This window comes from Tachysurus vachellii, chromosome 12 (assembly GCF_030014155.1).
Source record: "Tachysurus vachellii isolate PV-2020 chromosome 12, HZAU_Pvac_v1, whole genome shotgun sequence".
Lineage (NCBI taxonomy): Eukaryota > Metazoa > Chordata > Actinopteri > Siluriformes > Bagridae > Tachysurus > Tachysurus vachellii.
In genome coordinates this window covers 21,695,388-21,824,637 of record NC_083471.1, presented here as the reverse complement: position 1 = coordinate 21,824,637, position 129,250 = coordinate 21,695,388, and the positions used below count along the sequence as shown (strand labels likewise).

The following is a 129,250-nucleotide window of genomic DNA, read 5'->3' as shown; positions in this document are numbered from 1 at the left end:
AGCAGACATAAACAATATAAAATGATACATCCTGTTCAGATTGCTTTATTTCCCTGAATCATGTTGCTGAATGATTCATAAATAGCAAGTGAGTCATTCTTAGACAGATTTTCTGCAAAGATTTAGCTAAATCTAATATCCGTAAAAACTTCCTGATAGGGATCAGTGTGCTGGTTCCTTTCAGTTTTTGATGGGATCGTTGATAGTGTGTCTTGGATTTCCGAGACAAATCCTTCAGGTGGCATGTGCTACTTTCGTCTGAGCAGTGTCTCAGTCTCATCTGAGCAGTTTCAGTGTTTGTGAAGGGAACTTGTGGTTACTTGATGAGGGGGGATGAGTGGTGTTAGTGTGGATCAATGTAAATTGGGTTAAAACCAGAACGAAGCCAAAGAAACAAAGCATGAACCCAACATACCATCAAACAGACCTTTGTCATGTAATTCACCCAGCCTTAATATTTTTGCCACACTATTAGATATTAGATTTTAATCTTACATTTAATATAATGACCACCTCTCACTGTTTAGAGCTATTACTGAAATGTGTATTTCTAAAACAAGACGTATCAGTATAATATTGTAAAAGCCACTGATAAGTGTTACTGATAGACAATTGTTGTTTGCTAAATTCTTTGTTCCAATATGAATCTAAAGGACTGAAAAAAAAATAATAAAACTGTTTATGAAAGCAGGCATTTCATATCAGTAGCTATTCTGATAGTTAGCTAGCAAGAAGACTTTGCCAGCTAAGTAAATGTTGCCTGGGGAGCAGGAATTAGCATGCTAAGTTCATTTTAGCTCACTTGTCACCTGTTGGCATTTATTGCAGACAAGGTGCAGGATGTAATGAGTTTTGCTTATTTTCAGTGTCTAGCTTTGGTGGAATGTCTTCAGTGAAAACTGGTAGGTTAGCAAACTTAATGCTAACAGGTCTCCAAGATAGCTTAAGCTGTGCTAACTTGTGTTACACCCCCTTAAATTGCTGAAGATGGACTCTTTTTTTTTTTTTTTTTTTTTTTTTGGGGGGGGGGGGGGGGTTTTAATTAATGCTAGATTTATTGCAACATCTTACAATATTGCCAAATTTGTCCTGCTGCAAAATACCAAACTATAAACCATGATTTAAAGAATTATTTTATTTCAGTTTGACCAATATGCAGTATGTAATTGTGAACATTATAGAAATTATTTAAAGTGCATTGTTTATCCTAGGTCAATATATTTACATTGTCACAGAGCAGCTTTACAGAAGCCTGGATATAAATTTAGATGCCTAATGAGCGAGCAAGCTCGTTAGGGAATCCAGGTGAGATTAGTCACAGAATCAAGAGTAACTCTTGGGAACTCACACATCTCTGCAAGTGTTCCATTGAGTAAAATTAAATTAATAATTCCACACAGACTTTAAAACAACATAATATTTTTAGCAAAACAAGCACAAATGAGTAGCAAAAAAAACTGAAAGCTAATAAGCTCTTAGAAAATAGAGTTACAACCATTTAAAGGGAGAATGCAATCGCTCTGAACAATCTACTGATATATATATATATATATATATATATATATATATATATATATATATATATATATATATAAACAGAAACACCAGTTCAGATAGCACACAACTTTGTGGAACGTGTATGAAGCTGTGTGTGTGAGTGAGTGCATGTGTGTGTGAATTGTGGGTCTTCACATGTTCCCTGAGCTGTTTTTAGAAACCTCCATGAACGGTGACGCACGAGAGACACATCACGGCCTACCCTTTATCAAAAAACATCAGCTCCTAAAAATAAGCTGGCGGCCTGCAGTGAAGAACTGAGACTACCTGTGATCTCTCTGAAGCTCTAATTCTGTCCAGATGGTGATGGCAAGGGAGCAGCAGAAGGTCACATTCTGTATTGATATTCTTGATACCCTGCGTCATGAGTGAAAACCTTAATGAGACGACGGAGTAAGAGTCGACTATATGCCATATCGGAATTTAGACATAGCCGTTATTTATTATAGATTAAGAAAGAATTGCTTGATATAAATAGTGATGCAGAACTGAGAGGAAATGTCATCGGGGAAAAATAATAATAATAACTCATGAGAACACGAGCCATTGATTTAAACAGCTATATCTACTGCAGATGCACAGAGTGGCTCTTTTCATTTTTATATAGGTCAGGCCCAGACAATATTGAAATTTATTTGGACGTGTGTGTGTGTGTGTGTGTGTGTTTGTGCGTCACTTTTTCTGGCGGAGCCCAAGAAAACTTTAGAAGGTCAGAAAGCTGCTGGAGACCAATTACTTTTGAAATTACAAGGTGAATGGATAAATGTATCAAATCCTATGGTACATGTTAGCACAAAGTCTCCTAAAGTAGTGCGGACTGAAATATCCTGCTGCAACACATACTGTCTATAAGTAAAATATAAGCAATATATGAAAATAAAATATAAAAGTCAAAATATGAACTAATGCACCATTTTATGTATTAATATCTGCTTACAGAACAAAAACAAGACAAAGGATCTAAATATTGTAGTCATTTCTAGATTCACGTGAAATTATTATAGGATTTGATTAGAAGTAGGTTTAAACAATGTTGTTTAAAGATTTCTTAGCAATTTATCCTCTTTATTAACTTTTAGTAATCACATTATACTGGTCATTCTGGAGCCAGGACTTATCCCTGAAAACACCCTGGATGGAGTCCCATTCCATTGAACACATCTATTCACTCATCCACAGTAACTTGATTTCAGGACCGAACTCATATCTCTGGAGCTGTGAGATGGCATTAGGCATTTATTTGGTCATTGTTCTGCTTTAGGATTTTTATTTTGATAGTAAGAAAGCAGGAAGTAGGCTGTAGGATGTCAGTCACATGTAAAAAAATACCTTAGTGTACCTTAGGTACTGGGATGTGGAAGCCTAGTGGTTAAGGTGCTGGACTACCAATCGGAAGGTTGTGAGTTTGATTCCCATGTCAGATAGGCTGCCACTGCTGGGCCCCTGAGCAAGGCCCTTAAATCAAAACTGCCACCACAACCCTCAATTGCTCTGTTGTATAAAATGAGATAAAAATGTAAGTCGCTCTGGATAAGGGCGTCTGCTAGATGCTGTAAATGTAGTGTGAGTTAGTTAGATTGGGAGTTGGTGGATGTTGTACATTTTGTTAATTCTTGCTGTTTTGATTTTTTCGGCTTTGATTCAATTTTGGGTAAGTTAAGAATCTAAGTTTCAATGTTTAGGTTTTATTTTTTCAGTAAATCAAGCATGCGATACTATCTATCCACCCATATACTGTACCTCATTCCATTTAGGTCCATCTATTCATCCATCTAATTCTATCCAACTCCATTTATGCATTCAATTCTATCTGTTTCAATCCATCCATACATTCAGCTCCATCCCATCCATCCATCGAAATCCATCCGTCTGTCGATCCCTCCAGTCAGCCATCCAGCCAATTCCTTCCTATCCATCTAACCATAATATTCATTAATCCATCTATCCACACCATCCATATTCAATCCATCTATCCTATCCCATCCACCCACCCATTCATCCATACATCCATTCATCTAATCTCATCCCATCCATCCCATCCCATCCCATCCATTCATCCATACATCTAATCTTATCCCATCCCATTCCAGTGATTCCAATCTATTTATTTAAAGGAACTGCTTTAAGATGCTCAGGTTTGGTGTTAATCTGGAGCTTATCCTGAGAACACTGGGTGCAAGATGGGAATTCACCCTGGAAGGGAGATCTTAAAATGCCTAGAAGCATGAAACAAACACACACACACACACACACACACACACACACACCACAAAATATTCACACACTCTTTACTCCTGGGGCATTTTTTAGCTGAAGAGGAAACCCAGATAGACTCTATAGTAGACTCTACCAGATAGTGAGACAATTTAACAGCATTGCAGCTGCCCTCAGTAAATACATCAAAACGTGGACCCTAGATATGTAAGGTAAGAATGCTAACTACTACCATACTGTTTTATATTTATGAGGTCTTAAAATCAAACCTTATTGATCCATTTTCATTTTCTCCGCCCTTGTAACCTCCTATTACTTGCATGATAGCGTAAGCCTTGTTTGTCATGAATTATCTCCAACACCCAAAAGCACTTCTGAACTGAACATGACACAAATTACACTAAACATGCCACCACAAATTAGTCCAAAATCCAAGAAACCTAATGACGCTTAATGATGTTCTTTGAAGTTTTTGAGAGATCTGAACTTGTCCCAGGGGAAAAGAGTGTAATGTAATTACCCTGGTTAAGTGAAACAGAACAGTACTAGAACGTAACAGTGATTTTAATTATATTTGGCAACAATCTGTTGAAATTCACCCAAAACATTTAGTTATTCTCTTCAACTGGGCTTTAAATCATCCATCAGAACCGTACATTATCAGTTCAGATTTAAAATAAATGAATTAATAAATAAAACATGCATTTCTGTTTCTCATTGATTTCTCAGATTATTTTCCTATTAGAATTATATTTTATTTCTCTTTCACCACATCATACATTCAGTTGATAATAGTTATGTTCAGCAACGTGGAACTTAACTCATGTTGTCTTTTACGTAACAGAAGCCATAAAGTGTATAAGTGTCTCCTTTATCTCTCTTGAGAGAGAAAAAAATAGAAAGAATGCTTGTCTTCTTTCTGAAGACTTTTCACTGGCAGAAAAATGACAGAAAGATACAAAATGCTGACAGTGGAGGCTTCTTCCATAAAAATTCAATATGTATCCTTACAGAAACCCTTATATCAAGAAATATGTTTTTTTTTTTTTCTTAAATAGCACCACATTTAAATCTGTTAACTATTTGTAACAATCTAAGTTTTTACTATAAAAATGATCATATGTTCAAGTAAATTAATGTCAGAGCTGCTTATAAAAAATAAATCAACATTATCTAACCAATTCAAAAGCACTGTGATCTTTTAAGAGGACTGATGCCTCCCTAGGTATAAAACAGCTGTAACTGAATTAAACTGGATCCCTAAGAAGTGTGTTTGAGCTGATCTTTGAAACCGTTTTGAAGGTCAGATTTGTTGCAGAGTTCTTATAGAGGCATGAGGAAAAAAGTAATGAGGAGACAGGATGAAGAGTTTTGTGAGGAAAGCGTAATTTAGCTATTTATTTTACTCGGTTAAGCTCACAGTGCCTGCCACTGTGGCTGTGTCATGTCACTTCCAACTGTCAGTCAAAGGGCCCACCTCCTGTGTTTTAATTAATTTCCTGACCTCTGTCCAGAAAAATAGGCTTATAATTACCTATCTAGAGTGTCTCTGTGCCCCTCGTGGCACGCCGCTACACCTGGGCACAATTTTCAGCCATGACCGATAACATTTCCAAAACCACTGTTATTTTTTTATTTAACTCTGTTAAAAATAACTCTTAAAAATAAATAAATAACTTGTATACAAACAAGAGACAAATTAAAGGAAAAGCCTTGCATTGTAGTGCTTTAGTAAGGCATTGGACCAGCAAGTGACTAGTACAGCATCAAGTCTCAGGAATGGCACATAATAAATAAAGACGATATTAAATAAACTTCCCTTAGTAGGTGCTGTGATGATAATGAGGATGATGAGGATATAGAAGATAACATGTGATTTACCACAGCATGTGATTTACATCTTTTTCATCCTGTCTGGCCATTTTCCTTTGACCTTTATAATCAACAAGGTCCTAAACCATGGAGACTTCTGTGTGTGTGAAAATCCAAAAAGAATAGCAGTTTCTGAAATACTCAATCCTGCCCTCCTGACACCAAGCATGCCACAGACAAATCTAGCTAAAATAAACTAACAACACGATTTCCAGAAGAAATCTTTCCTAAATATTAACAGCTGCTTCCTTTTTTCTAAATATTAATGTTGGTGGTGGTCTTTTAGCTGCTCCCTGTTTGGGGTCGCTACAGCAAATCACATGGTCCACATATTAGATGTAGCACAGGTTTTATGCTGGATGCCCATCTTGATTCAATCCTCCTATTTTTAACCCAGGCTTGGTAGCGACACTGAGCATTAGTCTTTCAGTGGCTGGTTTAGCTCCCTGTCTGGGAATTAAACCTGGTCCATGGCAATGAAAGCATGAGATCCAGCCTCTGGACCACCAGGAGGCTTTTTTATTTTCTATATATCAATAATTATATTAAATATTCAAACTAAGAAGATAACCTTTGATGAAACTGCCACTAGAATCCACTTCAATAGTGGACCAGTGCAGTCCCATTTTTGTTCCTTAGCCACACATTTTCATCCACTTTGCACCTTGCACGTGAAAGAACAGGACCAATTAATCAAAGTGTCAGCTGGCTATGACGTAGGACAGTACTACTACGCAGGACACAGAGGGAATTCAGCTTTAACTGCCCCCTGACCTACATACCTTGCTTTTGCCCTAAAAAAAGAGATGACGACAGAAGCAGCAAGTGGAGCAAGGGGAGACGGGGACTGGGTGTGATTACGGTAGTAAAGTAGAGTGCGGCAGAAAAACATAGAATGTGAGAAGAAGGTCATGTAGGGGAATGAATAACTTTGCAGTATAGGGAAATGAGTTACTTCCTGTATCCAGTCCAGTGCTTTTTACTGAAATCTGATCTATAAATGCAGTTACAGAGATCTGGTTACCTGACATCAGACCCTGAAAGAAATAGAGACACAATCCACTATGTTTTATGTCAACAAGCCATTTTTCTGTTCTGGTGTGTGGTTTTTTTTTTGTTTTGTTTTTTGCCATCCAGTCATCAATCTCTTTTCATGTCTGACTCCTGCACGATATCGATCCACCTCTTAGGCTGACTACTTATGTCCCAATTCCTGACAGCTGTCTGTCCCCAAACTCATTTTCTCAAGTGCTCAGCTATTCTTCAAAGGGTCAAAAGTGTCCTCTTCAGGGATTCCAGCCACATCAGTAGCCATGCTCAATGCACTCAATACCTGTTGTGCTACATCCATACCCACGTAAACACAGACATTATTGAAAACTTTTTTTTTCACTCACATAAAAAAAAAAAAAAAAATTAACAAAGATTTGCTTTACAATAAAGTAGTGACACCATCTACAAAATATAATGAATTTATGTTCATCTGGTGTGCAAACATAATTCTTGTGTTCTAGTTATGTGTTATAAACTTGAACCAATTGGCAATTTATGTTCAGCTCTTTTGTGTTTATTTCCACAGCATTTTATTACTGCACTTCATTCATTACTAAACTGTGTACTGGATGGTTTTGCATTGTCCCTTGGGAATTTTTATAGCATATTGTTTGGCACTGTTTGTATACATGCACTTTATGTAGCACTCAGTAGATCTATGTAGTGTACTTAGCTCTGTGTTGTTGTGATTTATGTAGCCCCATGGACCTGGAGGAACATTGTTTCATTTTACTGTATACTCTACCACACTCTACCACAGTATATGGTTGAAATGACAAATGAAGGTTTCTTGCCTTGACTTGATATGCAGCCATCCACATCATCTTTAAATAGGCATAAAACTCAAAACAATATCGGACATCAGGGTGACTTCTTCAAGGGAGAATTCTTGTAATGCATGATTTCTCACATTATATCTCTGCATTACTCACCCTGACCTCTTGAGCTTTTCTTTGAAGCCTTTTGTACATCGGTGGGCTTCGATCAATTGAATACTGTGCTGTTGTCTTGGGTGAGCTGGCAGTGTTGCTCTTGGCTTGGGAAAATGGAATGTTTCTGAAGAAAAAAGCCTAAATAGCAGATCTGCTCTCACTACTGTCCTGTACACTTTTCCTTTGAATAATAATAATAATAATAATAATAATAATAATAATAATAATAATAATAATAATAATAACTTTATTCCACCACTTTCATAGGCTTTATGGCACGCTTGGAAATCATAATGCTCCACTAAAGCTATAACAGCTTTAACAGCTTCACAATACAGTATACAAAACCATCTTGAGTTATGTGGCCTTGTCCAGGAGGTCTTCCTAGTCTTCTGCCAGAGACCAAATCTGCACACATCTGAAGGAACATTGATCTCTTTCAGCTTCTCCACAGCATCACAGCATCCAGCTCACCCTATGCTGCTGGTCTCTGAGCAAATCAAGAAGAAAGTCCAGAGCTCAGAGGACTCTCAGACAGTTCAGTGAAATGAAAAACATTGTGTGCACCACTCTAAAACAACCCCACATAGACACTTTTAAATGTCTGGGGAGCAGTTTTGTATCAAGCAAGTGAAATATTCTCCATTTGTTAGGTTTGTTATGAGCGCATTACTGAAGATTCAGGAAGCCATTGCCTACTCTTTTAAATATGGAGCTTGGAAGTGTTTAATTGTGAATGTAGGTATTTACTTTTAAGGTATGTTCTGTACATGTCAGTGTGTTTAAAAGATTTACATTTTTGCACAAGCTTTCCCTTTAAAAACCTAAAATAAAATACATAGATCTGACAAATATTAGTCTTTTTACTTCAACTCCTGGCCACAGATAGCTGTGCAAAGTAAGGATGCACAACAGTAAACCCTTTTATTACCCCAAAAACTCAAAGCAAAGGGACAAGATTCTGATGACTTATTGGTTTTTTTTTGATGGATTCCTTAATCTGTATTCCTTTTTTTTTACTTATTATTGTAAACATTATGACTGTTACAATGTCTAACACTGAAGACTCCTTCCATAAGCTGTAAGCATCTTCTTACAAAAAACTTAATAGCGTAATTTTTAGAGATGACACAATACCAATTTTTCATTTCCAATACCAATATTCAAACCCAAAATACTGAAAACCAGCTGATTTCGTTTTCTTTAAAACTGCTAAGCTTCAGAGTTAAACATCTCACAAAATTACTTACAATATATAAAACAAACAAAAAGACATTTATCACTAGATATGTAAAACTTTCCAGTTCCAAAAATAAATATTGCTTTCCAAATCCAATTCCAATCAGTGTCATTTGTTGCAGAGTGCAAAATTTGATATGTTTTCTCTGATATGTTGCATCTTGCAGCTACACAATGACGTCTTTGTTCCTTTAAAAATGTCTCTTTAAAAAGACACTACCAATTAATTGAACCACTAAAAGGATCATTACATTATGCCCTAGAGCTTTTGAACTGTAAAGACAGAAATAAAGCAAGAGCTGTAGTGTGTGTGTGTGTGTGTGTGTGTGTATGAGATAAACTTAAACAAAGTACAACTCCATCACTGTCAATGCAAGAGCAATGGCGCATTGATACGTATCTACAAACACATTCTGGTAGCAAGTAAAACCACTCGGCTTGAGGCAGAACGAGATGCGATGTGTCAAGCAACGCTTGCTGTGCTCTTTTCTGCACAGTTCCTGTGTGAACTGATATTGGCTAATGCTGCTGTAGGCTTTAACACAACACACTGGTGGTTATGTACCACACAATATATTAGTGCAATACATAACACTCACTGTCCCAAGAGTACAATAATTTTAAGATTATTGCTAAGCAATACAAGCACTGGTGACTCATGTTCCCTTGTTAGTCATGCCATGGATGTGTGTTCTTCCCTGTTCAGTCCACACTGCTATTCTGAATTCGAGCTGAGTGCCTCTGGAGCTCCGGGGCCTTTTGTTTCTGCTGTCTTTACTTTCACCAGATCCTTCTTTTTGGCTCTTTAAAAGAGCAGCAGTTCCCGTGTGGCTTTCAGAGATTCCAGACTTTTCTTCAACTGCTGCAATGATAAGGAGTACTGTTACTATGACCACTGCCTTGGCCTCAATATAGATTTTTTGTTTAATAAATAAATAAAAATATGGAGCATTTGGACATGGTTGGTCAGCACATGGGGTTGGGGGTTCTATTTCCTGTTTCACCTGCTGTGTGTAAGTGGAGTTTGCATGTTGTTCATAGTGTGTGTGTGTGTGCCCTGCCTTGTGCCCAGGGTCCCCTGAGATACTCTCCAGGTGCTTGCGACCCTGTTTAGTAGAAACAGTAAAGAAAGTGGATCACTGGCTAGAATAATTTGATAAAATTCAGTTACATTGTATAACAGCAAGTTTTATTCCTTAAATCTGAGAATATTGTTTATGATGTATTATCTTACTCTGAACTGCATCAGGATTTGTGTACTCAGCCACAACCTCTCTCCTGGTGTCACAAATAACACACCGTGCATCAATCTGACATTTCTGCTACCTTTAGAATATGAACAAATTCTCAGATCACACATTGTGTTGTCTCACAGCAAACATCACTTTATGTTTGTCTAAGCTATTATTCACTTTCAGAGCAAGCATGGTGTTGTGATCTCTCTCTCTCTCTCTCCCTCTCTCTCTCTCTCTCGCTCTCTCTCTCTCTCTCTTTCTCTCTCTCTCTTTCTCTCTCTCACTCACTCTCACTCTCTCTCTCTCCTCTCTGTCTCTCTCTCCAAAACTCTCTCAACTATAAAGCGTCTTCAGCTCCCGTTCTTTCTCTTCCTGTGCTGCACTCATTTCTTACTTCATGACCTGCTGCTCTATCATCATCTGCTTCTCCATTTGCATCAGTCGAGACTGCAAGGGAAGAAGCAGAGTCATGGAAAACATGTTGTTGTTATTAAACCAGAGAAGACAAGTCATCTACCTTGGTGCTGTTCGTGGTGTAACATCCTGGTCAGCTTGCTGAGGTCAGAACAGTTACAGAGCACTGTGCACTGTGTTCTGAAGCTTTTCCAATTTCCTGGGTCATCTCCATTACCTCCTGCTGAACACAGAAGGATATACTGTGTATACACTGTACATGATTTTCAGGACTAAAAAAGAAGCTGGTGCACTGTAGCTGATTTACTGTATGCACACTGGCATGCTGTGAATGTTATCGTAGCCTCAGCTTGGATTTTTAGAAGTTTATTTTTTCTTTTCTTTTTTTAGCCTCTATGATTTCCATGTTAAATATCTTACAGTGTTCTCCACCTGGCTCATCGTCTAGCATAAATAATCATACATTAAACTACTTAAAGGCATCTTTCATGCTTAGGATAATTAATACCTTATTAAATATCCTGTTCACTGCAGAGATTCCATATAGATTCTGACTGAAAACTAAAAAAACTGATTTTTTTTCTTTGTACAATTTTTCTACAAAAACAATTTCAAAAACCTTCCCAAAACTGCTGTGAGGAAAGCAGTGTATGACATTTGACAGCATTATATAACACATAACAAAAAAAAAAAAATTGGTCAAGATTTCCAAGCAATCCCATCAGCAGTTAGACTTAAGAAAGGACGAGGAGTGAACAGTACTCACAACTCATAAGTTCCAAAAGTGGGTCAAAGCATATAAAAGAGTTTTTTTTGTTGTGTCTGGTTGAATTGCTGCCTCAAAGCCATTAATGTCATTTTATTGTTGATTTATATCTTAAAACTGTTTAGACATTTTTTTAAAAGATGAAAATAAAAGAACATTTTGGAGTCACTTAACTTTGTCAACTTGAGTTTGTCCTAAACGGTGTGCAAACATTTTCACTTGACTGTACACAGTGTGAATCATAATGACGAATGTGCAAACAAGCATAACAGATCCTTGGCAACAAGCAGCTGTGGTTTGTGGAAATTAAAAATTAGAGAATGTACTGCCAGTTGGACCAGAATAAAGCTGCTGGCAACATTTAACTAAAACCGTAAACCTTTTGGAACTTGGCAACTCTGATGAAGGAAGTAACGGGTTGGGGTGAAGTTCAGTTTACACACCAACTGTGCTAAGACTGGCACTGCAAGCATCAGCACATCAGCTGTCTGTTTCTGTCCATTGTACTGAGTTAAACTGCCTTTGTCCATGGTACTAAAATCTATTTTAGTTAAACTGCCACTGTCCATTGTACTGAAATCTATATGGGTTCAATTGTCTCTGTCCGTGGTACTGAATCCTGAGCCAAATTGCCTCTGTTCACGGTACTGAAATCAATTTGAGTCAAATCACCTGTCTGTTGTATAGAAATCTATTTAGATTCAATTGTCTCTAATTTCATTCAATTAAACTGAAGACTGTAATTCTATTTATGTGAGTTTGATTGCCTCTGTTCAAAGTGTTAAATATTAAACACAAAGACCTGTTGACATTTCTTATAATTGACATCGGAGGAGCTGCTGTTTACAAAGTGTGCTCTAGCTCCAAGAGTTGGCCTTCTTTACTTCAAACATGATTGCAACTGTGCTGAGAGAACATTTATATAACTGCAGCTGTGCTGTGTGTGTGTGTGTGTGTGTGTGTCTGTGTCTGTGTATGGATGGATGGATCCGGAGGAAATCAAGAATATAGATAGCACTAAATAAAGTTATTATTAAATAAAATACCCATTAAGTGTTTGATTTTTTTATAAGTACTTTACTCATTTATCAGTATCTGTCTAGTCGACATACCTTTAAAAATTTTATTGATGCATTCAAACTGTAATTGTGTAAAACAGAAAAAAAAAAAAAAAATGACAGAAGCATAGCGACAACCTGAAACAAGATACAGAAAGACTCAGTCGTATTTTCTTTTATTTTGTTAATGTTCTTTTATAACTGACCACATTTGTTATGTAGAAATGTAAAGCCCCGTATTAGCATATTGTATCCCCCTCCGCCATTAACACTGAAACACTGTTTACTTCATGGATGTCAAGTCACACACTTCATCATTACATTAAGATCAACACTTACAGACTTACAATATAGCTTGTTTTCATTGATTAATAATTCACAGACATCAACAAATAAATGGTACACACACAATGAGCAGCTAAAATACTTAAATATAAAATTGCATTGATTGGCTTGCACGAGAAATGGTATTCAAAATGAGAAACCAGAGCATAAAGGCTTGTGCGTTATGTATTTTTGTGAACAGCAGCTTATCTAGGTGTCACTATCTGTATCCACTGGATTTGTACAGTTTTGTACTACTATGGAAAAGAAGTTCAACACAATTTCCTGTATTAGGAAATGACCTTTTTTGACCATAACTCAGTAATAATGGATGTCTAAAAGTCTTAAAATTTTTTTTTTTATTCTGTTATTTTTCAAGCACAGAGAATTGTGTTGAATTTCTTGCCTCTAGTAAGAACACACATATTGCTACATATGAGGTGGACAGAGATTATTAAAAATTGGTGACGTATCCCTTTAATCTGTAGAAGGCACACAGTTCCAGTCCTGAAGGATCAAAATACTGGGTCATTTTTGTGAACTCTTGTCTGCCAACTCTTTACTGCATCCTTCATGATGTGAGTAAAATGGTGAATTGTGCAAAACTGCAGCCAGAACAGTGGGCCCTTGATTTAACAGGAAACTCCTACTCCAATTTGATCCAGTTCATGTTACTCAAGATGCATTAAAACTCAAACAAATGACATTACCTTCCCGTTTTGCTTTGTATACTACAAATCTGTCCTCCTTCGAGTTATACAACTATATAGCTAGCTTATAGTTACTATGTAGCCTGTAAAAGTGTAAACCTCAGAATTTAATTCATAAGGCAAAGATATGATATTTGTTAATACCCCTGAATCTTCTACAATATCATCACAATTGTTAGGGCATTTTTGACCAGACCACTAAATCTGCTAAGACACAGTAGGAATCAATTCCTACAGCAACAGTGTAATAATGATGCATAATGAAATCTGCTATGATACGATTTTGATTCTTAAGGTAATATTTGTAGCCATCCATCCGTTTTCTGTATCGCTTACTGCTTACACAGGATTGTGAGGAACCTGAAGTCTTCCCCAGTCGACCTGGGGCACAAGGCAGGAGACATCCTGGACAGGGTGGCACGCCATCGCAAAACACAATCATAGACTACCGACAATTTAGAGATGCCAATCAGCCTTTGGACTTGAGGAGGAAAGTACGCAGTAATCCACCAAGCCCCATCACCCCCACCCCACCCCCACCCCCCAGGCAGCAATTTGTTATTTGAAAATACAACTGAATCTGCAATTTAATACAATCTGATCTCAACCGTTGCATCGATCCAAATCATCTGATGGTTACACCTCTAGCATCCTCACTCCTGGCTCGTGTGATTGGTGTTCCGATGCCGCCTTTGTCTTCTCACTGTCTGTATATCTTCATCCTGTGTAAAATATCAGATCATTAAAAACAAACAGAGCTCTTTACAAACCAGAATTTATCTGAATTGACTTACCGTATCGCCAGTGTCAGCCGTCTCATCTGTATTCTCGTCCTCTTCCTCTGTGTGCTCGTGCTCGCTGCAGGCGTTGGACAAATCCAAGTCGGACAGCACTATGTCCTCATCGTAGTCTGTGTGATACTCTGATTCCTCTGTGCGATTCAGAGGTTAGGGTTGAGTACAATGTGTTCAAATAAACAGTCTATTAATATAACATATGCTCTAAATATACTTCTCACCTTCCACTATGGCCTGTTTCACCGGCTCTATCCGGGACACGATCTCAGCCAGGTCAGTGAACGAGGCATTAGGACAGGTCACCACCTGCAATACAAGAATACAGCCTCATTACTTATTTGCTGATAATCTTCAGCAAAGCGTATAACAACTCCCAGAGTAACTCATTAGAGGGTTATTAAGGATTCCGGAAAAGCTGCTTAATATGCAAAACGCTACAGCTGTTCTAAGACTTAAGATATGTTATGAGATAGCTAGATAAATAGGGTCCAAAAGTCAAGAATAGGACCGAATTTTCATCGAGGAAAATTGTTTTCTGTTGCGGAAAACAAAAATACATCAACTTGTTTAACAGTTATTTAAATGACAAAAGTCGACAAATTCTTACTGATTGCAAACAGTAGTAATGATTAAGGGGAAAAAATGACTGCACATGGTGCTCTAGAAAATAATCAACAACTATATGGTGTGATGTGGCCTGAATTACTGCTACCACACAAAAGCTGATTCTCACCAAACATGTGCTGAAGTGTTCCATTCCTATTCAACTACAGCAATCAAGTGAGCAAGCATGAGAGACAGAGAGAGAGAGAGAGAGAGAGAGAGAGAGAGAGAGAGAGAGAGAGAGAGAGAGAGGTTAAGGACATGAGGGAGCAAGAGTGAGTGAGTGAGTGAGTGAGTGAGAGAGCTAGAGTGAATGAGAGAGTGAGTGAGTAAGACTGAGTGAGTAACAGAGAGAGGGAGAGTGACAGAGAGAGAGAGAGAGAGAGAGAGAGAGAGTGAGGTGAGTGAGTGAGTGAGTGAGAAAAAGGGAGAGGCAGGTGACAGAAATTAGTGAGACATTAATGAGAACTCATTTCCGATGCTCCTGACATTAAACCTAACAATAAATCATTCAAATGGGTGACATTTCATTCATTAATAAATAAAACTGTAATCACAGGCAGATTGCTGTGCTTTAAGTGGAATAACACACATTGGTGCTCTTGCTCTTGTGGAACTCCTCCTGATGTCGATCTTTCAGCATTTTCTCCACCACACTGCTGCGACACCACAGATCAAACACCGTCTTCCCGTGCTGATAGCCGACATCCTGCAAAAAAAAGAAAAGAAAAGAAAAGACAGATCGTATGCAGATGAGACCCATGTGTAGTGCTTTCTTTGTAATGTTAATTGCGCTGTACTGATATTCATAAAGGTCACTGTAGCCATCATTAATGCTCCTAAATATTTAACCACCTCAGACGTTACAGGAAAGACTTTATTAATATGTCAGAATGGGTGGCAGTTAGAAGATAAACCTTTAATCGTACACAGGAATCCAGCCAAAATCACAGAGCGTAATGTGATATTATTTAGCACATCTTCTCATGCCTGTAAAAGGAATTCCTGTCTGAAACACAGGGTCAAACAAGTGAGGAAATGTTGCTCACGGCGATCTCGTCGAACTTGCCGAACTCTAGAGTACCATAGCGGTCAATAGCAGGCCGGATGTACTCGCAGTAGTCGCTGTCTTTCACCAATTCCAGCTGACGCACGCAGCACACGTAGGCCAGTCGCGTCTGGATCTCAGCCATGTTCAGCACCTGCAGGGTCATTCATCACTGTTACAAATCTCACGCCTTAAGGAAACACATTTTTCATGTTACTGTTTGTTACTCTGGTGTCTCCAGGCCAGCAGAGCCAATAGACAAAAAGCAGATTTTGCTTGTTATAGGGGAATTTAAAGCAGATGGCCCCAATTTTGCTATATTATTTTAAGCATTTTTGTGAATATATATTTTTACTACTGCTTGTCACTGATGCATTATTTATTCCATGAGCTGCTTCCAGAGTCCTAACCTTCACTCTCTCTGCTAGAGGGTTAAAGCGTTTCCATAGCAGCCACCACCCGGACAGAGAGTCTCCGTAGTTGGTTAGGTTGGTCTCATCCTGGCTGCCTACGTCAATCGCTATCACTACTTTGGCACCCATAGAGCGAGCTACATCAGCTAGGGACACATGAACACAGGAACACAATTGAGTTAAGACACAATAAAGGCTAAAAAAAAGCTATTTGAATCCACACGTCATTAAAACTAATCCTACCGGGCAGGTTGTTGATATAACCACCATCCATGAGTAAATGTGCATCTTTTGGGTCACAAAGTGGAGGCAAGTAGCCCGAGAGAGACATGCTGGCACGCACGTACCTCCACAGAGAACCTGAATGTAAAGAGGACCAAATGAATGTACAGGACATGAGCAACCCAAAGAAAGACAGGAACACAAGTACAGATTAATACGACTGACTGACTGACCGTCAGTGTGCACTCTCATGGCAGAGGCGGTGATGTCTGTAGTGATGTTAAAGTATGGAATCCAAAGGTCCTGCAAGAAAACACACACACACACAAGCTCAAAATTATATTGGGCATATAAATAAAAAAGGTTGCACATCTGCATGACTAATCAAAGCTTTGATGAGATTTTGCATAAGAAAAAATCCGATCACGATGCCTCAGAGACAAGAGCCAGGGAACAGAAGCATGCATACTGAACATCACTAACTTTCAAGCTCAGCAAGCAAGAACATGCAAGAACAAATGTAATTACAGGCCTTTGTGATATAATTAACATTCATCTACTGTGCTGTACTGTATGTGCAATTCCCTTAGCAAGCTCTTAACCAAGCTCAAGTTCTCCACAGGTGGGAGACTGGTTTAAAGCAAAAAAGACTGCAATTACAAGGGAATATTTGACAAGCCTTCAACTTCCTGTCAAACATTTAACGCTGTTCCATCTGTCGGCACTTTAAAAGCCCTGTGTGTTGTCTAAACACACAGTGACAGAAGGTTCTGCATCTTTACTCTCAAATACAGCTGACTTCCTGTTTCAGCGGAAATTACATCAACATTTTGAAGCACTTCAGCATTAATTCCATCAAAAAAATGGCACATTCTCACAGAAAACTTCACTATATCATAATAATGGTTTATGTGAAGCATCCACGATACAAATCCTTTCGTTAGTAGTTACGTTTTAATCGATATAAACCGTTAATTTCCTTCTCATACAGAACCACTGTCTAAGCTAAAGTTAGAGAACATTAACAAACACTTCTGTTTAATCAGAATTTTTAAGATTCCTATAAAAAAAAACATTAATTACAGCATTCAGCATACAGTAACAAACCATACAACATAAAATGTCAACAAAATTAATAATTAATATTAATTAGTAGTAATTTTTTTTTAATGTGTTGAATTCACATTAAAAGAAAACTCAATTTCTATGCTACCTTGTTACCTTTTAAACATGATTTATACTTTCTATTTTTGCTAGGTATGGTTTGTTAATGTTAACTAATGCAGTGAGTAATGTGGGTTAAAAGGACCCATGCACTGTGATGGCAAAAATAATATTGGTGCCTGAAGAAATGATCAGAGAAAAAGCTGAAATTTATTGTATTCTATACTTAATAATCAAAGACAAAACTTAATCTAGAGCTAAAAGGTTCACCCCGTTTCCCACCTCAATTTGTTTGTCCTTAAACAACGCACTGATGCTGGAGTTAAAGGATGCGCCAGTGAACATGGAGGTCACTGGATATGTCAGGTCCAGGATCTTCTTAAACATCGATCCAAAGTCCTAGACAGCAGATGAGAAACAGTGTGTTATAAAAAAAAAAGTTAAAACAGAATTGCTGAAATGGACTGACTGTTGTTCTCACTATGGCCCATTCGCGTGCTCTGACTCTCATTCGGCTGTAGCTTCTCTCCTCGGCAAACAGCGCCGCCATCAGGGAGCCGACAGAAGTACCACCCACCAGATCAACAGGGATCCCTGCTTCACACAGAGCCCGGATGATTCCCACCTGAGAACAGCCTCTGCCGGGTGGAGAAGGTCAGTCAGCTAATACATCAATAAAGCTGCTTGCTCTATCACATCATAGATATGATAGAATATAATAGAATTATTGCTTTTGTCTTAAGAACGTCTCTTGAAGTAGTTTTTCCTTGCCAGTGTCACCTCTGGCTCACTCATTTAGGATAAATTTAAGCACAAAATTTATCATTCGTATCCTGAATATTTATGTATGTCCGTAAAGCTGCTTTGCACCAATGTGCATCGTTCCAGTCGCTATACAGATCGAATAAAGTGAACTGCTTCATATCATATTTTTAAACATTTTTAAGATATTCCTGAGTCTGATAGGTAAAAAGCACAAACAATAAAAAGCTATCAGCAAAGCATAAACAAACATGCACCTCCAATTATTTACAAGAGATCCAAGAAACCCCTAGTAAGCAAGAACTAAAGCAGAATTTCAGTGGACAATTTGACTCATTTGTTTTCTGCTGTGTGCCAAGCAACAGTAAAACAACAGCATGTAATCATTAGCACTCCCTCCGTTTTTTTATTGACCAAACAGACCACAGTCCCACCCACATGTTTTATACGGACTCAAAAGATGCATCACAGGTCAAAGTTCACCTAGATAAAATTTGCACAAAGAGAATATAATCGTTTCAAGAATGAGTCTTCCACGTCCCACGTCCTTTCCACTTGGCAGTTCTGACCGCTGCTTTAGCTAAAAAGACGGAGAATAATGAATGATATTTTAGATTTTTCCCCTTACCTCTACTATACCTCTTTTACTCACTCGCCTAGGAAAACATGTGAAGCTGCTCGTTCATGGAATTATAACGAGTCTTTATAACCGTGCTGAGCAGAAAGGTATTTTAGAACACGCAATACATCCATACTTGAAGACGACTGGCTGTCAGTTGTGGAACCTGGTGTGATTATATAGATGTTATTGTAGCACATCTGATTTAAAGCTTGGTGCCTTTTGCTTTCTGAGATGCTTTTCTGCTCACTATGATTGTAAAGTTAGATAGTGGTTATTAAATCTATTGGGGCATTTATATCCTTTCAAACCAGTTTAGTCCGGTCTCCTCTGACCTCTCTGACTAATTCATAATGTTCAAACGTTTTTGTTTTTTTTTTCTTTGTAAACGTTAGACGTTGTTGTGTCTGAAAAACCTCGAACATTTCTAAATGGTAAATATTATGGCTAAACTTTTGACACCTGTGTACCTCAATTGTATTATTTACTGGATGGGGAGTATCACAGGGCCTTTTAACACCTGGTCACTTCATGTGTTTTCTCTGATCCGATAGCTATCTGATTTGTTAAAATTTTTCCATTTACATTAGGCCACATAAATGGGTCTCGGCGAATCGGATATCAATCTGATCTTTCTACTCCCACCCAATGTGCAAATATATTTTACCTCATTTCCGGGGTAATTGAAATGGAACACGCTTTGGTGTATGCGGTTGCTACAAAAAACAGCATTTACTGTTTGCTGCATTTTCGCTGGCTGCAGCAGTGCATTTTAAGACCCAACGAGACACCTGGGTGAAAGATCGGAGCCACTGATGGGAAAACATATTTGTTTCTGACGCGATGCACGACTCGCGAGTCACCTGCGAGTGACGTACTTCCGTTTGGGAGGAGTATAGCGCTGACGTATGTGGCTTGAACAACCACATTCATTTACACCTGTCCAGTTTCATCTGAAATGCATCCCAGACCACCTCCTGAAGTGGTTTGAACGATCGGATCGAAACCGTTTCGGAGGGCATTTACACCTGGTCTTTTTACGATCAGATAGCTATCGGATAACAGATAACGCATGAAGTGACCAGGTGTAAAAAGCCCCACAGAGGTGAAATTAATTCAATGGTTAGACTACTGGAAAATATTGAATAGTCATTAGATAAAATCAATCAACGTGCAATGAATATGGATATGTGTTTAATTGATGATGGTGCTGGCAGAAGGTGCTGAGTGAGTGAGTGAGTGAGTGAGCAAAAACGATGAAAAATTGTGTGTGTGAGAGTGTGAGAGAGAGAGAGAGAGAGAGAGAGAGAGAGAGAGAGAGGGAACAGTACCTAGCACCTCCTCCCCCAAGCACCAGGGCTATGGCATTGCCTGTCAGCACTCGAGCCAGGCGAGAAAAATCAGAGTGGCGGTCTGGGGGCTTTTCAAAGACACGCTGATACATCTCTCTCTGAAACGAGGAAAGATGAAAGAGTAGAGGAGACGAAAATTAGATTAGATCACACTGAAATTCAGAGCATCATATGATGCTGGTGTAAATTTGAGATTATTATTTACATTAATACCGAGATAAGCATAAAAGTGCTGTTTTAAAAATGAGTGTGTTGGCTTTGCACCAGTTTGGGCAGACTTCTGCGGCTGAAAACCCTGCGAGGGCATGACAGGTGCAGGTGTCTGGAGATCCAGCTGCGCATGTTGAGCCATTCGGCTGTTCCTCTAGGTGGAGGTCCGTCCTCACGATGCAGGAGCACCAACTGTTTCTGAGCCCGAACCGCGCTGCCCTCCAACATCTGCTCCAGCTGCAGCAAACAAAAACATGTTCATTATATCAGTGTTATTGAATTCTTGACTCTGATTGGTCAGAAGGTGTTGATTCATTTTCTATAACAGTAGTTTATAAGAAATAACACTGTACTTCTCACATTTATGGAATAGCAGGAGACACTTCATTAAAAGGATACTTGTGTGTTGTTGCTATTTAACAAAGTATAACGATTAAAATTTATGTAATACATTTTTGGAAGTGTCAGAGCTTTATTTATGTAGACATTTTTGACACAGGCGTATGTTTAGGATAGAGGAGTTTCTCTGTAAAATCTTTTTTCTTGTCTTATTAAGATCAAGAGACATAAAGGACAACGAGTATGAATTTTTATAGCTGCTGTAACATAAGTGATAACACAAATGAACCATAAACACACAAATATAATGTGTTGTTCTTTAATAAATATAAAAATGTCTGAGGATGTGAGCGTCTTGAACTGGGAGAGTCACAACACTGTATCGTTGATTATTATCTCAATAAGAGCACTCACACACATGGGCTTTACTCCTTACTCATCTCTTAATAATCAATATAATAATCATAATGAAGTCCCAGGTTAATTAATGTTATTGTTAATACATTGTTGATTGTATTGCTTTGGTCATTTTCTTGCTTGTCATTTTATGCAAAGTTATTCTAAGAAAGTTCTTTTAACACAGGACACTGCAGTAGGACATTTCTACTCAAGTCTGTACTAGGTCTTTACACCTACATGACTGGACACACTTTAAGAAAAGGCAAAATCAAGGTTAAACAATGTTAGATCTTGAAACACTTTACTCTGTCAATGTACAGATTACATCATTTTATCACAATGTTCAACGGTCCGTAAGGCTTTAGAAGCTCTTTGACACAAATTACAGATGTCAAGACATCGACTTCTATAATCAAATAACTTTTAACATGTGAAAAGAAAGCAAGCCTGGGTCTAGCAGTAATCACTGCCTGTCGTTTTCTTTTTCTAGATGCTGAGTTAAACAGACAGGTGTAAAGGTGTAATGCTAGTGAACAGGATATCATTTAACACTTAGAGAAATGACCTGGTTTATCTCCAGTGCTAATTACAAATATGATCCATTTTGTGACCTGAGAGTGAATGCTTAGTTGGCACAGTACTCTCTCACACACACACACACACACAATGCACACAAACTCATAATATACGCAAGTCTCATATATCAGTCTTTTAGGAGAATTGTGTATAAATGTTGGTTGTAAGCCAAATCACCTGAAAACTTAAACGTGCCTTGTGCTAAATCGTCCGGTATTCACCATTGCAGCTACCAGCAGCTACTGCAGAAACACACTAACTCTTCTTTTCTGTTTTAGAGTGACATTATGTTTGTTCTACTTGAATAGCTAGTGTTATTTGTCTGGTTTTCCTTATACATAAACGTAACGAAAACTCTGGAGCACTCGTGCTTCCAAATATTTTTCTATGAAATAACTGAATTTGTATAATGTATCCAGCTTGAAAAAAGAGGCCAATATGTATATGATTCTATAAATTTTCACTAAAATTGCACTTTTTCCAGACTATGAGAAAAAAAATTAAATCAAGATTTTCAGTCAAGATTTAGACATAACAATTGAAATGTTTGAAGCACTTTGTATTGTTCCAAGGAGCACACTTCAGTTTGACCGTAGTGCCATGTGGATAATGTATACAGTTCGGAGTGTGTGTACCTCTCCGACTGTGGGCTCCTGCTCTCCCAGACCCACAATGAGAATACAGTCAGCCTGGCGGATACAGCGCTGCGTCCACGGCGTCAGCGTGCTGTCTGACTGGTACACAACAATCCTGTGAATATCCTCTTGCTGGCCCAGCCAATTGGACAACCGATACTCATGAACGCTGGACATGAGACAGGACAGTATCACAGACATATATTAACTGGAAGAGAGAGAGAACTTTTACATGTACTTTAAATGAATATCCAGGCTGACCTGTCGAGTGCTGCGGCACCCAGACGCTGTTTGATGATGTCACTGGTCAGGAGTAAAGTAGGGCCTAGGATAGGGACGAGGACATGAGCATTTGTTACCTATAAACAGATGTATTTCTGATATCTTTTGGCTTATTAAAATAAACTTCTAAGGTATATATTAATATTCTCATTCTCCCCAATACAATTGAGTATTTATTTCCATTCTGATATTTATTTGTTTTCTTTTGTCACCGTTCTGTTGGTCATATTAATATATTAAACTAATATAGCAACTAAGCCAAAGAATCCTAAGCCATTTTATAGATGTAAAATAGGACATGGACTTGTACAAGGCTGTGAGGTGAAGTTACCAATAGCGCTGAGAGCATGCTGCAACTCCAGAGCAAAGGATGTCATGGGCACGTCATCAGACACAGGAAGGATGGAAACGGTGGATAGGTTGGAGACAGGATTACCCGCATCCCACTTACTGCCAGAAGAGTGCACACCCAGACCATGTGCTGGGGTGTGCAGCCAGGAAAGGAGGAAAAATTTTAATAAAATAATATAGAAAAATAATTTAAAAAAAAGGTATAAATATTTAGTAATGTTTATCTGCAACATGATTATTATTATTATTATTATTATTATTATTATCATCAGTAATAATAGTAGTGAAACAGGAACCATCATCGAGTATTAGGAGTAGAAGAAGAAGAAGCAGTAGTTGTAGAAAGAGGAGGAGGAAGAGGACAAGCAGGGGAAGTAATAGTAGTAGGAGAGGGAACAAAAGTAAGAGGAGGAGTCGTAGCTGTAATATAATAAAATGGAGTCATATTAATAGTAACGGTAGTATAAATCCTACAAAAGTCTGTATTATGTGATAAAAACAATGAATTGCATTACAAATGAATTTTACTATAATTATGATTGCTGCTACTGACAAAAGATATATTGAGAAAATATACTGATACTTTGGTATAGAAGACATGTGGTGACTTATGGCAGCTCTTTACACACCTGATAACGGACCACTGACTTGCTGCATGTTTCCCAGTATCTTCTGACCGAGGAGATGAATCAGTCTAGTCACAACCTGTTAAAAAAGGTTAGAGTAAAGATAAGAATGGATTTCCCTTCTCTGTTTAAGGTTACTGTGTTCTAACTGCTGATAGCTGGAACCTGAGGGTATTTTCTTTTGATGGAGGTCAGCGCTCCTTCAGGCAGCTTAGCCAGCTCTGAGTCTCTGACCGCGTGGACTGTGGTGGCACGGTTCATGTGAGTCAGAGCTTCCACCTAAGAAAGGATGTGAGGTTTTAGATGGTAATAAAGGAGCAGTTGCAGCATATTAGCCTCGAACTGTAAACAGCGAGAAGACTCTTACCACGCCGATGAGGTCGCCTCTCCCGTACTCTCCGGTCAGCTCTTTCTTCTTGTCCTCCCTCATGATGACTGAGCGCAGACGACCGCTCAGCACGATATAGGTGCTGTCTGACTTTTCACCCTGCCTGAGAGATAGATAGACACATACAGACCAAACAGACCCAATAGTTAATAGATAGTAAGGTTAAAAGCAAAAGAAGACAAAATGATTTTTTTGTCCTATCACTCATCATTTCACTTGGGTAAAGTCATATTTAGTTAAAAGACATCTAGATAGATAGAGAGGTAGAGAGAGAGAGACAGAGACAGAGACAGAGTACCTATAGACAGCCCTTCCGGCCTCCACAGCCATCCAGTCGAGTGCAAAATCAATCTGTCTGAGGAAGGGCGAGAGTCTGCGCACCACTGTGTGAGCCACGTTCAACACCACCTGTGGCTCCTCACGCATTATCCTGCATGTGTGTGTAAAATCGAACAGTCATCCACACTGAAAAAAATACACACATCCACTCCATACTGTGGACACTTTTATTAGCTGATCCATTACACAAATTCCAGTAAACTCCAGTGTGTAGCTCAGGTCATGTTTTGTTTGCCTAAAAACTGTTAGCTGTTGTATTGCAGTTTGTGTGTGTGTGTGTGTGGCACCAGACACACTGTGACCTTGTGTAGGATAAATTCTACAGAAAGTGGATGGATGGAATGAGGGATGGATAGATTCTGAATTCCTTGGGTGTAGTAGTACTATCTAGCACTAGTCCTTATCCTATTAGTCCTTACTCCAAGTCGTCAGTGAGTGTTCTGGCTATGGGCTATGGTGCTGTCTGCTCACATTGCGTGTACAAAGCTCTTGTTTGAGACTAGCTGCTGTCTCTGCATGATGTGTCTCGGAATGTGATGCGCAAACGTACAACAAGCGGAAAACGTTTCACTGTGAAACTGAATCTGGAAAACGCAATTCCGAGAATCTCACACAGCGATTCTGTCTCCACAAAATAAATATGAAGAATCCGTGCTGTCTGACCCGAAAACATAATGAACGTCTGCTTTCGCTCTGACGGCTCAATGCGGGTTTTACTCAGTCCAAACTCTCAGTAAAATCTTAACCCACACTGCCATCCATCTGAAAGTGTTTGTCAGATACAGACATTAGACCTCCAGGAAAAATCAATGGTTGCCACTTTTCAGATATTAATCACCCGTGACCTTTGCCAGAACAGTTGAGAGGAATATCTGCAGGACTATTACTCACATAAGGACTTGCACATTAATATCTCCCAGGAAGAAACCTACATGGTCTATCTTTTATATGTGAATCACTATCAGACTCCAGGAACGCAGAATTAGTAAAAAGAGACACAGGTTAACCACCACAATTCGAGTATTTATTTAGTACACATTTAATACCGTAACTTTATACATAGCTATTAGGACAACAAACCTAACTCTGGACTTGATGCTACTCAGACAGTTGCATGAGCTGTAAACATGACGGGTTGAGTTCTTGTTAATGCGATTTAAATGCATGTGGTTGCCATGGAGAAATCTTTAAATACCTCCGAAATGATTTCATAAACAAACACCGGAGAGGGACATCGTGTCAAAGTGAGACTGAGTGATGGGAAGAGACAGAACTGTAAAAATCTCGTCTAGCCTTGCCAAAGAAAAGGCATTTAACGTAGAGTGCATGTGCAGAGATATATGTAAAAGCTGAACCATTGCGTGTGTGTGTGTGTGTGTGTGTGTGTGTGTGTGTGTATGTGTGTTTGATAACTTACTCATAAAAGTGTGTTTTGGAGATGGATAGGAAGCTACAATCCCGGTTAGCACGTACAGTGAAGATGAGCGGCTCTCCTGTGAGCACGGCCAGGTGACCCACCAGCTCACCCGGGTGAGTCACAAACAGACACAAGTCCTCGTCTCTGTCAATCATCCGCTGGTACACATGCAGCATGCCAGAGATCACAAACTGCATGCTCACATCCTGAAAAATGGAAGAAGAAAAAAAATCCAGGCTTTGAAATGTTGCGGGCCAAATGTCCTGGATATTTATAAGCAGGAGACCCGAGGGAATACAAGCTACCAATTTTCCACTAAAAAAACAAACATTTTATATAACAAGAGAACAATTTATAGGCCATATTTACAGGTAGAAATCTTACAATAAATTTGCATAGAATGCAGAGGAAACTCTGATCATGTTTGAGATCCTCAACATGTGAAGTGTTCAGTAAAAACCAATGGCATTTTTAAAAGACACAACAAATGGAATAGATGTAATTCAAGACAGATGTATTTAAAGAACAGAGGTGTTTAACAGAACAATGTTTGAAAGAATTACAAACCTGGTCTCCTTGGTTTGATATCACACTTCCAGCCTTTACTTGTCTCAGAGTAACCCTGCCTTCCAGAAGACTTGGATCCTGGAGGACAAAGGCATATAAAATCAATATTATTCTCAAGCCTGAGGCCTGACTCCACACTTACAGGATTGTATTTGTTTAATTATTCCATGCAGAATAAAGCTTTGCCTGGAGCTGGATGATCTTGAGCAGGTCTTTCTTGGCAGCCTGGAAGATGGCGTTGACTTTGTTGTGGTGGACGTTGCCGGAGTGCCCCCCGGTGTCAGAGTAGTGGTACACGGCAGAGGGAGCAGGCTGCATGGTCACGCTCTTCTTCAGAATTGACTTGAGAACACAGAAAAATAACATTAGAGGAAAAAGACGTTTATGAATTGGGAAAAGTTATCAGGTTGTAATAAAAAGTACCTTGTACGCTACAGGGTTTGAAGGAAGTTCGTTTTTTTGAGCCGTCACTTCATCAAAGGCTGCGCTGAGATCGCCGTCTCCTGCTGCATGAAAGAAAAAGCCGCTTTAGAAATTTTACGTTTACACTGAAAAATATGTTTTTCAGCATCATCCACAATCTGTCTTGTGTTACCATGAGGGGGGAATTAATCATGATTACCATTCAGTTCTGTTGGCTGTTCTTGTGTTTGATCAGGTTTTATTTATTTGTCTGCTATTATCTCTAAAGTGTTTAAGCAGGCTTCTCTTTTGGCATAAAATACAGTATATTTTGGTTCTGGAGCAGCTGGGATCTGATTAGAAGTTCAGCTGATTAGCGTTATGTTCAGTTTGCTACAGCATGGAGCTTTTCAACAAATTGATCATGTCATTTCACCCAGGATGGAATTTCTGTGTCTGCTGAAATAAATTCATGTCGAATAATCATTCATATTGCCTAGTTTCCTGTATAGTTCCTATTAACCCCAAGTCCATGTGGACTTAGTGCTTTATTCTATTGCTTTGCTGAGACAAACAGAACAGCTTTTAATCAAACTACCTGAAATTGAGCTCTCTGACGGAGTGGACATGGAACGAGATTTCCTGAAGGCCATTGACGGACTCTGCATGGGACTGGGCTTCCCATCACCTGCAATGACCGGAATCAAAATTGCACATCATAACATGTCCAACATACTTGGAGTTATGTTTAGATTGATGTGAAGTAGCATCAGTTTAAAAACTACAAAGAGGTTTTGTGCAGAAATTGTTCCTCTGTACATCGGTAACAATAAAGATAGATAGTTATGTTGGCTTTGTAGAAGCCAACATTCTGTTTTCCTATTTAAGCTTAGACAAAAATTTATCAAGAGTAACTCCTCCTAGGGCTTTCGAGCCACATGCACCAAATTCGGATATGTTGTAGACCCTGGTCTGACGTTTGTTGCTGTTACTTTTCTAAGCGATCCGAGTACCGGTACTTCCGGTACCGGGTCTCAAATTGGCCTTTTTTCCCATAGACTCCCATTATAAACTTTGGAGGTTTATAACTCGGCAAGCTTTCAAACTATCTACACTAAACTCGGCCAGCTCCTTTAGGGTGATACTCTGAACAAAGTTTTAAATTGGTGTACCAATTTGCCTTCCGGTTGTGCCGCAGCTCCGCCACCAAAATATGCAAAATCAAAAAACTTTTTACAACATGGACATGTGATACATCAAAACACTCAGCCCAATGTGGGGAACTTCCTCAAGAGTATTCAGATGACATCACATGCTCGTCTCTACTTACCTCAAAATGTTTTGGCACCCTAGCTTTCTGTCCACTTGCCTCCAAAAGTAACACTAACCCTTATGTCCACACGCCTCCAAAAAGCACCAGCCTTTGCAAATACTTGCATTGTCAAAGCCAACATCAAAGTTTGTCACAACGGACTTTACAAATCTAGTTATATTTTATATTTTATTTATATTAACACATCTAAATATGTTGTATATTGTAAAATTGTTTTTATGTGTCATGATGTTATCATTTCGCCATCCTTCAGTTCATTTTTTCTACAAATTTACATTAGACAAACTAGCGGTCACTAGTTCACCAAATATCTCTATTCATTCTTTCATTCATTTATTCATCCTGGTTGTTGTTGTGGTAAATCCTGAGTTAATGCCAGGAACACTGGGTGCGAGGGAAGGAATACACCCAGGATTAACCACCATTTTTTTAAACTACTAAATTAACAACAATCCTGTAAATATTATAAGCAACAAAACTGTAATATTAGATGGCTTTATACTTTATACACTATTTACACACCATACTGCACCTGGACACTTTAAGGACAATCTTTAAAAACCATACACATTTATGTTATATGTATATTTCTGCATTTGTATATACATTATTTCTCCACCTACATTTTCATATTTTTATATAGTTTTTTATATAGTTTATACTTTTTTTTTTATTCTATTATTATTTTATTTTTTGCTTTTTTTTTTATACTTTTATTCTGATACCGGACAGTTGCATAAAGCATTTCACTGCATGTCGTACCCTGTATGTATGTGTATGTGACAAATAAAATTTGATTTGATTTTGATTTTTCTGTTCTACAAAACTAACCTGCAGCGCTTTGCTTCTCTGTGCTTCCATGCGCAAGTTTCTCAGCTGTAGCCTCCTCTCCAGTGTGCGAGTGTCTGCGATAGCTTCGCCCTGGGCTTCCCTCTCCCAGAACCCTGGCCACGTTCTCCAGAGGAATGGCCTGACTTTCCTGAGACACACAACACACACATCTGAATGTTAGATATTAAAGAGGCCACATGTTTCATCAATAACACATAGGTGAAAAAATCAGAGAAGACAACAATTCAACTAAACGATTCAACAGCAGTTTCCGTAACAATGTGATGTGTCTGCACTAACGCTTCAGTGTTGTATGTTAAAAGTCATTCATTTTCCATTTGTATGACCTTGATGTGTAATATTGCAGTTCTGACCGTGTTAAACAGCTCGGTGGTCAGCCCCAGGTAGTTGTGCAGGGCGAGGAAGGTCACTCTCTGCAGACGCACCATCATGATCTGTACAAGATACACAGTTAACATAATGGATTTCCAAATAAAAGTGCTCCTTTATTCTTTTGAGTATTATCCATTCAAGCTGCACTTAATGTGACTAAAGTGTTTTCCAAATACAATCTATCCTTTCCTATCAGTGCTTGGAAATGCTATCGCTCATTAGGTACTGTGGCTACTAGCTAATTTAATTAACCTTTTACATAAGCTACGTCCTCTCTATGGGAGTTCCCCAGGGGATAGTTGCTGGTCCATCCATTTTCTTAGTTTAGAGTATATTACTAGGCTTAATGATTGGTTGATATGTTTTTAAAATATGTTCAGATCTTCTGGACATCATCTGCTTTATCCTTCTCAGGGTAATTTTAGAGCCAGAGCTGATCCTGGGAATGCTTTGGATGGGGTGCCAATCCATCTCTGGGCATCAGGTACCCACACGTTCAACCTTAGGCACAATTTAGGTAGCTAATTCACCTACTGACTGTTATTGAGAGTAGGAACATTTAGCAGAAACCCATAATAACAGTTAAAAAAGTGAAACCCCAAGCTCAAGATCAAACCAGGGACCACTGTACCACCACAACTAAAATGAGTGCCAACCCAAAGCTAACTTTCTCAATCTTAAATTCAAAGACTAGCCTTCAAATTGCTGTGTGGAATAATCCATACCTGAACGACCCGGACCAGAGTTTCGGGATATTTCTCAAACACTGACTGAAAGGCTGCAGCAGGGAGACGGAGAACGGTGGATGGAGCTGCAGCACGGGCTGATACGGTCTTATAGGGGGCTGGATATCCCTATACAGGACAAACACATGACTTCAGACCTCATTGTTGTACTTGGAACGAGTAGATATTGTGACTGAAATACATGATGGAGAACTGATGAATCTTACAGTAATGACATCCAGGATACTAAGCAGACTGTGAACGCTGTCTCCAGGCAAAACATGCTTTACCACCAGCTCTGTGCCGTCCTGAGAGGAAAGAAGGAATCATTTATTTGTTCTTAACAACAGACATCTTTGGACAATAGGCTACTACTTAAAACATCATTGTAAGCACTTTTAGACCCTGCCTCAAGTTTCATAAGAGAGTTATGGTAGTTAAAGAGACCCAGTTCTGAATAACTGAAACTCATTTTGAATGCATTACAGACCTTTAGTTTTGTGAAAGGTTTATTTTTATATTGGTCTATTTTTTTTTTATTTTGTCTACAGCACTAAAATAAAAAAACACCAGGTGTATAAATGTTTTGACTGGTATTACATACATGTTTTGACTTTTATCAGTTTTTATTTGTTTTTTTCCACAAACCCTCTGAGAGAGACAAACACACACACACACACACACACACACATATATTCTATAATGTTGCCACTCTTGTCTACCCCTACATGCACTGATGTTGTTTCAGAAGGCCGTGTACTTACAACCTGATTAACAAAGAGGTCAAGTCAGCCACTTTTATCAGTTTTTATGTTTTTTCCACAAACCCTCTGAGAGAGACAAACACACACACACACACACACACACACACACATATATACATATATATTTTATAATGTTGCCACCCTTGTCTACCCCTACATGCACTGACGTTGTTTCAGAAGGCCGTGTACTTACAGTCTGATTAACACAGAGGTCAAGTCGGCCATTCTGCACAACAAAGATGCTGTCGTCTGTGTCTCCGGGCCGGAAAAGTCCCTCTCCCTGCTGTAGCTCGATGAACACCATGTGTCTGCACAACTCCAGGAACAGGGGCTTCTCAAAGTGACCCAGAACCCTAAGAACAGCACATAACCCAGAACACAGATCACTTATGGTCAAGCAAGAAATTTACTTCCTAAAACAGTCACGGTTATGTTTTTAACTTGAAATCTGGGAGCTCATTTCCCAGAGCTGCTCCAAAACCTAATATAATGGAGCTTAAACTGAAAAAACAAACTATTGGATCCCACCTGACGTTCTTAAGCATGTACAGGACCTCAGATGGCAGGTGAGAGTTCTGAACATCAAACTGGGTTAAATCTGCCTCCAGAACTGACGGGGGCGGCTCTTTGGGTTGAAGAGTGGGCGGCTCCCGCCGCATATGCAATATCCTTATTGGATAAAACAAAGAAATAAGAAAAAACATCTATGTCAATGGTTAACAAAATCCAGACTGCACGTTGAAGGCTTTATTTACTTGCGTGCAATTGAAAGAACTTTGGGTCTCTTTCTGGTTCGTTTTTGAGACACTGGACCTGAATTGGCTGCAGAAGATAACGTCTGCACCTAAAGCAAAAAAAAATACAACGGTTCTCAGTTGCCACTTTTATAAATCGTTTATAAATCACTGGAATAAGCTACTGATAGATCCTTAGAATATATTTTACTACTGATTTGGTTTCATTTGACCTCCTTTTCCTTGTAAAATATTTTTCTGTAAATATTGAATCAAAATCTTTTTTATGCTGCATTTTCAGTAAATCGCTTGTAAATTTAGTTGTAAATTCTGTGAGAAATTAAGTTGCGTCAATGATGCGTGCAAGTATTATAAGTGATATAATACTTTTGACATATCGCCCACAATAAATAAACAGAAAATTAAGCCTTTATTTGAGCCAATCTCTACAAGAAGGTGTACCTTTCTCATTATTTTCCGGCCATAAAACATCACTTTATCCCTTTTCCTGAAGCGATACTTGGGGGTTTCAGGTTGCTGTTCTGTAAAACAGTCAAGTGTCAAGTATCCACAGCAGAAAAAACATTGGTACATGCAGACCATTGTAAAAGTCTCATAGCATCAAGGGAAGATGACTAGACTTGTGTTATAATATTGAAGGTCCTTCATTGATACAGAAACTTTATCAATAGATCTTGTGACCTTAATATATAGACCTATTACTGAGTTATCAACATTTAAGTGGCATTAAAGACTGAAATACATACTTGTTTTGTATCTTCTGTACAGCAAATATATGATAACACTAATGAGTGAGACAGCAGCTACCACTCCAATCAGCACACCAGTCCACTGGAACATCCAAAACGTACAGCAAGACATCAGATGCCGTAATGATTTAAAACAAGTTACATTTATTTCAATGAATGTGAAGTCTTACCATACTGGTGCGCATCTGGTCCTCCAAAAAGTTCAGCAGCTGAGCCATAATTTCTTCTCTGGAGGGAAAAGCTGCCTAATGAAAACAACACTCAGTAATATCAGAGCCATTACATAAAACTCACACACACACACACACACACACAGACAACGAAAACTATACACCGGACCAGTGTATTGTGTACTGAAAAAACCATGAATTGTTCAGAACTGAAACTGTATTAAATGCTTGGGTATGAAAATAATCAGTGTTGGTTTTGGTGCTTGATGTGATGTAGAATTACTCATAACACCAAAGTTATGTAGTATATTAAAATATGTAGTTCACATATTTTTCATATCAGTGTCCTGGACAATTTTATTCCTCTTACACCGCAACAACTTTTACTTTATTAAAGACGTTATCATACACATCATAATTTATGTTGTTATGTAGTTATTACATAACTTATTTCATAACACTATATTATAACATCTTACATTCTCTATATTAACAGATAATGTCAGGTTAGTAATATATCTTCATAGGAATGTTGTAGACATTAACACACTATAACACAGGTTTTATGTTTGGTAAATTCTCTCTTTAGAAAAGACTCTCCTTAGACTTCTATTAAAATGAGTTCTGAATAGTTTTCTATTGAAATATTATATATAAACACACATACTACAAGAGAATAGACAGCAGCTTTGAAACAAATGAATGGGAGTATCAGATTATTTTTCAAAGTTCTGCGGAGAAATTAGAAATGCTTACTGTATAAATACTGCAACTGTCCTCCTCTTGTATCTTGTTAGATAGCCTTACACAGAATTTTACTGGTTGAAGAGGATGCCTTCAAATTGCTGAATCTGAACAAGCACTTGGGGAATTTTTAGAGAGCAGAACTAGGTTTGATATCACAATTTACTTTAAATAAAAAGTAATCACCTGTGTGAAAAAAAAAACATTTTTTTTTTTACTTTTCTTTCAAAATATCACCTTTAATAGGCTTGGGGAAAAAAACAGAAATACTTAAGACAAACTAAAAATTCTTAAATCTCTGAGTGTCTACTTTCACATGAGCTTCATATTTACATTGACATTCACATTTACAGCATTTGGCAGATGCCCTTATTCAGAGCGACTTACATTTTATCTCATTTTATGCAACTAAGCAATTGAGGGTTAAGGGCTTTGCTCAGGGGCCCAACAATGACAGCTTGGCGGACCTGGGATTTGAACTCACAACCTTCCGATTGATACTCTAACACCTTAATCAATAGGCTAGCACATCTGTATTAACCCGCCAATATGGAGTTAAACTGTCCTCCAAGGTGTTAAGAAACCTTTTACACCTGCACCATCAAGAGCATCCTGATGGAAAGCATCACAGCCGGGTTTAAGAACCAAGCAGGAAAATCAAGCTCAAGAGGGTGGTGCTATCATCTGAGGGAACCATGCCCACTGATCTCTCTGCCCTTCTGTCTATCTGCTGCAAGCGGTACTGGAACAAGGCCAAAATGATTGTGAAGTACCTCAACCATCCAAAACAACGGACTCAGATCTCTGCTGTAGTCACAAAAGAGCTTCGACTCCCTAAAGACAAACACAGAGAGAATCAGGAGGAGCTTCTTCCCTGCAGGCTATTCAGGCCCTCAACCAGGACAATAGATCACACTTGTCTGAACAACATCCACAACCAGCCTGATACGGCTTTTGTACATACTACACACTATGTAGTCATACTGCTTCTGTCACTGATTTTGTCACTAACTACGTACAAATCCTACCTGTATCGGTAAAGTATATTTTTATTGAAAATTCTACTTATGTCACAGACATTCAGAAAAAAAGCACCTTTCTTCTTGTAACACTGCGTATGGTCTTGTATGTGACCAATACAATTGAAATTTAAAATAATTGCAGTGCATTGGGACAATAAATGTATGTCTTAAATGTCAATCCTTCTTAATTTAAACACAAGAGCTTGCACAAGTATTCACCCCTATGATTTTTTTCCCAACTTAAGAGTTTCCAATTCACTTACAGTACCAACATGTTACTGGGAGGTTGAAAAAAAAAACAGCGAACCCACAGAAAACCCCACACAAGCAGTTTAGGGAAGAACCGCATTTGGGTATTCTGATCAGATGTCCACAAATCTTTAGCCACACAGTGTACTGTATATGCTATGAATAGTCACAAAATAACCTATAATTTTTAAACAATGGCCCATAATGTTAACTCATCCATATTAAAGGTGTCATGTGGTCTCGACAAATTGTGGGGCAAATTAGTTTTCTATTCACCAACTGGCATGTTTTCAGGAGGTGGCAGGAAACCGGAGAACCTGAAGGAAACTTTCTCAGGCATGAGTAGAACATGTGAAAGTTAACAGAGACAGCAACCTGAGCCCAGGATCGAATGCTACAACATGTGGAAGGATTTACGAAGGGTGATTACACGTGCGTACGAAACTAATAACAACATAATAAGCAAAATCTTATTAGAGCTACTTTTGGAAAGTTGTAAAACAGAAAAACAAATCCATGTCGTGTTAGTTAACCCATTTAATTCTGCACAAGCTGTTAGTTTATCATGGAAAAGTGTATAATTTCTGATCCGGATTAATAATCATCAGGATTTACAGTTTGTTTAAAAAACCCAAAACATCAACCCAGAAACAACGCAATATGAAAACCTGCTACACAGTTATATATTTATATTTCTACCTGTAATAGAAGAAATGCAATTTCCATCCAAACCAAAGTAACTTTCAAATCCAAAGTGAGTGAAAGAGGATTTCAGTCCTCCATGATCAGGGCTCAGTGTAAACAGACCCTCAGCACTGCACTGGCGTTTCAAGGGTCAAAGTAAAGTCAAAGATAATATAAAGTCAAACTCGACCTTAATGATGTCTAAAGCACTCCTGGTGAACTTGTGATGTGTTTATTGATATGACAGGAACGTTGAGATCATTGACTCGTCTATGTACATGTACACATCCACATGCCAAGGCACACTATAAATAAACACAAACACCAGCAGCAACAACAAAAGCTGCAATGTTATTAAAATTAAATCACTTGCACTCAAGTTACAGATAAATCCCCAAGTTTTAAAATTAGTGAAAGATTTACAGAGATTTACTCACTGATATTTTTGCTCCAGCTCTCCCTCCCTCCCTTTGTCAACACTATAAACTTGTGCTCTGGATTCAATACACGCGGAAAGAGTTTTTCCCCCTAACCGTTTTGTGTCAAATCCCGCCTTCTACTCAACGATTGGTTTGTACTTTATATACGCAGATTTTAACTGGCTATCAGCATGTAAGTATAATATCCTGACCAATCTTAGCAAAGAAGGCGGGATTTGTCAAAAAACGGGTGGAAAATTATTTTAGTGTCAGTTCGTTCAATTGGGCTGAGGGGGAAAAGGTTTTGACCAATCAGGAGCGAGTTGTTTGAAACGCCCATTACCAAGCGGTCTCATATAAGATACACGCTTTTCAAGGTGAGTGTGGGACAAATAAAACAAAATGAGAAATTTTATACTTGTAATTCTTGTTTTTTTATTGTGCTTTTTATTTACGTGGCATTTACACACTTGCTTAAGGGCTTATGGTGTGTGTTAGTGTTATCAGATTAACAATAACAATCATGTTGACATGCTATAATGCTAATGCTAACTCACAACATAGTCGTTTATTCATTACAACTTAATTAAGACAAGACTGGACACATGTATATGGTTAAAATATAATATATTTTATCTGCTAAAATTTATTGGAACATTTCTTAAAGATTACATTTAATTATTTGCGTCAATTTATGCAAACGAAGCTTCTTCTAATTACATGTACATTAAATACTTAATTATACCAAAAATATTATTTCTTAAGAAACAGACTTTCACAAAAATGTGTCAAAAATTATTTCATTATTGTTTATTGAGTAAAAAAAAAATAACTGACACATTTTTTCAAATGTTTGTGTTGATTTTTATATTTTTATTTTTTGCAATTTTTTTAATTAACTTTTTTTAAGTATCGTTTATAAGGAGCAGGTTTATGAATGCAGGTCATATAGGAACTAAAAATTTTGGTTCTGAACAAAAAAGTGCCAATTGGTGTGATTTATAAAGATTTTATTTACATGACGTCATTTTATCAAGTGGGTGGAGCACAAATAGTTTCCAATTCTAGATAATTACTTTGACCTAATTACAATTATTTTAGCTTGGCTTTAGCATATTCTTGTAACTTTCATCTGGATGAATATAACTTAATGTTAATGTATTCCAAGGTGCTCGAGAACCGCTCGAGGAAGTGAATAAAGAAAATGGGGCTGCTTTCGGCCCTGACTCGAGGACTGGTTCGGGGAGCAGACCGCACAGCAGAGTTCACCAGCAAACGAGGCCCTAAGACCTTCTACAAAAGCCGAGGAGCCAGGCCGGCCGGAGTGCTGACCTCCAGCAGGAAGTTTATCCCTGTGCAGGAAATGATCCCAGAGTTCGTCGTTCCCAATCTGGAAGGCTTCAAGCTGAAGGCGTACGTGTCGTACAAGACCCCGCCAGGTACAGAGCAGCCCATGACTGCTGAGAGCCTCTTCAACCAGACTGTAGCTCCGCACATCCAGAGAGACTTTGAAGCTAACGAGTTTGACCCACAGCAGCTGGAGAAATACGGCTTAGAGAAGACACAGGAGGGGAAGCTGTTCAAATTGTACCCCAAAAACTTTATACGTTAAATGTCTTAAAAGTGATGAATGGACTGTGAAGAAAGAAATGTTTTGTAGACATCGGTATTGTATTGTTGAAAACACAATTTGCATACTATAAATTAAATTTGCCCTTAAAAAACAGATTATATTGGATACTGCTTTTGCTTTTAGTCAAAAAGGTGCTCAGTTGTTTTGCTCCAATAATCCATATAAAAGGATTCAGAATTCAGAACTCATAATTTAGTGTTCAATAACTGTGGAATGAGGTGCAGTGGTGAGTTAAGGGAGTATTTCTAAAGCAGATGGAACTTTAGGTGGAATTTAGGGGAATTGGTCTAGTAGGTCCTGTTAGTCTGACAATCTGCTAAGAATAATCATTAGAGATCATGTAGTTTTTCAGCTGGTCCCAGTTTGGGGTTGCCACAGGTTTTACAAACGATGCCCTTCCTGACACAACCCACCCATTTTATCCAGGCCTGGAACCAGCACTAAGATATTTAACCCCTCAGTGGCTGGGAATCGAACCCAGGCCATGACGGCAAGAGCAATAGGTCCTGCCGCTGGATCAACAGGGAACATCATTTAGTAATATGATGTATTTACGGCATTTGGCAGGCACCCTTATCCACAGGGACATACATGCATATCTTAATTTTTTATGCAACTGAGGGCTAAGGGCCTTGCTCAGGGGCCCAGAAGTAGCAATTTTGTGGTCCTGGGATTTGAACTCACAACCTTCTGATCAGTAAATCAATGTATTTACCAATTAGCTTACCTTAGTTATTGTTGCTATTAAAAGTACTAAAAACAGTTCTTTTAAAATATATATGCTTGCACACAGTATACGTCTATAAATAACAGGAGAAAACCAAACCAATAAGATATAAATGTATACATTGGTAATTTATTAATATCTGTGTACATTGTATATGTGTTTTCTGTGCATAGCTGATATAAAAGTATGTAAATATTCAGTGTGGAGGAAACGACTGGAAGATTTATAGCCCCATCGGAATGGGACGACCTAAAAAGCTTTTATAAACTTTATAACCTATAGTACAGTTCCTCAGAGGATCCAGTTTCTGTTTATTCTGTGTCCATCCAATCATGAACTCTCAAGAAGAAGGAGAAGCCTCTCCAGACTGTGTGTCCGTCTCTGAACTCCAGTCCCATCTCCACACGTGCAGCATGTGGTCATAGAAGGAGCAGGAAGCCAGCAGGCACGAAAGAGAGGCTGAGTCGTCTCTGCCGCCAGGGACGGGAGGAGGAGCCGAGACGGCAGCGGTGTGGTCGGGGATGTAGCGTCCACACTCATCCTCCAGAGAGGTGTCAAAGCTGGCAGTCGGGGATTCGTACTGGATCCTGAGGTGGCCTTCGGGCTTGGAGAGGAGGATGCTGGCTGTTTCTGTAGGAGGAGAGGAGGGTGGAGGGCCACTTAGGGTGAGGCGTGACCAGTCGGCTCCGTACGCTAGCGAGTTATGAAGGATGTAAGACGCCAGGATTGGACACGGGCCTTCTTTTCCATCTGTTAAAGCGAATATGCAGAGCTAAGAAAAAAGTATTACTTTTTCCATTTTCAGTAGAATCTACTGAGATCATGATGATACTGACAACCTTAACAAAATAATATATTGAATAGAATTTCATATGATGACCAGGATAAAGCAGTTAAGTAAGAAATAAAACAAGCAGTTCCTCCAGGAGATCACAGAATATGTTGTGATTGTTGCAGACAAAAATGCTTGATTTTGCTGTGGTTTTTGTTTGCCATTGTGACAGAGCGTGATGGAAAAAAAATCAGGGACAGGAAGCGTCATATGACATGAGACATGAAGCAGAGTTTCTGTTACCACTCTGGAGTTGCTTATTTTCAAATAACAGCATGTTTTAAAGTGTTTTATTCCTCTTATACCACATATCTTGTAATATATCATCCATTAGTGCAAGATGCAATGTGCTTTTTAATTCAATTACAGTCATGACGTTATTAGTTAATGTTTAGAATGTCTGAGACAAATTAGTTCATTATATCACTCATAACAGCGAGAAACAATCGTTCTCTTTCTGTCTCTCTCTCTCACTGGTGATACACTGGTCAGGGAAATGGATATTGACTTCTCAGACATTTACTATCAGTATAACAAAATATCACCACAAGGCTGTTATATTTAAATCAGGAAAAGGTTTGGTTTCTGTACGTAGAGTATAATGTCTGTGGGTTTAGCTGTTGGTGAGCTGGTCGATAGCAAATTCACAATTCACACCTTTCCAGAATAACATTAGCAGATAAAATAGACAGCGCAACATAAACTACACCACGGTCCTAAATAAAAAGCTGAACAGAGTCAAAACAAACCCACAGCTTGTTCTTTTGCCAAGAAAATAAAAAGTGAAAAACTCCTTTTCTTGTTTAATCCTGAGAGCTTCACATCAGACTAGATGAACTAATTGTTTTATTGGGGTCTTGTGGGTTTCGGGTACTGAAGCTCACCTCTACTGTAAAGTATTATCTATGTATTATGTTTGGCTTCATGGTTGTACAGACTGGCTGTTGTCAGAAAATGATCCAGCCTGTTTGGGCTTACCCTCTGCTCTCTGGCAGTGAAGGATGTGAAAGTCGTTGTGCATGCACGCAGCTAACAGCAGGTGTTCGTGAACAGGGTGCCACTTCAGTCTCCACACTCCTCCACCAACTGGTGTTTCACTGAGAGGCTGTCGCATATTCCTCCCATCCCATAACAGCACGTTTTCATCGTAACTAAAGCAAACAGCGTTGATTAAATAATACAATTCAGCAGTGTGAAATATCTTCGATCTCTGCGTACTGCATACGGAGTCGGTACTCGAGCTGCTTTACCTGCCTGTGGCTAAGACGTGCTCTCGGTGAGGGCTGCTGTGTATGCTACACACTCCCATCGAATGCCTGTGAAGGGAGAATTTGACGTGACGTAAGCGATAATTAGAACTTTGTTAAAGAGCCGCAGTAAAAATCACCGTCACCTTTTACTGGTGAATGTAGGGGACGAGGGACCCATCCTCAGATCCCAGCCCTTAAGTTTGCAGTCATCACCACCTGGGACAAACAAGCCAAAAAACTGACATATATAAATCGCGTAAGAATAAATCAGATGTAATTTTATTTGAGGTGTAATGATCAGATCTGTTTGATAGTCTTCATTTCACCAGAGAAACTATGTTTTAATACATGTTTTAATGCATTATGGGTGTGTCTAATATTCATGGGTCTTCAGGAGAGTGTAGAAGCTTTTTCTTGCTTCTAATATTTTTTTTATTATTCGATATAAAAAGGTATAGTCTATATAAGGTATATAGTATATACTGTATAAAGGTATGTGTTAAAACTGTATAGAACTTTTACATTTATAAAGCAGGTCTATTTAAATGGTGTGTATATAAAGGGAAAGATGACAGGGTGAGAAAGAAGAGAACAGAAATGTTATTTTGTGTCTAACCAGAATAAACCAGCTGTGTATCCCAGTAACTGAACGCCGAAATCCAGGCCTCAAAGTCGTGAGCTTTCCACTGAGACACAGCGCTCAGGTCGTCCTCAGTCAGAGACAGCAGCGTAAGAGAGCCGGTCGAGTCGCTGGTCACCACACGGGGATCGGTGCTGTAAACCAACACGGCAACAGCTTCCACTTGACATCATGCGTGTACACAAATCAGGTTTAGCTTTGAAAGTGAAGCACAAAGCCTCTCACCCGTCACCTCTGCCTGTGGACCAGTCCAGGGACAGTGCTAATCTGTTAGGGCCCAGCTCTTTGCTGAAGATAGGCTCCAGTGCACATCTGCCATCCTACTCAACAGTAATTAGAGTCAGACACAGCTTTATTGTCAGTTCCGTTATATGTACAGGACTGAAATGGCATTTCTATCAGTGCAGCAACAAGAAAAATAGCTATCTATCTGTATAGAATTACAGTATATATAAATATAAATACAGAAAAAAAAATTGTTATCATACATTATGTCTCCTATAGTATCATGTCTGAAGTCTCACCTGTGTGTCTTTGAGTCCGTGCAGTTGGATTTCTCCACATGCCGTGGCCATTCCCAGCAGAGGACGCTCGTACAGCTCTGTATGACACCTGAGGAAGATTAAAAACAATAAAAAAGGATCCTGTTTATTTTTCCCCAAAACGTAAAACTTCCTGAAACGTATTCACTCGACCAAGGATGACCGTTTGCTTATCAGCAGTGCTTTCCTTTAAAGTTAAGCATTGTTGATCTTAAAGGCAATAAAAGTTGTTTAATTAAAATCTGTTACAAAAAAAGCTGGTTAAGTATGATTTCCTCACACAGTAAATTGTAAATATTACTCTACGTTCATACTTTGAGCAAGCTGTCGGGCGGCTGCGTCGCATCAGGAACAGACGAGAGCACTTACACAATCTGTACAAACAACAACACTTTTTTCCTAACAAAAAACGCAGTCTCACTTTTTATAGACAGCGGTTGTGGAGCTTTGTGTACTTTTAAATAAATAAATAACAAACCTATAAAAGTAAAATATTTAACCTACTGCACCTTTAAAATGCTGGTATGATGTAATAAAAAGGGATTTCATAAATAGCACTGAATCAATCTCTGATTATTTCTCAATCAATGATAAGTGGAGGAAGAAGCTTATGTTTAAATGCCTCGAGTGACATATATATATTTTCTTAAATTATTTCATAATAAACGGTCATAATTTGTCCAGGTGAAGTGTTTCCCAGTCCACATCACACACACACCATTTCAGGTCTAGTATAGCTGGAGTTTCAATGCGCTGGATCTCAATCAGTGGAGGGGTGAATGATTGTTGCTGGTCAAAGTGGAACAGGTAAAGTCGACCGATTCTGCTGGGGTTCTACAAACACATACACAAGTCAAGAGTCAAGCAGATTTTAGTGTCATTTCAACCATATATAGCTGTTGCAGTTCACAGTGAAATGAGACAACGTTTCTCAAGGATCATGGTGCTACAGAGAACAAAAACAGCGATAAGGACTTAGTAAGTTAGTCCTAGATACATAAAGTGCATCTGTGTGACCTGGTGCAAGACAGTGCAGGACAAGACAAACAAGACAGTGCAGGACAAAAGCCAACAAGACAGAAAGACAGTGCAAGACAAAAGCCAGCAAGACAGAAAGACAGTGCAAGACAAAAGCCAGCAAGACAGAAAGACATTGCAAGACAAAAGACAACAAGACAGAAAGACGGTGCAGGACAAAAGACAACAAGACAGAAAGACGGTGCAGGACAAAAGACAACAAGACAGAAAGACGGTGCAGGACAAAAGACAGCAAGACAGAAAGACGGTGCAGGACAAAAGACAGCAAGACAGAAAGACGGTGCAGGACAAAAGACAGCAAGACAGAAAGACGGTGCAGGACAAAAGACAGCAAGACAGAAAGACGGTGCAGGACAAAAGACAGCAAGACGGTGCAGGACAAAAGACAGCAAGACAGAAAGACGGTGCAGGACAAAAGACAGCAAGACAGAAAGACGGTGCAGGACAAAAGACAGCAAGACAGAAAGACGGTGCAGGACAAAAGACAGCAAGACAGAAAGACGGTGCAGGACAAAAGACAGCAAGACAGAAAGACGGTGCAGGACAAAAGACAGCAAGACAGAAAGACGGTGCAGGACAAAAGACAGCAAGACAGAAAGACGGTGCAGGACAAAAGACAGCAAGACAGAAAGACGGTGCAGGACAAAAGACAACAAGACAGAAAGACGGTGCAGGACAAAAGACAACAAGACAGAAAGACGGTGCAGGACAAAAGACAACAAGACAGAAAGACGGTGCAGGACAAAAGACAACAAGACAGAAAGACGGTGCAGGACAAAAGACAACAAGACAGAAAGACGGTGCAGGACAAAAGACAACAAGACAGAAAGACGGTGCAGGACAAAAGACAACAAGACAGAAAGACGGTGCAGGACAAAAGACAACAAGACAGAAAGACGGTGCAGGACAAAAGACAACAAGACAGAAAGACGGTGCAGGACAAAAGCCAACAAGACAGAAAGACGGTGCAGGACAAAAGACAACAAGACAGAAAGACGGTGCAGGACAAAAGACAACAAGACAGAAAGACTCACATTTCACTGTCTCACATTTCAGTTGATTGCTGTTCTGCACAATACATTACCATACCTCATGTATTGTGCAGAACAGCAATCAACTGAAATGTGAGACAGTTTGTGTAAAGAGCAAAAACAGTGTGCAAAACAGTGTAGATCGGTCGGTGTGTGTGTGTGTGTGTGTGTTGTGCTCAGTTCAGTTCAGTTCAGTTCTAAAGAGAATAACAGACTGTGCAACAACTTAATGAACTGAACTAACTTAAGCCCAACAGGAGCCCGGCAGCTTTGGTGGACCTGGGATTCGAACTCACAACCATGTGATTATTAGCCCACATCATCACTCACCTTTTCATCGTCTTTCTGAAGCTGGTAAGTGCCACAAGCCAAAATGTGTTCGTATGGATGTACAGGGCACCATTCTACAGTGTCCGCGCTCAGCTCCGTGTCAAACACCTGCAGGTTTCGGGTTCTAGAGGAACCCATTTCAACAAGGTTTACATGCTACAGAACAGCACGTGTCCGGTGACAGGATCTACACAGTGCGCATGCGTAGAAAAGGGTGAAGGCGGATTACGTAATTAAGCTTTAAAATTAATTACGTGAGATATTTAAGCTAAGATAAGATAAAAGAAATGAGCATGTGGGTTGAGATACCAGTGTAATAGTAGATGTATATATCAGTTTAAATCTCAGAGACTTAAATTTCATTCGTTAATCAATACGTAGTGTTTACAAGTGCAATGATGTACTTCCGGTAACAAATCCGCTGCTATTTATAGAAAATTCTGCAAAATTTTCATTATTAAACAGGAATTAAAGCATTTAGACCTTTTTTAAATCTTTTTTTTACTTTTACGTTTTCAATAACTGAAAATAAAAATATATTTGTTCTCGGCACTAAAAGGTACTTCCGGGTCACGTTGTTGATTGTTTATTTTTTGTTGTGTATCTGTTGTAGTTCTGTTGTCTAGTCATGGACCAGGTTGTGTTTCAGTCTAAAAGTGTCCTTTGCACTTTGACAGATAAGAAAGATCAGTCAAAATATGTCTGTTTTACACAAGAGAAGCCTGCAGGGATCAACATTGGGTGAGTTTGTAATGATGCACTGATTTAACACCAGATCTATAGGTGGGATTTAGTTTACTTTAATTAGAAGTTGTGTCCCATAATTATATCTTATTAATTAGTTATCAGTTGTGTTGTGATTTCCTTCCTAGACTGAGCAATGGTGAATCTGTTTGGAAAGCAGACCTGTCTGAGGAAACCTGTCTCTCACAATTTGTAAGTTCCTCTAAATAAATGGTTCTCAACCTCTTTCATTGAACTTCATACCATCACTGTGTACTGATTTAATAAGAACAATACAAATCTTTCAACTCGATTCAATTCAAATTTATTTGTATAGTGCTTTTTACAATTGACATTGTCTCAAAGCGGCTTTACAGAACATAAACATACAACAAAAGTTTAGTATAAAGATTAATATAAAGATTAATCTAATACAAGATTCAAGATTAATATTAGATATGTTTAAATGTTTGTATTTAACCCCAATGAGCAAGTCTGAGGTGACTCCGGTGACTGTGGGGAGGAAAAACTCCCTTAGATGGTAAAGGAAGAAACCTTGAGAGGAACCAGACTCAAAGGGGAACCTCATCCACATTTGGGTGACACTGGAGGGTTTGAATATAAATATACAGTCTGATAAATGTTGTAATGATGAGGAGATTGTTGTCCTCAAAGACCACATGGAGTTGGCATCTCCTCTTTAGTATAGCAGAGTCTAACCGGAGCTGGTAAATTTCTGGATGCCTCAGGATCCTCACAAAATCGGCCTCATTCACAGCAGAGGTCCAAAATATCTTCATGGCATATGTAAATACTGACCAATCATGTATTACATACCCTGTATATTAGTTCCTTTTTTTTCTTTCCTTTTTTTTAAAATTAATAAAAATCCATGAAAAAAACCCTTTTAATATTTATTTTGTATTTTTGTTTTTATTAATTATTTTATCCTTAGGGGTATGCAAACCTTTGCAGTCAGCTCTGTATATTTATTGGAATTACTTCTCAAACCTCAGAACACAACACGACATATTTGAGATATATTCTACCTGATTAGAAGCAGTTATTAGTTTTATAAGTTTTAGTAGAAGCAGTTCTTAGTTTTATAAAAATGTCTTCAAGTTGGATTTAAGGAAACATGATTTCTAACTGTTTTCCTATTTAATGAGTATTTTATTAAATCCTTTTTATTTATGCAACCGGCTACATAGACCTATAACTGAATATTAAAAAATACATAGTATGTATCCACTATTATCACAGACCCCCGGTTATGCTTCACGAGTCTATAGAGGTTCCTGAACCACTAAAGACTTTTGCTTTAAAAAATGTGAAGTAATCTTTTAATATACTTTTCAGAAGAAGAAATTATCACTGAAATCAACAGAAGACTATGCCCTAAAATTAAAGTAAGCTTGTTTATGTCATTAAAATAGCATCATAACAGAAAGTCGATATTAAATTAATGATTCTTTTCCCCCACACTCTTGGTTTTACCCGGTTGGATTTAGGAGTGCATGCAGGAGCGGCAGTGCGTATGTCTCCCTGCAGGAGGATAAGGCTGTGCTTCACCTCAGCTCTGAGCCTGCAGACCTCAGTGTGTCTTTCACCAAGCTCACAGATCATGAAGGAAGGACAGAGCTCAAAGATCTCCTCTTTAAGATGGCGGACATTTTAATGCAACAGGACAGTACAGGTTCGGTAGAAAACAGGGTTTGATTTTTGTATGTTCCTTAACATTCATCCATTTTATTTACTCATTCTAGTAATTCCAATTCTGCTGAAATGTTCTTTGAATATTAGTATAGCTGGAGTGAGTTATATATGTCATCTAGATGTTTTGTAGAGCGCTAAAGCGGATCCTACAGTTAACATGCTGTAAGTCAGACCCTCAGTGCTATCTGAATCTAAAGCCAGGTTTTGTACCCTTATAGGCACATCTTCATCAAGCCCTATTAAAACCCAACAGAAGAAAGGAACGGGTATGTTGAAGTGTCATCCTGTTTCCTTCTTTTATATCTAACATTGAGAGATATGAGAGAGACATGAATAATGGTAGCTTTATTGCGTTTATTTAGGATTTGAACCGAAGAGACAGCCCACTGGTCCAACGATCGCAGTGAAGAAACGCCTGCCAGGGGATTCACTCATCAACCCAGGAACTAAAAGGTCATTTGGATGAACACGTGTATTTAGAGAGTCTTTTTAAATGAATGTTTAAAGGAACATTTTAGACCAGCGGTGTCCAATCTTATCCGGAAAGGGCCGGTGTGGGCGCAGGTTTTCAGTCCAACCAAGCAGAAGCCACACCAGAGTCTACTAAAAGCCAAGAACAACTGATTAAACAGGTGGAATCAGGTGTGGATTCTGCTTGGTTGGAATGAAAACCTGCACCCACACCGGCCCTTTGTGGATAAGATTGGACACTGCTGATCTAGACCCTTAAAAACCTTTGGGTTAAGGGTTCCAAGCCAATTTGTCTATGGATAGTTGCTAGGAATAGTGTAGTAAACAGTTTACTCAGACATGCAGTGTAGCCTGATTTGTCTGTTATGTGTGATTGGTGGTGGAAAATAATAATAATAATAATATGATGATGATGAAACTATTATAATAGTCAGAGGTGGGAGTAAGTCACACATGTGCAAGTCACAAGTAAGTCTCAAGTCATGAATGTCAAGTCGAGTCTTTTTTAATATTTGTCAAGCAAGTCTCAAGTCTCAAATTTGCGACTTAAGTCTGACTAGAGTCAAGTCGAGTCCCCCATCTCTGAATCATTTAACTCAAGTCCGAGTCAAGTCTCAAGTCATAAATGTCAAGTCAAAGTCAAGTCGAGTCTGTTTTAATATTTGTCAAGCAAATCTCAAATTTGTGACTTAAGTCCGACTCGAGTCAAGTCGAGTCCCCCATCTCTGAATCATTTAACTCAAGTCCAAGTCAAGTCTCAAGTCATAAATGTCAAGTCAAAGTCAAGTCGAGTCTGTTTTAATATTTGTCAAGCAAATCTCAAATTTGTGACTTAAGTCCGACTCGAGTCAAGTCGAGTCCCCCATCTCTGAATCATTTAACTCAAGTCCAAGTCAAGTCTCAAGTCATAAATGTCAAGTCAAAGTCAAGTCGAGTCTGTTTTAATATTTGTCAAGCAAATCTCAAATTTGCGACTTAAGTCTGACTCGAGTCAAGTCATAGGACTCGAGTCCCCCATCTCTGATAATAGTGCTTGGAAAAAACATTCACAATATTTTTGTTTTTTGCAGGAAGCGCTCTGCTACAGGAGTAGCGTTTGACGATGGAGACGAGAAATGAACCTCCTGATAGTGACCCTGACATGACCACACATGTTCCTGTTTTAATCCAACACAATCAGTGCAATTACTACAACCGACTGTTTTTATCAACTGAAACAATTATGAAGCATTTTTTTAACTTTATGCATGATTTTAACATTTTAGCCACAGAAATAAATAAGATATTTTTTTAAAAGTGTGTATTTGAACTTTTTTATAAGACAAAGAAAACACAGTTCAACACTTTTTTTTTATTTCCTGTTCATATTAAAAACACCTGAACAGCTCATCACAAGAATAAGGAAAATAAGGTAATCATCAGAAACAAGCTCGAGTCAGTCTGAGTAGGAATTTAACAGCATGGAAAAAAAACCACACACGATTTCTATCCATGAATATGCACTTAATTACATGACGCTTGAAAGTATTTGCTCCCGAGTAAAAACTAAATCTTAACTCAAACCGCTTGGTTAAACGTTTGTCTTTGTTTGCTGGTGTAACCTTAATAGTAACATGACTTTCAGGTGAATTAGGATTAATCAACACGTGACTCTTATTTACAACAACAGTAGCAAAGATGCAATTGACTCACATTTAGTTCATACATCGAAAAATATGCTTCATTTTCCCTTTGGTCATATTACATGAAAAATAAAACACAAGGATACTCAGGGGACATCGTTAAGTACGTATACTTAAGGATCTCTTTGCTTTCTGTCGTTCTGTCAGCTTAAAATAAAGGACTTTGTATTTTTTATGAGGTTTTCTTCACAGATCTAACGTTATGCTAAAGCAGGAGCAATGAATAGAGTTAAACACTCGACACACTATAGCACAGCTCAAACACCTCTGTACAGCTTCCACTGACATTAAAAAAAATAACACGTTTTTTTGTTTTCATGTCTTTAGCACACAATACAGTGCAAAATAAAGGATTACGAGAGGAAAATAAATACATCACTTGATCAATATGCAAAAAAAAAATAAATAAAATAAAATAAAATAAAAGAAGGTCTCCTGAAATCTATCCGTTGTCAATCAGACTGAATCAGAAGTTCACCTTTGGCTTCACAGTGAATGCAAAACAGTTAAGGATTAAATGTCGGTCTTTCTAACATGTGCATTACTATAAAAAAATTGAGAATAACGCAATTTTACGTCTTTGTGATGACTGTCAGAAAATGGCAAATTCGGGAAAACGACGCTTCACTGAGGCACCGATCTGTGCAAAAAAAAAAAAACATTTTCATGCCGTTTACATTCACTAAACGTTCACATTCGACACCTTATTCCTCTCGTCCACCCCATCAAAATGGTCAGGGATGGGTTCAGACCAGTTTGATGCCCGACTTCAAACCAGTGTTTCCAGTAAACGTCTCTCATAAAAGGTGCGTTTGTTTGTACGTCGGAAATTGTACCACTTTTAATACATGACATAAGCCTTAAAACATTTCAATCGATAAAATATAGGACGTACTGTACCACAGGCTTGAATATATAGCATGCTCTCAAGGCAGGTTCAACATATTAACAAAGGGTAGATTTGATTATAGAATTAAAAAAAAAAACAAAAAAAACAATCAGCATTTTAATCAGTCATAAAAATAACAAGGTACAAGGTGTGGAACCCCAAACGGTCTTTGTTATCAGGGATGATATGTTATTTCATGACATCAACAGCTAGTTCAGAACAGCATGAACCCATTTTAGTTTTTAAAAATCTGACCGTGTATCCGTTTAATAACCTGTTTTAATCCCGTCCCAAAAGAGGGATATTCACCATAATCATTTCTCCAAAATGCAAAAATCACTTTATATAGCAGCAGCAGCAGCAGCAGTGTGTCTGAGGCTCTGATGAGTGACCCTGGAGTCCTCAGTAAGCTCCACCACCACAGCACACACGGATAAACAGCACGGTTCTTCTTAAGGCCAGACAGATGGACCACACGGAGAAAGGAGATTAGGAACATCTTCCCTTGGTCAGATGAATGTCTGTACTTGAGGCTGTGTTTTTCACGTTTCTGTGAAGGAGGTTGCTGTTTCAGCAAAGAGTATCTGTATTAAAGGACAACTGCACCTACAGAATAAAAAAAAAAAGAAAGGAATTATTATAGAACCTCATGGTCATAATCGAGTGTACTGTAAATAAAGAATAAACACGACAAAGTGTGCTGTTATGTGCTGTTGCTATAACCACAGCAAACTGTCAATCCTGACCTGTCTGGTGTGTTCTTTGGTCTTCATGATGCTGTTTGTTCACTAATGTTCTCTAACACACGTCTGTGGGCTTTACAGAACATCTGTATTTATGCTGAGATTAAATTACACACAGGTGACCTCTATTTACTAAGTAGGTGCCTTCTGAAGGCAGTTGTTTTCACTGGATTTTAGTTAGGGGTATCAGAGTAAAGGGGGCTGAATACAAATGCAGCACACCACACTTTTCAGATATTTTATTTGTAAAAAAAATTTGGACACCATTTAGAATTTTCATTCCATTTCACAATTTTTGTGCCACTTTCTTTCGGTCTATTTCATAAAATCCTAATAAAATACATTTTTGTTTGTGGTTGTAACATGTCAAAATGTAAAAAAGGTCAGTGGGTATGAATACTTTTGCAAGGCACTGTATGTTGCATGTGATGTATGGATCAATACAATTATTTTGTATAAATATCATTGTGCTTCATCTCACCCTCTCTTCTTCGAAGCTGATGAGCCCTTCATCATCATCACTCTCCAGTTCCTCGGGCTCGTCGCTGACCAGAGCGCTCAGTTCGGTGTTGGTCGTTCGTGGTAGCAGGATTCTAAGCAGACGCTGCAGGGGCGACTCACTGCTTTTCTTTGGTGAGCTCTCCTGCTGCTCCAGGTTGTCACTTTGCTTTTTGGCAAAGTTCACAAACACCTATACCAAATTTATAGAGCTGTATTTTAATCTTGATGAACTGCTGCTTAAGTGCTCAGGATTCGGAAAAGGGGTGAAAAAATATATCACGATACTTGACATATGTATGGGATGCTATTAGAGTATTAGAGCAGTATATAAGCTTGCTAAAAATTTCCATGGGTAAAAAAAGTACTTTTAATGTCTACAAAAAATAAATGATTAATCAGTACAAACCTGCCTTCAGACCTTGTAATTATTGTTTTCAAAACTAAATTTTCTGCATAAAATTAAATTAAAAATTAATTATTGTATTTTGTTTTAATAGTATATTAGTAATAAATATCTATTCACATACAAACCTTTACTTTACATCTACTACATTTCACTTGTGCCTCCTCGAAATTTATTGTATATGAAAATGGTGAAATCAGTAAGACGATAAGACTATAAAAAAACAGGAAGTAGTTATCAGATAAATTAAATGAAATCCATTCATTCATTCACTCATTTTCTACCGCTTATCCGAACTACCTCGGGTCACGGGGAGCCTGTGCCTATCTCAGGCGTCATCGGGCATCAAGGCAGGATACACCCAGGACGGAGTGCCAACCCATCACAGGGCACACACACACTCTCATTCACTCACACAATCACACACTACGGACAATTTTCCAGAGATGCCAATCAACCTACCATGCATGTCTTTGGACCGGGGGAGGAAACCGGAGTACCCGGAGGAAACCCCCGAGGCACGGGGAGAACATGCAAACTACACACACACAAGGCGGAGGCGGGAGTCGAACCCCCAACCCTGAAGGTGTGAGGCAAACATGCTAACCACTAAGCCACCATAAAATTAAAAAAAAACAGGCTGTCCCAAAAGCCTCTATACTAAGGGGAAATAATACTTTTCAGCAAAATGTTTTCCATAATTTTATCAGATAGACTTTCAGAATGCCTTTGACAAAAGAAAAACGTATTGAAATCATTCCCATGACTGGATCACGAAGCCATAAGCTTGCGATGAACTTTAACAGAAAATGTCCCAATTGCATCACACACAAATGGGGAGACAAAGATGTGAGAGATGACCTTGTGTGTGTTCACGAAAAAATGGCAATCATGTAGAAGAACACTTCTGTAAGTCGCTCTTCATAAAGACGTCTGCCAAATGTCATAAATGTAAATGATTTGTAAATAAAGTTAAGTTTTGTTAAAAAGTCTTAAATAGCCTTATTTATGCATCCTATTGGGACACAATGTACTTGTGTCTTTAATGACACTTACACATTTATCTCAGAGGAATTGTGTATAGGATTATATACTATAGTATTTTTTATCATTTCTATCTATCTATCTATCTATCTATCTATCTATCTATCTATCTATCACAGAATTATTAATCGCTCGTGTTGGAGAAGAAAAGGCGAGCTGCTTACGTTATCCAGGGTGGTCTGGCTGACGGAGTAATCCTCGATGCTCAGCACCTCCACCACCTGCTCCATCTTACTGAACACCTGAGCCAGAGAGATATTCTCTGACTTCAGCTGGTACTGGATCTTAGTGTGGTGTCTCTCCTGTGAGGCAAGAGAGAAAAAACCTGTTACAAACCAGTTAGTGCAAACTAAGCAGATACACACTCCCTGGCCATGTAATTGCTTTACTCCATGCCAAACGTTTATTAATGACATCCTGGTTGCACAAAAGCCCACAGTAGAACTAGACTGTTGTGAGAAAATCACTGTTAATTTGAATAAAAATAAATTAAGCCCATATGCCAAAATAGTGGTCAAGTCTTCCATACTTTCCACAGATGAACCCACACACCTGACTGACACACAAGTCCATTTCTAGCTGAAAATGGTGCAAGTAATCAAGTGAAGAAGATTTTATTGTCATTTCAACAGTATATAGCTGATGCAGTACACAGTGAAATGAAACGTTTCTCCAGGACCATGGTGCTACATAAAAACGACATAAAGCTATATAAAACAACACAGAGCTAAGGACTTACGTCCTCGCCACATAAAGTGCAACGTGTGCAACCTAGTGCAACAGAGGCACTCTGAGACTGCAGGGGAAGCACAAGAATACAATATTTAAATGGTGGGCTTTCAGCTGCTCTCTGTTCAGGGTCACAGCGGATCATGCAGTCCACAAATTTGATTTGGTGCTGGTTTTATAACAGACACCATCAAATTTTATCCAGGTTTAGGACGTTACTGAGAGTTATCTCTTCAGTGGCTCGGTTAGCTCCCTGCCCAGGAATCGAACCCAGGCCATAACAACAAGCGTGCAGGATCCTGCCGCTGGACCACCAGCCGGCTAAGAATACAGCATTTAAATAAACTAATTAAACAAATGCATTATTATTGTTGTTGTTGTTGCTGTTGTTGTAATACACACCCATCTAAGCCATTTCTGGTCAGTAGTGTAATAAGCAGTTATACCGCCAGAGGGCTCCATAAGAGCACAGGACAGAGTCAGATAGACAAACAGACAGACAGACAGACAGATACATACATACATACATACATACATGCATAAATACATACATACATACAAAGACTTTTGTTCTATTATAAATAAATAAATAGCTTCTGATTTTTCTAATGTATTATTATTATCAGTACTAGTAGTAGATTGGGGCATGCGGTAGCTCAGTCGTTAAGTTGCTGATTGGAAGGTTGTGAGCTTAAATCCCAGCACAACCAACCCACTTCTGGGCCCTTGAGTAAGGCCCCTAAACCTCAGCTGCTCAATAGGATAACGGTTTAAATGTAAGTCGCTCCGGATAATGACATCTACCAAATGTAAATGTTGTAGGAGTAGAATCACTTCTGCTACAAAGAGGATGTTGCTTAGAGCCCCAAATGTTGATAAACAGTTATATAAAGAGTGTATAAGTTTAAGAAATCAAAACCTTACAAATTTGTTAATTCTGTTTCATGGGGTTGTGCAGACAAAGCAGTACAGCAACACTATAGCACGACTTTAATGCTAAGAACTCAAAGGCTCTATAAACAGACAAAAGGCTTCATAAAACTCTGCAAGAGCTGCAAATCCTGCCTGTGAATCTATCTCACTTTAGGATTATTGCTGTAATAAGGAAACGTAATAAAAACTACGATTTTCATTTTGAAGGCAGTTTATAGCTTTATACCAGCATGACATAAATAAAGAAACATATGTATTATTACTAACAATATAGTAAAGATAAGTGGTCTAGCGGTCATTATATCAATAAATAAATAAATAAACCCTTGCCTTTAAGATGGCCTCGGGGAAGTTCCTGTTAAAGAAGCGGATCACTTCTTTAACACTAGCAGTCGTCTTGGTGCGCACCGTGATCATGTAACCGTCACCAAACCTGTGGATGTGAGATCAAATGCCTCAGACAATCAGACCGGACGTAAAAACCTTTGAGGATGAACTGATATTATTTGCTGTGTTCAATAAAACTACAACTTTTTTTTTTAATACAAGTTAAACATTACAAACCTTCCTTCATTATTATGTGATATTATAAACAATAAAATATTGTTAAAATATAAACATATATGTAGACATTTATTAAACCTCAAATGTTTGAATGTTTCGCATTTAAAACAGGTGACTCATCTGTGCACAGGTCATGATGCTAGTTAAATGTGGCAGTTTAAAGCACCACCATGACACATAACCACTTAAAATATTCTTTTTAGCCATGAGGTAATCACTAATGGTAACTGGTCACTTCTGATGCCATTCTGTTAAGTTAGATAAGTGCGCAGACCTTCATAAGAAAAGAACTGTATGTAGCTGAACCCTTTCTATTTTACATTTAAATGTTACTTGAATACATCTGATATGGATGGATGGATGGATGGATGGATGGATGGATGGATAGATAGACCTTTATTGTCACTGCATAAAGGTACCTAGCAACGAAATGCCGTTTATCATCTACAAGAAGTGCAAATAGTAGAAACAAATGTGCAAAAGAACATGAAATGTCAGAAAATGTATAACAATAAATAAAGTTATGGCAGGTCGGATGTGCATAAGTATAGTGTGCAAAATAGGAATACGTGCCAGTTGTCCAATATATCTAAATAAATATAATTATATATTGTGCATTACGTGCATTGTGTGTACAAGAGTAACCAAGATAATATACAGTGTATATACAGATAATATACATAAACGTATGTAAACTAGTTTAAGCGAAGAATTTCCAGTTTTATACAATTGTAAATGAATGTACAGATGAAGCAGAGATGCAATGTGATTAAAGACATCCACGTGTTTGTATTAGTGAGACAATCAGGGTTCTAGCGGTGTAGTGAGTTCGGGAGGTTTACGGTAAAATAGGAAACATTATTACATGAAGATGGAGTTGTGTCTAAAAGTTCCCACACAAGGGTGTACAAACTTTTGTTTTGTTTCAGTCCTCACCTGTTCTTGAGATGCTGAATGCTGCCCAGACACTTGAACCTTCCATTAACCATGATTCCCAGGCGAGTGCACAATGCCTCGCACTCCTCCATACTGAAAAGAACACAGCAGTGTATGGTCTTAGAACTTACCTAGCAACAACATGCAAACTCCGCCCACTCAAGACAAAGGTGGGATTTGAACCCCAATCGCAGGGATGCAAGGAAAATATGTTAACCACTAAGCCACCAAGGTCCCATATAAATAAATAAATAAATAAATAAATAGGCATCTTCATCACCTGTGTGATGTCAGCACCACCGATCGTCCCGTCTTGATGATGTCGAGGATAAGGTTCCAGAGGAAGCGGCGAGCTTTCGGGTCCATGCCGGTTGTGGGTTCGTCCTGCAGGACACAGCAGAGGAAAAGATCAAGAACAAAGCTCGCTAATTTCACAGGGTAAGGATTAGAGAACACAGCTTAGGAGCTCAAACCAGGAAAATCAGGGAGGGGTATCCGATGAGAGCGATAGCTGTGGACAGCTTGCGTTTGTTTCCTCCACTGTACGTGCCAGCCGGCTTGTCTGCGTACTTAGAGAGCTGGAGCTTCTCCAGGGCCCACTGCACCACCTGAGGGTGACACAGAGGGGTTAGAGAGGAGATGGTACATGACGGAATGAAATGAGTAAGGCTTGATTAGCACTTAAATTGCACTTTAATTGCACTTTCAACTGAAACAGTTGTTAAATGAAATGCTTTTTCCAAGTTTCTGAAACAAATCCACAAATTAGATTATCTTTTTTGTGTGTGTGTGTGTGTGTGTGTGTGTGTGTGTGTGTGTGTGCGTGTGTGTGTGGGGGGGGGGTTATTTTAAGAATTTGAATTTTTTTTAATTATTTATTTTTTGTTTTTTTAATTATTTCTTTAAAAGATATTATTTAACTTTTTTATTATTTATTATTCACAAATTCAGCATTAAAATTTAATGCTTAAATTTTTACAAATTTATCAGAAACAGTGAAAAATACTCCCTTTCCCTGCTTTTTTGTATTACTAAATGAGTTCTTTATATTTTCTAAATTATGTATTATTTACATTTTTTAATTATTTATTATTAAAAAATAAACATTAAGGATTAAAACAATTTTACTACAAAATGAACACGAGACATTTTCTTTAATAGAATAAACATACGATAATCAGAAACTGAGTGAAAAACGCCCCCTTACCCGCTCCTCGTCCTTCCACGGTATACCTCGGAGGCGTGTGTACAGCTCCAGATGCTCTCGTGCAGTTAGATCTTCGAACAGCGCATCAAACTGAGGACAGTAACCGATACTCTGCTGCACACGCAAAAGATCCTTCAGTATGCTGTGGAAAGGAAGTGGTTTAACCAGATTACTTCCTGTTATTTAATCACGTACTACACGCTCTTGTGTATCTCAAAGAGAAATCTTTATTGTAATTAACTTTAATCTGTTATCTAATATAAGCGTGTCTGTGTTATGCATATGCTGAGACGATATACTGCATAACTGTTGTGCTTAAAAGTCTTTCCTGTGTTTACTTTCTTCTCTGTAATAGAAACTGACAGGAAGTTTGTAGGCTTTTTAACAAGCTCGATCGTGCCTAGTGTGTTAGTATGTGACGATTATTCCAACGGCAACAGGTCAGAGGTGTCGAGTCTTCTCCGGAAAGGCCGGAAGACTGGACACCGGTGCAACAGGTCATGTCTACCAACCTGTGTCCTTCGATAAAAGCCTCTCCTCCTGTTGTGCTTTCATCTCCAGTCAACATTTTGAAAGTGGTCGTCTTTCCTGCTCCATTGACTCCCAGCAGCCCAAAACACTCTCCAGGACGAACACCCAGACACAAGCGATCCACTGCCAAGATGCGTCCCATCTTACGAGACTTATACACCTGCAAATGGAAAATTATTCATTGATTATTAAATATAAAATATTAAATACTGAAGCGACGTATGGGTGCAAGAGCTATAAGTTTCACCTTTGTGAGATTTTCAATCTTCAGCATATCGTTTATAGCATCTCCTCGGAGAACTCGTCGTCTCTCGCGTGCAACATCGACATCGTCGTCTTCGATTGGCTGACTGTTTACGGGCAATCTCCTGTGCAGAGCATTAAAAACTCAATACAGTGTATCAGCTTGGTTATCATTTGGTTGAGATTGAACATTGACTGCGCACACTCACTGAGGTTTACGGAGAAAATTATACTGGCACAGGATGGTGATAAGAAAGCCGACGAATCCCTCGATGGTCATGGCCACCAGTCCACGTGTCACAATGTCCCACTCAAATGGAGACTTCACCTTATCAAACTGACCTGCAGGACATGGCTTTGTTCATTAGAGGACAGTAAAGAACATCAGGACATGCTAATTCTGAGCCAGAGACAGACATACACTCTAGTGGAACATACCTATCTTGGCATAGTACTCATTAATGTATTCGTTGTAGGCCATCTCCATCAGCCCATGACCCAGGTTATAGTTAGGAAAGATGAGAAAGCATGACTTCAGATAGCTGTTTACCAACTTCAGATCCTAGAAGTGGATGTAATTATAATATTACTATTAAATTTGTCCCTTTAAGCTGAACAAGAATTGAGTTCAAAACAAGTTCACTTCATTATCGAATTCTGTTAATAAAGTAAATGTTATAAAACCGGGGGGCACGGTGGCTTAGTGGTTAGCACATTTGCCTCACACCTCCAGGGTTGGGGGTTCGATTCCCGCCTCCGCCTTGTGTGTGTGGAGTTTGCATGTTCTCCCCGTGCCTCGGGGGTTTCCTCCGGGTACTCCGGTTTCCTCCCCCGGTCCAAAGACATGCATGGTAGGTTGATTGGCATCTCTGGAAAATTGTCCGTAGTGTGTGATTGCGTGAGTGAATGAGAGTGTGTGTGTGCCCTGCGATGGGTTGGCACTCCGTCCAGAGTGTATCCTGCCTTGATGCCCGATGACGCCTGAGATAGGCACAGGCTCCCCGTGTCCCGAGGTAGTTCGGTTAAGCGGTAGTCATATATTTCATAATTGTTAATAGTAATGACCTTTAATATATGATTTTTTTAGCTTTTCAGACTGTAGTTTTTAACTTTCTTAAAGCTAAGCAATAAAGGTTTATATAGAAAAACTTTGATTCAATTGATTCATTCATTTCTCGTAATCTTGTAAACTTTGACATGAAGTCATTAAGACATTAAGACTTTAATAGACACACATCATGCTCTTGGTGTGTACCTTGTCATGCTCAAACAGCTGAAGGAGGAAAGTGGCCACGGTGGCAGTGATTCCTATGAACAGGTTAATAACGATAAGGAAAACGTAGGCTGTGCTGGGAACCTCGAACCAGAAAGAAGCTGGATACATGATGGGGGTTATGGACCAGCTGGACAAAAAAAAAACAATCAAAATAGCAAACACCAATATCATTAGTCACAAGTGATTAACAAATCCCAGATCTTTTTTCTTTCTTTTTTTTTTTTAAATTCAGTTTGTATCTAAGGGGGCACGGTGGCTTAGTGGTTAGCATGTTCACCTCACACATCCAGGGTTGGGGGTTCGATTCCCGACTCCGCCTTGTGTGTGTGGAGTTTACATGTTCTCCCTGTGCCTCGGGGGTTTCCTCCGGGTACTCCGGTTTCCTCCCCCGGTCCAAAGACATGCATGGTAGGTTGATTGGCATCTCTGGAAAATTGTCCGTAGTGTGTGAGTGAATGAGAGTGTGTGTGTGCCCTGCAATGAGTTGGCACTCCGTCCAGGGTGTATCCTGCCTTGATGCCCGATGAAGCCTGAGATAGGCACAGGCTCCCCGTGACCCGAGGTAGTTCGGTAGAGCGGTAGAAAATGAGTGAGTGAGTGAGAGTTTGTATCTACACAAACAGGAGTCTAGGTATTTATTTACGTTCTCCACCGTCTTAACTCCGATTCAATGTTATTTCCTCCTCTGAGGATGACATACCCATAAAGCAAGAAGAGCGCCACCACTGCTGGGAAGTTTTTAGGGGACGTGTACGCAGGCAGGTCAAAGACAAACAGAATGAGAACACAGCATGTAGCTGGAACCAGGTAATTCAGCTAACAGAGGAGACAGAAAAAGCAGAAAAGACGTTCACACTTCAGCAGTACACTCAGTTTGAGAAAGGAGATCACGTGACTCTTCCAGCTCACCATGTCCCAAATATAGTTGGCCAGCCAGTAGATGACAGGGTCACAGCCGCTCACGAACTGCAGGTGCTTAGCCTTGGTGGACTTCTCCGCCACCAGAAAAACCACAAAGCTGGCTGGGACAAATGACATGGCTACGATGATGAAGATAGCAATGACCACATCAGTGCCCTGGAGTCTGGATTAGAAAGCGTTAAGAAGTGAGCTGAGGGAGCTCGGAGAGAATAAGAAGCTTATAAGAGTCATATGTCCTGTGAAAGAGGTGAAACAAAAACACTTACAGGTAATCTAGAGAAAGGCTGGCACTGGTCCTGTTCATGGGGTGATTAGTTACTGTAATACCTGAATACATAGATACACAAACAACATGATAAATAATAAACACTGACACAACACTACCCTTTGTGTCTACCAAGTGAAATTCTAGCTTATACACTTCTTATACATTTCTTGGTTCTCATGTGACTGAGAACCTCTCGTGGTCCCTGAACACCACCTTCCCAGCCAATAAGTCCTAGCAGGTCTAACCTTTCCCTTCCCATCCTCACCACCTTCTCCAGAGGGACGACAGCAAGCATCCTGACCGGCTGTCTCATGTTATCATTTTTTTGTTTTATCGCTGAATACAATGCTCTAATCCATCCATTGTTTCTGGCTAACAAGCCTACTTTTGTTACTATTAAATCTGCATCATCTAATGAGTGTGCACTGATGCGTAACGTAGTTAATGGTATTCTGATTATTTTGCATATTATAATTTTTGTCATTGTTACAAACACATGGCCTGGTATGTATGAGTCTGTTTGTATCAGTATTTCAGGGGAGGATAGAGAACTGTTTGTTATGCCAGGCCTTGATGGAACTGGAGGGTGAACACGATCAACACCCACATTTCTTGGGACCAGAGCATCCCAGAGCAAGTCCACTAAGTTAAAAAGAAAAGTAAAGTCAGCTGGAAGAAACAGCAATGAACAAAAGCTTTGGCTGCTCAGTCCAACAGAAATGGAAGAGTGAACGCCTTCATTTCACTGAAGCACAGAGCTGTTAAGAGTTGTTGTGGCTTTTTAGACAAAATTAAAGATGAAACCTCCACCAAACATAGCAGAACAATTGTGTAATCCAATTCATAGCATCTTCCCAAACAAGTCACTGCACAAATAGACCGAAATAATTAAATAATCATAAACTAGAGCTGAACTCATGAACTAATTTTCGATTTTTGTGCATGTCTAAACAGTAGGGTTTTTTTGTTTTAATCTTTAATTTCAAATATTTAATCTTGAATTTTTTTCATCCATTTTTTGATGCAGTATTTTTATATATTTTTGGGCATATTTTAGTATTTTTGTCCATGTCCGACTCATATCCATTAAGATACAGTTCAAATCATTATGATTAAAATATTATAGTATCACATGCGACTGTACAAACTCTATTATATTAGATGCTAAAGGTTTTCTATCTGGCAGGTGAAGTTATTTAAGGCCAAACTGCCACTCTTACCATAAGCTGCAGGGTTGCCCTTGCTAAGGGGCAGGTTAGCACGCAGGATGGCATTGTTCAGCACGTTCAGGTATGTGGGCATGCTGTGGTAGCCTTTATTGTTATACAGCACCTGCAGAGATGGGAAGACAGCAGAAACCCTGCTGATCAGACCTTTAAGAACATGACCTTTAAGAAGCCTTATGAGAAATACACGCTGGGTCACCTGGGCCGAGCGTCGCACTGCTATCTTGCGCGCCATGAGCGACATCTTTCTCCCAAAAGATGCTGGGACTGATTTCTGGATGTTTCCAACAGTGATGCCTCCATACCTGAGAAAGCAATGTAAGTAGAGACTGGTTTTATAAAACAAATGACAAAAAAACACATAACAGAATTTTTCAGAACATAACAGCTAGAAAAAGTGAATGGTGTTTGATATTTTATAAAAATGTAAGCTGATGAATTGTGACACAAATGAAAATGTTAAGTTAAATATATTAATCGACACAGCACAAGTCAGCTCGATTGTGATTTCTTCACCTGTGCAGTCTCATGCGATCCGAGGTATAGAGAAGGTATTCAGACACGTTGCGTCCTGTGACGTCCACCAGAATATCTCCTGTGACTACTTTAGTGAGGGGCGGTCGTCCACCGACACCGCTGGGGCACGAGAAGCCTGTTCCCTGCATGGAGCAGATGCAGCGCACTGGTTCTCGTATAGACAACGGCAGTGGAGGAGGAGACGTCACCTTCTCTGAAGAGTCAACACACACCACACATGCAGTCGCTTTAGCTACACAAGCAATTGGGAGTTTGATAGAGATTGAGCTGATACAAAAAAACTACCACGCATACACAAAGAAAAGTTTGCATTGTGAGTTTATCACTGGAGAAACACGACTGATGTCGCTAACATGTAAGTGACACTTTATGTTAATGTGTTTATATAACATCATCTCTTCATCTCACATCATGATCTGTTGCTAAAAGAATTCTCACACATTTTACACACTGCTTAGATGATTTCTGACCCTAAATGACACGACAAAACCAAACCTAAGAACATAAGAACAAAGTAATTTTGATTAAAGTTTTGGCCTTTAATCTATAACAAAAATCTCTCTCGTAATATCCAAAGACTAAACTCTACAACACTCACAACTGTGGAGAGAGTCAAAAAGCTCTACATTTCTTGGTGCTCATGTGACAGAGGAGCTCTCCTGGTCCCTGAACACTACCTTCTCAGCCAAAAAGACCTATCAGCGTCTCCAAGATCTAACCTACCCCTTTTCCATCCTCACCACCTTCTACAGAGGAACCATAGTAAGCATCCTGACCGGCTGTCTCACGATGTGCTACAGGAACTCCACTACATTGGATTGTGAGAACAGCTGAAAAGATCATCATAGTGTCTCTCTACCAACTATGAACCCCTCATTCAACAACCACTACATCCACAAAGCCAGCAATATTGCAGACAGACTCTCTCACCCCTCTGATGAACTGTTTACCCTTCTGCCATCTGGTAGAAGGTACAGGAGCATCCACTAGCAGACTTCACAACAGTTTTTTACCTGAGGCAGGGGGATTACACAACACCCTACTCGCCTGGGCTAACTAATCACCTAACCCAGTGTGACTTAACACCACCGCACTTTTAAAAGCTGCATCAGACACTTTTTTACATTTTGGCAAACAATGTTACTGCTACACTTATTGCTTCTTCACTTCACAATCATTCACAGTTTACATTCCATGTTGTGTATTTAATGTCCCGTGTATCTGTTGTTCTGTGTTATGTATTTATTGTAATGTACTCTTCTCATAATTTTTTTTCAGTATTTGCACATCATGTAGTCTTGTGTTGCACAATGTGTTGCAACGTTATCGCAAAGTGGGTTTACAGCAATATATAAATTCAGAAACGAGAACTCTAGAGGTTTCGCCGTTGAGGAAAACTCCCTGAGACGACATGAGGAAGAAAGCTTGAAGGGGCTCCAGACTCAAAAGGGACATCGGAGAGTGGGATTATAAATAATTTCCTTTCTAGAACTGTACACTATAAAGTCTAGTGCAGCTTCGTATGCAGGAGGAACTTATGGAGTATGAGAACGAATCAGCCTGATTTCTGAGTTCAGTACAGTTTTAACATGAACCCCTTCCTGCCCAAGCTGCTGCATGTTCAATCCTGGAAACCCGAGGGCAAAACAGAAATGACGACAGCAGTCCAAATCCACTGCCATTGGTTTCATGTGGCATAATCCACAGCAATCTAAAACATTTCCAAACCTTCATAAATTGTTAACATTTCCACAGAACTCTTCAGTACAGATTTACTGTACAGTACTGTGCAAAAGTTTTAGAAAGGTGTGAAGAAATGCTGTGAACAAAGAATGCTTTCAGAAATATAAATAATGAATGTTTATTTCTGTCAATTTACAAAATGCAAAGTGAGCAAACAAAAGAAAAATCTAAATCAAATCAATATTTGGTGTCAACTATCTTTTGCCTTCAAACCAGCATGAAGTGATGGCACGACCCCCACAGAGCCCTGATCTCAACATCATCGAGTGTGTCTGGGATTACATGAAGAGACAGAAGGATGTGAGAAAGCCTACAGTACATCCACAGAAGATCTGTGGTTAGGTCTCCAAGATGTTTGGAACAACCTACCAGCTGAGTAGTGTACCTAGAAGTATTGCTGCTGTTTTGAAGGCAAAGGGAGGTCACACCAAATATTGATTTGATTTAGATTTCTCTTTTGTTCATTCACTGCATTTTGTTCATTTATGAAAATAAATGTTTAACACTTCCATTTTTGAAAGCATTCTTTGTTTACAGCATTTTTCACACCTGCCTAAAACTTTTGCACAGTAACTGTATATCATAAACATCAAACTCTTCAATGTTCGGCTCATTCTTTAAAAATAAATATTTAAATAAATGTATTGGAGTCATATCGTTTTTTGTTAGTTTTTTTAAGTAATACTTGTTAAATTACTGAAGCTTGGATTAAACCCAATTAATACATGTGGTCATGAAAAACTGGTTATAACCAAAGACTGAACAAAATAAAGCACGGCATAATAATAATAACAACTCATAATCAAACTCTTAATAAGTAGTAGACAGGCATAAACCTACTCTCTCATGAAGATGTACATTTAAGTTAATAAATAAGGTTTATTAAATGGTAAGCTAAATTATTTACATCATTGATGGTGATATAAAATTTAAACCACATTCTATGCTCTTTTCTTTGTTTTGCATCATGTTTCTCAGTGAAGCAGGAAATACAGGCCGACGCCGATGGCCAAGAATGACCTTTAAATTCAGACTTGTTTGAGCACATACCGTTAAAGCAAATTATTAAAGTATTAATCATGTAAACATCAAAGATTAACTCAAGTTTAGGAAATAACTCTATCACTGGCTGGTGTGCACTAGAGGAGCCTCACCGTGGGCAGTGGTGGGTGGAGCTGCTGTGTAGTTCCACAGAGCATCATCAAATCGTGGCTCTGGGTAATCAGAAGGTGCAGGTGAAGGTGGAGGTGGGACGAAGTTGGATAAAGGCACGCCCTGGGTGAACGAGTCCAGGCACATGGGGTCAAAGTAACGTGCTGCCAGTGTTTTGGCATTATTAGCGTAGGGGTTGAGGCTCTGTGCCAGCTGGTCCAGTGTACTATTAAAGGGGGTTTTGAGCACACAGGTTGCACCCACTCCTGATGGCAAACGCAGGGTGTTGATAATCTTTTGAGGGCCGGCGTCCGGGGACAGCTTGCTCCTTTGACAACAGAGAAGAAAAAACGTTTATAATAAACATCTGCAGTCCTGGGGGATTTAAAACCAGCTGTTCTGTCAGTTTAAATGAAATCTGTAGGATACTACTGTACCTGTCATTAATAAGCAAGCAAAGACGATAAAGCTACATTACTTTTCACAGGAACAGAAATACAGTTTAAACCAAAAGATTATCACCTGAAAGCAGATCACTAATATTTCAATATACATTTATTTTATATTTAATCATTTTTTACCAGTCAGATTTTAAATCCTTATGAACAAGCACTTGGGGCATCTTAGGGCCTTTTTACACCTGGTCACTTCATGTGTTCATGTTCATGTGAATGTTCATGTTCATGTGAATCGGATATCAATCTGATCTTTCTACTCCCGCCCAAAACGCAAATATATTTCACCTCATTTCTGGGGTAATTGAAATAGAACACGCTTTGGTGTATGCGGTTGCTACAAAAAACAGCAATTACTGTTTGCTGCATTTTCGCTGGCGGCAGCAGTGCATTTTAAGACCCAATGAGACACCTGGGTGAAAGATCGTTGCCAGCGCTGGTGGGAAAACGTATTTGTTTCTGGCACGATGCACGACTCGCGTTGTGAGTGTGAGTCACCTGCGAGTGACGTACTTCCATTTGGGAGGAGTATAGCACTGACGTATGTGGCTTGAACAACCACATTCATTTACACTTGTCCAGTTTCATCTGAAATGCGTCCCAGACCACCTCCTGAAGTGGTTTGTACGATCGGATTTATATCCGTCTCGAAACCGTTTCGGAGGGCATTTAGACATTTAGATCTTTTTACAATCGGATAGCTATCGGATCACAGAAAACGCATGAAGTGACAGGTGTAAAAAGCCCCATAGAGAGCAGAAATGGGTTTAATATCACCATTTAAAACAGAATTTTCTATGAATATTTTGTCCCTAGTAGGCTAGGTAAAAACAGAAATACTTATGGATAACTATTCATCCTTAAAGCTTGGAGCGTCTACTTTTATATGAGCCATTAATCACCACTGTGGAGTGTGACATGACAAAGACATTCAGTCCTGAACATGGACAGAACAAAATGGGCGGAAATAAATTTTCTGGCTTCTGGGAAAGTAATAACATCATTGTTAAAAGCTAAATTATACCACCGGTCAGCATGTTCTGTGGCATTGCTCATGTAATGATTGGCGGCAGTGTCTGCCAGACAACTTTAACAACCTGACACAGTGTTGAAAACGAGAGTAGGAATATCAATGCAGCATCAATCATCTTTATAATCGTTTCATCATTTAACAGCCATTTTAGATGAAAATATGCACTATAAAGTGTATCGTAATAAGGTTACAATATCACTTCTAATGCTTAGGATGTGCAAACAGTATAACGGATAATTAGATAAATTGTTCAAAAAAGCTTTTTTTTATGGTTCTGAGTCACACCTGTACTGGAGCCGGTCCTCGTTGGCGAAGGGGATGAAGTTTCCTCTAGGCTGGGTGTAGTTATGATACTGAGACGGTGACAGAATGAGCGGAGGCAGATCACCTGCAGAGCCAAAACACACTTTATAATAGGGTTTCAAATGCAGGGTTCAGCAGGAAGCAAAAGCAGAAGCATAAGAAAGCACCTGTTACCTGTTCTGTTACTTGAACAAATCAATATTTAAGATTAACAGATGTGCGGTGTGCTCTGTTGAAGATAATGAGTAAATTTAGTATATTAAGTGTATTGGAGTTTCTCCATCCTGCTCGGTCTTACCTATCGCAGGCACAGAGAGAGCGACGGTCATTGCCACACAAACGAAGAAGGCTGGCAGTAGAATCTGGGAGAACAGGACCTTGGTGTTCCTCTTGGCACAGTGAAACCTCTTGACTATGAGGCCGTGGAATTGGCGAAGTCGCAGCCACCAGCCCTCCAGCTTAAAGCTGCCTTGGCCCTCCAGCACATGTGTCTCAGGGGAGCTTGGCTCCTCCTCATCTGGGTAAAAGATCATAAAAAATGAAGGTCCACATCAATGCATCCATAATGCATATCGATCGTTCATGACTTGTTAAAGGAGATAATGTAAATGCATACTGTATGTATGTGTAATATGTATGTTTGGTGTGGATATGGTGTGATATGGATATGGTGTGAACATGATAACTGAGAATTATATCCAACATGATTAACTTTAACAGACTGCAGCCAACAAGCCCAGGCATGCCTAGCATTAAAGCAGCCTGTGAGGAAACCATGTCAGAAACTGAAACCATTTACAAATAACTTCTGGTACATACAATAACTTAAACTGAACCCTTCTCAATGAAAAAAATTGTTTAGGTTTCATCTATTCGTTCTACGGTTTCTTCCCTCCTCCCAAAAACATATAGACGGATGAATAAGCTAAGTTTCATTTCCCCATGTGTGAACGAGTGTGTGCATGATGTGCTACAATAGACTGGTGTACCATCCAACATGTATTCTCACTGCCTCCAGTGTTAGTGGTAAAGACTCTGTATTCTCCAGGATGAAGAAGTACACAGCTTGCTAGAAAACTGGATAGCTAGTTCACAGATTAAGTGATTAGTGGATAGATTAAAGGAAATCCAGTCATTATTTCTATGTTAATCCACTTTGTCCGTAGTGAATTACTGCAGCCACAGCAGACAAACAGTAGGTCTTGACAGACTCAGTCCTATTAGTTAAATCTTGGCACATTGTTAACCTGCGTAAAATATCAGTATAATATTATTATTATAATGTTCCTACCTCTAAGACTGGCTGAGTCCAGTTCCTGGGGACTATTAAACAGTGGGTAGTATTCACCGTAGAAGTCTGAGTACGGTCCTCCCTCGTCACCTCTCACTGAGCCCACAGAGGAGTTTGAATGCAACGAGGCCTGACTGGAGCTCAGCCTTGAGCTCATCACCATGTTGCTCATCTCCACTTCAGGCCGGGTCACGGCACCAAGCGGAGCTCCATCACACTGCTGCGCTGCCAAAAGGGAAGAAGGCTTCCCCACTGATGCCCCACCTGGGGAGCTCTTCATGTCTGTAAGAAAAAGAAAGAAAGAAAGAGAAAGAGACAAGAAGAGCATGTGTATGAAGGCAGGACTGACAAACTTACAGCTTATAGACTTAAGAGACACAATGGTGGTGATTTGGTTTCCTTCCATATAAATTGTTGCCTGCTCTTTTTCCAGTCTTCAATTTCTCTGTAAACACTTAGTCTTAATCACATTTCTCTCCATTTTGACGTTTGATACAAAATAAACTGAATCTCTTATTCTTGATTTGTGTGACTTTATGTACTGCACTGCTATTGGTAGATCAGATACCTAGCATGAATGTGCATATCGTCGCTGTCGGGCGGAAACCTCGTATGTCCAAATTTTGTCAATTTCATATTTTTTCACATATCGATGCTATTGGTCAGTCCCCACATGGGTCTGTTATTTTTACAAGTTATTAACCAATCTAAAGTCTTGAAAATAGCTTGAGCGCAAATCTCATAACTCCATTGGACACTTCAACTGTCCACCTCTTCCTCACTCTGCGGGAGAGCTTCGCGGCATATTTCTCCTCAAGAAGAGTCGCAACGAATCAACACGTCTTCTGAGGTAAATGTCTTCAAAACACTGGGCTCAAAGAAAAAAAAATCTTGACCCCCGCTAGTTCTGGTGCTCGTCTGAGGACAGGAATTTAGCGCAAGACAATCCACTGCAACGCGGACTAAAACCTGTGCACTGCAGATAAGGTACGGCGTTTTTTTTCATTTCCTGAAAAATAACGGTTTTGGAGATACGAGGATTCCGCCTGACAGCGACGATATGTATGGGTGTTCCTATTAAAGTGGCATATGAGATCTTAGTACCTGCGTCACTGTTCTCAAGTGACAGATCTTCCTCTGAGACTTTTAAAAAGACCTCCTCCAGGGTGGTGTCCATCACACCAAAGCTAGTGAGAGCCAGACTGTCCAAACTCTGTTCCAGAGCCTGGAAGAAGGATAATTCACTGTTAATTCAGTGGTGGCTGAGTACAGATCATGTTCCAAACATTAAAAATATATTCTTTATTAGTTCTTTTGGAAATGATTAGTGATCTGTCTGGGTGTGTTTACCTGAAACAGTCTCTCGAAGCTGCCCTTCCTGACAGCCTCAGATGGCAGGATGTAGGACAGCTCAGTGTTGGAGTCAGACACCAGCAGGCACGAGGCTACAAACTGTCGAATAAACTGAGTGACTCTGGGTTCTGAGCACAGGGACAGGGATGATGGGGGCATACCCGACTGATCTGTGAACAAAGAAAAACAAGGTGAAATTAATAAATAGCAAATAATATACATTTACCTGCTAGTTGATTGTGATTAGTCTTGTGCGTTCCTTAACACAAGACTAATACGTGCCTAACACACACATACTCTCTATATAAGCCCAGTATATAAGTATACTTATACAATATATACCTATTTAGTAGGAGCAGCTTATAAACTGTCAATGTAGTGTACGGTTCACACACAAAGACTCACACACAGTTCTCACCTGTGGGATTGGAGTCACTTTGCTTCTTCACAAGTGTGAGCTTATATCCGTCTCCGTAGGTGCTCTTAAGGAAGAGAGGTGAGCCGCAGCACTTGAGCTTCCCGTGGGAGATGATTGCGATGCGATCACCTAGAAGGTCAGCCTCGTCCATGTGGTGTGTTGAGAGGAGGATGGTCCGGCCTGCTCACACACACACGCACACACACACACACACACAGACTCTGTGGGTTAGATAAACCCTTACACACACAATTAGATATAGCCATATATAAGCCATTTACACACCAAACCCTTACACATACACATACACAAAAATACACACACACACACCACCCCATCAATGATTACTTCCTATCACAGCACAGCCCCATTGTTTTTTTCACTACCTATGACATTCTGTGGGTTTAAGATTTTACTAAAGTTTAAAAACAACACATTTTTATATGAGCATCAGATCAACCCAGATCAATATTAGGTTCATGTCTGATATGTCTGTTTAATAAATATGAAAGTGAGAAATAGTTCAGTCCATCTTTCTGTATTCACTTCCTTTGCATTTCTCATAATAAACTTTCAATAAAGCTGTCTTTACCTGTTTTATAGCCAGTCAAGCTGACAGTGCTTATGTGGTTATACACAATGCCTGAGAACTGCTCATTAAAAAAGCTATAATATACACCTGTCACATTTCCTCCATGTCTTAATTACAGCTTCCACCTGTGCACTAATACTGCACCTGGCATCAGGAAGATCTCTACAAAAGCATGTGCACATCTCCATAAATTTGAATAACTGATAAAAAGTGAAGGTCAGTGTGAAAACCAGTGCTTAATACTATGCGGAATTACAGCAGTACTCATTCTAACCTTGTTTGTATTTGAGGATGAGATCCCATATGGCACGGCGGGCGTAGGGGTCGACCCCAGCTGTAGGCTCATCCAGAATCACAGCCCGAGAACCGCCCACAAACGCTATAGCTACTGACAGCTTCCTCTTCATGCCTCCTGAAAGCGTCTGCACCAGGCAGTGGCGTTTATTAGACAACTCCAGATCCTCAATCATCCTGTATGTGGAAGACAGGAAATAATCATAAACATCAGTGATGCAACATCAATATTAAGCGGCGAGACAAAGAAACTGTCATGATCTCATCCTCCCTACTTTGCACTAAGGTTCCCATGGCAACAGCAGCAGGTGCTCTTGTTTTTTTTCAAGACTTTGCCTTTTTCCTGTCATTGGTTTATTTCTTTATTAAATAGATCTGTTTCTAGGTCCCATTCAGTAGTTTCTGTCTATTTGATACATCTCTCTTTCAAATTGTTTTGTTTCCCTAGTTACAGATGTTCCATGCATCCATAATAAAGGGCTTTGAGATGCATAGAGCCTAGAGCACAAGCCAGGGGACAACCTGGACAGGGTGTCCAGTAATCGCAGTGCACAATCAGACTTTATGAAGACTTTAGAGATGCCAGTCAGCCTAGAACATGTCTTTGAAATGGAGGAGAAAACCGAAGAACCCAGATGAGAACATGCAAATGTCAAAAATCAAATCCCCAACCCCAGAGTTGTGAGGCAAACGTGCCAACCACCAAGCATAAAATGTTCATTATATACACAGAATTTTGGAACAAAGACTGTAAATATACATCACATCTTACCAAATTTCCATGTGTAAAAAACATATGACTGGAACTAAAATGTTAGTAAATGTTATATAATCTATAACCAGACAATTTCCTTAAAAGTCTACTTAAAATATTCCCTTAAAAATCAGGAATTCAGGTATTATTAAAGATGAATTTGGAATTTGTTCATATATGTTAATTATTACAAGACAGCATTGTAGCCACTGATATGTCAGCTAGTTAGTTAACGTTGTTAAACTTATTAGAAAGTTGTAATAGTTAGGAAAATCACTGGGGGGTGCTCACTTATCCATCTCTTTTCGGATGTCCTCTTCAGCCATGCCCTTCAGGCGTGAGTAGAACCACAGGTGCTCCTCAACAGTCAGCTTATCAAAGAGGACGTTGTGCTGCGGGCACATGCCCAGGTTCTGCCGGATACGCTCCATCTCTGTGCGAATGTCGTGGCCGTATATCGTGGCTGAGCCCGAGGTGGGGGGGAACAGTCCGGTAAGGATTGACCTGGAGATCAAACATACAGCAGTGACAGTTTAGTGGATCCTCAAAGGTTACTGGTTCGAGCTTCCTGAGATATTCAAGAGATAAATGAAACCCTATTTTTCATTCTAGTCTCTGCTTTCATTAATAGACATTAATGTCTAAGTCATCTTCAGGGAAATTCTGTAAACATTAGCTCAGCATTGGCATGCAATCTCTCGTCAAATTGTCCGACATTCCTGTATAAAGCAATCACATTTGATTTGATTGTGCTTTTTTACAAGAACCGATTGATTATCAAGGATTTCTTTCTTCCTAAGAAGTCCAGAATGCATATTTACTTTCTATATTCTATATAATGGGTACAGTTGATGACTACACTTACTAGCTTGCTGATTAACTTTGATCCCCTCAAATGATCTAGATCCAGATAATCTTTTATAGTTTCCATTTATCTATTAAAATCTCCTTTAGACTTCCTAAGAGAGCTATTAAAGCACAATCAATAGCTATTGATGTAGAATCCATTTTTTAAAGTCTTTTTTCAAACAAAACCCATACAATTTGCTTTCACCATTTTCTCAACAACTTGACATTGTGTCATAACCTAAAATGCTGCCAGCAGTTCAATTTAGTATTCTTGTGCTTGTTAGACAAAAGTCTGATCTGTAATGAGCACCTAACTCTAAAACGAAAGACTTTCTCTTTTTCAGTCTTAAAGACCAGAAGCTCACAGGATAGTGATGCAGATGGCTGGCATCATAGCCATGACGCACACACATTTTAGCACAGACCCCCACACACACATTTCTCTTTCTCACATTGTTGTGGTCTTGCCGGCTCCGTTGTGTCCCAGGAAGGAGACAACCTGGTTTTCATGCAGATTTAAACTCAACTTGTTGAGAGCCAGCTTGCTGCCTGTCTTGTAAACTTTAGTGAGTTTGTCTATGCACACCACCAGAGGTAAGTGACTGGGTTCCTCTTCTATTCCACGGGTTTCCTCTGTGGGCATTAGACAGATATAAAACTCAGACTCGAGAACAAATTCTGTGTTTAAAGGTTGTCTATCAGGTGCAACACTGTAATCTAAAATTAGCAACTACAGCAGTACCTGAGCGTCTATGCTCCATGGCACAAGCTTGATCCTCCTCCATCACGCTGAGCCTGGCGCTGTTGCCCCATGGCCAATCCCAAGTCTCAATCCGTCCACTGCCTAACCAATAGGACTTCTGCAGGGGGAAGTACCATGGGCGGGGCAGACCATACATTCCTGCAGGATGAGAAGAGTGTCATAGAAAATAAGACAGACATAGAGTACATCTCTGAAAGAACAGAGACCAGTGAATGGCAAGGATGTTTAGGGGAAATGGGTGAAACCAGCAATTGGGAGGTCAACAACTTCAACTTCAAGGAGTAGTAACAGTGAAAACAAGACTGAGATAAAATACTTTCATGTGTGCATTACAGGCAGTCATGCGGAAAGCACTGGGACAAGTATAGTTGGTTAAAGTGACTGTTTAATACCTAGGAGATTCTGGAAACAAATACCAGTAGTGCCTTCATCAGGGCACTAATTAATCCTAAGGATGGCTCATTTTTTTTCTAACAATTTGACTTCAAGGTATAACAGCTGTATTGAGGTGTACCTGGATGCACAGCCTCGATGTACCAGGTGAGCACGCCATACACAGTTGTGTCAATAATCAGCATGACTATAGACAATAGCAGGTTAAAATCATCGCCCTCTACCGGTGACTGGTTGATGGTGCGCCACTGGATGCCCACACCGGCCACCTCGTACAAAGCAAAGTACTTTGAGCCGAGTCCAAAAGCAGTGGTGGACATCAGAGACTGCAGGAAGAGAGGACGTCACATAAGAATACAGGGACAGATGGCTACTAGATTCTACAGCCAGATTAAAAAGGCATTTCATTCTACAACACTGTATGTTAGAGTTGAGCATGTTGTTCGAGGACTTTTCATACCGCAATACACTTCTCAAAGGCCGTGATCTTGTCATGGGCCACCTCTTCTCTGATGGCCACGTACATGTAGGGAACATAACTCAAGAAATAGATGATCCCGCCACAAGCTGAGGCCAGTTTGGCTTTGGAGTAGATTACCGACACTAGAAAGCTAGGAGACAGAAAAGAAAACAGATCATCGTGAACAGGGTGAGGTTAGGGTTAGTACTCCTCCATATTACCTCCTGGCAGCATGATATTATTAGGAAAATTATTCTGCATCATTTGTGTTTTGTAAAATTTCGTAGATTTGTTAGCAAGTTTGCAAAAGCTAGCTATTTCAAATATCATAATGTAAGTAAATACTGTCCCGCCTCTCATCCAACAGTTTAATGTTAGTAAAAGAGGTGTTCACATGGGCAACCAAAGCCAAAGAGAGACAGCTTCTTGAGCTGATTGGTTGGATGTTGATGGTTTATATATTTCTCCCATTCTTCAGAGCCGAAAGCACCACAGAGGTTAAAGTATTTCTTCCCAGCAAAGCTTTAATCAAACTCACTAAATGAGTAAAGAAACTAATATCAGAATCGTTACTGCCTCCTCCTTGAACTTGGTCAGCTTCAGCATGATACATTACCAGAACATGATGGTGGCGATGGCGTATACAGTGAGGAAGAGCCAGATGATGAATGGATCGCTGTGAAGGAGGACTCGGCCATACTTTAATATGGCCGTCAGTGCTGTTACCGATATAGAAAGCTGTACAAAGCCTGTGATGAACCAGGCCACCCAGTGCACAGCATTATTTAATCCCATCATCTTCATCACCTGAAAGGAATCATCGTCATCATAATTATCCATCCGTATATAAATAAATAATCTATGTCAGAAAATGTTGTGAGGCTGCCTAAAGCTCAACCTCTTTCCAAACCCTAGTAACAGTGCTTTTCCACCACATATACAGCTACACACTTGATGGCACATCCAGAAATGTAACTGGCCAAATTTGTAGAATTTAGTCCCCTTTTACTGTGAAAATACTCAAACCCTAACCCTAGGTCTAAAGTGTTTGGAGTTGATGTCAAAGATAAAGATGAAGTATTAACAGACAAATGACTGAACTTTAATATATGTTTAATATAATATTCTAATAACATCGCAGGATAGGACACTTTATAATAACAATAATAGAATATATCATTATCTACGGTGCGTTCCGAATCACATACTTTTGCACTTTTTACGCTATTTTGTAGTATAAATAGTGTGAGTGGTGTGTGTTCACACTGAAAATTCTAACAAGAAGAAGTGAATGCCAAGTACCGCACTCAACAAAGAGGGGTTGGGCTACCAGGATCTCATGCTGGATGAGAAAAAAGGTGGTCGTCGGCCCTACAGTGGAAAGACATCTTGCAAATGTGTAAAATTAGCCCATGTTGTGTGATTTAAAAATTCACTGTATTCTACTAAAGCTAGCAGCATCACGTTACAGCTGACATTGACATTGGTTTATAATACCATCTTCCATTTAAGATAACACACTCTATAAAAAATTAATATACTAGATGGTAGTGCATGGTGTGTAATACGTCATTTGGGAGTAGAAAAATAGCTCAGAATCATTTTTCAGGCAATACAATTCTTGTAACTTCCATCATGTCTGAAAGATCACACCAAGGTTCACTCATCATTTTTGTTACACAGTCCTTTCTTCTATGGCATTTAAACAGTGTCATTAATAGACAGTGCGTGGGCTGCTGACCTGAGATCACCTACAGTAAGCATGCGTAGCAGTCAGGGGCGTAGATTATGCGGGGGACGCGGGGGACATGACGCGGGGGACTTTTTATAAAAAGTAAATTCTTCCCCCTCACTTTTTTAGTGGAGAGTTGTGTTCACCACATGTTGAGGTTTTAATGGATCAATGTATATAAATGCAGAGTGATTTAAAATTCAAAGAGACAAGAAAGTTTAAGATAGTCTATACATGACGTTCACGGCAATCAGTCACTCACTTGTCACGTCATCATCACGCGCCCCCAGTACTGTAGCTCATGTCGCACCCGCATCCAGCATTCGGTTACGAGGAGTTCAAAGCGGCAAAAAACGCTTCACTCCTTTTTTATAAAAATGTCAATCAGTGTAAGTTGGCATATGGTATCCGAATTGTGTTGCACAATGTTTAGTAACTCTGCCTGTTGCTCTTGTTGAATAATTAGCAAGTTTTAATTTAAAGGATTATAAGGAAAAATAGCTGCTTTGACAAACGTTATATAAACTCTTTTATAACGTCTTTTGTTTTAACAAGTGTGTTATCAAAACCCTTCAAATAAGAATAAAGATAATGTTGAACTGAGATTTTACAGCATGTTTAACTCTGCCAATTCTACATAATATCAAGTATGTACACGACAGAGACGAGGACGACGAATAGTGACATTAAAGATGTCATTTTAATAATAAGGAGCAGGTAAATAAGGTACAAAGATGTCCTTTTAAGGGTACTGTCCCAGTGGCAAGCTGTTCTATTTCTTTCTTTCTGTTTTATAATCATATATAATCATAACGCATATAAAGCATGATTAAAAAAATCATGATTAAAAATAAAACCTGTCATTTACACAAGGGTTAACTGGAAAAAAAAAAACAGATAACACTAGACATTTCGTCCCCCCCACTTTTTAAATGATGGCTACGCCCCTGGTAGCAGTATTAGAGATTGTTGTTTTTAACAGTATTTGTGAGCACAGGGCAGGAAGTGGTTATTCTGCGAAACTGTGATGAGACATGTAAACACTTCCTTTCCCTTAACTTTACTCATGAGTCAAATTCATTTTGAAGACTTTTTGGAGTGGGAATAATACCTTAAAAACGTATTTTACAAATCATGTGACAAAACAGCCTTTCTGACCTCTTTGAGCCGATGCTCCTTCTCTGCGACTATGTGTTGGATCATCATGGCCACTGAATAAACCCAGGAGATTACCATGCACAAGGGCATCATGTGCTCAATCACAAACAGGAAACTGTAAACATAAGCAGTAAAATTATCATGAAGGTTGCCATAAAATGCCATAATACCAAATCTGTATTTGCTATAACAAGCATCAGCGCCATCAACACGTTCAACTTCACACTTTCACGTCCCATTTCAGACGCCGTTTTCACAATCACTCTGCTGAGATTACTCTAATGATGACTGAAGCGAGAAAATGCTAAGAAAGATGAAAATGAGGACAGACTCACTCGTCTCTGGTGTAGCAGGGATAGGGGAACATCTGCACGTAATTTCCGGGCTCCACAACATCATGTCCAACAAATGTGTTAATGATCGCTCGCTCCATCATATCTAAGAGAACGCAACACACCAAAGTTATCATATGTCGACAGAATAAAACAGCCAAAAGAACAAAAATCAGCTGTTCAGAAATGAGTTTAAGGCAAATTACATTCTATAATTACAGGAAATTTTACTTGCAACTTTACTTAGAAAAGGTTTCTCAACCTAAATAACCTAGAAATCAAGGATAGAAATCTCTGAAACATTTTCCGGAAATATGTTCACATCTCTGGAAATATGCTCTAGGCCTCTACACTGAACCTTTAGTAAATGTGTTTAGATTTCATTTCTAATTTTTTTAAATGTTTTCAAAACCAAAAATAAAAGCAATATTGTGCCCACACACTTAAATCTACATATCGTCGCTGTCGGGCGGAAACCTTGTATGTCCAAATTTGGTCAATTTCATATTTTTTCACATATCGATGCTATTGGTCAGTCCCCACGTGGGTCTGTTATTTTTACAAGTTATTAACCAATCTAAAGTCTTGAAAATAGCTTGAGCGCAAATCTCATAACTCCATTGGACACTTCAACTGTCCACCTCTTCCTCACTCCGCGGGAGAGCTTCACAGCATATTTCTCCTCAAGAAGAGTCGCAACAAATCAACACGTCTTCTGAGGTAAATGTCTTCAAAACACTGGGCTCAAAGAAAAAAAAATCTTGACCCCCGCTAGTTCTGGTGCTCGTCTGAGGACAGGAATTTAGCGCAAGACAATCCACTGCAACGTGGACTAAACCCTGTGCACTGCAGATAAGGTACGGCGTTTTTTTCATTTCCTGAAAGGAGATACGAGGATTCCACCTGACAGCGACGATATATAATTATATGTGATAAAATTGTATGACAAAATTTATGACAAATAAATAAAAAAAAAGGAGAATAAGGACAATTAATCTAAATAAAACAGGTTTGAAGTTATGAATATATATAAATATATAAATACATGGCATATACTGTATTTGCCTCATATGAGTTAAACATAAAAAGTCTTAACATAATTAAACCTTTTTTAAGCTCTCTGGTCTCCATCCCATCACATTCACTACTGTATGTGTTTGCTTCTCCTTGCAATGTTGTGCAGGACATATCGTTCTTAGCTGTATCTGAGCTATATTTTTTGTGTTTATATTCTGTGTTCCTGTATTATGGTGTATGATTATGGATATTCCCACATTGATCACTGACTATTGGTGATTTAACTCACGCTCTGGACTAGCGCTCATGATTGTATCATGCCTCATATTACTGCTCTACTAGCACTGCTCAACTGGTCCCACCATCTCTCAGGGTAAAATGTAGGTATACATCAAGACTCTTTTCTGTTCTGGCACCGAGGTGGTGGAATAAACCTCCCCTAGATGTCTGAACAGCTGAGCCACTGGTCATCTTCAAACGGCAGGTGAAGACCTACCTCTTCCTGAAACACTAAAACTAGCGCTTACTATAAACTTTTTTTTAACAGTGTTTGCTTTATGTGTATATTAAAAATAAAAAAAACCATGAACAGAATTTTAAGTTCATTGTATCCCAAGTGGGGGGCACGGTGACTTAGTGGTTAGCACGTTCGCCTCACACCTCCAGGGTCGGGGTTCGATTCCCGCCTCCACCTTGTGTGTGTGGAGTTTGCATGTTCTCCCCGTGCCTTGGGGGTTTCCTCCGGGTACTCCGGTTTCTTCCCCCGGTCCAAAGACATGCATGGTAGGTTGATTGGCATCTCTGGAAAATTGTCCCTAGAGTGTGATTGCGTGAGTGAATGAGAGTGTGTGTGTGCCCTGCAATGGCTTGGCACTCTGTCCAGAGTGTATCCTGCCTTGATGCCCAATGACGTCTGAGATAGGCACAGGCTCCCCGTGACCCGAGGTAGTTCGGATAAGCGGTAGAAGATGAATGAATGAATTAATGTATCCCAAGTATGTAGCCTAGTGAACGAGTGTTAATGTATTCATTAATTGAGACTTCAAAACACCTTTGTACGTCATTCTGAATAAGACCGTCTGACAAATGCCATAAATGTAAATGCTTATTTCTGTAGTCATGCCATGTTATAAACCTCTCTGAAAAACTGGATATGATTTGAAGGATGGTTTAATATTGTAAGTTAGAACAATGAGTTATGTCCTGGCCCTGTTTTAACCTCACAGCTTAAGAAGACCAAACCATTTTTGTAGATTTATTTTGATTATTTGTGTGAGATTTCCTGGCTTTTAGAAGCTCTTATACAAAATAAGAAATATGATGCAGTGTTAAAAGCAGCTGAGGCAACATTTTCCACCTGCAAATTCATCTGTGTTCCAAGTTTAACTTAACCAGGTAAGCAGTTTACCAGGAAACACTCCATTCTGAATAAAACAGTCTGCAACTCCATGGGCATTACATGAGCAGATGATTTATTTCTCTACTTATGGTTTTATACAGTCCTTTGCTTCAGGACAAATTGCAGAAACTATGTGAAAAGTCTGCAAAAAAAAATTCATTCTTTTGCCAATAAAATCACCAAGCTTGAAATGTCTTCATCAGCAACAAAAAAGCATGAGTTAGAAATTTCATATAAAAGGCATTTGCTTGAGATGTCAGGGTATCGTATCATAGTTTAAACGGTTCGTGTCTCTACCTTGGATCCACACAAAGCCGTAGAGGAAGTAGAACTTGCCGCCGGTGTTGGGTCCCGGACGCCAGTAAGCACGCCTTATCTCGTTAGTTTTCTCTGTGAAGCTGGAGTTCTGCCTGATCTTATACTGTACATGAGGAGGCAAGGAGCCATCCTTATTGGTCTGGAAAATAACACCTAAAAGACATAAAGTCACACATATAGTCACTGGAACATACTGTTACTCATAATAATGCAGCTTGTAATACAGTCTCAGGAAGAGCAGAAGAATTAAAGATTTGAATAAGAAAAGCCTTTCACTCACTGGCAAATACAGAGACATTATCATGGTAGGCTTGGTTCAGAGTGTAGTTTACAATGCTGTCCTCATCCGGGAAGCCTTTGAATATATCCACACTCACCTAAAACATAAACCATGAACAATAAAGCAATGCAGCCCCATTAAAAACGCTAATAAAAGTGAACGGATAAAACATTCAAGAATGAAGAGATATTCAGAATTATGTAAGTAATAAAACACAACAGTGTGTGCTGTAAAAGGGAAGCAATCAGTCACAAGATGGTGTGATGTGACTCGAATGATTATTGTCCAGTAACAGCACATCCTGAATGTTTTCTTTCTCTTATAGCTTTGCAATTTTCTGTTAATTCTGACACAATATTTTAATGTGAGGATCATCTAGGAAACAAGTTAGATCCTTGACTGTATTAAGCATTATCTAAGACTTAGGTAAGAACGAGTAGGTTTTAAAAGACCTTTGACATGAACTGGGTCCAGCCGCAGGCGGCATTGTCGATGGTGTCGAGCTGCTCTAGCAGCGTGCTGATGTTCGGCAGGGTGAAATTTTCCTGCATCAGACTTTCTAACAACTCACTGTCTGAAGCGTTTAGCAGCTCCGGGTGCCTTCGCAGGTCTGAGGTCAACTATGGAGACAAATTACATAATAGCTGTCACACGGAACACAGGGACAGAAGCAGGCTGAGAGGACACAAGTGCTTCACAAGTGGGCTTCTCATTTATTAAATACAACAAAAGTAATCCAAAAGGCAAAGCCAAGTTCACAAGACAGGCTAAAACTGGTGTACACATGCAAAAGTCAAAAAAATGAATAACTCTGAATAAAATGTAATAGCCTTGCTAAACAGAGAACAATGGCTTAATACTGTCACGAACAAATACACAAAATATAAACATTGTAATGATACAAACACCCAGTGAGGGTTTAAATACTGACATTAATCAAGAACAAAGGAGGTTTTTACACCTAGTCACTTCATGCGTTTTCTGTGATCCAATAGCTATCCGATCGTAAAAATACCAGGTGCAAATGCCCTCCGAAACAGTTTCGAGATTTCGAGAAATATATTTGCATATTGGGTGGGAGTAGAAATATCGGATTGATATCCTATTCGCCAAGACGCATTTATGTGGCCTAATGTAAATGGAACAGTTTTAACAAATCAGATAGCTATCGGATCAGAGAAAACACATGAAATGACCGGGTGTAAAAAGGCCCAAAATGAAATCAGGTGAGATTAATCATGAAACATAAGAGAAACAGGCAATAAGAAGCCAGGGACAAAGACGAATCATGAATGAAAACTAAAGCCCATGGATACATAAACAAAAAAATACAAACAGAACTCATGTGGCTGCAGGCTGCTGCGCAGCTCGGCTCGAAGTGCAAGAAGGAGATTGAGACGATAGCATAATAATTAATATAGTAAATCAAACCAAGGATGTCTTTACTTAATATAATCCTTTCCGGTGATCCCACCTGGTTAGTAGAATGGTTTCTGTAGCCTGTAGTCCTGTAGCCAGCTAATCTGGAACTGCTTTATTCATTACATTAACAAAATGCTGTTTGTCTGGAAGCTTGATTCAAAGACCACGAAGTTCTTGTTCTCCTTTGGCTGCCCCCTGTTCAGGGTTACCACAGCAAATCATCTAATCTGCATATTTGATTTTGGCACAAGTTTTACTATCAGATGCCCTTCCTGGTTCAATCCTCCCATTTTATCCAGGCTTGGGCCCAACACCGAGGGTTAACCCCTCGGTGGCTGGCTTTGGTCTCTGACCAGGAATTGTACCCAGGCCATGGCACTGAAAACATGCTATTCTGCTGCTGGGCTACCAGGGACCGAGCAAGTAATTTGCATTAAAATAAAGTTTGATAAATCACTGTATTCAAAACTTGGCTTGAAAATGATTCTTGGGGGGAAAAAAGGGGGGATCAAAATTAATTTTGCACCAATGCTACCGATGTTCTGAGAAAACCATGACTAATTAACTGACTTTGATGGGTACGATATGCTTTCAACAAGAGAAGCTTGTTTTGATTGTAAAATCCTGCAGGCTCATTATTTATAGGCCTTTTGTTAACACCAACATCTCATGGTTCATTTTAAAAAACTGTGGAAATGGGACTAGTTCTTAAAGAGGTTTGCTCGTTCCACAGGGTATCCAGACCTCCCTAGCCAATATGGACACATTTTCTATTGATTAAGTAGCAGTGCTCAATTGAATTTGTCAGGACACAAAAGTTTGCATTTGGAAAATGGTATAATATGCTTTAGATTCTTTAGATTCGTTGACAGTGGGTTACCTGTTGCAGCCATGCCAAGTGATTGTGCAGTTTGCCCTCCTCCAAGAAAGGTCTGAGCTCAGCCGAAATGTTTAGCCATACTTTGGCATAATGAGTCACATTGCCCACAAATGCAAATGTCTCATTGGCCTAGAGAACGAGAGTCGAACACCTGAATCATCACAATGTCCATCCCTCAGACAATAATAAAAAGAAACCTGGTAAACACAGGCTAAATATCTTTAAACATTAGCAAAAGGGCATGATGCACACACTCATCCTCAGAACTGTGAGATTTACTTGCCTTTTGAATGACCTTATCCACCTGTGAGCCAATGGGAGAGTAGAGGATCTTGGGATTTGTAGTCATAAGGTGAACGAGTAGCCCTAAATTCCGCTGCTCTTTGCTGGTAAAGCCAAGAGAGCTCATGTTACCTTGCTTCAAAGCTTCTGGCTCAATAATCCTGGTGAATAAGAGTGGATTTAGTGACCTCAGAAAGGGCTCTGCAAGTAAAGATGATCAAATAGCCACACTAACAGAAACAAACCTGTTATTTCCACACAGAATTGGCTGCAGCCCAGCCCATAGCTGCACAAAAGCAGAGAACTGTGAGTGAGGATTATCTGCCTGAGTGTCCTTCCCCTCAGCAGGGTTTTCAGTGATGTTAGTACCCCAAGTGGTAGTGTTGGAGCTCCAGCTGGCATTATTAGCAGAAAACAAAGTCTGGTGTCCTGCACATGCCCCTTTGGGCAACAACTTTGCCAGGCCTGAGAGCAGATCCACATCTTTAAGCAGTTTCTCTACCTCAGCCAGGTCCTTCAGCAGAGCACCCAGGTGGGACTGAAATGGCAGAGATGAAGCATTGGTCTGTTCCAACTTTAACTGTGGGGATTAAGGAACAGAAGGGTGTTAATTGAGGGAGACATAGGTATAGTATTTTAGACAGGTAATGATGAATAGATAGATACATGGATAGATAAGTAGAGTGTATAAATAAGTAGATTTACAGATGGAATTAGAAGTTGATGGAGGTTCCACTGATGAATGAGTATATAATATACTCATGGATGGGTATGTGGTTGAATTAATAAACATATGGATAAATAAATGGATGAATGGATGGATGGATGAATGGATGGATGGGTCCATTCATGGATAGATGAATGTAATGGATGAGACAGTTGTGCAGGTGGAATCATACAGATGGTTGGGTAAATAAACAGACACTGTATATGAATTAGTTGATGAATGAATGAATGAATGAATGAATGCATGTATGAATGAATGAATACTGAGATGGGTAAGTGTAGATACTGGATGAATGGTTTATTGGATGGATGTGTTAATAGATGGATGGGTAGATAGAAACCCAGATTGACAAAAAAAAAAATAGGTGGAGAAGCTGATATAAATAAACAGATGTACTGGTTTCATGAACTGATTTATCAATTGATGAATGGATGGAAGGATGTATGGATAGATAGATAGATAGATGGATGGACAAAAGATAAGACATCCATTTGCCATTGGAAACGTGTTCATTGCTCTTTGTACCTTCTCACTGATTCTCTCTGTATCAATCTGGTCCTTCAGCTCCTGGCTGATCTGTGCAAAGCGCTCCGCCTTCTGCTTCACCTCTCCTTTACACATATTCGCCTGATAGGCTCGTAACAGTGACTGCTGCTTTTCTGGGACTGATAGTATCGTGTTGAGCTCACTGTCTCTTCCCTCCCCACATGTAAGTGCCTCCAGCACTCCACCAGTCAGCAGAATTCCCTGGGAAAAAAAAAATTGATGACAGATATTTGGCACGAACAGATATGGTTAAAGTGCAATCAAAGGCAGAATCCAAAAAGTACAAAATAAATGAGTGGCAACGACCCAACTAATGAGCAACTGGTTTGTCAAGACTGTTAGTGTGATAAAATAGTGAAAACAATGTTATTTGTCGATGCACATGAGAGTTTAACTAATTAAATTATTGACTTGCTGGTAAATTTGAAGAAAAATAAACCCCACAGTCCCAGGACAGGTACAAAGGTACAAAATGTAGTGTGAAACACTTTCATCACTACATTACATCCCAAAACAAGAACCTGCTTCACATGTGCACATCTTTAGTTGAGCCTTGGTCATATCTGTGTGAATTGAAATAAGAGTGCAACGTTAATACCACCAAGCCAGGTGCATGACTGACCTCCAGCTCTTGCAGTCCCTGTGGATCAAGTTTGTTCGCATCCCCTCCTCCTCCAGCGATGCCAAGGGCCTGAGAGAGCAGCTGGAATAGAGCGGGCTGATCAGCTGCTTTAGTTGGGTCTCTCAGCGCTTTGTGAAGCAAACCCCCTTCCAAACTTCTCCAGCCTCCTAGCAGCTGCTCCTGGAGTCACACGCCAAGGTTTAGTGCCATTGGAAGTAGATTTGTTCATTTGGGAAGGGTAAAGTTCGTGTTACCGATTTACGTCAACCATCCATAAGACGATTCTGATTCTTAAGTATGAATCTGATTCATTTACATCTGTATTCATGAGGTATAGACTGTATTTATGCTAGCCTAGTGGTTTAGTGTGTGTGTCTGTGGTGTGTGTGCGTCCCAAAATACCTCCAGTTGTAAGACTTTCTCTCCAGTGCTGCGAGCACCACGGTGACCTTCAGGCCAGCCTCCACCGCCTGCACTTGCTTTGGGATATGTGCCAAAAATTAGGTTATATACCTGTGTCAAACACACACACACACACACAATGTACTGTAATCTCAGCCTCCTTTTATTGGATGTTAAGATTTTCTTTAATACTTTTCTGGCCACAACCTACAGAATGCTGAATGTTACAATTCGATTGGCTTTCTGCACTTCTGTGTGCTGGTTTTCAGCAAAAAACAAACAATTATAACATCAGACGTCAGACGAGACGAGACGAAATATGTTCGTCAACAACCTTTTTTTTCATGACTAAGACGAGACGATGACAAGACTGCACCACTGTCCAAAAACGCTAACTAAGACTAAATTAACATGCATTATTGTTGATGAAAAAGGCTTTTTGTGTTAAATTAGATTTCCTGTCGCTGCGCAGGCTCTTTTATTGTACAAGACAGCTTATGTCCCGATGACCGGTCTTTGCATTACGATTAAAAGCAGTATCAATAAAGTAAAAAATGTGATGTGCAGTCAAGTTCGAGTGAAACATATGTGAAACACTTTTTTTACTGAAATGTTTATCAGTTATAATCTCAGCAATAATTCATTCATTCATCTTCTACCGCTTATCCGAACTACCTCGGGTCACGGGGAGCCTGTGCCTATCTCAGGCTTCATCGGGCATCAAGGCAGGATACACCCTGGATGGAGTGCCAACCTATCACAGGGCACACACACACTCTCATTCACTCACGCAATCACACACTAGGGACAATTTTCCAGAGATGCCAATCAACCTACCATGCATGTCTTTGGACCGGGGGAGGAAACCGGAGTACCCGGAGGAAACCCCCAAGGCACGGGGAGAACATGCAAACTCCACACACACAAGGTGGAGGTGGGAATCGAACCCCGACCCTGGAGGTGTGAGGCGAACGTGCTAACCACTAAGCCACCGTGCCCCCCCTCAGCAATAATGTGTTATTTTAAAAAAAGACTACAATTTTTTGACTAAAACTAGACTAAAATTAAAAGACTTTTAGTCGACTAAAACTTGACTAAGATACCTTGAGTTTTCTTTTGACTAAAACTAGACTAAAATGACCGGACTTTTTGTCGACTAAAACTTGACAAACAAAAAAAGATATGTGAATGACTAAATATGACTAAAACTAACAAGGACATTTGGCACAAGACTAAGACTAAGACTAAATTAAAAATAGGTGATGAAATTAACACTACTACAGGCTACACTAGAGCTATTCGTCTATGCTTGATCATCTACCATGTCAATACTTTGTGTGTACCCTATTTTCTGGACTTTAAGCAGCAACTTTTTTCCCACGCTTTGAACCTTGCGGCCTAAACAATGACGCAGCTAATATATGGATTTTTCCCGCTTTCAATTTATTTTATTTTTTTTCAAAAAAACACATTCTGTGACATGCTCAGTTTTTTGGCGGCATGAAGCTTTCATTAGACCAATGAAATTGCCGAACGGGTTAACTCTGACACCGAAGGAGATGACTTCAGTGGTTTCAGTGCACAGGAGGAGGAAGATAGTGACCAATGACTTTCTTGGTAGGCTACGGTTTACTGCTAATTTTTTATTTTTTGTTACAAGCCGTGTTTCGTTAAAGCCTATTTATTTTTGTTACAAGCTGTGTTTCGTTAAAGCCTATTTATTTTTGTTACAAGCCGTGTTTCGTTAAAGCCTATTTATTTTTGTTACAAGCCGTGTTTCGTTAAAGCATATTTATTTTTGTTACAAGCCGTGTTTCGTTAAAGCCTATTTATTTTTGTTACAAGCCGTGTTTCGTTAAAGCCTATTTATTTTTGTTACAAGCCGTGTTTCGTTAAAGCCTATTTATTTTTGTTACAAGCCGCGTTTCATTAAAGCCTATTTATTTTTGTTACAAGGTAATTACGGTAGTCTATCTACATGTCTGGCTTGTGACACTACACTGTTAATGACAGTGACAGTTTCAGAAAAGGTAAAAAGGTTAAAGGTCCTTTAGGTAAAAAGTAAAGACACAGTGACTACACATGTATAGACAGCTCCAGAACTATTGGCACCCTTGATAAAACTGGAGATTTTCTTGGAGAATCTGGCTTCCTTTGCCAAGACAGCCAAGGATCTTCCAGCTAAACAACGTTCCCAAACATATGTCTGAATAACAGAAAAAAGGGTTTAATTGGTTCAATGACTACAGAATCAATCCTTTGACATGACCATCCTAGTCTTTTGACATGAACAGCATTGAAAACTGTGAGCTGAGCTGAAGAAGAGGATCCAAAACAGAAGACTGAGTACTCTGGAAAATGTGGAGAAATTTTGTATTGAGTTCAGCTCAGATTCTTTCCTTGGTAAACTTATTAGGCATTATAGAAGAAGACGGTGCTGGCTAAAGAAAATTGCTTACGCTGGCTAAAGAAATGAAATTCAATTTTTACATTTAAAGTGTAATAAGGTGCTAATAATTCTGAAACCGGCTGCTACCTATACTTACTGGTCTTTTTATACACCTACTCTTCCAGTGCATCTACTATACCAGGTATCTACTGTATACTACTAAGTCATGCATTTGATGGCATTTTAAATGAAATTCTTGATTACTTAAAATAAGGGCCTAAATTACCACCTTGAGGCTATAAATACACACAAATACTGCCAGCCAAAAAGTTTCAGATTATACAGCAGAGTGAAAAAACGGCAGGTTAAATTTATTGCCTTTAGGTTATTTTTATTCCAGTATGAGTGTGGAGGAGTTGCTTGAATTGTGCTGATGTTACAGCATAGGTGCTCCTTACATTCCCAATATAGCAGCAAGTTAACAGCCTGGCACTTAATAGACAAAGAGCTGAAGTTCACATCGTTAGCCTGTGCCATTAAAAACGCTCCCAGTCTGCTGTCAAAACCACAATAAAAAGGTAACACAAAAGAGAGCAGGTGAGCTGCAGATGCCGTGTGCTTTAAAGAGAAATGTGTTGAATTGAAGGAGTTACAAACCTCTTTAAGGTTAACTGGGGATGAAAGAAGCAGGCTGGCTGTGTCGTTGGACAGAGAGAGATTTTGGATAAGGAACTGCTGGAAGTGAGAAGGATTCCTTAAGACGCTTCCTAAAGTGAAGCCTGGAATCAGATACAGCAGAGTTTCAGATGTCAGCTATGAAGCTCAAGCATAATTAAATACACATATTAAATGCAGTCATGCTTGTGCTTTAAAAATAATCACTGCAATCGTCTTGTAGGTTCTGTTGGTTTAGTTTTAGGCAGCATTTGTTGTGCAAGAATGTGTGTGTATCTATAGACCGTGGCTTGTGTTGAAGCTGTTCTCTAAGGGACTCTGAGCTGAACTGAGACTCTCCAGGTGCTGCTGCAGTGACTCCAGCTCCTCTCCAAGAGTCGGCCCTTCTGACGCGAACAAGTGATTCTGTTCCACAACCTCCCCAATCCGCTCCAACAACTGAGTCACGCTAAAAAAAGGACAAACATGGCTTTGATGAATGAAACCCAGAAAGGGAAACCAGAGAAAAGTTCAAAGTGTGTCTGAGAATAAAAAAAAAAAAGATTAAAGAACGACATGGTTAGTTAGAGATCCGTTATAAACCGGTATATCATTATAGTCCTGAGCTGCAATCGTAGTGAGAGACTCATTACGCAGGCTCACTGCTTATACACACATGATTACAGGTGCTAATGAGGACTGCTGTTAGGTGCTACAGACCCAGTGGGAGTCTTTAAAGGTGATAGAGAGAGAGATGCAACATTAGAGCATTAAGCCTTGGACTCACGTGGAGTTTTTGTACTGCAGGAAGCCAAATTCGTCTCGCTGGCCATCCGGACACAAGGACTGCATGACGGGAATGATGCCCGCCGAGGTCAAGGGGGCGGCGCTGTAGAAGGCTGATCACGCCGTGCCGAAAAACGGGATAACAGGAACGCCGGGAAATGGATGAGGATGATAGTAGGTCCAGTAGAGGTGGTGATTAGTAGGGTTTAATTAATCAAGATGTGTATGTCGGAAAGGACGAGGAAGGAGTATGAGTAGGTTAGAGATAAGTCATTGCAAATAAGCATGGAGTGGCAGAAAGATGTAGGATAAATAGGGTAGAATGGTTGGAAGGGATGTGAAATGAAATCAAAACCAAATCAAAAAGAAAGAGAGAAGGAACGGTCACAACTCCGATAAACAGTCAGGAGGTCAGGGAAGGTTTCAGATGTCAGGTCAGACTGTATTAAGTAAACTAGATTAAAGACCATTTTACTAAATCTCCCTCACACACACACACACACAAATGAGCTGTCTTTCACTGGAACACAGAAATACTAACTTGAGTATGTTCCCACACACTACAACCTACATATTAACACATCTATAAAAAGCTCCAGTATACAGTCAGTTTAAAGAGTTAGACTTATGTCATATCTACACACACTGGCCAAACCTTTAAAGTAAATCTACCATATAAGTCACTCTGTATGCGCCCAGAGTCCCATTTCCCTGCTGTTTTTCTACTTGGTGTAGATATGAAGCAGATTATTATTGGATTATTAGCTTCTATCTACAACATTGAGCTGATTCACTGTAAATTACATCACACACACACAATCTACTGTACCATGGCAGTATAACTGTTGTGCTGAGAAAGAGCCATCACATCAAGAGCCATCGCATTTGATGAGAGAGGGCTAACCAATAGGATAGATGTATTCTAAGCAAGGAATAGAACACGATTAAAAGTGCTGTAAAGGGACTGTGGTAATGAAGGCCTGTTACTGTTACTATCCCGAATAACATTTATTTCCTTACGAAAATGACACCTCATTAGGTCATTAAAAGTTTTTCCCAAAGTGATTTGACATACTTTTAATTCGTTTATATTTGTGGAATTTTCAAAAGAAGTCCTCTTATATTATAGCGTATCTATCTATATATCTATCTACCTATATATATATATATATATATATACAGTATAGGGAGAGAGAGAGAGAGAGAGAGAGAGAGAGAGACTCCTAATTACAGAATGGGGCCTATAAGTAGTCTGATGATTTAATGATCCATTATTTAATCAATGGCTCTGGGTAAATTGAGCCATTTCACATTCAGCCCGAGCTGGTCATCTTGGCATCTCTCAGGATGTCACCGCAAGACTTTTGGCACTGACAGCGGTGTACAGAAAGTTAAACATAATCTGCTGACTATCCTTTTCTAAAGTGTTTGGATACTGCAGCAGACAGTCTGCGGAGCTGGCATGTACTCCATTCTCATCCTCTTGCTTTTCCTCCCTCTCTCCATTAATAAGTCGCCTCCTTCCGGCATTCTGGAATCAGACAGCGCGTTCTCGCCGTCAGCACCTACCCATGCAGTAAAATCTCTCTGTTTACACAAGAGGGTGTCATATTTCTCCTGTTCCAGTGATGGCTGGTCTGCTGATGGCCGGCAGTGCTGTCGCACTGTTCAGGTCTAATACACTACTGCCTGACATCTGCTTCCTCTCTGGCCAAAGGATTAATACACCAAACACAGTCAGAGGAAAAGCCTGATCGCTGGATAAGTCCATTAAACAGGTTAAACAGCAGTGTGTGAGAAGAGATTAAGATTTAACCTTTAAAGGAGTAGTTTGGCCAAAAAAAATCAATGTTAACAATTTCCCACTTACCCCAAGGTTTTTCAGGGGCTGCTTTTTTAAATTTTAAAGTGACGTTTCAAAGACTAATGCAGCAATACACATTCATTCATTCATTTTCTAGCGTTTATCCAAACTACCTCGGGTCACGGGGAGCCTGTGCCTACCTCAGGCGTCATCGGGCATCAAGGCAGGATACACCCTGGACGGAGTGCCAACCCATTGCAGGGCACACACACTCTCATACACTCACGCAATCACACACTACGGACAATTTTCCAGAGATGCCAATCAACCTACCATGCATGTCTTTGGACCGGGGGAGGAAACCGGAATACCCGGAGGAAACCCCCGAGGCACGGGGAGAACATGCAAACTCCACACACACAAGGCAGAGGCGGGAATCGAACGCCCGTGTCCCCCAACGTGCTAACCACTAAGCCACCGTGTCCCCCACAGCAATACATGTCTGTCTTAATTCATTTGGGGTAAAAGGATAACTCTGTCAGTTTGAATTTTCAAAACCAAACTTTTCCTTTAACATATTATCTTTGTAAAAGTAGTAGTGTTGGAAATAAGTATTAATGCTGACATGTTATTGTACACAAAGACATCTGCAGACATTAAACCTCTCTGAACCTTTCATTCATTATCTCATCCGTTCATGAATACATTAATACATTATATATGAAACTGTAGTGAGTGTGTGCTGATGTCTGCTCAGTGTCCGGTTCTGTAATATGGTCCTTGCTTTCATTAACTTCACACTGACAGAAGAAACAGGATCTGCAGCACATTCCACTCAGGTAAGCGATTCACACTCAAACACACACACACACTCACTCACACAAACAGACACAGACGTGCACCGCTACACACATTAGAGCCCACAACCATGACACACATGGAATTAGGAAACGGAGAGGCTATGCAGCAAAGATGGAATGGCACACAGAAATTTCATAAAATGAGAAACACTGAATAAAAAAACAATACTTAGACTTACACACTGGTCCAGCATGCAGTGAATATGTACCATGGAAAAAAGTAAGAAGAATACAGAGAGAAAAAGTGGGAGAGAGAGAGAGAGAGAGAGAGAGAAAAAAGGACAGATGATAGAAAGAAACAAAAAAGACAAAAAAAATGGTGTTTGATTTTGTTCTGCATCAGAAACAAAATAAGGACACTATGGTGAAATTAATGAGGACGTTCTCTGAGAAACAACACGACTGTTCACTGCGCAGAAGCCCAAACATCTTTGCAATCGACGGTGGATTAGCAAAGTTGCCCAATAATGCTGCGTGGCCACATACAAAAAGACAGTAACATAAATAGCTAATATCCATCAACAGCTAAATTCAACGTATTCATCACAAAATCAGAGATGAGCTTTGTCCAGGATCTACTGTTGGACTCACAGCACCAGCACTGTTACTGACTGCTGTCAGAGGTATACTGGGAGTGTTGGGAGTGATGGGTGCCATATGCTAATGCTTTCTCACCATTTAGTTGTCCTGCTAGTTCTGTGGAAAAAGGAACTGTTCGGTGAAAAAAATGTTTTTTGTTTTGTTTTGGAAACATGTCTTGGCTGATCGATTACATGTGAAGTGGAAAAATTTTAATTTCTTTTTAAACCACTTTTTTTCTTCTGTTGGATCCGTCTTACCTTCTTTCACAGGGATGGCTGGTTTTTTCTGCCTCAGACCCAGCAAAATAAAGAAAAGGACTAGAGGGATGAAGATCTCAAACGCCAGCACCCACTGAAAACACACACAAACACACAAAGCAGTGAATATACAGTAGCTTGTCAGGCAGCTTTTTGTCTAACCGTGTTTGCATGTTGTAACGTTGTAACTGCGTTAGTGTAGACAGCCTAAGCAAATCCTATACTGTTAATACAAAGTACATTAAAGGGAATTTCTGTAAACCTGAACATTAGATACAGTTAACACATCAGTGTACTGGCTACACTAGTAAGCTTTTTGCTTGCTAACTTGCTAATATCATGCTAGCACTTACACATGATCCAGACAAAGCAGGATATGAAATGTCTTTATAAGACCTTCTTAATATAATGGTCAGATTAAAAGTTCTATTACAACTTTGTGGGGACTCTCGTCTATAAAAAAATACTATTTCATAAATTTAAAAAAGATTTTTTATAAATATCCCTAATGACTTGAGATATAAAAATGCCATATAAAGGGGTATTCGGCTAGGACTCACAGATGCTTCTACTACCATGTATTAACATGCTTCCATTATTACTGTATGTTGGCTTTGTAGAAGCCAACATTCTGTTTTCCTATTTAAGCTTAGACAAAAATTTATAAAATTTAATGCGGCCTTTCGAGCCACATGCACCAAATATGGAGATGTTGTAGATGCTGTTCTGAAGTTTGTTGCTATTACTTTTCTAAGCGATCCGAGTACCGGTACTTCCGGTACCGGGTCTCAAAATGGCCTTTTTTCCCATAGACTCCCATTATAAAATTTGGAGGTTTATAACTCGACAAGCTTTCGAACTATCTACACCAAACTCCTTTAGGGTGAGACTCTGAACAAAGTTTTAAATTGGTGTACCTACTGGCCTTCTGGTTGTGCCGCAGTCCCGCCCCCAAAATATGCAAAATCAAAAAACTTTTTACAACATGGACATGTGACATATGAAAACACTCAGAACAATGAGGGGAACGTCCTCACGTGTATTCTGATGACGTCACGTGATGTCATGTGATGTCACGTGAAAATAAAAAAATTTGCACAACATGGGCATGTGATATATCAAAACACTCAGCCCAATGAGGGGAATACTCGTCAGCCTCAGGAGTATTCGGATGACGTCACATGCTCGTCTCCACTTGCCTCCAAATGTTTTGGCACCCTATCTTTCTGTCCACTTGCCTCCAAAAGTAACACTTACCCTTATGTCCACTCGCCTCCAAAAAGCACCGGCCTTTGCGAATACTTGCCTCGTCAAAGCCAACATCAAAGTTTGTCATGATGAACTTTACAAATCTAGTTATTATTATTAGTATTATTATTTTTATTATTTTTATTATTATTATTATTATTATTATTATTATGGATTGTCATGCACCAGTTTCTTCAGTTTGCACTACAGTGGTGTGAGTGGTTATACTATAACGGCAAATACTGTAGTATAATATAATATTAACACATTTGTACTTCCAACATACATTCATAAACAAAACAACATTAGAACCACAAAAAATATCCAAATAAGTATAACTTAAATATATTAAAAAACAGTATTAAATTTCAAAAGTTTTGGCACTCCCAGCAACTCAATAAGCACTCTTTGCAAGCGTATAAAGCAGAAAAGCATCTCAACTCAACACAACACCTGAACAACACATCAACAGCAGAAGACCAGATCAGGAGCCACTCTTTTCATTTCTGCTGCAACATGCAGATGGTAAGGTCAGATTTGATTTTCAGTTCATGAACCCAACCTGTATTGTGGGGATGTGGTAGCCTAGTGGTTAAGGTGTTGTGCTACCATTCGGAAGGTTGTGAGTTTGATTCCTATGTCTACCAAGCTGCCACTGCTCGGCCCCTGAGCAAGGCCCTTAACCCTCAATTGGTTAGTTGTATTAAAAGAAATGAGAGAAAATGTAAGTCACTCTGGATAAGGGCATCTGTAAAATGTGTTGTGCCTGTTGGCGCATTGATATCAAATGAATGTTGTAAGACTTCCACATCCTTTCTGAGTATTGTTGCTGACCCTTTAGGACCATAATTGTGTATCCCTTTATGGCCACATTTTATCTGATAATGGTTTCATTTATCTTATAATGGCTACCTCCAGCATAATAATGTGCAATGTCACAAAGCAAAGACTGTCTTTCACTTCTCCAGTGGGATAGGTCATAAATGTATAATTCATCCACTCTGGAACAGCAATTATATTTACTCTGATCAGCCATAAATTTTGAACCACCTGCCTAATGTTGTCTAAGCTCCCACTTGTGCCACCAAAACAGCTCTGACTCCTTGAGGCATGGACTTCTCAAGACTGCTGAAGGTGTGCTGTGGTATAATGCAAAACATAACAAAACATTAGTCGCAGATTCTATAAGGTTCCTGTTGTAAGTTGTGAAGTTAAACCTCCAGAGATCAGTCTTGTTTGTCTAGTACATCCCACAGACGCTTGATTGGATTGGGATCTTGGGAATTTGAAGGCCAAGTCAACACATTTTTGTCATGTTCCTTAAACCATTCTTGAATCATTTTTGCAGTGTGTCAGGCAGCATTTTCCTGGTAAATGAGACCCTGCCATTACCATAAAGTCAACCAGACATCTGTCAGATTTTTGATGACTCCTCACTTGCTGCCCACCCTTTGACATGTAGTACCAATGTTATTCACGTCACCTGTCAGTGGTTTTAATTTTATGACTGAAATTTTTTGAAAAGAAAAAAAAAATAGGTAAATTAAACAGTGAATCATTTTGTAGGTCAACAGAGTCAATTCGTTTGAGCCGATAAATCCTCTGGTTGCCACGAAGGTTACCTACTAGACCAGACAGCCAACGTCTGCTGCCAAATATGCAGTCTTCCGCAGCCAAATGGCCTGAAGCTGTTACACAAAACAGTGTCCTGTTACACAGGCATAGAGGTGGAGGGTGAGCACATACACACACATATATACACACATATACACACACACACACACAATGCAGCAGGTGGCTTATCTGAGCGAGTGAGTTGGATAAAGTGTGCAAATATATGCTTACGTTGTCATTGTCAAGAACATGCTCCACCATTACTGCATGCTTTAAAGAGTTAATATAGAGTTTCACATTATAATGCTGAACACATGCTCTACGTGAGCGTTAGTGTAACAGGGTAACAGTGGCACTTAAAGGAATAATCTACCCTGAAAAAATATCTAACCTTTTTTTTTTTTTTTTATCAGAGGCCAAGAAATGTAATTTGATGGTTGATTTGCATCTTTTTTGTTGTGTCTGTGTTCAGCATCGAATGTCTTTATCATGTCTCACTCCACAGTGGTGCTTAATACAGGTATGAAGCTCATATGAAAGTAGACACTCTGAGCTTTAAGAATTTGTAGGTTTTTTAAGTATTTCTCCTTTATCTAGCCTACTAGGGGCAATTATTACTTTGCAGAGAAGCTCTGAAAAAGCAAAAACAGTTAGGTTTTTTTTACACAAGTGTTAATTTCTTCAAATTAAACAGTGACATCAAACCCATTTCTGCTCTCTGAGCTGCCCCAAGTGCTTGTTCGTAAGAAGCTAAAATTTTAAGGTGTTAATCTTATCGACCACTAAAATTCTGTGTAAGGTTATCAACAGAGGAAAAACACAAGTCTCACCCTGAAAGCCAACAGAGTGCCGACTCGTTTTTTTTTTTTCTTCAACTTGCGGCCAGAAAATAATTCGCTTGTTTATACTGATTGAAATATGCTTCAGTCAAAATATTTGGGATGTCCTTAGTGATTTTGGTGGATTTTTCCTTCAATACTTGTGATGTAATCTCAGTTTTTTTTCCCACACAACAAAAATAGATACAAAACAAAAATCCATATATCTCAGTGTTGGCTTGTTGTTGTTTTTTTTTACACAGAGCTAGGCCTATATTTGTCACTGCAGCGTTCTCTCATAGAGGGCGGAGGAGGTGTAGAGATGATGATGATGATAATGATAGCTTTAAGTAAAATTAGGTTGATACTTTGGATAAGCTGCAACTCTGAATCTCTAAAGGAAACACAAAACACCCACATTGCACATTCGAGCAGGTACTTTTCTGTTCCGCCAAAAATTCTTGCTGTGCAGCCAAAAAACTGAGTAGGCCACACAACACCGTTATGTTGTTGATTATTTTCCAATAACAGAACACCCTCAAGTGTTTTCATCTTTATTTTAACTGACACAACACCCCAGTTTTATCTACCGCAGTACGTTTTGTGATAAAAAGGAAAGAAGAGAAAAATAATACAGAGAAAATAGAAGTTAGTTTCAAAGTTTTTCCTCTTCTCTTCCTCCATCGCGTCTGTCTCTTCACGATCATTCTATCATTCCATCTCGGTGTCTCTCAAGGTCATGATAAACAAGAGGCTTTTCTGCATGCTTCCCTCCCGGTACACAAAGACACGTCTGACAAACTACACAAAGCTTCAGTTGTAAGAGCACGAGCAGAAAACAGCGAATAAACACACAAGAGAACGCTTGTGTCTTTTAAAAATTCTTAAAGCTTATTGATTTCAAAGTTGTGGAAAGGGCAAAGAGAAATGTTTGATTTGAATATTACATTTCTCGTGCGTTGGAGTCACTGGGGGTGATAATGCCTCCTCTGTTTTCCTTCTGCTGAATTTGCATGTCGGAGACTGAGCTTTCATTATTTATAGGTGGACCAATGCATCTAAGTGTAGGCTGTCTGTTTAATACTCTATCTTTTAGGCAGAGAGCAGAGGTAGTGCCACATACACACGCACACGCACACACACACACACACACACACACACACATACACACACACAGTATTGACAAAGATATATTAAAGTTCAAGGCCAAAACCAAGCAAGTTAAACACAGAAGCTGTAAACAAACACAGCTGAAGATCAGATCATGATCCAGAGTCTGAAATAAAACCATATGAAAAAAAATGTATGTATGATTAATATGATGATTAACATGTTCCCAGCTTTGTTTAATAAAACTGTATCACTTCAATTAAACTAATTTAAAAACAGAAGTTCTTAAGAACTAACACTGACATTTCCAGTATTTTGCAGATGCCCTTATTCAGAGCGTCTAACATTTAATCTCATTTTATACAACTGAGCAATTGTGGGTTAAGGGCCTTGATCAGGGGCCCAGCGATGGATGCTTTGTGGACATGGGATTCAAGCTCAAAACCTTCTGCTCAGTAGTCCAACACCACAACCCCTAGGCTACCACATCTACACTTCAATTAAACAGTAGTGAAACCTTCTAATTGTTGATATTGTGGGATTTCTAGTTTTCAGTGCTGTTGCTTAGTAACAGACAGAGGAAAAGCTTTAACTTTACAGACACTGCAGCATCTTCAGGACACGGGGCTTTGAGGTTTCTAGGTGTATAACATATAATTTAACTTCAAGAGAAGGAAAAAAAAGAGTTTTGCTGATATTCCCCAACAAAATAATCAGTCTGACTTCAATAAATATAAATGAGAATTAATGGCAAATTGCTGTGGCAAAGATGACAAGGAGTGAAACACTAGACTTAAAGAGATAGGAAAATTATTAGGTTTTCTGGTGAAAGCAGATCTGATTATTTTCTTGTTCTATTATTCTCCTATAACCAGCACACTCGCTGTGTTTTATTCCTGACATAGTCATTTGTATTTTAATTCGTCGTGCGGTTAAACATTAGATAAGTCATGATGATATGAGCGTTTACATGTTTCTCATATGAAGATGATATCATTGTGTCAGTACAAAATATCAATATGCTTTAAACATTATCCTGCATACACCAAATACGGTAGGTGTATCAGTATTGTACGACTGCTGGCTTTAATAGAACTTTGATTCACACATATCTTATCTCCATGTTTATAAAAACAGATATTTCCATGAAAGATATTTTAATGAAGGTTTGCTGTTTATAGTAACCATGAGTTAACGACTCAAACTGAAATCAAAATTTTAGACACTTTTGTTACTCGTGGGATTCGGCAAATTAACTAATGATTGAGTTTAATATTAAAAATCCAAATCTATTAACAACCAGGGAATAATTCAACTTTGAAGAGTTTACTTTACAGTGAAATCACAATCTTAAAGGATGTGAATGCTGTCGGAGGAGATGTGAATGCTGTGCAAGGTTCAGTATACTGTATGCTCTGGAAGATATAGAGTTTTTATAGATTTTATAGAACCACCAAAAAAAAAAACAACCTATTGATGTTTTCCTGCTGCTTCCTCCCAGGAAGACCCTAATGGGTGGAAACACTGTAATCCAATAGGAGCATCAACAGGAGCTGAAAATGCCACTTTGCATTCATGATCACATTGTAGCACGGTATATAAACTGAAACTATAAATGAAATCGTAGATTTATCCAGTGCTGTGTGTGTGTCTGTGTGTGTGTGTTTGTGATTATAGCTGGTTGTCAATGACGTGCGGCTGTGTACTGTAAGTCATGCGCATGCTGTATTGCAGGTCAGCGGCTCCCAAAGGACTCGGCCTGCATTGAGTTCTTCTTCATCCCGTAAATAACTAGTGAGTGATTTCTCTCAGGGTTTCCCTCGAATTTACACCCCAGCAAACATATATAAATATTAATATCTATCTATCTATCTATCTATCTATCTACATGTATCTATCTATATGTGTGTGTGTGTGTGTGTGTGTATGTGTGTGTGTATGTTTGTGTGTGTGTATGTGTGTGTACAGTATGTGTGTGTGTATATGTGTATGTGTGTGTGTATGTGTATGTGTGTGTATGTGTGTGTATGTGTGTGTGTATGTGTGTGTGTGTGTGTGTGTGTGTATGTGTGTATGTATGTGTGTGTGTATGTGTGTGTGTATGTGTGTGTATGTGTGTGTGTGTGTTTGTGTGTGTGTATGTGTATGTGTGTGTGTATGTGTGTGTGTGTGTGTGTGTGTGTGTGTGTGTGTGGTATGTAACCTATAAATCCATGACAACAATATAAAGTTAAAGATTACAAGTTATAGACACAATAAACAATAAAACAGCATGGATTTCAATATTCCTCAGGGTTTTTTAATGAATGTGGGCAACAGTCTGTTATTCAGATTTTTCTCCTGCCATCACAAACTGAGATAACATAAGAATAACGTAAGAATAACATAAAACCCACAACCCATTACCTCAGTCAGTCTTTTGGACATCACTTTGGACTATTTGCCCAGCTCACTTCACTTTAACTCCACTGCACACACTTCATTTCATTCATATTGATATTCATTCATGTCATTGCATTCCAGCAACAAATTTTCCCATTTATTTTACCTTGTACAGCTTCCCACTTTATTGTATAGCATAGGGCTGGGCGATAAAACGATAACGATATGTATCGCGATAGACACGTGATCGATATCAATAAAAAATGTGCTCGATAAAACGTTCGATATTTTTTATTCTTCGGCGGAAGAAAACAGAGGTTCCGAAGCACGTTTGGTTGCATTAACAAAGGCACTCGCTCACTGGTAACCTAGCAACATAAGTAGTGACACGCTAACAGCCAATCGTGTGACAGTATCAAGTCTGGTTGCGCCATATCGTTGTCTCGTGCTGGTGCTGGATTCCTCTTCAGTAACCGGCGACTGATAAGCGAAAATGAGCACCGCAGTAAGCGAGGAAACTGTAAATAAAGGACGAAAAGTCAGCTCGCCAGTATGGCAGTTTTTTGGATATTATAAGTCTGACCATAGTCAGACCAATGTTGTCTGCAAATTATGCAATAGCTCTAAACTTGCACTAAATTCTCAGGTTTCTCTGTTTATATTTAACACTTTGCACTATTTTATTACACTTTATTAAGCATTTCTTACATTTTCTTTCATTTTGCACCTTAAATGTTAAGAGATAATTGTTAAGTCTTCATTGTGACTTTAGACTTATGTTTACATTTTAATTATTTGAGTTTTCCTGCTTGTTGACATTTCTGTCTTAATAACTGAGGGGATGATGATCAGAGGAAGGTTAAGTTTAAAATAAATATGTTTAAATGTAATATATTTTTCTCCTGGTCCTTATTTTAAATGGGTCATAAAAAATATCAATAATTATCGATATCGACCGATATGAAACACTGATATCGTGATACAGTTTTCAGCCGTATCACCCAGTCGTAGTACAGCAGATAACATTTTATTTCTTATTATTGGATTTTTATTTTTGCTTTAATTTTATTTCAATTCTTTTTTGAAACGTGACTCGAATTATTCTATATTTTATAATGAGGTATACACTTGAATATTTATTCAGTTATGATGATTCACGTAGTCAATCATGCAGCGAAAGCACAATATATAAACATGCCAAGAGTATCAGTTAATGTTCACATGTCTTAAATGTATGAAAATGTTTTATTTTTCTTTAATTAATATTAATATGAAATGAGTAGGTCAACCAAATTATCCCATTATTTTTGTAATTGATGCTATTTATGTGTGTAATTCTATTATATGGTCTGAGTTAAAGGTGAACTAAATGTTCCTACAGCAATTTAAAAATAAATTCATTGGTATCCAGGTTTAAAATTGAGGCGCAACATATTCAGAGGAGAACACTACCCTGTCCTTCATATTAGATACCATCAACAGCAGAGAGCCAATTATAGTCCCTTATGGTGTTTTCACATATGCACTGTTTATTTTATTTGTTTAATTAAGTGCAGTATTAAATTGGGGTTTGTTACATTGACTACTATTTTAATGTATTTAGAGACCCAGCTAATTTTGCGATTGCAACACAGTGCGACTGTGTTGTCGTGGGGATTCAAACTCATAATCTTCCTACAACAGTTTGAAACCTGAGACAGTTCTGCATTACTGGATGGCAGTGCCACAATGCACTATTACTGCAAATCCACAATCTCTTCTCTAAACAAAAAAAAGAAGCTCTAAAATCTTCTAAAACAGACTTTGATCTCTCTGCTTGGTGCCTCCACCACTTTTAATCAGCAGCAATCATAGCACATCACAGCCCTCGAGACCTTCTGTACAGGAAAGTCATCAAAGCATGAATTACTGGAAAGTCTGAGCTCTGGGGATTCTTTTTATCTTCCACCAGAAAATACAGACACAGACATTTTCTCTGCTTCTACTTCTTCAGCTCCTACATGATTAGAAAGATGATCAGGCACAAAATGGTGATTAGGAAGATAAGGCGAAATGTGTAACGATGACACCGTGTCAATGCAAATGGTAGACCAACAGAATAAGACAAAGGGTGTTATAGCTCTCGATATGTCTTGTCTGCAACCTAATCTGTTTGTTCGCTCTCATCTATCTGTCAGTCTCATCAGTCTCAGGTGATTAAAGTATCACTTTCACCACTACCGCGATGAGTTACGCTTCAAACGCAATGTCATGCTCCTGTTTCAGTCACGCAGTGATACACAGAGGTCACCAATTGATGTAAATGTGTAAACATCACAAATGTTTGCTTTGCCATCTTCCAGTAACATCAACGTTGGAAAGGCAACTTTTACAGGAACTCAGGAATCTTTTAATAATATCAGTAAAATCAGTAAACATGAGCGCTAGCTTCCCAAAGGATTACCAATATGCTTAGTAATATAGTTCAGTCAGGACCACTTTGTCAAATGAGGATTTATTAGATGATATGCATACAGTTAGTGTTGGCGGTATGGTTCTGTTCTGTGCAAAAATCCACGCACCCGTCTGTGTGCATGCGTGGACAGAGCGGGGAGAGCAGCGACTAGAAAATAAAATAGACCCCGGTATAACAGCAGAACTGTTATATGTGATGAAGATTTATAACGTAAACGTTGTGGTACACGAGCACGAGGTGGAGTTGAGGTTGGAGGAGGGAGTTTAAATCGCAGCGGCTCAATGAATGGGAATTTAAAGGGTCGGATAATACGGATGTCGTAACCGGATGGGTGCGGGTCATGAACTGCTGATGCATGCTTGACGCTGCAGAGAAAAAGCTGATAAGTATTGCAGTCTACATATACAGTATCTACAGTTTTTTTAGCTATAATAAACTTAACATGTCAGACCACCTTGTTACAGCCAAGATGGAGACCGGAGTTGAAGATTCAAACGGCTCACCAAAGCTTACGAACATGGCAGTACCGGACACACCTTCCCAGCATCCTTATCATTGTTTTTAATTGTGTTGAATTCATATGTTCTGTTCAGCACTGCATCTATGTTTCAGTTTGTATTTGCAAAGTACTCATTTGGTTCTTTTGTGTCCATGACGTTATCGAGCCTGCCTGTTTGATCTAGATTTATCCGGCATCGTCCTGATAGCGACTGACCTACGCTTGTTGGTTGGCGTTTTCTTCTCAAGCTGTTCCTAAAAAACTGACCTGCATTTGCATCCTGTTTTCCTGACAGCACTACCATGTAGGGATGATAAAATCATTACATCACCAAAAACCTTGAACACTTCACATGATGTATAACGTTAGAGCTTGTTTATCGAAGCCACTGAGCTCAGCACTTTCTGAGGGACCAGACCTCATGATTCCTTCTCATGCAGATTCCCACATGCATTCTTTTCCCAAGCTTGGTGACACATTCTCCGATCATTAGCAGTGTTGTGCAACGGACCCAGAGAGAGTTGGTACACATAGGAGGGCCATCACATTTCAACACTAACTGTTTTTTTCCTCGGTCTGCCGTGTAGAACTCCAGCAATGCTCAGGTGGGACTCAATTAGCAATTATATGAAAAACGTTAACCAAGCAAACACTGAACATAACAAGATCATCATTATTAAGTGTTTATGAGTAGGTAAAATGCTTTGGGCTACCTACTGTACATACAGTCCCTGTTTTCATCATGAAACTGCCGTTATAGTGCATGTAGAAATATAACTGCAACAGGCGTTTGGATCTACTTGTGTATCTAGAGGGTCTAGAGCCCAGTTATGCAGATGGCAGCATTAGAAAAATGAGTCATCTAACTTAAAGGTTAATTAACCTACGTATTCTTTCAGTGACTAATTCATCTGGCTGTAATGAGTGTGAATAAAGTGTCATTATATGTGAACCTATTATCTATAAAAAGCACATGAAAGCAGGAGTCACAGCTACAGGGCTACTGGGAGCAGACACTGACATGAATATGTTTAAATTTGAATGCCCTTGTGAAGTCACACATGGGATACTGCTTTGCATATATTGAGTGGATTTAGGGACGGATGAAAGAACAGATAGATGGTTGGACAGATTGATAAACAGATAGGTAGAGATTGAAGTGTGAAAACAGGTCATTGCTCCAATATCACTGTTTTAAGTTCAACATGATCTCAATAATCCTTTTAAAATTTAAAAGAACACTCTGTAGAAAAACAATCAAGCCACCAGAGTCATGCGAATTGTCCAGATTGTGACGTCTCTCTGCTTTAAATCAATGTCTGTCCTGGGTTTATGTCGTGTTGTTAATCAATCACATATATTATAGCATAAAATACATTAGCAGATGAGATTGGAAAATGAATCAATTCCAGTGAAATACAGATTTACTGGCTATGATAATTCTCTAATTGTTGTTATGGGTCGCAAAAGCAGATCACGTGCTTGTTATCTGCCACAGTTTTTATTCTACGTATATACCCTTCATGATGCAACCCTCCTAGCACTGAAATTCCACTAACTTTGCTGTCTAACGAACTATTGCATGTCCACACTAAGAATAGCATAACACATTGCAATATAAATGCATAAAGTGCAATTGAAATGTTTCTGAACACTTACACAAGTTTTGAACACTATTTCTGCCACAAAAACAATATTTACAAAATGGTAATAACACAGTAAAAAAGTATTAAGCAAATGCCTCACCAAATCGACTAAGAACCTATTAACTTGCCACCAACAGATCCACACAGGACTCTAAATTAGTGTTTTATTGAAGGAAACTACAAATGAAAATCTGTTAAGCCTACTGATAAAAGACTAATAAGTACAATTCAAAAAGGTTTGAACATAAAAAAAAAAGCTCTGGCTAGTCGATCCACACAAGAGAAAATATTTGTGTAATTTGCCTGGTATAACCTGGTTGTTCATGTCAGCATTACAAGACTGCATAAACACTCAAAATCATAGAGGGATCTGCAAGAAGCTGTAGGTGTCTGTCATGGCAGAAAACCTTGGATCGTGCAGACGGACACCAGTAACAAGGACGTTGGCGGTGCCTTTCATGGTGGTAACCCTTGGATCATGCTGATGGACACCAGTGATGATGTAAGTCTTAAAGATGAAGAGGGAAGTCTTCCAAATCAGATTGTGAAGCCAGGAAAAAACGGCTTTCAGGTGGCCATAAGATGTGAAACTATTCACCTCAGGAAGGGCCATACATAAAATTCTTTGCTTAGAGACCTAGGGCGGTGCTTTTAGTACAGTGGACAAGCTCTTTACTGTTCCCCAATATTATGAGAGGTCATGAGTCCTGTTAATCCAGTACACTTACCTATATTTTGTAGATTCTGAAAAGGTCTACTGCTGTGTTGGTTCAGTAGCAACACTGTTTCAGTTGCTGTACTGGTTTGTGGTGGTGTAGTCAAAGTTCACCAGTGGTATCACCAACAGAATAGGGTCTTGTTTAACTCAGGGAGCAGAAATTTCCTACACAGAACTCCTGAGCTTAACTTTCATGAATAGTTGAGAATCTCAGAAATATACGGGAAGTTGGGAGATTTCTCAGGCTCCTTACAACCCCTGGTATGCTCTTACCAGAGCTGTATCAAGCCCGTTTTACTCGGATGACCAAGGACATCCTGGAGAGGTTACATCTCATGGTTGACTTGGGAACATCTGGTGATTCCCAGGAAGAGCTGGAACTGGTGATAGTGAGCTCAGGGTTGTGGTAGTGAAGTCTAAGATCACGTACAGGATCATCAAAAGAATGCAGTCTCTTATAACTTATACAGGTGGCAGAAATTAGATTCCTCCACAGAACTCACTCTCACTCACTCATTTTCTACCGCTTATCCGAACTATCTCAGGCGTCATCGGGCATCAAGGCAGGATACACCCTGGACGGAGTGCCAACCCATCACAGGGCACACACACACTCTCATTCACTCACGCAATCACACACTAGGGACAATTTTCCAGAGATGCCAATCAACCTACCATGCATGTCTTTGGACCGGGGGAGGAAACCGTAGTACCCGGAGGAAACCCCCGAGGCACGTGGAGAACATGCAAACTCCACACACACAAGGCAGAGGCGGGAATCGAACCCCCAACCCTGGAGGTGTGAGGCAAACGTGCTAACCACTAAGCCACCGTGCCCCCCTACACAGAACTGCTGTAAGGTTGAGAAGCTTAGAAATCCAGGAGAGTCAAGACATTGCTTGGGCCTCTTTCAAGGATTCCCCCTAAATGAGCTGTATCAAGCAAGTTTGTTGAAACAATGGGGTTGATTAGAGGACTCGTTAGAGAGATTGTATAACACAGTTAACTTGAACATATTTTGTTCCCCAGAAGAGCTGAAACTTGGTATAGATACTACAACAGTTGCCAGTTGTTTATTATATTCTCAGTAAATAATAAAAGCAGATAGCAGACAAGGAAACCAAACATGGATGATTAAACAAGAATAAATTATCTAGTGTCACAACAGATGGGAGGTGGGCATCAGTCATTCTTCTTGTACCAGCCAGCTGTCTTTTTTTTACTATGCTGTCAGGACTACAGAGAAACGATCATACATACGCATTCTGCCTTTGAGATGTCAAGAAAAACTTCAAAAACCAAGACTTGATGATTTCATTCATTTACAGTCCTCACAATATCCCTAACAGTTTATCGTCTCCTCCATTTCCTGTTTTTGCCCTCAGGCCATACCTTCCCTATCCATCATTCCTGTCACAGTGGCCACTTTGCCATTTCACACTCGCACGCTCCTCGGAAATATGATAATATGGTGTATTAAGACCTAATAACACTGATCCTATCTCAATAGGAGCTGCCAGTCAGGATGGCGACTGGGCACGGCTGCTCAGCAAGACCCGTTCACTGAAGCAGGATTGGGTGAACCCGCATGCAGTAAACACGCTCGCTCGGCTCTCTTCCAGCCTTTTGTACAAACAGACTCTAATTTGGAACAAATTTGTTAAGTGACATAAGTGAGGACACAAAACAAACAAGTGCTGATCAGCCAAGAGTCATGAAAAGCACATTGCACACTGAGCAAGAGATCTGCTGCATATCGACATTTACGACATATCGACATCTGCTGCAGACGCCCTTATCCAGAGCGACGTACAACAGTGCTTTCAAGTCTCTATCGATGAAAACATAAACACTGGATCACAGGGAAAAGTCTAAATAATATACAGCTCTATCTCTTACTCTCCTATTTATTTTTAAAAGATAGTGAAAGTGACGTACGGCTAAGTACGGTGCCTTGCTCAAGGGTACCTCAGTCGTGGTATTGCCGGCCTGAGACTCGAACCCACAACCTTAAGGTTAGGAGTCAAACTCTCTAACCATTAGGCCACGACTCCCCCCTGTCAGCCATAGTAGTTATGCTAGACAAGTGTGGAATGGGCTAATATATATGAAACACCTGAACTAATATAAACAAGGGGAAGGAAAGAGAAGCAGCAGATGAGAAAGAAGAGAAAAGAGAGGCTGGGTTTTAAGAATAAACAGGTGGCTGAATAACCATTCCAGTGAAGCAGGTGCAGCACTATAGCAATAACAGCCTCAAGGTGAAGCATCTTCCCACAGTGCAAAAGATAGCAAGAGGAAAATTGATTCCGGGTTGTGACCATAAACCTAGTCGCCTGCCAATTCCCACCCGCCAACCAGCTTATCTCCATTCGACCACAGCAGGAAGGTTGAAAACGAACACGTGGTTCCTCAGAAAACTGCTGCTCATGCTGAGATTCTAATGTTTACACCCTCAAGAAAAGGTCACTAGCTACTGTTTTGACTACAGTAAAAAAAAATGTATGTTGAATTAACATGATTAAATCGTGTGAACCTTGAACTTAGTAAAATACACAATTACTTTCCATACATCCAACATGACTCGAGCGTCGTGAACCAACAACGCTTGAGTTTTATAACTGACACATTACCATTACTTGGTTTTTTAGGGTTGTTGTCCTGTTGGAAATCTCTGCCAGACTGAAACGGGTTTTATTCTAGAATTGGCCTTTATTTTGTTTCATCCATTTGGGGCGCTGTTGAGCAGAGAATGGAGTAAGACGTGCGCTTTGAGACTCCTCAAATTGTTATTTTAAATCGCAATTTAGATTGTTTCAACCATTTTATCCACATTTACCCGACATTTCACACCAGACCAGTTTTGGAATTCCTGCTGATAAGAACTAATAACATAATGGTACCACTGGCACTTTTCCATACATCCTCTATGATTCGAGCATTGTGAACCAACAACCCTGGTGTTTTTTTAACTGACACTTTACCATTGCACTATTCTACCACACATAGCGTAGTCTATATTTAATACTTATAATAGTTATAGTTCCCATCAGTGCCAACATTCTTGTGAGATTTCACAAGGTAATTGAGGTACATTAATACTACATTGCTGTATGAAAGGCTGAATAGACATCAGCCATGTGTTCAGTTGTCAGAAGCTTACTGACACGTACAAGTCAGTCCAATTCAATCGTTAAACTGAACCACTGAGAATAAAGGCTTTGTTCAGAGGTCCGAAAACCTTCATATGTCAAAATCTTAACCGCATATGTTCTATCACCTCTACCACTGCAACATGACTGAGATATTGTGTAGGAAAGGGACAAACAGAGAAAGAACAATGATGATGACTGACAGAATCCAGAGACACACACCCTGCTGTTCCGCCTTCACACAGCGAAATCAATTTGTTGCCCGCCTTAGCAGGGACACAAACAATGCAGGCTTAGTCACTGCCTACTTAATTAGAGAAGGAGCTCAGATGAAGGTCCTGGTAATCAGCTGAAGGAGGCAAAAAGAATAAGCAGACAGAGAGCATAAGATAGCGTTAGACAGCGTAAACTGTCAGAAACCAAAATGGCAGTGAGACAATTGAAGAAATAAAGATTGTTAAGAAATACAAGTAGATACAAGTAGACCGGTATCAGTGAGAGAGAATCGGAGACAGACGGCCACTGGAGAGAGACAGACAAGTATTGGTAAGGAACAGTCAGCACAAACTGATAGACATGACACAGAGGACAAAGAGAGACATATGGGTAAAACAGAGACACAGACAGATAACATGGAGAGACAGACGAGCATGAGTGAGACAAGGGCATGGAAAATTTGTGCCACACACTCCTGTGTGTGTGTGTGTGTGTGCGTGTGTGTGTGTGTGTGTGTGTGTGTGTGTGTGTGTGTGTTTGTGTAGATGTATGTGCCTATTATCTGAAGGGTACATGAGCTATACCAAAAACAAGGCAAGGAGAAAGTCTTTTAGTCTCCATGTTTCTCTCCCTGTCACTCCTCATTCTTCTTTGCTTTTTCTTTCTCTATTTTCTCTATTTCTTGCTCATTCACTCTGACCCATTTTCCTGTCATTCACTTTCTCTTGTCTATTGCCCTCCCCTCTGTATCTCTCTCTCTCTCTCTCTCTCTCTTTCCATACAGTGACATACATAAGTATTTGCCTCCCTTGAACGTTTCTACGTTTTATGTTGTTACATCCAGGAGCTGAAATGAACTTAGCTGTTACGTATTTTGCAATATATCTAATATTTGAATATGTAAAACATTCTTTTAAGTAAACAAAAAAGTGGCATTTGTTTGTTTCGGTTACTTAATAAAATCACTTTTGGCAGCAATTCAGCTCCAAAATGTCTGGAATATGTCTATCAGCTTTGCACATCGGGATCCTGATATTTTTCTCTTTCTTCTTGGCAAAATTGCTCAACTCTGGATGAAGACTGGACCTTGTTCAACAGCAGTTTTGAAGTCTTGAACCACTTCAATCTATCTTTGCTGGTATTGTTAGGGTTTTTGTCCTGTTGGAAATCTATGACTTAATGAAGCAGATTTTCGTCTAGGATTGGCCTTTATTTGGTTTTAATCCATTTTACCTTCATTTCACTCCAGTCCAGTTTCCCAGTCCCTGCTGATGGGAACCATCCTCATAACATAATGCTATGGCATGCAAAGGTGTTCTTCATCAAGTGCTACACTTTGTTCCAAGGTCATATAGATCAATTTTGATCTCATCAGACCAAAGGACTTCTACATGTTTGCTCAAACACACACACACCACACACACACACACACACACCAAACACAATCAGCCCTTCCGGTGTGTTTAACCTGATCTCACACTCTCTCTTTCCTCTCTCCTTCTGAGCGATGGGAAGATAATCCCTGTCTCAGGGCCAAAGTCAAGGCCATCTAAGAGGACAAGGTTGTGTTCAGGAAGGAAGGAAATGGTCCAGCCCTGCATGGCCTGATTTCTCTTTCACACCATGTTTCACACTTAGATAAAGGTCAAAAGAAAACAAAACACTGCCAAACACCTCACAAACACCTCACAAAAGTTTCCCATCTCCTAAGCATCTTGTCTATAAGAATAGGCAGAGATATCTACTCGTAATGACATAAAGCTGGCAATGATCCTGAGACAGTAATCAAAAGGCATCAAAAGACAGAAATCTTTACTAACACTAACATTTTGAAATAATTTATGAAAATATAATCACATCAACATCTTTAATGTTACTGCTTCTCTGAAGAACAAATCTATTTTATTGCTTATGATTTAAATACATCTGAATTCATCCTGTTCAAGCTATATTCATAGAATGGATGGCATCCAATCAAGTCAAAATTGAATGTTAATATAAAAGCTGCCTGCTGATATACCTTTATCTGGTTGATTTATGAAGTCTGAATACAGATATTGTTAATCATCTTATGTATCCCATAATCCTGTGCGTCCAGCTCTCCTATAACAGCCACTCTGGAGAAAACAATTTTGTTTGACACAAAAGCAGCAGGTCATCGAAAACCCTGCCTTCTGTTTGGTTCACCCAAATGAGAATAAGGTTCCCTTTTGAGACTGGATCCTCTCAAGGGTTCTTCCTCATATCATCTTGCCAATGGCTTGCTATTAGGGACAGATGTCAGAGATATATCGTCGCTGTCGGGTCGAAACCTCGTATGTCCAAATTTGGTCAGTTTCATATTTTTTCACATATCGATGCTATTGGTCAGTCCCCACGTGGGTCTCTTATTTTTACAAGTTATTAACCAATCTAAAGTCTTGAAAATAGCTTGAGCGCAAATCTCATAACTCCATCGGACACTTCAACTGTCCACCTCTTCCTCACTCTGCGGGAGAGCTTCACGGCATATTTCTCCTCAAGAAGAGTCGCAACGAATCAACGCGTCTTCTGAGGTAAATGTCTTCAAAACACTGGGCTCAAAGAAAAAAAAATCTTGACCCCCGCTAGTTCTGGTGCTCGTCTGAGGACAGGGATTTAGCACAAGACAATCCACTGCAACGCGGACTAAAACCTGTGCACTGCAGATAAGGTACGGCGTTTTTTTAATTTCCTGAAAAATAACGGTTTTGGAGATACGAGGATTCCGCCTGACAGCGACAATAGCGTCATTTAAACGTCTTTTTTTTTTTTATTCCGTTTCTATACTTCTGTAAAGCTGCTTTGAGACTTCGTGAAAAGCGCTCTACAAAAAAAAACTGAACTGAATACACAGCACTATATTTACTTTTGTTCTCAGGTTTAGCTCAAATGTTCATAAGAGCAATCTTTTTCATATTACCCAGCCTAAGCTGAAGCTTTTATGACAGTAGCTATGTACAGGCCAGCCAGGGTAAAAGGGGATATGTACTCTGTTTTTGTTAATAGGAACAGACATCACATCACCACACGAACATCATTAGCCAGGCTGTAATAAATGTAGCTTTTATGGCAATATGGCCCAGTCTGTCCAAATACTCAGGAAGCCGATCTAGATTCATCTAACCATTAGCAAAGATGGAAACGTATCAAATCACTCTGTAAATGAGGGCGGTTTGCTGGAGATCCTGAAGCTGGTTGCCAGAAAAGTGTACAGTTGATATTATACAGTCCTAATGAAACCTAATGGATGTATCACTACAAACTGCATCATTTTTCACTGTACTTTTCACTGTATCACCAATAAAAATCGACTGAAAAACACTATCTGCTGGTTTGATACAAAGATCTCCCGATGTGAATGACTGTCTGGTCTGATGAACAAGAGATAAGAGAAGAGAGGCGGAGATGATCATGATTGGTATCCCATTGCACACAACTCAAACACAGCCCTGGGCATAAACATGAGTGTGATGGAAGTATTTTATGGCAAGCAATGTAGCCTAAGAGTCCCAGCTAAATTTCTCTCTGAGAATAAAACGAAAAGCTCAGTCTAATGGCTAATTGGTAGGCTGGAACTGCCAAGCAGCATCGCCCTAGTGAAATACCCAGGGAAACATTGGCAGTCTTTAGAAGTGCAGGCTTTTTGGCGTTTTTCCCCATGAGAAAGTATCTGCAGGCTGCGTAGCGCAGATTCTGGATGAAGGGATCAATTATTAAGAGCTTCACGCAAAGTGTCATTTATCCTCACCACTTTCTGTCTTCACCTCGCATGCTCTCTTCCTTTCAGCAGAAGTTTTACTCTGACTGGCTGCAATTAAACTGGCATTGTGCTGGTGTAATAGATGTTTTATTGTGTTAGTGGCAGGACAATAAAGATCTGTTCTCTCTCTCACTCGTTTTTTTCCCTCCTCCCTCTGGATCAGGCAGACACGAGCCGGCAGTGACTCGGTCTGGCGTGACGGAGATCGAGCTCACTTTTTGGCAAGCATCCTTGGATGACCATATGTGGAGCCTGAAACAACGACATGAGCTTTCTAAAGAAAATGACACCTGTTGAATTCTTGTTGATTCCCTTTCTATAAGGTTTATAGCAATGTACTTGTACTAATATGTTTCTATAGTAACTGTTATCACTAGATTTCAAGAGATGTTTAGTATTTTGCATTTCTGGAAGGAGTTTCTAGTGCCAGCACTTGAGAATCCGTCCAAAGTCAGAGGCACTGCTGTAAGGTGTGTATCCACAGAAAAATCTTCAGAAAGTCCCATCATCCCAGCACTGAATATTTTTCTATAACAACATACAATGCACTCTGTCCAGAGTGTATCCTGCCTTTATGCCCGATGACGCCTGAGATAGGCACAGGCTCCCCGTGACCCGAGGTAGTTCGGATAAGCGGTAGAAAAAGAGTGAGAGAGAGTGAGAACATACAATGCATTTTACTTCTTTGTTATTGTGGTATTTACACAGGGAACGAATCCTTCTGTGATAGTTCCTGGTGCCCTGCAGTGTTGGTCTGGTTTCAGACTCTCTTGATTCTATTAAACCCCTGTGCATTTGTGTTCTGTTAACGTCACCACGACGTGCATAGAGAACATAAAAGAACAGAATAAAAGATGACTCACCATATTTTTTTAGTGCTATTATGCACAGTAGAGTGATGCCAAAGTGAACTCTAACTACATCAATTTTGTTCTTTACAGCGCAAGAACCTCTACGTTTGGCATTCGAGATTACAGACTACAGAGCTTTATGGTCCACACGATAGCACTCACATTACCAATTTTCCATGCAAATCATGCTCTGTTTAGACTTTATATTATACAAAAATAAAGCCCCTTTAGACTATAGATCAGTCTATATTGTCAAGATTGTGAGCCAAATCAGCTTGCTTTAAGAAGTTTAATACATACATTATGTCAAATATTAAAATAGTCTAAGACCGAATGTGACAGTGACAATTAAACAGTGACAAAATAACAAACTCTAAAAACCTACTAATCCACCCAATCAAAGAACTCCCTGGGTGTGGCCTAATATTCAAATAAGCAGGTTTGATTGACAACCCCCTGTCAAGCTAAAAAGAATTAAGGCGTAGTTAAAGGTCACGCATGAATAAGCTTCGACTTGAACCACGCAGTTTACACTAAAACTGTACTGGCTAGACTTCTTGGTTCTAAATGAAAAGGTAATACAGCAGAAGCATTGTGTTGGGACATTAAATTAAATGCAAACTAATACGTTATCATTTTCACTTCCTCATTCTTTTACAACAGTCTCTGAGTCTAGGAAAGCAGAAGATGTCCTTTTTTCCCCTCTAGCTTTATAGTTCTTTCAACATACTGTTTTTATCATTATTAGCTTTTACTTCTCTTTCTCAATTTGTTCTACAGTTCTCTAGTCTGTTCTCGGTGAGGTCTTTTTCCTCCACTCATATTGTCTTTAGGCAACTTCTTTTATCTTTATCTTTGTTTAACGTTATAGCGGGTCGGGTTGCGTTCAATATAAAGAAGAAATTGAGCAAATTAGTTCATCTGGGGTGGGGCACGGTGGCTTAGTGGTTAGCACGTTCGCCTCACACCTCCAGGGTCGGGGTTCCCGCTTCCACCTTGTGTGTGTGGAGTTTGCATGTTCTCCCCGTGCCTCGGGGGTTTCCTCCAGGTTCTCCGGTTTCCTCCCCTGGTCCAAAGACATGCATGGTAGGTTGATTGGCATCTCTGGAAAATTGTCCCTAGTGTGTGATTGCGTGAGTGAATGAGAGTGTGTGTGCCCTGTGATGGGTTAGCACTCCGTCCAGGGTGTATCCTGCCTTGATGCCCAATGACGCCTGAGATAGGCACAGGCTCCCCGTGACCCGAGGTAGTTCGGATAAGCGGTAGAACATGAGTGAGTGAGAGAGAGTTCATCTGGTTAAAGTGGTAAGAAATCTAACTAGGCAGCTGGGTCATAAAAACACCAGTAATAATATAGTGAAATTGGAAACAAGATTGAGATTTATCACATGTCCTTCAGATGTGCTGGTAAACTGGTACTAAATAATAATGTTTCATGACCAGTGAATTAATTCTGTGCTTTCTGCTTTATTGGAATACTTTGCATCACGTTGCATAACTTGCTTATCTCCCCATGTGTGTTTAAACTTCTTGCACTTCACCTTCCTCTGTCCTTAAAGATTTGAGCATATTTACTACATAACTTCATACATTCATAGTGTTTAGGAAACTTAAGGCTACACTTCCTTAGCCTATAGCTACATTATCTGGCCAAAACTTTTTTGTAAACATCTGACCATCACACCCGTATGTGTTCTATTCCTTCTCAAATGTTGTAAATGTTGGAAAAAGTCTTTTTATTCTGGAGCAGTATGATTTATCTTCACTGGAAATAACAAGCCTAACTTAAACTTGTTTAAGCATGATGATGCCCCAGGCACAAGCAAGATTCCGGTTTTGCAAAATTTGGCGTAGAAAAGCTTCAGTGTCCTGACCTAAACCCAACTGTACACCTTTGGGAAGAACTGGGTTCGCCTTCTTGTCCAACATCAGTGCCCAAGCTCACTAATGCTCTTGTGGCTAAATAGGCAAATCCCCATTTGTAGCCGTGCTACAAACTCAAGTAAAAAGCCTTTACTGAAGAGTTGAGGTTATTAAAACCACAAAAGGCAGACCAACTCCATATTAATGCCCATTGTTTAGGATGTTTGGCAAGCAACAAGGAGGGATGGGGAGGTAGCAGGTTAGCGAGTGAGTAGTGGTTAGCGTGGTGAGTAGTGGTTAGCGTGTTGGTTAACTGCTGGTCATGAGCTCGAATCCCAGGTCCACCAAGCTACCACTCCTGGGCCCTTAACAAGATCCTCAGTAGCTCAGCTATATAAATTAGATAAATGTACAGTAAGTTGCTCTGGATTAAGATGTCTGCCAAATGCCACAAATATAAATGCTTGTGATGGTCAGGTATCCACAGACATTTGTCCATATACTGTAGTGTATTATTTCTTTTGTGAATTTTATTTTATTTTTTGCCTTTTTTGTTTTTACATAAAGGGGTTGTAACCAAATATGAATCCATCATTCAAGTTGAGCAGATAATGTGTTCTAAATGAATACAAATATAGATATAAATAGCTTTATAAGTGATTCATGGATAGCGAGAAGTAAGTGTATGGGCATGAGTTTCCATGTTGTAAATAAAATCCCCAAACACCGAACAAAAAAATCAATAACCGTGTAAAACTTAAGACTAGCACAAACAGTTTGGGCCTCATTTTTGGATGCGGAATAGGTTAACACTGATGCACCATATAACATGTGCAGACCAAATGCTGTGCAGGGCCTAGCATGAATACAGTTTAGAATATTTGATGCAGTACATAAATGCAGCTACAAATACAAATAATTCACTGTGTTGTATTTTTAAAACATAATGGACTTTCAAACCAGTAAAGAAGATAAGAGATGAGAGACTCTTAAGCCCTATTCGGACGGGATTAGTTTTACGTGGGGACGTGGAGTAATGCAATTTTACCTCAGTACGTCTGTAATATAAATTGGCCAGTTCGCACGGGACAAGACATCTCAGAAAAACTAGCAGAAGTGGGAGGGCTAATTCGCTTTACGCACCACAGTAACCTCCTTGTCGTCATGTGGGTATGACGTTGCTTCCTGTTATCACGTGCGCAAACAGACAACATGGCGCCTCCATGCTTGCAAAACGCGCCAAAAACTACTTTTAAACAGGAAATGACGGAATTTTACCGTACATATTCACAGCGGGTCTATTCGGACGGGATTAGTATTACCTGAGGTAATTTTTCCGGACCTTTTTACAGAAGGTAAAAGTCGCCGTAATCTTTACTGACATTGTCCATAATGATTACCGAGATGGCACATTCGGACGGGACTAAAATCACAGTATATTCCTGTACAGCTGTGACAATATCCATTGTTAAAAACTAATCGAATTGAAGTTACTGATCTATATACTTTTCCTGCTAATGTACATAGCATAGCATAAAAATATGGAATATTCATCCTGCCAAACTGTATGAATTGTAATTTGAAACTTCTAGCCAATTTAAATAAGCACTTGAGTTAGAACAAGGTGCAAGATCAAATTTGCCCTTGAGGATGAATAAAGTACTCTCTCCTCTCTGTTCTACTGAGAAGTCAAAATGGCATATTTTCCAGAATATAAGTTCCTCTTGAATCTAAAATGCACCCAGGAAATCTGTCTGCTTATTGAAAAAATGTTATAGGTCACCTCTCTGGCATAACCTCAGGGCTTCATTAGCTCTAAATTAAGTGACCTGGAGAACTTAAAGGAATAGTTAATGATTTCATTGGCCGATAGCCAAACCTAGCTATTTGGATTGAATCTCAACTCAAACATTCAACCCCGATATTCTTTCACTGTTCATGACTGAATGATAATTTACAAGGTTTTTAAATAGTCAGGCTCTAAATGATTGACAAGCAAGAATGCTTAAGACGCCTTCTTGTATTGATTTGTTGTATGATGGAGATCACTTTTTTTTTTATCAGATTGAAGACCATAGAAACCTTGGGGTGGTTTACTGACCCATCAGTGACGTGACGTGACATACGGCTAAGTACGGTGACCCATACTCAGAATTCGTTTAACCCATCCAAAGTGCACACACACAGCAGTGAACACACACACCGTGAACACACACCCGGAGCAGTGGGCAGCCATTTATGCTGCTCAGGGAGCAGTTGGGGTCTGGTGCCTTGCTCAAGGGCACCTCAGTCGTGGTATTGCCGACCCGAGACTCGAACCCACAACCTTAGGGTTAGGAGTCAAACTCTCTAACCATTAGGCCACGACTTCACCACAGAAATCTCAGAAGACATTTAAAAAAGGTTTCGGTCTTGTGTCCGAAGTTTTGGTTGTGTCCGTGTTCACCATTAAATTTATTTGTCACATCACACTCCACAGTGGTGCCTACTGTCTCATACTTTAGTCTTTCATAAGGTTTTATTTAGCCTAATAGGATAATATATTTATAGTAAATTTATTTTTTCACACAAATGTTTCTATCTTCAAAGTAAATTATGATATCAAACCCATTTCTTCTCTCTGAGATGCCCAAAGTGCTTGTTGAAAAGCATTTAAAATCTGAAAGTGTCATAGATAGCTAGAGATAGCTAGCTAGCTAGCTAACTAGATAGATGTGTGCATTGTATGTACAACAATAACCAAGAAATATACAGTGTATGTACAGATTATCTACAACCACTACAATTTTCTGTAAAGTTATCCAACAGAAGGAAAAACACACGTCACACTCTGAAAGTCAACAGAGTCCTGATTCATTTTATATCAGACTTGTGGCCATAAAATAATATTTAGTATTTGTTTCATACTGATTGAAAATGACTGATAAGTGGATTTCCATTTTGCCAGCGTAATGGAACACAAAGGCTTGATGACTTCATAGACATGCTGAAAGGGATATGTTTGGAGCTCTTTCTTTGAGAAGTAAAGTGCAGGCTTGTATCAGTGAGTGTGTGGACTCTGTATCTACACTTCAGTAGAGGGGAAAAAGTTATTCATTGCTGCCCCAGCAGGAAAAAAAAGAATAATTAAAATGAAGGAGGCATGAAATTAAAATGTACAGTATTTAAGCAGTGTAATGGGTACCTAATTGATTTTTTCAGCACGTTAAATGTCAGGCTGGTAGTATATTAATAATACCGTCGTCCCCTGTGAATGAATAAGATATTATTAGTGATGAAGACGGGCACTTCGTTCAGGGTGTATTCCCGGCTCGTGTGGTGTTCCTGGGATCGACTAGAGATCCACAGCCACCAGAATAAAGTGCTTGCTGAAGATGAACGAACGACATAGTGCAGAGACGACTGCGTATAGTAAGGAAACTTCAACTTCAGTTTGAACTGATTACAGAAAATGTCTTTAAACTTAAAGAGCAGATTATTTAATGTGGAATGTAAACGTAAAATTGATCAATTAGACATTTTCAGTCAGAATAAAGAACTGAATTATTTTAAGTCTGATACAGAGCTCTGTTGGCTTTCAGTGTGAGATGTTTATTTTTCCCTATGTTGGATAACCTTACACAGGATTTTAATGGTTAAAGATAAACACCTTCAAATTATATATTCTTATCAACAAGTACAGTACATGGGGCATCTCACAAAGCAGAAATAGGTTTGATATCACCTTTTAATTTGAAGACAGAAACATTTACGTGGAAAAAAACGAAACACTTTTGGTTTACTGGAACTTAGTGAGAAAATATTACCTTTCAAAAATGCAAATACTTGTGAAAAATTATTACTGAGGCGCTACTTTCATATGAGCCATTGTGGAGTTTGACACGATAAAGTAATTCAATGCTGAACATGGTTACTATAAAAAAAGGCTTAAAATTCCATATTTTTGGCCTCTGGGAAAAAGAGTTAAAGGTTAAGCAATAATAAGTTTTATCACGATTCTGTCATGTTAGCTGTCCTTTTGTAAGCACTGAATTTTAAGTAGGTAAACCCTCTGACATTGTATTAAACACCCTGCTGTTGCTCTTCTGAACACTTTGCCAACTCTTTAGGCCTCAAAGATCCTAATAGATCGATAATTGTATAATTCACACATTCAACACATAATTCCAGAACAGTCACACACAGTTAATGTGTTGAAACCTTTCTCTCATATTTAACAGGTGGCTCACACAGCAGGACTGTGAGATGAGCCGTTCATGCACACAAACAGCAACCTCAGCCCACACGATAGAATTGATATTCCATCACGACTCACGCAAACACACAGAAAACAATCGATACAAATCCTCGCTTTGGCTGTTTGATGAACTGCACGCCATTTCGTCTGCTGTCATCTGCGATGCACACGGTGATAGACGGTGAGGGGATGGAAGGGGAGCTAAAAGAGTGGAACTGCAACGTAAGTCTGTTAACCGTTTGGTTTCTTTTAGGAGCGTAAGGCGTTATGAGATAGCTTTCCTTCGTCTCAGATCCTATTCAATAACTCAGTCCGTTATTCAATTACGGTAAAAACACAGCAGGCGGCCACAAGGCCAGGCTTTTATTGCTGACCCTGTAGCCAAATGAAAGCATCATTCAAGTCTTACTCCAGCCTTTCTCCTATTACATTTAAGCTTGGTGGACTTGGGATTGAACTCACAACTTTCTGATTGATAACCCAACACCTTAACCACTAGGCCACCACATGCCCATGTCTCTATGTTTTACTTCCATATCTAATTTTTTTTCTGACTCATCTGAATAATCTCTCTCTGTATCACTACAGCCTTTCTTATTCAGTTCTCCTCTCATTAAAAATGTTATCCTCTGTTCCTATGTTCTTATCCCTCACTATTCAATGTACTAATGGATCCAGCTTTTCCTCAGCCTTCATATTTATCACTACATCTTTTTATCAAGCTACATCTCCCCCTGAGCACTATGATGACTCTGTTCCTATTTCTCTCCCCATTTCTCAACTCCCTCTTCATCCCCATGCATATTTCATTTAGCCTTTCTCTCAGGAGTAAGGAGCGCTTTCAATAATTCACCGTGTTGGATTAGCAGGACACTTCCACCCCTTGCAAAGCATCACTACACTAACTTCATATCTCACCCTCGTCAGTTATTACGCTTGCTCTAAAAATAGAACAAAGCTGACTACTGAATGTTGGCTGGTTATTTAAATGCAGCATGTTTTCATCAGCTGAAATTGTTTCACTCTTGTTTTTGTTTCATCAGACAAAAACAATAGTGGCACAGCTACGTAGGTTATATGTCCAGGCTGTTAGCTATTCATTCATAGAGTATTTGCTAGAGGACAAGTAAACTCAGCAGGTTAGCCTGTTAACTGTAAACTGTAACCTGTACTACCAGCTAAAGTACGCAAAAACAATAAAATGTACTCTTATCATTGATTTTGGTACAGATGTTTTATAGCTGTTTAAGATATTTAGCTAGCTAAGTGCATTAATACAGATGCACAGACTCAAATGAAGCTTGAAGTAACTAGCTAACTAGCTCCCCACATATTAGTAGATGATGCTAGCTATTTAAGTGAATTACGGTGACTGTGTGTCTATATGAATGCGCTTAACTAGCTAACTAGCTCACCATTTTTATTTACATTATGTTAGAAAATTAAGTGAATTAATACAAACATAAAGTAGGTTGCTGTCCGTTTGTATGAAGGCACATAAGTTAGCATAACATATAACTAGCATGCAATACATTATTACATTATGCTAGCTAGTTACCTCATTAATGATACAAAGAAGGTGAATGTTAGCTTTAAAAAAAACAAACAAAAAAAAAACTTATAACTGTAGCATAGAAACAATTGAGCTTTTTCTTGCCTAGTGAGCGCTAGCTTCTGAAATTATTTGTTCGCCGCTATTTGTGATTTGTGTGAGTACGCATTGTGAAAGGTGCAATGGCACAATGTTTTGCGCTAAAGTCTTGAGTCAGGGTTCCTCTCAAGCTTTCTTTCTCCTGCCACAGAGCATTAACATTTCATTCTATTTAGTTAAGCTTTTAAAATCCACTAACAATTTTTAAATAGTTTAAATGTGTTTGTTATGCTTGTAGGTTTCAGATACACTGCTTACATTTCCCTAAACTCATCTGCATTGAAAACTACAGAGGATAGCAAATAGCTAACGTCAGTGAAGCATGTTAGCTGGATTAGCCAAGTGCTGCATCAATTTAGTCATAACAGAGCTTTAATTACATCCGTCTGTGGAAAAACACTCATTATCTGGACAGAAAAACAAGAATTCACATCTGATATCATTTTACTTTTGAAATTGTTTTTCGAAGCGCTTGTTAAAATTGAAAGTTACTGCCATGCCTGATAGATAAAAAACGTTTAAGAAACTCAGTCTGACAGGGTGACAAAACATTTCCTAGCTTGCATTCAATTCTTATTCTGTGTAAATGTAATATACGATGTGTATAAAACATTGGATATTTAGTTTCCTGCTCATGGTGCAGAATTTCAAAAGTCTTAAAACTATAGTTTGCTAAAAATAGGTAGCACCTATGCTATCATGTCAAAAATGCAGAGCACGTCTAAGAGCTCCGGAAGAGTTTCCAGTTATCAGATGTACAGTAAACGCTTTAAATTGTGCATGAATCTGCAATTTTATAAGAATAATCCAACATTATCCTGATACTCATGGCACAGCCGAGCATACACAAGGTCATAGTGACTAATGTCAGCTTTCCAGGAAGAGAAAAAAATGTACATATCAAGAAGAAGTACTAATTTAATTTTACAGTAAATGTCCAAAAGTCTTCCCAGGTAATTATTTTCTAGTTCATTTATAATGATTCTATATGACTAATTATTACCCTTCGTCAGTAATTCAGACAGTTTTTCACAAGCGAATGACTGATTTTTCCCCCAAGGCAGGTCACTCAGGTTCAGAAGCAGTGCCAGAGTAAAGCTCTCTTGTGTTTATAACCTGCTAAACCAACACACAGAACATTTAATAACTGTCTTATTGTTGCTGAATGCATTTACAAAATTGGAACCGAACAAGTTTGTGCTTTTGGCCTGATGTGTGCCTCATATAAAAAAGCCAGGCATCTTTGAAAATAAGTGCACAGGTCCATTTGAAACAGCACTGCAGTTTCTATCCAACCTGTTGCCATGGTTATCGAATTGAAGTGACAAATGAGAACTGGTGCTTTGACCTTGAGTGACATCATACTTAGAGGTTGAAAGGTTTTAGTTGAAAAACATAAACACTTATACACACACACACACACACACACACTACTCCATCAGCCCTTATGTTTAGCATGTATAATGCAGAATGCTGACATTCAACACTCCCGCTGTCTCCCCAGATATCTGCTGTGACTGCATCTTGATCCTTCTCACACTCTCTCTCCCTCTCTAGTCTTCATAGATACACAAGCATGGCCCTGCCTTAGCCAGTCATTCAGAGACTTTGAGCTCACACGGGAAGTAGGTCAGCCCGATCTGCGTTAGGCAAAAGGGTCGGGGTCAGGCGATGCAACACAGCACATAAACAATAGGGCAGTGGTTTCCAAACATCCAGCTATCAGTAAGAAAGAGCTTGAATACACATTTAAAAAAGACAGGACATTAGGTACTGTAAGAAGAGCAGTAGTTACGATATTTATGCTCACATGGATGTATATCATTTATTTTAAATGTCTAATCAAGCTCTTTCTTAATGATAGATGGATGTTTGGAAACCACTGACCTGATGTTTCTGTGCTTAAATAGATGTTTATATAGGGTTGTTTTTGACAGTTACAGTTTTATTGCAATATTAAAAAAATATTAATGCTAATTAATATACATGAATTTGCATGCTTAGAACTGTAAATACGCTCGTCAGAGGACAGTTTCTTAGAATATCACTTCTTTATTGTTTGATCAAGAAAACATCATTGTCAAATCCCAGCACAGTGTACGAGTTCTGCTTATTTTTTATTTATTATTTTTTTTCATTTCAGTTTGCAGTACTGTCTTATTGTCGGTTTGTTTTCCTAACGTGTACACCTGATACTATTAACTATTAAGTTATTGCTGCTGATTTTGGATCTTTCTTTTATGATATTAAGCAACATTCATTCATTCATTCATTCATCTTCTACCGCTTATCCGAACTACCTCGGGTCACGGGGAGCCTGTGCCTATCTCAGGCGTCATCGGGCATCAAGGCAGGATACACCCTGGACGGAGTGCCAACCCATCGCAGGGCACACACACACTCTCATTAAGCAACATTATAATATTATATTATATTAGCATGATTCATGGATCGTAATTGATAAAAGAGACACTGAGTATTCACACTTTATTCCTGCCTCTAACCCAACGGTACTATTTATTTCATTCCATTTTCAGCTTTAAATGTATCATGAAGCCGATATTTTAATATCTTTGTGGTAGACAAACGTGAATTCTGGTCATCCGGAATATCTGAACATATGAAAAAAACATTTAGTATGTTTACATTCTAGAAAAACTCGTAAATCATCTACATGTGATGTGACAGATCGCCTGATAGCTTCGGATTACAGCAACCGACACACATTAGATGTTATCTGCTTACACAACCATGTGATATCAGTTAAAAAGAGCTTTTAAACAGCCATCCCTGTGCCTCTTTGATCTACAGTGCTTGAGAAAGAGCCCATAGAAATCTGCCATTTTAGCCGATTTGGAGCTCTATTTCAATGTCAATGATTTTCCTAACTCAACACATATTTATTAAATATATGCATTTATTTTTTTATTTGTTTGTTTGTTTATTTATTTATTTATTTTTAAGATATGGTGAACTTTAATAGTAGTATATTTTGTGTTTTTTACTGCAATTATTTATTTATTTGTTTGTTTGTTTGTTTGTTTGTTTGTTTATCTGTCCATTCATTCATTCATTCATTCATCATTTATTTTTAACTGACCTTTAAAACTGAGTTTTTATTTAAAAAGTCATTAACGTGAACAAAATAGTAATTTCTACATGTAACGTCTTGCCTTAATAAAACGATTTATCCAAGCAGTTGCTCAGAGGTCTACAGTGGAAGTCCTACCAGTCCTGCTATTCAAAATCGAAATCTTTCGATCTCTAGCCTAGAGCCTTAACTACTGAGCCATCATCGAGGAATAAAATCACAAAGCTTGACTTGATCATCCAATTTGGATTTGCCTACGCTTACGAAACGCCACAACAAGCGAAGGATATAAATATGGGTCAGTGTCAATGGAGGTGATTAATCATTGTTACATTTATATCCGTTTTATGTTGATGCTTACAAATAGAAAAATACACTCTGTGATTAACAGTCAGACATAATTTTGGCACATTACTGCATAAAACCTTCAAAACATTGGCGCTATAAAGCCATCATCAATTGATAACGCTGCCTCTACCTGAGCTTCCTGTACAGGAACCGGTCAGATTTAGTACTCATTAGTTAACAGTGCAATCATGGTGTCTTTCTGAGACAAGAAAAATTATGAATCAAGTACTATCCAAACATCTAAAGGAAATAAGTAAGAGGGTTTAATATTATTTAATTAGAGTCAGAAATTCAATACAGATTTCTTTCTAAAGGAATTAGTGTTTAGATTATTATTATTATTATTATTATTATTATTATTATTATTATTATTATTATTATTATTGCTATACACAGGGACTTATACAGTGGATGCTTCAGACAAATTTAAGCAGCAATATCATGAGGTTTTCTGTGACGAGACATTTAGTTAACATTTAAGGAAGAAGTCTCCAGTTTCAGCGCGTTGTAACAGCCAAAGCTAACGCTGTTACTACATTTTGTAAAAATGACAAAGTCTTCAGGATGGAAGGCTTTTTGGTTTCCTGGTAACAAGACAATTCATTTTATCAACTTTGTGGAAAAACTTTACTTTGAGCTTGCTGACAGAGCAAGTGTTGTCGTGTAAAATGCGTGCTGTCATGTAAACTCTAACCGGGACTAACGTTTCAGGGAAAACATTTAAGGTAGCAATGAGCCAATCAAAACACTCTCTCAGAATGGTCAAGGGTAATCCCTTGTTGTCATCTTATTTAACGGTTGCGTCAAAAGCCGCACTTTTATGTGTTATAGCGAGAATGGGATGAAAAAAAACAAAGTTGGCCAATTGCAGTGGAATAAGAAGAAGCAAATATTTCAAGACACAAGAAAACAAGGTGGTAACAGTAACGTTGTTAATGTTGGCCAGCAACAGAGCACGACATTGATTACTTTCCCACTACCGAACTCACATCCTATCTCGATTTATTCCTTACTTAATTCATAACGGTAAAGGCTTTAGATCTGTTTGCTGTTAATCACATCATGAGCGAACAATAGAACTGTATGACTAATGCATCCCACGCCATTTTTAAGAAAAAAAACACTGATGTGTCCAGGGTTACAGCTGTGGGACGGCACTCCTAATTATAAGACGAGGTTTTATTTACAGGACATGTGATTTTGTTGAAAATGAGTGTAATAACATTACACTATTGGCTTTGAAGATGTTCTAAAGTTTCTAATACTCGAGATATTTGTGCAAACAACATTACAATGATTTAAATCAGCATAAGCCAGATTGGATGTATTAACCCTGCATGAACGGAACAAGAACAGAGAAGTCTGAGATGTTGTAACAACCATATACTAAAGAATTTGGCACAGAAATGACAGAAGTGCAACATCTTTATTAGACACTCTGTGAAACTCTAAGCACTGAATCAGAGCACATTTGAATTTCATTTCTATTTGTGTAAAAGAAGAAGAAGAAGAAGAAGAAGAAGAAGAAGAAAAGGAGGAAGAAGAAGAAGAGCAGTGAAGTGATGCGCTGTTTCCCAAAGGTCCATCAATCAACTCCTGAACTCCTGAGCACGCCTGATTAAACCGACCCTGTGACGTAGCTGTAGCTAATCTTACAGGGGTGATCCTTTCCTCCAGGGATCCTGAAATACAATAGAATAGGGCCTGGCATTGCTAAAAATAGCTCACAGTCATGGCTGTGGTATACGCTGACTGTGCTGTGCAGTCGCTGGGTAGAGGAAGCTGGGATGATTAGAGGTAAAGCATAAATAAGCACAAACAGTAAATAACTATAGAACTTTTATTTGAAGTTTTTTAAACCAGCATTAAAGATTCGTTCCATCAGCGTGAACTATGAATCGAGTATCGGACTGACAGAGTTTCAACAGAGTACTCGAGCGTGTGAATGATTCAGCATGTTTCATCTGAGGTTGTTTACAACACGATTCACTTTCTGATCCTGCTATGAACATTAACTTTCAATATTAATTTGTGCTCCAGTTACAGTCTCATCCTCCGCTGCTGGCTTTAGGCCTCCAATTCAAGCATCCATCATGAGCTAAGTGGAGAAAAACCAAAATCATTTTTAGGGGATAAAACTAATCTGAATTTAAAACAAAAGAATCCAGATAAATACACCAAATTACTGCTCCGTTTGAATGTCGATCTTTAGAGGAACAGTAATATATGTTTGTTTTATTGCTGGAAATAATGTATTCATAAGTCTTATTTAATTCAAATGGAAAAGCTGGTGAAATCATGCTTCAGTCTGTATCTAAACTCACAGTATAGCATTTAAATTGCACTGGGTTTTTTGTTTTTGTTTAGGTTTTTTTGATTGAGCATTCTTTTATCTGCGTATTAATGTGCTGTCGTACCTGCTCCACTGTCACAATAACCCGTGAGTGTTCTTCATACTAAAAATGTGCCATAGCAAAATGGATGGATATTCCAGTGCATTTTTTTTTTTTATCCCTTTGGAAATACAATACAAGATATAAACAGCAGAATTCAGTCGTGTCATCTTCGCGCCTTCCTGAAATGACTCTGTGCGAGTTTTGGTTGCAAATTTATGCAAAACTGACAGGTGTCATGGCAACGTGCATTGCTCGGGAGCATGAGATTTTCGAAAGTTATGGATTAAGATGTGAAATCAATCCAGGATTTTCGACTTGGTGCATTTCTACTGAAGACGGTGCCTTTCAAAGCTTAAAGATTTTTTTTTCTTTTTACATTCAGCGGTTTAGACCACGTCACCGTCCCTGACTTTTGTTTGTCAAACTGTGTCAACGGGTGCCTTTCAAAGCTTGAGCAATCCCAGACGTGCATTTTATTTCTTCACCGATGTAGAAATGTCTACAAGAAGGGGATGTGTTCATGTTTGTGACATGGACTAAAGAGAGATATAACATGCAAGACTATACTATCCAGCTCTGGCATGAACGCTCACATTCTGTTTTCATGTGTTACAGAATTCATCTGTTTTGTAGGAGCACATCAGCCTGTTGCTTACGTATCATAAACACCAACCTGTGCTTTTTTTTGGACACACTTTAAAGCAACAAAGCAATTCATTTGGTGGTTCTTAAGTGTGTCTTGGTCTATATGTGGATCAAAACAGATATTGCAGAAGCATCATGGGTTCTGGTTCAGTCTCAGCATCACCAGACTACACTGTGGGACTTGCTCTAGTGCAACCTGTTAATGACTGTGTGTGTGTGTGTGTGTGTGTGTGTGTGTGTGTGTGTGTGTGTGTGTGTGTGTGTGTGTGTGTGGTGTTTCTGCAAATAGCATCAATACCACAAACACACACACTACACACACACACACTACACACACACTACACACACACACGTGTCCACTGATTTGATAGCAGTAAAATATACATCAAGTTGTTTATCATGCAGGTTTATAAAGATGCTCAGGGTCACTATGGTTTTTATTATACAAGACTGATAGACTGAACACTCACCGGCCCTCTGCGCTTTAATGAGACGTTTTTCCAAAGAAGAAGATGAAGCTGATGAAGGAAACCCATATCTAATGCAGTCGGAAACGAAATCAGGTGAACCGAGCAGGCATCAGAGCGATGACAGCGCGCGCAGCTCCGTTACCACCAGTCCCTTAACTGACCGATCATCTGTTCCTCCGTTATAACAGCTGAACCGCGCTCTTGCTTTCTGGTGAATCGCCATGTACTGATAGAAAGCGAGGCTTCGGCGGTCAACACCTACTGCACAATGCCTGGGTTGTACTTCCGTATAGATGTGTCGATGCTGATTTGACTCAGAGACGTGTTACTGAAAGCATCTGGGGTCGAAACCGACTCCTAAAACAGCTCGTCAGCGCGCGGATGCGTTCAATGAGGGAACTAATGGGCGAGTCATGAATTCATGAATCGTTTTGTGTGAACGACTCCTTAGAACTGAGTCAGGGGAATCGACTCTCAACCTGGGATAGTATTCTTCTTGTTGTTGTTTATATATATATATATATATATATATATATATATATATATATATATATATATATATATATATATATATATATGTCTGTCTGTCTGTCTATATATATATATATATGTGTGTATATATATATATATATATACATATATATACATATATATACATATATATATATATGTGTGTGTGTGAATATATATATAATATATATATATATATATATATATATATGTGTGTGTGTGTGTGTGTGTGTGTGTGTGTGTGTGTGTGTATATATATATATATATATATATAGACAGACAGACAGACAGACAGATAGATAGATAGATAGATAGATAGATAGATAGATAGATAGATAGATAGATAGATAGATAAAGCAAAATTCCTTGCTGAATGCTTTTCACTAAAGAGATCAAGGTTTTGCTTTTCACATTCACTTTTGACTATATACTGTCTATTGTCTTTATTTATAGTATATCTTTCATACATTATAACAAATGACAGAACCTTACATAAAATCTAACTAGAACGTTATAAAGTAGTTATAGAAACATATTGTATGTCATGTATAAAACATACAGCATGGTTTAGTATGATAACTAAATGTAGTGATCAGTTGTCACTTTTAGTATTAAGCGTACTTTTTCACAGCATGTATTGCACTAAAATCTTACAGTTCTGCACTTTATTAATGACAGTATATCTGTCATTAATAAAGTGCAGAACTGTAAGATTTTAGTGCAATACATGCTGTCAGATATATATATAAAATAGTTTGATATATTTCACAAGGGAAATATATCAAACTATTTTTACCCTCTTAGTCTATTTTTAATCTGTTCTGAATCTGTTATTTTTTTTTCACATCGTAATGTGTATGACTATAGAATAAAATAGAATTTTAATATGTGCTTCCAATTTAGAATTAACAGGGGCAACATGTCCAGATCTGACAAGACTATTACTGGATCAGATTACCTGAGCCAGATGTTGTATGGGTATTGAGGGAGATTTTTAGAGCTCTGAACTATAAACTGAGGGATTACAGCATGACTATAGTGAGGGAGGTTGATGCTTTAAGCTTTCAGGCAATGCGCATAATGAAGAGATCATTTTATCTTTATCGCTTTTATTATGCGTTATATCTAATCTGGTGTATTGCAAATTGCAGTAGGTCTTTGATATTATAACTAAAAATTTGTTTAACTCTTTTATTATCTAATTCAATAATCAAATACATTACAGGCTAAGTACTCTATAATTTTTTTTTAACTTTTTTTTATTTTATTTTATTTATGTATTTGTGTGTGTGTGTGTGGGGGGGGGGGTTAATGATAGAAAATACACAATAAAGCAACAATAGGCTAAAATAACAAAAGAGACAGTCCATGTCTTTATTTTATAATTACATCATCAAGATCATACGACATTTACTGTTCTTTAATCTTCATTGCTACTAATAGGATTTTAGGCGACATTGTTCTCATCTTTCTACTGATGTTTTATTCTCAATTTATGTGCTTACATGTATATTTTTAGGAGAATTGTTGATTTTCCACAATGACCCTATTTTTCACTATCTTTAGATCGCCATCTAGTGTCTTTTTTTAGTAAAATATATTCCCATTCTTACTCAGTTTAGTATTTATAATGGTATTGTGATTTTGTACAGGATTTTCATATACAATGTCATGCAGACAAATGCTATCTGTGTCAATGATAATAATGTGTCGATGTTACGCTAAATAAATTTGGTCTTGACTCTGCAAATCATGACTAGGTTACTCTTATAATGTACTATTAGAGGAAAATCATCAATAATCCTAAATCAATCAACCAAATTGTGATGGCTAGTCCACTGGGTCAGAGCATCTCCAAAACAGCAGGTCTTGTGAAGTGTTCCTGATATGGACCTACCAAAAGTGGTCCAAGGATGGACGACTGGTGAGTCAGTGACAAGATCATGGACCCCTAAGGT

The 129,250-nt window shown here is 39.0% G+C and overlaps 5 protein-coding genes across 6 annotated transcripts; 2 read left to right on the top strand and 3 right to left on the bottom strand.

The window, feature by feature from the left end:
- Positions 1-13,910: 13,910 nt before the first annotated feature.
- Positions 13,911-35,809, bottom strand: pnpla7b (patatin-like phospholipase domain containing 7b). The gene is made up of 36 exons (XM_060883008.1): positions 35,742-35,809; positions 33,362-35,609; positions 32,606-32,680; positions 32,433-32,517; positions 32,128-32,207; positions 31,687-31,775; positions 31,460-31,600; positions 31,125-31,284; positions 30,395-30,475; positions 30,168-30,296; positions 29,424-29,504; positions 29,050-29,197; positions 27,484-27,573; positions 26,907-26,989; positions 26,670-26,825; positions 26,484-26,561; positions 25,917-26,122; positions 24,459-24,590; positions 24,140-24,263; positions 23,938-24,051; positions 23,776-23,851; positions 23,127-23,276; positions 22,775-22,838; positions 22,514-22,682; positions 20,619-20,801; positions 20,334-20,452; positions 18,103-18,259; positions 17,904-18,020; positions 16,691-16,760; positions 16,479-16,595; positions 16,233-16,381; positions 15,824-15,976; positions 15,367-15,483; positions 14,393-14,477; positions 14,169-14,305; positions 13,911-14,096 (listed from the first exon to the last, which is right to left on the bottom strand). Exons 3-36 carry the CDS (start codon positions 32,651-32,653, stop codon positions 14,028-14,030), a joined length of 3,957 nt encoding a protein of 1,318 aa, XP_060738991.1. The 5' UTR covers positions 32,654-32,680; positions 33,362-35,609; positions 35,742-35,809; the 3' UTR covers positions 13,911-14,027.
- A 210-nt stretch (positions 35,810-36,019) lies between these two features.
- Positions 36,020-37,449, top strand: mrpl41 (mitochondrial ribosomal protein L41). The gene is made up of 2 exons (XM_060883614.1): positions 36,020-36,100; positions 36,892-37,449. Exon 2 carries the CDS (start codon positions 36,928-36,930, stop codon positions 37,333-37,335), a length of 408 nt encoding a protein of 135 aa, XP_060739597.1. The 5' UTR covers positions 36,020-36,100; positions 36,892-36,927; the 3' UTR covers positions 37,336-37,449.
- A 736-nt stretch (positions 37,450-38,185) lies between these two features.
- On the bottom strand, positions 38,186-43,969 carry dph7 (diphthamide biosynthesis 7). Its single transcript, XM_060883613.1, has 9 exons — positions 43,747-43,969; positions 42,066-42,181; positions 41,330-41,417; positions 41,031-41,125; positions 40,782-40,939; positions 40,309-40,381; positions 40,166-40,231; positions 39,894-40,066; positions 38,186-38,833 (listed from the first exon to the last, which is right to left on the bottom strand). Exons 1-9 carry the CDS (start codon positions 43,882-43,884, stop codon positions 38,424-38,426), a joined length of 1,317 nt encoding a protein of 438 aa, XP_060739596.1. The 5' UTR covers positions 43,885-43,969; the 3' UTR covers positions 38,186-38,423.
- A 352-nt stretch (positions 43,970-44,321) lies between these two features.
- Positions 44,322-47,922, top strand: paxx (PAXX non-homologous end joining factor). The gene is made up of 7 exons (XM_060883221.1): positions 44,322-44,487; positions 44,619-44,682; positions 45,829-45,878; positions 45,981-46,165; positions 46,404-46,451; positions 46,548-46,638; positions 47,727-47,922. The coding sequence occupies exons 1-7, from the start codon at positions 44,375-44,377 to the stop codon at positions 47,773-47,775; spliced, it is 600 nt and encodes a 199-aa protein (XP_060739204.1). The 5' UTR covers positions 44,322-44,374; the 3' UTR covers positions 47,776-47,922.
- Positions 47,923-47,987: 65 nt separating this feature from the next.
- On the bottom strand, positions 47,988-127,186 carry abca2 (ATP-binding cassette, sub-family A (ABC1), member 2). Of its 2 annotated transcripts, XM_060883943.1 has the most exons (50): positions 126,783-127,186; positions 91,592-91,685; positions 90,932-90,934; positions 88,090-88,201; positions 87,608-87,771; positions 87,306-87,427; positions 84,260-84,370; positions 83,858-84,037; positions 83,215-83,436; positions 82,208-82,542; positions 81,964-82,123; positions 81,681-81,809; positions 79,831-79,998; positions 79,379-79,475; positions 79,078-79,251; positions 76,368-76,470; positions 76,033-76,147; positions 73,759-73,949; positions 73,143-73,293; positions 72,804-73,008; positions 72,269-72,427; positions 71,979-72,159; positions 70,969-71,181; positions 69,904-70,100; positions 69,038-69,217; positions 68,617-68,789; positions 68,371-68,491; positions 67,267-67,548; positions 66,274-66,492; positions 65,958-66,060; positions 64,187-64,512; positions 61,269-61,482; positions 60,952-61,057; positions 60,747-60,858; positions 59,525-59,585; positions 59,247-59,421; positions 59,038-59,153; positions 58,317-58,464; positions 57,500-57,623; positions 57,271-57,403; positions 57,066-57,186; positions 56,800-56,978; positions 56,288-56,429; positions 55,554-55,688; positions 55,361-55,464; positions 55,081-55,173; positions 53,911-54,013; positions 52,083-52,220; positions 50,452-50,661; positions 47,988-49,833 (listed from the first exon to the last, which is right to left on the bottom strand). In XM_060883943.1, exons 1-50 carry the CDS (start codon positions 126,846-126,848, stop codon positions 49,798-49,800), a joined length of 7,506 nt encoding a protein of 2,501 aa, XP_060739926.1. In that variant the 5' UTR covers positions 126,849-127,186; the 3' UTR covers positions 47,988-49,797. The 2 variants fall into 2 exon arrangements, with proteins under 2 accessions (XP_060739926.1, XP_060739925.1); XM_060883942.1 differs by lacking the exons at positions 90,932-90,934; positions 91,592-91,685; positions 126,783-127,186 and having other exon boundaries at positions 57,066-57,183; positions 88,090-89,218.
- Between the last annotated feature and the right edge of the window lie 2,064 nt (positions 127,187-129,250).

What these genes read in the sequence shown, in the direction of transcription:
- abca2 (XM_060883943.1), bottom strand. Translation starts at nt 126,848, where the DNA reads ATGGGTTTCCTTCATCAGCTTCATCTTCTTCTTTGGAAAAACGTCTCA. An exon ending in AGATTGAAAATCTCACAAAG is followed by an intron (nt 56,979 to 57,065) that starts GTGAAACTTATA and finishes TTCCATTTGCAG; the next exon opens with GTGTATAAGTCTCGTAAGAT. An exon ending in GCTTTTATCGAAGGACACAG is followed by an intron (nt 56,430 to 56,799) that starts GTTGGTAGACAT and finishes TCCTTTCCACAG; the next exon opens with CATACTGAAGGATCTTTTGC.
- dph7 (XM_060883613.1), bottom strand. Translation starts at nt 43,884, where the DNA reads ATGGGTTCCTCTAGAACCCGAAACCTGCAGGTGTTTGACACGGAGCTG. An exon ending in TACACAGCTGGTTTATTCTG is followed by an intron (nt 40,382 to 40,781) that starts GTTAGACACAAA and finishes TGTTTGTCCCAG; the next exon opens with GTGGTGATGACTGCAAACTT. An exon ending in TCACTGCCAGAGAGCAGAGG is followed by an intron (nt 38,834 to 39,893) that starts GTAAGCCCAAAC and finishes TCGCTTTAACAG; the next exon opens with ATGGAAAAGAAGGCCCGTGT.
- mrpl41 (XM_060883614.1), top strand. Translation starts at nt 36,928, where the DNA reads ATGGGGCTGCTTTCGGCCCTGACTCGAGGACTGGTTCGGGGAGCAGAC.
- paxx (XM_060883221.1), top strand. Translation starts at nt 44,375, where the DNA reads ATGGACCAGGTTGTGTTTCAGTCTAAAAGTGTCCTTTGCACTTTGACA. An exon ending in CCTGCAGGGATCAACATTGG is followed by an intron (nt 44,488 to 44,618) that starts GTGAGTTTGTAA and finishes TTTCCTTCCTAG; the next exon opens with ACTGAGCAATGGTGAATCTG. An exon ending in AAACCTGTCTCTCACAATTT is followed by an intron (nt 44,683 to 45,828) that starts GTAAGTTCCTCT and finishes TATACTTTTCAG; the next exon opens with AAGAAGAAATTATCACTGAA.
- pnpla7b (XM_060883008.1), bottom strand. Translation starts at nt 32,653, where the DNA reads ATGGCTCAGCTGCTGAACTTTTTGGAGGACCAGATGCGCACCAGTATG. An exon ending in CATGAGAGTGCACACTGACG is followed by an intron (nt 16,596 to 16,690) that starts GTCAGTCAGTCA and finishes CTTTACATTCAG; the next exon opens with GTTCTCTGTGGAGGTACGTG. An exon ending in GCAAGTTCGACGAGATCGCC is followed by an intron (nt 15,484 to 15,823) that starts GTGAGCAACATT and finishes TTTTTTTTGCAG; the next exon opens with GATGTCGGCTATCAGCACGG.